Raw genomic sequence first — 144,179 nt, 5'->3', positions numbered from 1 at the left:
CCACAAACACACTAAGTTAAGCAAAATGAGAAGACACAGAAATATACAGCAGATGAAGGGGCAAGGTAAAAACCCACCTGACCAAACAAATGAAGAGGAAATAGGCAGTCTACCTGAAAAAGAATTCAGAGTAATGGTAGTAAATAAATCCAAAATCTTGGAAATAGAATGGAGAAAATACAAGAAATGTTTAACAAAGACCTAGAAGAACTAAAGAGCAAACAAACAATGATGAACAACACAATAAATGAAATTAAAAATCCTCTAGAAGGAATCAACAGCAGGGTAACTGAGGCAGAAGAATGGATGAGTGACCTGGAAGATAAAATGGTGGAAATAACTACTGCAGAGCAGAATAAAAAGAATGAAAAGAATTGAGAACAGTCTCAGAGACCTGTGGAACAACATTAAATACATCAACATTTGAATTATAGGGGTCCCAGAAGAAGAAGAGAAAAAGAAAGGGACTGAGAAAATATTTGAAGAGATTATAGTTGAAAACTTCCCTAATATGGGAAAGGAAATAGTCAATCAAATCCAGGAAGCACAGAGAGTTCCATACAGGATAAGTCCAAGGAGAAACATGCCAAGACACATATTAAACAAACTATCAAAAACTAAACACAAAGAAAAAATATTAAAAGCAGCACGGGAAAAGAAACAAATAACACACTAGGGAATCCCTATAAGGTTAACAAATGATCTTTCAGCATAAACTCTGCAAGCCAGAAGGGAGTGGCAGGACATATTTAAAGTGATGAAAGGGAAAAACCTACAACCAAGATTACTCTACCCAGCAAGGATCTCATTCAGATTGGACAGAGAAATTAAAACCTTTGGAGACAAGCAAAAGCTAACAGAATTCAGCACCACCAAACCAGCTTTACAACAAATGCTAAAGGAACTTCTCTAGGCAGCACACATAAGAAAAGGAAAAGACCTACAATAACAAACACAAAACACTTAAGAAAATGTTAAAAGGAACATACATATCAATAACTACCTTAAATGTAAATGTATTAAACGCTCCAACCAAAAGACATAGACTGGCCAAATGGATACAAAAACAAGACCTGTATATATGCCGTCTACAAGAGACCCACTTCAGACCTAGGAACACATACAGACTGAAAGTGAGGGGATGGAAAAAGATATTCCATGCAAATGGAAATCAAAAGAAACCTGGAGTAGCAATTATCATATCAGACAAAATAGACTTTAAAAGAAAGACTATTACAAGAGAAAAACAAGGACACTACATAATGATCAAGGGATCAATCCAAGAAGAAGATATAATAATTCTAAATATTTATGCACCCAAAATAGGAACACCTCAATACATAAGGCAAATGCTTACAGCAATAAAAGGGGAAATCGGCAGTAACATAATAACTTAGGGAACTTTAACACCTCACTTTCACCAATGGACACATCGTCCAAAAGAAAATAAATAAGGAAACACAAGCTTTAAATGATACATTAAACAAGATAGACTTAATTGATATTTACCAGACATTCCATCCAAAAACAACAGAATATACTTTCTCCTCACGTGCTCATGGAACATTCTCCAGGACAGACCATATCATGGGTCACATATCAAGCCTTGGTAAATTTAAGAAAATTGAAATCATATCAAGTATCTTTTCCCATGGCATTGCTGAGACTAGATATCAATTACAGGAAAAAATCTGTAAATAATACAAACACATGGAGGCTAAACAATACACTACTAAATAACCAAGATATCACTGAAGAAATCAAAAAATACCTGGAAACAAATGACAATGAAAACACGATGACCCAAAACCTATGGAATGCAGTAAAAGCAGTTCTAAGAGGGAAACTTATAGCAATACAATCGTACCTCAAGAAACATCTCAAAGAAACAACCTAACCTTACACCTAAAGCAATTAGAAAAAGAAGAACAAAAAACCCCAAAGTTAGCAGAAGGAAAGATATCAAAAAGATCAGGTCAGAAATAAATGAAAAATAAATGAAGGAAATGATAGCAAAGATCAATAAAACTAAAAGCTGGTTCTCTGAGATGATAAACAAAATTGATAAACCATTAGCCAGACTTATGAAGAAAAAACGGGGAAGGCACAAATCAATAGAATTAGAAATGAAAAAGGAGAAGTAACAACTGACACTGCAGAAATATAAAGAATTATGAGGGATTACTACAAGCAACTATATGCCAATAAAATGGACAACCTGGAAGAAATGGACAAATTCTTAGAAAAGCACAACCTTCTGAGACTGCACCAAGAAGACGAAGCACAAGGACTGAAATTGAAACTGTGATTAAAACTCTTCCAACAAACAAAAGCCCAGGACCAGATGGCTTCACAGGCGAATTCTATCAAACATTTAGAGAAGAGTTAACACCTATCCTTCTCAAACTCTCCCAAAATATAGCAGAGGGAGGAAAACTCCCAAACTCACTCTACGAGGCCACCATCACCCTGATACCAAGAGCAGACAAAGATGTCACAAAGAAAGAAAACTACAGGCCAATATCACTGATGAACATAGATGCAAAAATCCTCAACAAAATACTAGCAAACAGAATCCAACCGTACATTAAAAGGATCATACACCATGATCAAGTGGGGTTTATCCCAGGAATGCAAGGATTCTTCAATATATGCAAATCAATCAATGGGATACACCATATTAACAAACTGAAGAATAAAAGCCACATGATCACCTCAGTTGATGCAGAAAAAGCTTTCAACAAAATTCAACACCCATTTATGATAAAAACACTGCAGAAAGTAGGCATAGAGGGGAACTTATCTCAACATAATAAAGGCCATATATGAGAAACCCAAAGCCAACATCATTCTCAATGGTGAAAAACTGAAACCATTTCCTCTAAGATCAGGAACAAGACAAGGTTGTCCACTCTCACCACTACTATTCAACATAGTTTTGGAAGTTTTAGTCATAGTCATCAGAGAAGAAAAAGAAATAAAAGGAATCCAAATTTGAAAAGAAGAAGTAAAGCTGTCACTGTTTGCAGATGACATCATACTATACATAGAGAATCCTAAAGATGTTACTAGAAAACTACTAGAGCTAATCAATGAATTTGGTAAAGTAGCAGGATAAAAAATTAATGCACAGAAATCTCTTGCATTCCTATATACTAATGATGAAAATCTGAAAGAGAAATTAAGGAAACATTCCCATTTACTACTGCAACAAACACAATAAAATAAACCTACTAAGGAGAGAAAAGACCTGTATGCAGAAAACTATAAGGCACAGATTCAGAAAATTAAAGATGACACAAACAGAGGGAGAGATATGCCATATTCTTGGATTGGAAGAATCAACATTGTGAAAATGACTATACTACCCAAAGCAATCTACAGGTTCAGTGCAAACCCTATCAAACTACCAATGGCATTTTTCACAGAACTAGAACAAAAAATTGCACAATTTGTACGGAAACACAAAAGACCGTGAATAGCCAAAGCAATCTTGAGAGAGAAAAATGGAGCTGGAGGAATCAGGCTCCCTGATTTCAGACTATATTACAAAGCTACAGTAATCAAGACAGTATGGTACTGGCACAAAAACATAAATATAGACTAAAGCAACAGGATAGAAATCCCAGAGATAAACCCACACACATATGGTCACCTTATCTTTGATAAAGGAGTCAAAAATATACAATGGAGAAAAGACAGCCTCTTCAATAAGTGGTGCTGGGAAAATTGGACAGCTACATGTAAAAGAATGAAATTAGAACACTCCCTAACACAATACACAAAAATAAACTCAAAGTGGATTAAAGACCTAAATGTAAGGCCATACACTATAAAACTCTTACAGGAAAACATAGGCAGACACTCTAGGTCATAAATCACAGCAAGGTCCTTTTTGACCCACCTCCTAGTGAAATGGAAATAAAAACAAAAATAAACAAATGGGACCTAATGAAAGTTAAAAGCTTTTGCACAGCAAAGGAAAACATAAACAGGATGATAAGACAACCCTCAGAATGGGAGAAAATATTTGCCAACGAAGCAACTGACAAAGGATTAATCTCCAAAATATCCAAACAGCTCATGTAGTTCAATATTAAATAAACAACCCAATCCGAAAATGGGCAGAAGACCTAAATAGATATTTCTCCAAAGAAGATATACAGATTGCCAAGAAACGCATGAAAGGATGCTCAACATCACTAATCATTAGAGAAATGCAAATCAAAAAATCAAAACTACAATGAGGTATCTCCTCACACCTGTCAGAATGGCCATCATCAAAAAATCTACAAAGAATAAATGTTGGAGAGGGTGTGGAGAAAAGGGAACCCTCTTGCACTGTTGCACTGTTGGTGGGAATGTAAATTGATACAGCCACTATGGAGAACAGTATGGAGGTTCCTTAAAAAACTAAAAATAGAACTACCATATGACCCAGCAATCCCACTACTGGGCATATACCCTGAGAAAACCATAGTCAAAAACAGTCATGTACCACAATGTTCGTTGCAGCTTTATTTAAAATAGCCAGGTAATGGAAGCAACGTAAGTGTCCATCGACAGATGAATGGATAAAGAAGATGTGGCAAATATATACAATGGAATATTACTCAGCCATAAAAAGAAACAAAATTGTGTTATTTGTAGTGAGGTGGATGGACCTAGAGACTATCACACAGAGAGAAGTAAGTCAGAAAGAGAAAAACAAATATCATATGCTAACACATATATATGGACTCTAAAAATAATTTTTTAAGTGGTTCTGATGAACCTAGGGACAGGACAGGAATAAAGATGCAAACCTCGCAAATGGACTGAGGACACGGGGAGGGGGAAGGGTAAGCTGGGACGATGTGAGAAAGTGGCATGGACATATATACACTAGCAAATGTAAAATAGATAGCTAATGGGGATCAGACACATAGCACCCAGAGATTAGCTTGTTGCTTTGTGAGCACCTAGAGGGGTGGGATAGGGTGGGTGGGAGGAAGATGTAAGAGGGAGGAGATAATGGGGATATGTGTATACATATAGCTGATTCACTTTGTTATACAGCAGAAAATAACACACCATTGTAAAGCAATTATACTCCAATAAACATGTTAAAGTAAATAAATAAATAAATATTCAAAGCTGGAAAGAACAAAAAAAAAGCCACAAGGAGGTATCACCTGACTCCAGTCAGAACGGCCATCGTTAAAAAGTCTATAAATAATAAATGCTAAAGAAGGTGTGGAAAAAAGGGAACCCTCCGACACTGTTCGTAGGAGTGTAAACTGGTGTAGCTACTATGGAAAATGGTATGGAGGTTCCTTAAAAAACTAAAAATAGAGTTACTGTATGATCCAGCAATCCCACTCCTGGGCATATATCCAGAGAAAACTAATTCGAAAAGATACATGCACCCCAATGTTCATAGCTGCACTATTTACAGTAGCAAAGACAAGGAAGCAACCTAAATGTCCATTGATGGATGGATAAAGAAGATGTGATAGATATATAGAGATATATAGAGATATATAAAATGGAATGTTACTCACCCATAAAAATGAAATAATACCATTTGCAGCTACATAGATGGACCCAGAGATTATCATGCTAAGTGAGGCAAATCAGAGAAAGACATATATCATATGATATCACTTATATGTGGAATCTAAAATATGATACAAATGAACCTACTTAACAAAACAGAAACAGACGGGCAGACATAGAAAACAAACTTATGGTTACCAAAGGGGAAAGGAGATGGTGCAGAGATAAATTAGGAGTTTGGGATTAGCATATACAAATTACTCTATACAAAATAGATAAACAACAAGGTCCTACTGTATAGCACAGGCAACTATATTCAATATCTTGTAATAAACTGTAATGGAAAAGAAAAAAATGCAAGAAGGAGAGATACCAAAAGTTTAACAGTGGTAACTGTCCTTGAAGTGTTTACACTTGAACTGGTAGATACATTGAGTTGGTAAGTACGTTATTTAAATCTTTTTAGCAATATGTAAGTAATATATGATATGCGATACATTACTAAATTACTTGCATATTACAGCAACATGCGAGTAATATGTTGAAGCACAGAGGCATGACCAACTAATCATCTCTGTACAGGGAATTTCTTTTGAACTAAATCTAGAAGAATAAGTCATTTTCCAGATGGAGAGCTAGTAGAAAGGCATTCTTGGAAGAAATTATGTATGCAAAGCCACTGAGTTGTTTGTATCCCTGGAATACAGTTCAAGGGCTAAATATTCAATTTTTGTCTGTTGAATACACTAATGAATGAGTTATAAAAAATAATTCATTCTCTCTCACTGTTCTTTGTCTCCCGTATTTTAGTCACTAAAAGTCTACTATTACAACATAATGATATATTACAAATTTCAAAAGTGACTAATTTTCTATCTACATCTTAGGATGTTGCTTCCTAAAATCATCTTGGAATTCTTTAATTTCATTAGTAATTGATCAATAATTTATTAAATAGTTAAAGTGAGCTAATTCTGGAGACCTTCCAGAGAGCCAATCACCACCTCTTAAGAGTATTAAATCTTTTCCTTGCTTTATATCCTAAGAAACAGCTGATATTTCGACAAAGAGCCCTTTATCTACTCACCAACTATAAATCAAAAGAATGACTATAATTGATTTTGGACACCTTTTCTTCAAAAAAAAAAAAACCTACCACAAGGTGATCTTTGATACAATAGGTTTTTTTAAAAAAGATTCATTTGCTGCTGTTTATTCTTAATAAAGTGATATGCTGGCAAGGCAGATTGCAAAATTTGTATTAAAGAAATCTCCAGAGTTACTTAATGCCTGAGTCATTATTTATCTTTTTAACATTCATAAAGACTGAAGTCTATCATCCTTTGTCAGCAATTATGAGATAGAACGATTAGATGGAAACAATTTTTTCTAATACAATGATATTTGACAAGAAAAATGACTACTGAAAGGAAAAGCAAGGGATACAATATCAGCTAAGGCAAGATTGAAATCATAGATGGGAACTTAATTTCAAAGAGATATTTATTTATTATTAAAATAACAGCAACTAAAAACTTCTTTTTCTAGCCATTTTACTTACTAGATACTCTAAACAGTCCTCTATATTAAGACAAGCAAAATGTTGCAGATAATGCATAGGGCTCCTGACAAGGTAAATCTAACAGAAGATCCCTACATAAATCTGGATCCCCACAGAGTCATACCCTTTGAGCCCCTGTAAGGGTGAATAGAAATAAAGAGGCATTTCTGTTAGTGTTTGGGGTAGTTCTGTCACCAAAAAGTACCTTTTAATAGTGAAAGTTATTTTTAATTGTGAAATGCCCAACCTCTGTCCAAAAGAGCAGAGGTGGTCTTAATGCTTTAAAGACACATCCATGCCAAGGGAAGACCAAATGGTACACTGCAGGAACGGAGGTTTCACAGTAGAGATGACTGTTGAGAAAACTGAGTGGTCACATGCCTATGGATAGTTACCCATGAAGACTCAAAAGACTCTCCACTATTGAAATCAGTATTAAAAATGCAATCTGTGATTTAGTTGGAAGAAAAAAACAACTGTCTTATGAAATCAATATGGTTCATTTAAATTGTGTCGGTTTTGTATTTTTGTTTGTATTTGATTTGCAGTTTTTTTGTTTTATTTTTACATAAGTCTTGGACATCTTAAGGGTTTATACTTAGTTTTACGGTTGTACATATTTTAAGAGGTTTTCTTTCTTAATCTTTTTTTCTTTCAAAAGAGATATATACATTCTTTGATAGAATATAGAATGTAGGTTTGATAAGAACTGGCTTACCATTTGATTTCTTGTGTTAGTCCACCTACAGTGTGGACCTGTCACTCTGGCCAGAGTGTGCCATGGCAATTATGGTGGCCATTACAACTTGTGAAAGTTGTCTTATATTTCAGTCTCTATGAACCTGTTGAAATGGTTCTGCCCTGAGGCAGAAATCCACCTCAAGTGAATTAGGTTGAACTATGTGAAACTGCCAGTCTTATAAGTCAAAAACAGCCATTTGTAAGCATTTTCTTGTCATACAACTTAATATATACATGCTCAAGTTTCTTCTCCTTCAAGAAGAGCCTGAGCTAAACCAGTATGGATGCATCATAATAGAAACCTCTTAACAGGCAACTGACCCTCCTTGATACTATCCTGGTTTTGGCCAATGCCATTCAGTCAAATCAGAAATTAAAAGTAAAGGCTTTTTCTTTATATAAAAATAATATATTTAAAAAAGCAGGGCTTCCCTGGTAGCGCAGTGGTTGAGAGTCCGCCTGCCAATGCAGGGTACAGGGGTTCGTGCCCCGGTCCGGGAAGATCCCACGTGCCGCGGTGCAGCTGGGCCTGTGAGCCATGGCCGCTGAGTCTGCGCGTCCGGAGCCCGTGCTCCGCAACGGGAGAGGCCACAACAGTGAGAGGCCCGCGTACCGAGGAAAAAAAAAAAAAAAAAAAGCAACTACTGAACATAAAGAAAGAAAGCTAGAAGGAATACAAAATTAGACCATAGTACGTGAGACACTGTCCTGGGGAACTACTTGGACATTGATCAAGGAGACTCTCTTCTTAAAAGACCAGAAATTAATCAATCAGGTTTTTGTATAAAACAATACAAAAAAGATTCAGAACTCCCAGGAACAGCTATCAGTCAGAACAGTTTTTCAATAAAGTCCTCTTTATTTTCTATTCACTACAATACTAAGAAATAATCAAATATTACCCACACTGTTTCCTCAACCCTTTCTTGTGAGGGTCCTTTCCTTTTATTGTTTCAAATTTCCCAGCAGTAAGAACCCCCACCCACATCTAATTGTAAGATGGGAGGACAAAGAAGGGTTTGTCCATAGTTACCGCTTCCTTAGAGCTGAGGTGATCTGTCTCCCTGTTTCATACCAAACATGATTGTTAGTGACAATATCCAAGTGCCACTTTTCTGGTCTCATTTGAGACACTGAAATGTACATTCCAATCTCTTCCAACAGAAATATTTCAAAATAACAAGCATGACAAAATCCTCATGATACAGGGCAAGATATGAAGAAATATGAGGAACACCTCAAGTTCTTGTTACTCCCATGTTTAATGTTTTTTGGGTTTTTTTTTTTTGCGGTACACGGGCCTCTCACTATTGGGGCCTCTCCCGTCACGGAGCACAGGCTCCGGACGCGCAGGCTCAGCGGACATGGCTCATGGGCCCAGCCGCTCCGCGGCATGTGGGACCTTCCCGGACCGGGGCACGAACCCGTGTCCCCTGCATCGGCAGGCGGACTCTCAACCACTGCGCCACCAGGGAAGCCCCCATGTTTAATGTTTTTAATTTATCTTTTGGGAAGGAAACATCTCAAATCTTGTATACAGAAACTTTATGTCCACTTTGTTCCCAGATAAAGGAAGGATTACCCTGTGACAAATGGCCAGTGAAGCCTGGCCTCAGAGACATGATATTCCACAACTTCCCTGTCATGGCACCAAAGGGCTGAGGCTAAGAAAGAGAATACATATTCACAGAAGAAAAAATGTGATATATCAGATCTATGAAAAAGAGCTGAGTAAAATTATAATAAATGATAAAATATTCCTGGAGTTCTGTGATAGAAAAGTCATTCCTTTTTCATTCATTCAACTAATGTTTACAAGAATCTATTTTATGTAAGGTATTGTATTAATACAAATAATCAACATTCATTGAGTACTTATTATGTGCCAGGTACTATACTAGCTATTTTATATACATTATTTCAAAATTATTATGAATAGATATTCTTATTATCCCAACTTTACAGAAGAAAAATAGGAAGCTAAAGAGGTTAAATAACAAGTTCATAAGTGGCTGTGCTGGGATTTGAACTTATAACTGACCCTGTTTTCTTTCTACTACACCATACGAACCACTTAAAAACATTTGAAAATTGAAGGGATATAAATATGTAGAGTGCCTAACAATGCACAAATCAATATTCTGTTAAAATAAGTATGAATCATTCTTAAGATAGTCACCAAAATTTCATTTGGGGTCAAAAGCATAAATATTAAAGTACTTATTCTGTTGATAGCGGTATCTCCCAATCTCATCTGTAGCACCTGCCAACAGCCAACATCACAGTGAATTTTACAGGAGTAACTGAAAAACTATTATTTCATTGACCAGTGTGGAAATTTCCCGCTGGTTCCTCTGTTAGAGGAGTTACCCCTCAAATGAAAAATGCCTAGAGTCTGCATAATAGCCAAGACTGGGTTCTCTCCCATGTGTTTGCCAAACAATAGCCAGGAGTTGCAGCTGGGAGACCTACTCAGTTCTCCCTCATTTTGACTTCCATGGTGGTGGACTAGAGCATGATCATTTCATAAAAACATTTGATTATTAATTTAGTTATACAATAATCTCTTACTGAGTACCTATTAATGCAATCTATGTTACAGGGACATTTGTTCAAAGAAAATGTAACCAATAATAGTTTATATATCTATCTTGAGCAAATATGGCATGTTTAGGACCTTTCTATGATTCAATTTGCATACATGCACTAAGGAAGACATGTGGAGAGAATGTATACCTACTTCCCAGTCCTCTAAATACATCAGACCTTTAACAGGAGGGACACGTGCCTTTTTCACCATTTTTTATCCCTAACCCCATGCATATATGCCTTGCATATTGTTGGTGCTCAAATAATAATAATGTTTATTATTAGAATAAATGAACTCTATATTCTTTCAAATCCTTTGGCAGCACCCATAAAAAAATAGCAGCAGCCTGTGGGTCAGAGGCTCTGGTTCTAGTCCTGACAATATGCCAAACCCACCATCTGACTTTTTAAACAAGCCACAGCAACTGACTGCTTCCATGAGAGTAAGTGGAACTGAACGGACAGCTAGGATGTTAAGGAATGGTACCAGATGCTCCTTAGTATAACACTAGCGGATTTCAGCTCATTTCTGAAAATAATTGCTTTAGAATGAGCCTTCCACCAGAGAGCTCATGATGAACAAGCAGAATTTCGGAAGTGATGTTGGGAAGTACTTGTGAGTGGTACTAGGAACTGTGGAGAAGATGACCTAGGAACTGTGGAGAAGATGAAAAACTCTGAGACCCTGCTGTCAGAATGGGCTCAGGAGTTCCAGTAGGAATGGACTAATTGGTCCCACTTAGTGGGCCTACACTAGGAGAAAAAACTGACTCTGGGCAGAGAAAGGAAACACAATCATCAAGATGCACCAAGTACCCTGGGAAGTGAGATAGGTGGGTTAGATGGAAGCTTCCAGAAGTAACCACTTCGAGCCCTCCTTATGAGAGCTTGCTTAGAGGGAGTCTGTGACAGCATTATACTTAATTGAAGTCTGCAGGCGAGTAAAGTCTGTAGGCTGGGTTTGGGAGAAGAAAGTCAGACTCTAGAGTCAGTAACTACAAATGGCACACGAGTTCAAGGCAGGACACAGCAAGGTTGGACTAATATTGAGTCTGATAATCACAAAATTTCCCAAGAAGAGCTCTTAAAAACACCCTGCTGCTCACTCCTTATATCAGTCCTTGAATTCTGTGAAACTGATGACTGCTTTTTGCTCAGAGAAAATCCATTTATTTGATTCTATTTTTACCTTTTTCCTCAATTCCTAAACTATGTATGGACAATATTTTTCAAACAGTTCTGTGGATGACTCCTTTGAATAAGACTCAATGAACACAATCAAAAATGGTTACAAGATCACTTAGATCTTACATTAGTGGTCCAGTGATCAGCACAGATCCAAAGATAATCTGGTCTCCTCTTTTCATTGCCCATGCAAAGCACTAAGGTGAAGGGAAGTTGAATGACTTCCTTAACATAGTACAACCTGTTAGAGGTCACATGAGGACTAGAATCCATGTCATGAACATGCCTAGTTCAGTGCTTTGTTCCCTAAACAGTGCTGAGTTCTATTATAATGTGAACACATGCAGCTTTCCTTACTTACTGTTCTATCTTGCACAAGACTTCATGAAATTATATTCTTATCAGACTATATTTCCCAAATAGCTTGCTTAGTAAATCTCTCTTACTGAAGTGAATATCTTATTTGTTGGACTTCTATGTCTTGCCTTTCACTGCTAAGAACAAAACAAAACAAAAACTGCAGTGCCCAATAGGTTATACATCTCTGACAGTATATGGCTCAAAAATTGTCAGATACAATTTATGTATGGTAGTCACTGTTAATAATCAATGACGACATTACAAAAATCTTTAAGTGGTTTTATTGATAGGGATATTAAATTTGATAGGATAGGAGAAACTAAGAAATTCAGATTAAAATAAAGGCAGAGATATAAAAAACAGTGAAGATTACACAAGTAGGCATCCCAGTTCAGCCACTAATTAATTCTGTAACCTCAGTGAACTCATTTAACCTCTGTAGTCCAGATTCCTCATAAGAAGGAGAAGAAGAAGAAGAAGGAAAAGGGGGGAGAGGGACAGTAAGGGGGGTGAGGGGAGGGGGAAAGGGAGCAGTTGGAACTAAATAACCCTGGATTTAAATAAAGCCTCCAGAGCTCCATGTAGGTGTACTCCAATTTTGATAAAAACAGGGTCTAGGATATAAGCATGGCTTACATATATAAAAGTCTCTGTGATAATAATAGCTAAGTTAGAGAATAATAACCATATGTCAGGCATTTGTCTAAGGGCTATAAATATATGTGAATTCATGGAATAATTGTCACAGAAACTCAATGAGATAAGCACCATTATTTTCATCCTTATTTTCCAGATTAGGAAACTGAGGCATAGAGATTAAGTAATTTGCCAATGTCATACATATAGTGAGTGGTAGAATCAGGGTTTGAACCCAGCCTGGCTCCAGTGTCATGCACTTAAAACACTGTTATACTGCCCCCTTACGATGGGTGAAGTGATAGGTTTGGGTGGCTGATGATGACAGATTAAGAGATTTTGGATGGTCTTTTAAGGCAAAATGGATAACTTTTAATTATAGCATCCCTCCTGGGGCAGTTTTCTTAGACAGTTTATAGTAGTAAGACACCAATATTCATCCAGTTTCTCAGATTAAAAATCAAAGAATAATTCTTGATTTTTGCCTTTCTCTTACTCCAAAAGTCATTAGCAAGTCCTCTTAGGTCTACCATCAAAACAAATCTCGAATCCAACCATTTCTCACTACTATACTGCTACCACTTGGTGCATCTTCATCTTCACCTTCACCTATAGTGCTGCAATTACCTCCTGAATCACCTCCCTGCTTTTACACTTACCCTTCTGCAGTTTAATCTCCACATAGCATGCTGAGTAATCATTTTTAAAACACAGATCACATCATTCCTGGATTCAAAACCCTCCTATGGCTTCCCATCGTATTTAGAATAAAATCTAAACTCCTTATTAAGGTCTGACTCTACATGATCTGGCCTTCATGCACTTGTTATCCACTTTTTTTTTTTTTTTAGAAACAACAGAAATTTATTTCTCACAGTTCTGGAGGCTGGAAGTCTAGGATCATAGTACTGGCAGATTCGGTGTTTGGTGAGGGCTTCCTGGTTCATAAATTATCCACTTCTTTTTTATGGAATATATTTTGCTATCTGAATAAACTTCCTGAAGTCTTTGAACTTCTCCTGTGATGTTCTGGACTTTTTTCCCACCAAAATATAACAGCTATGTATTTATTGGAAGAGAGTTAGCTCATTAGCATTAAATACTAAGATAATTACTACATTAAAATCCCATGCCATGTGGAGATGCAGAAATGAAAGCTGCCCCCTGCTTCCTTTGCTCTTCACAATCTATGGAAACTTCCTAGACTGCCCTGAGAATTCTTTTTTTTTTTTTAAGTGACAAAGAATACCTGCTCAGCAGGTTTTTACTCTCTAGGTATTGTCTATTCACCATTACAAATAATAAGTTGTTGGCTAAGACTGATGTTTGTCAATTCAGATAGAAACTTTGGAATAATTAACGATACCATTTATTTTTAAAACCTGTGGTAAGTTAGTGGCAAACGTACATAGTGTATGGAAAGGAAAAATTGTTGCTTCCCAGAAACTGATTTCCTCATCATGGGAAATTAAATAGGTCAAACACAGCTAACACACAAAAGTTAAAAAAGAAGCCCTTGTTTCTAGTGATAGTTCAGGGAAGTGCTCTTGAAGATTCCAGTCACATGTTCTGAAAGCATTAATTTCTCCATTAAACATCTATGGAAGTAATGACTATCTAGTGATTTAAAAGACCATAAAATGGATATGATCCATTTTCTTTTCATTAAGTAGCCCACTGCAACATCCATGATTTGACCTCCACATGTACAGACAATAATAAAACTAAAAATTTCTAAATTGGTTGATTTCTTAGCTCAGTCATAGGAGTTGAAACAAGTTAGCTCTCAATATCTGAAAGAGCATTAAGAGCAACAGCCTTTTTTATGTGCTAACTAGGAGTGTGCATTTAGTTCTCTAGAAACAGATTTGAAGTTGTATCCTCCCCTAACCTTCTACTAAGATTAGATCCACACATTTTAAACTCTATTTGGAGCACAGATTACAGTTTCTGTGGCTCTGTCATTAAAATAAACAGCACCAAAGCAAAATATAATCACAGTGAACCGAGGAATTAATGTGAAATACTAAGTAATTCATTCAAAGGATAAGTTAGCTTCCTTGCTCTTAGCTTCAAAGATTGTAGATAATAAACTAAAACTATAAGCAAATTGAAATAAAGGGAGTAAACATAACTCTTGAGACTGATTTAGGTCACTTTACTACTACTTCATATCTCTCCCAGAAGATAAAAGAGACTGAACTGTTGATATCCTAATGAGGCATGATATTAAAAATATTTTACAACCAATATTGTATTAGCACTGACCTAGTAGAATAGACTCCATCCTGCCAGAATGAGGAAGTAGTGCCTTTGAGGGCCCCTTTTGTGGCAGGCATCAACCATTTAGTTGCTGATTTGGGGGAAGTCTGGTAGGTTCTGGGGGAGAGCCTAGGGTCAAGCCAGCAGGGATGAGGGTAGGGCCACTAACCCCTGGAAGAGCCATACAATGCATACCAGTTGAACATTGCCCTTAATACTGCCATCAGCTTTGGGTAATTGAAGAAGGGAAGGGGGGAGCAATGAACATATTGAGGCATGGGATAGATGGACTCCAGGATAGACATTTACAACCAGCCTCATGTTTATATTTCTAGATAGAAATAACAAGAGGAACAGGGTAAATGGCTGGACTTTGTCTCCTGTGGACACTTTAAGATAACAGTAATGGCAGGGGAGAGAGGGGTTAAGCCCTGCTTAGGTAAAAGATCAAGATGTCATATATTTCTCATCCTTGGGGTCATGGAGAGCTGGACTGCTCATGCACAGAAAGGCTCCTTGGGGGTCAAAAAGGGAGGGGATGCCAGACCATAATAAGTTTTGCTAACTTCCCAAAGGCCCTTGTGCTGAAACCCACCTTGGCTAAAGGATGCATGCACGTATTGGGAGGGGCCCTGAGTCAAAGAACATAGCAAGACAATTGGCCAGAGGAAAACAAAGACCCAGAAGACTGCCCCCTTATAAAGGATTTAAAGGTGTGACTTTCCCTTTCCCAAAGGTGTGACTTTCTCTGAGCTTACCCGTGCATCTGTCAGGATGTACTCCACTTTTCTAATAAACACCTTACTTTCCTCTCTGTCTTCTGTCTCCTTGTCAACATTTTTTTGAAGACAGACAAGAACTGGTGCCCAGACTCTAGCCCATGGTCTAGTGGTTAGGATTCAAGGCTCTCATCACCTCGACCAGGGTTCAATCCCTGGTCTTGTTTCCAGCTGTGCTCACTACTGTCTCCTGAAATCAATATCAGTCCTTCTAAAATATTTTTTTTATCTTGCTATTTCTCTTCCCTTAGTGAGATCCTACTCATCCATCAGAACTCAATTCAAATGTCACTTATAAAGTCAAAAGCTCCCTCCCAATTCCCCTCCCTCCTGTTCTCATTCTCCCCTCACTATAATTATATATGTGTGTAAATGGGTATTTGCTCCATGTCTCTTTCTCACATTAGCCCAAAGCCCTGAGGGGTCTAAGGCCTTGACTTACACCTTGTCCTTTGGCTCACCATTTTCTTCCTAGTGATTAGAAAAATACTAGAGGGGGGACCTTCAAGATGTCAGAAGAGTAAGATGTGAAGATCACCTTCCTCCCCACAAATACACCTACATGTGGAACACCTCCTACAGAACACCTACTGAATACTGGCAGAAGACCTCACACTTCCCCAAAGGCAAGAAACTCCCAACGTAACTGTGTAGGGCAAAAGAAAAAAGAAAAAACAGAGACAAAATAATAGGGACGGGACCTGCACCTCTGGGAGGGACCTGTGAAGGTGAAAAATTTTCCACAAACTAGGAAGCCCCTTCACTGGTGGACGGGGGTGGGGTGGGGGGGAGGCTTTGGAGCCACGAAGGAGAGCATGGCAACAGCGGTGCAGAGGGCAAAGTGGAGAGATTCCCGCACAGAGGATCAGTGCTGACCATCACTCACCAGACTGAGAGGCTTCTCTGCTCACCAGCCAGGGCAGGTGGGGGCCGGGAGCTGAGGCTCCAGCTTTGGAGGTCAGATCCCAGGGAGAGGACTGGGGTTGGCTGCGTGAACAAAGCTTGGAGGGGGCTAGTGCACCACAGCTAGCTGGCAGGGAGTCCGGGAAAAAGCCTGGACCTGCCTAAGAGTCAAGAGAACATTGTTTCAGGGTGCACGAGGAGAGGGGATTCAGAGCACTGCCTAAATGAGCTCCAGAGATGGGCACGAGCCTCAGCTATCAGCGCGGACACCAGAGACAGGCATGAAACACTAAGTCTGCTGCTGCAGCCACCAAGAAGCCTGTGTGCAAGCACAGGTCACTATCCACACCTCCCCTCCCGGAAGCCTGTGCAGCCCACCACTGCCAGGGTCCTGTGATCGAGGGACAACTTCCCCAGCAGAACACACGGCATGCCTCAGGCTGTTGCAATGTCACGCTGGCCTCTGCAGCCACAGGTTCACCCTGCATTCTGTACCCCTCCCTCCCCCAGGCCTGAGTGAGCCAGAGCCCCCCTAATCAGTTGCTACTTTAACCCCATCCTGTCGGGGGCGGGGTGGGGGACAGATGCCCTCAGGTGACCTACACGCAGAGGCGGGGCCAATCCAAAGCTGAACCCCAGGAGCTGTGTGAACAAAGAAGAGAAAGGGAAATCTCTCCCAGCAGCCTCAGGAGCAATGGATTAAATCTCCACAATCAACTTGATGTACCCTGCATCTGTGGAATACCTGAATAGACAACGAATCATCCCAAAATTGAGGCAGTGGACTTTGGGAGCAACTGTAGACTTGGAGTTTGCTTTCTGCACTGAATTTGTTTCTGGTTGTATGTTTATCTTAGTTTAGCATTTAGAGCTTACTATCATTGGTAGACTTGTTTATTGATTTGGTTGCTCTCCTCCTTTATTTTATTGTTGTTCTTTTATATATGTATTTTTTTTTCCTTTTTCTCCTTTTGTGAGTGTGTATGTGTATCCTTCTTTCTGTGATTTTGTCTGTATAGTTTGCTTTTACCAATTGTCCTAGGGCTCAGTCAGTGTTTTTTTTTTTTTATTTTTGTATAGTTTTTAGCACTTGTTGTCATTGGTGGATTGGTGTTTAGGTTTGGTTACTCTCTTCTTTCTCTCTTTCTTTTTTTATTACTTTTTAAATTTTTTTTTTATTTTAATAACTTTATTTTACTTCTTTCTTCCTTTCTTCTTCCCTCCCTTCCTCCCTCCCTCTCTGCCTACCTTCCTTCCTTTCTTTCTTTTTCTCCCTTTTCTTCTGAGCCATATGGCAGACAGGGTCTTGGTGCTCCAGCCTAAGCCTCTGACGTGGGAGAGCCGAGTTCAGGACATTGGTTCACCAGAGACCTCCTGACTCCACATAACATCAAACAGCAAAAGCTGTCCCAGAGATCTCCATCTCAATGCTAAGACCCAACTCCACTCAATAACCAGCAGGCTACAGTGCTGGACACCCTATGCCAAACAACTAGCAAGACAGGAACACAACCCTACTCTTTAGCAGAGAGGCTGCCTAAAATCATAATAAGGCCACAGATACTCCAAAACACACCACCATAAGTGGTATTGCCCATCAGAAAGACAAGTTCCAGCCTCATCCACCAGAATACAGGCACCAGTTCCCTCCACAAGGAAGCCTACGCAACCAACTGAACAAACCTTATCACTGGGGGAAGACACCATAAACAATGGGAACTGAGAACCTGCAGCCTGCGAAAAGGAGACCCCAAACACAGTAAGTTAAGCAAAATGAGAAGACAGAGAAATACACAGCAGATGAAGGAGCAAGGTAAAAACACACCAGACCAAACAAATGAAGAGGAAATAGGCAGTCTACCTGAAAAAGAATTCAGAGTGATGATAGTAAAGATGATCCAAAATCTTGGAAATAGAATGGAAAAATACAAGAAATGTTTAACAAGGACCTAGAAGAACTAAAGAGCAAACAAACAATGATGAACAACACAATAAATGAAATTAAAATCTCTAGAAGGAATCAATACCAGAATAACTGAGGCAGAAGAACTGATAAGTGACCTGGAAGATTAAATAGTGTAAATAACTACCACAGAGCAGAATAAAGAAAAAAGAATGAAAAGAATTGAGGACACTCTCAGAGACCTCTGGGACAACATTAAATGCAACAACATTCAAATTATAGGGGTTCCAGAAGAAGAAGAGAAAAAGAAAGGGACTGAGAAAATATTTGAAGAGATTATAGTTGAAAACTTCCCTAATATGGGAAAGGAAATAGTCAATCAAGTCCAGGAAGCACAGAGAGTCCCAACAGGATAAATCCAAGGAAAAACACACCAAGACACATATTAATCAAACTATCAAAAATTAAATATAAAGAAAAAATTTTAAAAGCAGCACGGGAAAAGAAACAAATAACACACTAGGGAATCCCTATAAGGTTAACAAATGATCTTTCAGCATAAACTCTGCAAGCCAGAAGGGAGTGGCAGGACATATTTAAAGTGATGAAAGGGAAAAACCTACCACCAAGATTACTCTACCCAGCAAGGATCTCATTCGGATTCGACGGAGTCATTAAAACCTTTACAGACAAGCAAAAGCTAAGAGAATTCAGCACCACCAAACCAGCTTTACAACAAATGCTAAAGGAACTTTTCTAGGCAGGAAACACAAGAGAAGGAAAAGACCTATAAAAAAAACCACAAAACACTTAAGAAAATGTTAATAGGAACATACATATCGATAACTGCCTTAAATGTAAATGGATTAAATGCTCCAACCAAACGACATAGACTGGCTGAATGGAGACAAAAGCAAGACCTGTATATATGCTGTCTACAAGAGACCCACTTCAGACCTAGGGACACATACAGACTGAAAGTGAGGAGATGGAAAAAGATATTCCATGCAAATGGAAATCAAAAGAAACCTGGAGTAGCAATTCTCATATCAGACAAAATAGACTTTAAAATAAAAACTATTACAAGAGACAAAGAAGGACCTTACATAATGATCAAGGGATTAATCCAAGAATATAAAACAATTGTAAATATTTATGCACCCAACATAGGAACACCTCAATATATAAGGCAAATGTTAACAGCCATAAAAGAGGAAATCAACAGTAACACAATCATAGTAGGGGACTTTAACACCCCACTTTCACCAATGGACGGATCATCCAAAATGAAAGTAAATAAGGAAACACAAGCTTTAAATGATACATTCAACAGGATGGACTTAATTGATATTTATAGGACATTCCATCCAAAAACAACAGAATACACTTTCTTCTCAAGTGCTCATGGAACATTCTCCAGGATAGACCATACCTTGGGTCACAAATCAAACCTTGCTTGGTAAATTTAAGAAAAATGAAATTGTACCAAGTATGTGTCAATTGTATCAAGTATCAATAGTATCAAGTATCAAACAAGTGACAATGAAAACATGACAACCCAAAACCTATGGGATGCAGCAAAAGCAGTTCTAAGAGGGAAGTTTATAGCAATACAATCCTACCTCAAGAAACAAGAAACATCTCAAAGAAACAACCTAACCTTACACCAAAAGCAATTAGGGACAGAAGAACAAAAAAAAAACCAAAGTTAGCAGAAGGAAAGAAATCATAAAGATCAGATCAGAAATAAATGAAAAAGAAACAAAGGAAATGATAGCAAAGATCAATAAAACTAAAAGCTAGTTCTTGGAGAAGATAAACAAAATTGATAAACCATTAGGCAGACTCATCAAGGAAAAAAGGGAGAAGACTCAAATCAATAGAATTAGACATGAAACAGAGGAAGTAACAACTGACACTGCAGAAATACAAAGGATCATGAGAGATTACCACAAGCAACTATATGCCAATAAAGTGGACAACCTGGAAGAAATGGACAAATTCTTAGAAAAGCACAACCTTCCAAGACTGAACCAGGAAGAAATAGAAAATATAAACAGACCAAGCACAAGAACTGAAATTGAGACTGTGATTAAAACTCTTCCAACAAACAAAAGCCCAGGACCAGATGGCTTCACAGGCGAATTTTATTAAACATTTAAAGAAGAGCTAACACCTGTCCTTCTCAAACTCTTCCAAAATATAGCAGAGGGAGGAACACTCCCAAACTCATTCTACAAGGCCACCATCACCCTGATACCAAAACCAAAGATGTCACAAAGAAAGAAAACTACAGGCCAATATCACTGATGAACATAGATGCAAAAATCCTCAACAAACTACTAGCAAACAGAATCCAACAGCATATTAAAAGGATCATACACCATGATCAAGTGGGGTTTATTCCAGGAATGCAAGGATTCTTCAATATACGCAAATCAATCAATGTGATACACCACATTAACAAATTGAAGGAGAAAAACCATATGATCATCTCAATAGATGCAGAAAAAGCTTTTGACAAAATTCAACACCTACTGATGATAAAAACCCTGCAGAAAGTAGGCATAGAGGGAACTTACCTCAACATAATAAATGCCATATATGACAAACCCACAGTCAACATTGTCCTCAATGGTGAAAAACTGAAACCATTTCCTCTAAGATCAGGAACAAGACAAGGTTGCCCACTCTCACCACTTTTATTCAACATAGTTTTGGAAGTTTTAGCCACAGTGATCAGAGAAGAAAAAGAAATAAAAGGAATCCAAATCAGAAAAGAGGAAGTAAAACTGTCACTGTTTGCAGATGACATGATATTATACATAGAGAATCCTAAAGTTGTTACCAGGAAACTACTAGGACTAATCAATGAATTTGGTAAAGTAGAAGGATACAAAATTAATGCACAGAAATCTTTTGCATTCCTATACACTAATGATGAAAAATCTGAAAGAGAAATTAAGGAAACACTCCCATGTACCACTGCAACAAGAAGAATAAAATACCTAGGAATAAACCTACCTAAGGAGACAAAAGTCTTATATGCAGATAACTATAAGACACTGATGAAAGAAATTAAAGATGATACAAACAGATGCAGAGATATACCATGTTCTTGGATTGCAAGAATCAACATTGTGAAAATGACTATACTACCCAAAGCAATCTACAAATTCAATGCAATCCCTATCAAACTACCAATGGCATTTTTCACAGAACTAGAACAAAAAATTTCACAATTTGGTTAGAAACATAAAAGACCCGAATAGCCAAAGCAATCTTGAGAAAGAAAAATGGACCTGGAGGAATCAGGCTCCCGGACTTCAGAGACACTATGATCCTGGCACAAAACCAGAAATATAGATCAATGGAACAGGATAGAAAACCGAGAGGTAAACTCATGCACATATGGTCATCTTATCTTTGATAAAAGAGTCAAAAATATACAATGGAGAAAAGACAGCCTCTTCGGTAAGTGGTGCTGGGATACCTGGAGAGCTACATGTAAGAGAATGAAATTAGAACACTTCCTAACACCATACACAAAAATAAACTCAAAATGGATTAAAGGCGTAAGTGTAAGGCCAGACACTATAAAATTCTTAGAGGAAAAGACAGGCAGACACTCTATGACATAAATCATAGCAAGATCCTTTTTGACCCACCTCCTAGAGAAATGGAAATAAAAACAGAAGTAAACAAATGGGACCTAAAGAAACCTAAAAGCTTTTGCACAGCAAAGGAAACCATAAACAAGATGAAAAGACAACCCTCAGAATGGGAGAAAATATTTGCAAACGAAGCAACTGACAAAGGATTAATCTCCAAAATATACAAGCAGCTCATGCAGCTCCATATCAAAAAAACAAACAACCCAATCCAAAAATGGGCAGAAGACCTAAATAGACATTTCTCCAAAGAAGATATACAGCTTGCCAACAAACACATGAAAGGATGCTCAATATCACTAATCATTAGAGAAATGCAAATCAAAACTACAATGAGGTATCGCCTCACACCTGTCAGAATGGCCATCATCAAAAAATCTAGAAACAATAAATGCTGGAGAGGGTGTGGAGAAAATGGAACCCTCTTTCACTGTTGGTGGGAATGTAAATTGATACAGCCACTATAGAGAACTGTATAGAGGTTCCTTAAAAAACTGAAAATAGAACTACCATATGACCCAGCAATCCCACTACTGGGCATATACCCTGAGAAAACCATAATTCAAGAAGAGTCATGTACCACAATGTTCATTGCAGCTCTATTTACAATAGCCAGGACATGGAAGCAACCTAAGTGTCCATCAACAGGTGAATGGATAAAGAAGATGTGGCACATATACAATGGAATATTACTCAGCCATAAAAAGAAACGAAATTGAGTTATTTGTAGTGAGGTGGATGGACCTAGAGACTCATACAGTGTGAAGTAAGTCAGAAAGAGAAAAACAAATTCTATATGCTAACACATATATATGGAATCTAAAAAAAAAAAAAATGGTTCTGAAGAACCTAGCGGCAGGACAGGAATCAAGACGCAGATGTAGAGAATGGACTTGAGGACACGTGGATGGAGAAGGGTAAGCTGGGATGAAGTGAAAGAGTGGCATGGACATATATACACTACCAAATATAAAACAGCTAGTGGGAAGCAGCTGCATATCACAGGGAGATCAGCTTGGTACTTTGTGTCCACCTAGAGGGGTGGTATAGGGAGGGATGGAGAGAGATGCAAGAGCGAGGAGATATGGGAATACATGTATAAGTACAGCTGATTCACTTCGTTATAAAGAAGAAAATTACACACCATTATAAAGCAATTATACTCCAATAAAGATGTTAAAAAAAGATAATAATAATTGATAAAATAAATATTAGAGCAACAGGAAAAGAGAGATTTGGTCATAAAATGAGGTTAGCTAATATTTAATAAGGTGTGCCAGGCTCTTTATGAAAGTTATTAGATTTAATAAAGGTGTTAAAACTATGGAAAATATATATATATAGTAGCTGAAATCTAAAAAAAGAAAAATACTAGATGCATATTAAATATTTTTTAATAAACAAATGAATGGAGAAGTTAGTTTGATTTTAAAATGTTACATAACATACAAGGTCAATTACTGTCTACTCACAATAAAGGAGAAAGTTGTGCAAGTAGAAAAAGAAAACGATAGAAATAGATAATATTTACTGAGTTCTTACTATGAGATAATCACTGTGTTACAAATACTATCTTATTTAATTTTCCTAAAACCCTATGCGGTAAGCACTATTTTCACTGTCCTCATTTTGTAGATGAGGGAACAAAGGCTTAGAGTAAATTGCTAAATTTGAGAACTAGTAAGTGGTAGACCAGACTTTTAAGCCAGGCCTATCAAATACCAGAGACCAAATTAATCTCCATACATTTGGTTTCCCCATGTTTAATCCATGTGACATATGCCCCCTTCCTTTGGGGTGAATGAACCAGCAAGTATTGTACTTCTGTGCTTCTGTACTGGATTGGATTAAGTATGCGTAAGAACCAAAGTAATGCACTGTAAGAGAGACAACTTGACAAGAAAAACTGCCACAGACTTATTCTGGTATCTATTTGATGAGCAGATGGTGTACTTCTGAGAAATATCAGGATATATGAAAGAAAACATTTAGGCAACTGATGTTTATGTGGGTGCAATTTTCTGGCTACAGCAGATGCCTATTGCTTCCTGACATCTGCCCTATTCCACTCTGAGTACAAAAAAGTATAGCTGACAAAGTTGAATAGACTGTGGCTTTGTATATCAGTAAATTGTACTTACTGGTCCTATAAGGCATCATTTAACCAAGAATTCAGAAGTTGAAATTGATCTCTCAGGTACTATGGCACAGTAGAAAGAACATAGACTGTGAAAACAAACAAGCCTGAGCTCATAATTCTGCGCCTGTCATTTACATGCTGTATAACCTTGACCAATGTTTTTAACTTCACATAGCTTACGTTTCATTATCAGTAAAATAATACAGTATTGCATAACCTGCTAGTTGCTGCATGATTCAAACAGGAATAAAGTGTCTGACAAACAGTAGGCACTTAACAAATGCTAGCTATATATCCAAATTAAACCAAAGTCTGGAATAGTTAATATAAAGGTTAATTTAATGTAGCAACTTGGAGGGTGTTTTTGAATGAGATTAACTTTTAAATCAATTAATTTTGAGTAAACAGATTACTTATGTGGGTGGGTGAGCATCATCCAATCAGTTGAAGGCCTGGATAGAACAAAAAGATTGGCCTCCCCAAGCAAAAGGGAATTATCTAGCAGACTGCCTTCTGACTTCATCTGTACCACTGGCTCTCCTGGGTCTCCAGCCTGCCAGCCCTTCAGATTTTGGACTCACTAGCCTAAATAATCATATGAGCCACTTTCTTGTCTCTCTGTCTCTCTGTCTCTCTGTCTCTCTCTGTCTCTCTGTCTCTGTCTCTCTCTCTCTCCCTCTCTCTCTCCCTCTCTCTCTCTCTCTCTCTCTCTCTCCCTCTCTCTCTCTCTCTCTCTCTCTCTCTCTCTCTCTCTCTCTATATATATATATATATATATATATATCCAGCCAAGTTGACACAAAATTAACCATCACAAACACTTTGGGTCATTATTCTGGGGATCATATTTCTAAGACCTTTTAAGAAAACTTGTAAATTTGAAGACTGGTGATGCTGCTAATAGAGGGTCATGTAAACTGTTATAGTCTAGGCCAGGAAACTTTTTCTGTAAAGGGCCAGATAGTAATATTTTAGGCTTTCCAGGTCATAAGGTCTCTGTCACAACTATTCAGATAATACATAATGAAAAAGCATGGCTGAGTCCCAATTAATCTTTATTTATGGACACTGAAATTTGAACTTCACATAATTTTCACATATCACAAAAGATTTTTCATTTTCTTTTATTTTATTTTTCAACCATTTAAAATGTAAAATCTGAGACTTCCCTCATGGTCCAATGGTTAAGAATCCGCCTTCCAATGCAGGGGACACAGGTTCAATCCCTGGTGAGGGAACTAAGATCCCACATGCCATGGGGCAACTAAGCCCACATGCTCTAGAGTCCGCACGTACCACAACTAGAGAGAAGCCTGTGTACCACAATAAAGAGCCTCCAAGCTGCAACTAAGACCCGATGCAGCCAAATAAATTAATTAATTAATATTTTTTAAAATAATTAAATAAAATGTAAAATCTACCCTTAGCTCCTGGGCCATACAGAAACAGGTTGCAATTTGCTAACCCTTGGTCTAGGCTGATAATTCTTAAAACAGTTGTCTTTGGTACCTTGGGAGTTGCAAACTTCTTCCTGATGGTATGTGATTCAAAATTGTGAGTTCCTTCTTTGGTTGCTATAGGCTGAATAAATGACATGAAATGCTGCAGACTTACTGTTATGTATGTGTGAGCCTACTTACTAGTAGCCTACTAATAACTTATTAAACATTATTTATATTTAGTTATAAAAAACTAAAACGGATCCAATACTAGAATTTTCACCACCTCTTAGTCTTTTTACCTTTTACAAGGATTATATGTTATATCACCCAAATTACCTCACAGACATTGTACAACATAACCATAACACGCTGTACTTTTACTCCATATCACTTACCATAATTGTAATTAATTTAATTAAAGTATGTCACTCCCACTACACTATTAGCTCTGTAAGATCAGTGGTCATGTCTATTTTTTTCACCACTATGTACCCAGTCCATAGCATAACTGGAAAATTGTAGGTGTTCGGTATATATTTGTGGGCTGAATGAATGAAATGAATTGCTTCTGGTCGTTAACTGTTTCAATTCTTAGTTTTTAATTATAAAGAACTTTTCATTTAGCTTTAACATTATCAATCCAGTTTTTTAATGGTTGTTTACCCTACTGCTCCTAATGATGTTATGCTTATACTAACAGTATTTTGGGTCTATAATTTTGAACTGACAGGTCTTAAGACAAGAATGAAATGTGGTTCTAATATAAGTCATTCACACTTGTACTGTTAAACAGTTATATGAAATTCACTCCTGAGGGGATGGGGTGAAGGATAGAAGAGGGTAAGTTTAACAAGGACACTTTATTATTAGCTACAAGTTCTTATTCCAATGGAAAATGGTCAAAAGGTTTGAAAGCCTTTGTATTTGCAAGAAATGTACTTTGTGGATGATCTCTTTTAGTCTACACCCTTTGGTTCAGGGACATTTAACTTCTAGATATTCTTGCTTCTTATCTACCTCAAGGCTAGACTTTCAGAATGTTTCTGCTAAGCCTCACCTCAGCTCCACTTGGGGTAATGCAACTTTTACTAGCTTGTTTCCAAGACAAGATGTGAGAAGGAAGGAGCTCTCCCAGCTCATGATAATGCTTCGAGGTCATTAGCCCTCTGTGTGCTTTGTTTTTACAAACATGCAGGTGCCAAATGGAACCCCAGGGATGATGGTGCCAACCTCCAGGTCTTAAAATACAGGCCTAATGTGAGACATAAGAAAGACTTCCTTGGAAAACAGGACCATTGATCTGTACTCAACAGCTTTAGATACAGTTTTGGTCTATTTAACCTCAATATTTCTAGCATTTAAGCAAGAAAGATCCAATTCCAACGACTCTTATTTTAAACTATTTCACTAAAGGCAGCATTAAGGCAATTTAGGTAAAAACAAAATGTAAACAAAACAAGGAAAAAGAATGTTAATTACTTTAGGGAAATGTGTAAACTTCCTCTTCATTGAATGTTCAATGGTTATTTGTTCTAATTGCTCTTTGGTGAGTATTTATTGGGCACACTGGCAAGCTGCTCATTAGAACTGCTGATTCAAAGATAAGAGGAAAACTGCAAAACTACCAAAAAGTTCACCAGATCCTGTAATCCTTTATGCCCTTAACTCCTTTGGCAACCTCTGCACAGTTGTCAAAGAATCTAAAGACTCAGTACTGCCAACCGCCAACCTGATACTCTGATATGTACTCAGAATTTAACCTGCAAGTTCTACACAGATTGACCCAATTTGCAAAGTTGAAAAAGGTGGCTAAATTGTTTCTGACACTATAACAAGTCCTTGAAAAGAGATAATCTTGTCAAGCTGTGACGTCTAGTTATGTCAAAAAGAAAACAAAGGGCTTCCCTGGTGGCGCAGTGGTTAAGAGTCCACCTGCCGATGCAGGGTACACGGGTTCGTGCCCCAGTCCGGGAAGATCCCACATGCCATGGAGTGGCTGGGCCCGTGAGCCATGGCCGCTGAGCCTGCGCGTCCAGAGCCTGTGCTCCGCAATGGGAGAGGCCACAACAGTGAGAGGCCCGCGTACCGCAAAAAAAAAAAAAAAAAAACAGAAGAAAACAAAACAAAAACTTGGAAAGGAAGCTTTTTTTGTATGTGTGGAAGTGTTTGTAAAGGACAGAGCTTTAGCTTCCAGAGAACTGCTTAGATTTAAAGTGTCTCTTTCTTTTTAATTTTTTTTGAGAAAAAACAGTCTAGTACTGGCAAAAAAAATGTTTTGCCTTCCATCTTTGGCCTAACTTACACAAGTTAACATCTCTCAGAGAGCCCCTTTCCACCTATCCAGATCCTACCTGTTCTTCCAATTCCAGCTGAAGTCCTTCCCCTTGCAAATTCTGCCTGAGTCAGTTTCCAAATGCATCAGCCCATATCGATTCCCTTTTTCTCTAAAGCATCATTGTCTCCACCACTTATTATATCTTTTGTTTCTTGGTTGCTTTACTTTTATTGAACTGTTCCTCTTCTCCATAATCAAAGAATTAACTCCAGGAAAGCTAGAAGAGTGCTTTATCTCCATTCAAACTAGGAGAGGGATGTTATGAGGAGCTACTGGTAGGGTGTTGTGACAGCACTAACACAGACTGGGGGGTTTGGAAAGACTACCCAGAGGAGATACCACAAAGCAACATTCTCTCATTCCTAGGGCTCTGCTTAACCCAATGATCCAGCCAAAGCTTTGGCTCTCTTTATCTTCCTTCTGACTATATTTACCTCTCTTTTTGAAAGCACATCCACTTTATACTCAATCCTTTTGGTTCTGCTTCAACTGTAAGTCTTTCTTCATTTCTTTCTCATAAGGGCAGAAAGGGCTGAGCTAGAAACAAATCTGCTTCCAATTTAATGGGTACTCTGATGTATTTTTATTTTTCTCTTATACCTCTGTATTATGTATGCTGTGGTGCTACTGCATATGGATTGGTTCCAGGTCACTGGTTGGCAAACCTGTACTCTAGTTCCAGAGTGGTATTTCACTTTCAGACTTCACTGTCTGTTGAGCAAGTATGTTATTTGTGTCAGGACAGAAGATAAATAAATAATATTGCAGCAGACATTCACCCAGGGATTATTGTGTTCTGCAAGGTAGTGGTAGTATTATATGCACTCTATGAGTAGGTGGCTAAGGATAAAGAAACTTTATATATCTAAAAAGCATAGAAATAAACTTACAGGGTTCTTTTTCTAAATTAGAAAAGGGGCTTTCTCCTTCAAACTTTCTCCTTCAAACCAATGTTCATAGCAGCATTATTTACAAGAGTCAAAAGGTGGATGCAACCCAAGTGTCCATCAACAGATGAATAAACAAAATGTGGCATACACACACAATGAAATACTATTCAGCCTTAAAAAGAAAAGAAATTCTGGCACATGCTACAACATAGATGAATCTTCAAGATATTATGCTAAGTGAAATAAGCCATTCACTAAAGGACAAATATTGTACAATTCCACTATATGAAGGACCTAGAGTAGTCAAATTCAGAGACAGAAAGTAGAATGGTGGTTGCCAGGGGCTGGAAGGGAAGCAGGAATGGGGAGTTAGTGTTTAATGGGTATATAGTTTCAGTTGGGGAAGATGAAAAAGTTCTGGATGTGTAAGGTAGTAGTGACTGCAAAACAATGTGAATGTACCTAATGCCACAGAACTTTACATGTAAAAATGGTTAAAATGGTAAATTTTATGTTATGCATATTTTACGAAAATAAAAAGGGGGGACTTTCTCAGTAATACTTCTCTCTTCCTCAAAAGTAACAAAAAGATGAAAGAGAAACTAAAGATGGATTCTGCCCATCTCTTCACTTGGCTAACCCCAGCCTAGCTGTTCCAATAATGAGTTATACAAATAAGACTTACCTGATTGTTTTCTTTTTAAGGTGTTAAAAAAAAAAAGATATCTAGAGGAAATACACATTTTAATATCATTTTAAAACTTTTCTTTAAATCACTTAACCTTCACATACCAGGTAGATTTTTACTTATTCTGCCCCTAGATGTTTCCCATACCTTTTGATATCTGAAATTCCATGTATAGGGACATAAAAATTGTATTCTACAATAGAAAATAGGAATTAATATGCACAGACAACTTAGGAAAGGGAACACATTTTCTTCAATTAACTAAGCCAGAGTTGCTGACAGTATGATCTTATAGCGTCTTGCATTACAACAACTAGAGAACCTATTAACATTCTTATCCTAAGCATACTGAATCAGCATCTTTGGGCTGATGACTTGTAACCTGCATTTTAAATTAGCTCCTCTAAATTAAATTAATGTACACTGAAGTTTGAGAACCACTAAACTAACACAAAAGTAAATAATACCAGTTATATCTCCTTAGACAAACAGGAAAAGATGACAGACAGGTGGGAATCTGATCAGAGGGCAGAAACATGAGACTGTATAAACTGAAATCAAAATTACAATGTCTTGGCCTGTACTCACTGATTCTTTAACTAAGATAGACAACATCGGGATGATGCCACAGATTTAAATACCAGAACAACAAAGACGCAAAAAGTTTCATGGGGAGGTACACTGAAAGGAACAATTTGTCTTTGTGAAGTGTTTTGTAGAACTTGAAGGAAAAGTATAGTGTGTCATGTGTGTAAAAATTAATAAAACAGAAACCTCAACTAAAATAGAGTCAGAAGGCCAGACAATAGCAGAGCACAACAGGAAGAAGAAAGACTTCCTCTTCTTGCCAGGCAAGAAGTCAGCCAATGAATGACTGTCACAACTCAGCCAATGAACAGCCACTATACTTTGAGCCCTCAATTCCTCCGATGTACTCATTGTTTACTACAGCCCTCCCAACTTCCGTTTCCCACTGTTTGAAAGCATTCTCTCCTTGCTGTGTGGAGATTTGCACCGTGGTTCCCCACGACTGTAGACCCTGAATTGCAATTCTTTGTTGATCCCAAATAAACCCGTTTTTGCTGAAGAAATATCTGGCAGTCTATTTGTTTTAGGTCAACATGTTTCAATGGTAGGAACAGGAACAGGGCACAGTCCCTTGGCATTTTCGTCTTTGACCAGCCAGTCCAAACTCAGATAGAACTTTGCATTATTATATAGTGTTTACATTTTATTTGAATTCTTATGTAACTTCTATCCAGGGCCACCCAAAGATCTTTATGCTTTGCTTCCTTGAAGTTTTCTGTCTCACATCTTTGAGAATTGTTGAGTGTCTTCCTGGGGCCAAAATATACCATATATGTAGAAAGTGTCAAAGGAATTGAAAGAATGCATGAAATGGTTTTTGTCTTTCTAGGAACAATATTTCTGTTAAACAAAAAAAAGAGAGGGGGAAGGAGGGCTTAAAATCCAAAGCAACAAAATATTAAATAGTTTAAAATACTGTCAGTAATGCAAAAGCCTTAGTATTCAGTCTTTTTCACAGTCCCAATATGTATCCTATAAAGAGGATTTCAGAACATTGAGACTGCAATATGTTTCATAGTCAATGTGGTTTGAGTGATAAGGCTCATTTCTCTCCTTTTCAACTTTTCTAATGTCTATACTATGCCTTCATTCTATCTTTTCTGCCTGTATGTCTACATTTAACTCTTTACCTCCAAATAAAGAATGCTGCCCCTGATTGTAACCATATAAGAACAGTTCCTTTCTTTAAATTGTAATTTCATTGATGAGATAAAATGATATCTGTTAAAGTACTGTGAATAAATCACTTCGGAGCAGTTATCTAGGAAATGGTCATCATTACTCCCCACCCAATCCCTTGGTGTTTCATACCCATGCCACATTCCCAGGTACTCTGGGTTCAGAAAGAAGCAGCTGCCTGAGCATCATGTGAGGACATCCATCTGTGGCACCAGAAGGAATGGATACATGGGAATCCATTAGGAAGAAAGAGCTTTCAGTTCTTTCTGGCTGAATTGATAGGAGAGGCTAGAGAGAGGGGAAAGAGTCCAACTTAATCAGAGGTTTCAAGCTGGGCAATAAAAAGAATCATGACACCACCAGCAGAAATAGAAAAGACAAGAACTGGTTTTGAGAGCAAAATGATGCATTTTCTTTGAGGTAGAATTTTAAAACTGATGACTGGATGTTCAAATAGAAATGTCTAGCAGATAACTGCAGATACAATATTGCAGCTAAAGAGAGGGGGCAGGCCCAGAGAGGGTGATTTGATCATTTTCATTTATGCAGTGGTTATGGCATTATGATGAATGAAACACCTCAAGAGAAGGAGCGAAGAAAGACAAGCAGAGCATATGGATGGACATTTAAGATATGAAGAAGAAGAGAAGCCAGTGAAAGGGACAAGAGAACAGAGATCAAAGAAACTGGATAAGAACTATACTGACTCAGAGTTATAGAGGTCAAGGGAGAAAGAAAATTAAGAAAGCAGGGATCCCCATTGCGTGAAACACAAGAAAAAAGACCAATGAGAATGGGAACCAAGAAAAAAAATTAGGTTTAGAAATTCAGAGGCTATTAATGAGCCAGATTTTAGGGTAATGAGGAAGTGGGCAAGACGGGTGATGGCACTGACCAATAGAAAGATGATATGCATCACATATATAATTTAAAATTTTGTAGTAGCCACATTTTTAAAAAGGTAAAAAGAAATAAATGAAATTAGTTTTAATAATATATCTTGTTTAACCCAATTTCAAAAATTAAATTGGAAAATTTCAATCTGTAGTTAATATAAAAATTATTGAGAATTTTATATTCTTTTTATCTTTTGCCATCTTCAAAATTTAGTGTGTATTTTACACGTTGCATCACATCTCAATTTGGTTGCTATATTTCAAGTGCTTAATAGCCACATATGAATAGTGGCTTCCTTATTGGACAACTCAGAGTCAGAGAATGTAAATATGCCCCATGTAACACAGTGAAGACAGGAATGGGTTATGGAAGCCAGTAACCAAAATTGCAAGTGGGGATAAGGTATCCTAAATGGATTATCTGAACCTCAGATGAGAAGTGGGATGACAGTGGCCGATAAAGGTCCTAGAAATGACATTTGGGAGCTAGAAGCCCACCTCCGTCATGTTCAATACACTAGGAGGAGAATGAGAAATGAGGATGAGTTCACTGTAAGGGGGTTAAGGGGAAGGTAGTCCTATCAGCAGAGAGTCATATCTGAGTTATGTTGAAGGGAATATTTGATTATGAGGAACAGCAGTGTGGAAATAAAGATCAGCCAAATTAAGACAAGCAAAGGCTATTATTCAGAGCTTGCTATAGAAAAGGAGTTAGCCACTGCTACTTGCATTTTGGCTGAGACTCAAAGCGGGCAAAGGAGTGGGGAAAGCTTTGTAGTAGAAAAAGGGGAAGGCTTCAGGTATGCCTTGAATGGAGGCTGTTGGCATGGGGAGGTTGTAGGCTGGCTAACTAGAAGTGGGGCATCCTATGTGATTCGTTAGAGGTACATATTTGGCTTTTTCTGGTTGGTCCTAAATTGGAATTAGGGGCAAAAATTAGGGAAGCTATCAATTATTAATCAAGTTCTGGGCATTCTGGGCAGATTGTAACAGGGGTTAGTGTTTGGTTGTGGTTTTTTTGTTTTTTTGCTTTTTACTAGTTACAGCCCCTGACTTCATACCAGTCTGATTTATAGCAAACTGGCTTCCTGGGCTGCTTACTATAGATAATGAGTCAGTTTCCTGGGCAGGTTGCTGCAAATTGTGGGTCACAGATCTATTCATATATATGGTCTGGCCATCATCCATTTGTATATTCAGTCTCTCAGTAGCCTTGCTTCTGTTACTCATTGTAAGACTGTACTTTTGAATTTAGTGTAGCTCAGGAAAGTCACATGTTAGAAGTCAAAAGACCTGAGTCATAATCTCCATTCTTTCACAATTAGTAGTGTGACCCCAAACTCATCATTAACCTTTCTGTACCTCAAATTTTCTCATCCAAAACTGAAGAGAAATCAAAAGTTTTCAGCTGCAGAAAATACAAAAGGAAGGCAGAAAGCAAAAAGGAAGGAAGACGCCAACCACAGAGCAGAGAAAACTAACGATGCTTCAATATAAATTAAATATAATTAAACAAGAAATTGTAGATATAAAAAATATTAAAACTGAGTCTAGAAATGAACAAGGAACAGAGAAATGTGAAGTCATAGTTAGCCAAACAATGGGAAAAACTGGGGAAAAAAAAGTATGTCAACAATTAAAACTAAATTACAAGATGTCTATGCACCAACACAGGCAATAGGTGAGAATCAAAGAATGGCATCTGAAACTCATAAACAAAACAGAAGCTTAAGTAAGAAAAAGTGGTACTAAGAGCATTATATAAAGAAAATTATTAGAATTAGTATAAAGGTAACCACTGGAATAAAAATACAAACCTTCCTACGTACCAAAAGCAATATAGAGAAAGAACAAAGAAAACATAATATAATGTGAATGTCAGAGACCAAAATTATCAATGACATTAACAAATTCAAACTCATATATTAAAAGAAAAAGTTACATTAGCTTACAGGGTAAAAACCAATGCTATACCATATATAAGAGAAATCCCTAAAAGTTATTCAGAAAGTTTAAATATAAAGAGATGGGCAAAGGTACACACACACACACACACAAAAAGCAAACAAAAAGAAGGAAGGAGTTGTGATCTTAATATCTGACAAGCTAGAATTCAGTACCTTAAGCATTAAAAAAAGTGACAATAAAGGACATGTCATTATGTAAAAAAATATGAATATATAATAGTTTTGAATATTTACGCACCAAATTTCATAGCAATCACTTTATAAAGCAGAAACTACAAGAGCTGTAAGGAGAAATAGCCAGATGCACACAGTAATGCACAATTTTAATATATCACTCTTAGTCCAAGAGGAGTTGACAAAAAATAAAGATATAGAAGCCCTAAACAACATAAGCAATAAAGTATGTGAATATACATCAGACTTTGCATCCCAAATATTGATGCATTTTCTTTTCAAGAGCACATAAACATTCATGAAGATAGACAATATATTATGGTCCAAAGAAAATCTCAATGAGTTTAACAAAGTAGAATGATACAAAAATAATTCTCTCATATAAAAAATATAGAACTTAATAGCAAAATTAAAACATAAATAGGCCTTTCTATCTAAAGTTAAATAACTCTCTATTAGACAACTCTCAAGGCAAAGGGGAACTGAAATTTCAGAATTATTTGTAAAAATAATGGAAATGATGACACTATTTGTCAGTATTAATGAATGAAGATCAGAGAAAAAAATCATAGCCTAGAACAAACGTATGGACACCAAGGGGGGAAAGTGGAGGGGGTGGTGGTGGTGGGATGACTTGGGAGATTGGGATTAACGTATGTACACTAATATGTATAAAATAGATAAGAATAAGAACCTTCTGTATAAAAAATAAATTCAATAAAATTCAAAATTTCAAAATAAATAAAATGTCCTTTTACATTAAAAAAAATCATGGCCTTAAATGGTTATACAGAAAAAAATAAAAGGATGACAATAAATAAATAACCACTTGAATTAACAGAAAGACATTCCTTGTTCTTAAATAGGACTTATTTAATATCACAAAGATGTCAATTCTTCACAAATATATAAAAATTTTACTGGGGAGCAGTCAAAAATAAACAGAAAAAGTAGGGATATTAAAAATAATGGCAAAAAGGGACTTCCCTGGTGGTCCAGTGGTTAAGACTTCACCTTCCAAGTCAGGGAGTGCGGGTTCAATCCCTGGTCGGGGAGCTAAGATCCCACATGCCTCGTGGCCAAAAAACCAAAACATAAAACAGAAGCAATATTGTAACAAATTCAATAAAGACTTTAAAAATGGTCCACCTCAAAAAAAATCTTTAAAAAACAAGGCAAAAATAATGAGTTATAAACAGAAAAAAAGATTTAATTAAGAAGTTAAAATGTTGGTTTTTTGGAAATATTAGCAAAATACAGAATCCACTAGCTAATTAATCAAGCAAAAAAGAAACACAAATATACAAAATAAGAAATGACAAGTAAACAACCATAAAAACAGGATTTTTTTTAAAAAATCATGAGAGTTTACATGGTACAACTCTGCTAATAAATTGTAACACCTAGATGAAATATATACATTCAGAATATTAACCCTGGTGTATATAAAATGTCAAACAAACTAATTTTCATAAAAGAAATAGAGACAGTTTTTCAAAACACTAGCCCACCAAAAGCACAAGGCCAAAATGGTTTCACGAGGGAATTCTAGCAAACCTCCAAAGATCAGATTATCCCAATGCTTCTATGTTCCAAAACACAGAGGGGAAAAATATCTGCCTATCCTCCTCCTAAATACCTTTTTAACTATGATCCATGCCCACTACCATTGCCTGAGCTCATAATCTTTTGCCTGGATGCTCCATTCCTTTTCCCTCTATTTTTTTCCTGCAATCTGATGCTGGAGTGTTACTTTTTTGAAAATGAAAATATGATCACAATTTTATTTACTTTCCCAACTTAAATGTACTGGTAATTGAAGTCGTAGGTGTGAAAATTACAATGGGGAAAATTCTGCTATCATCTTAAACATGCTCTGTCTAATAAATCTGATTATTGATATAGTTTTTGGGTATGTGGGGCTTAAGGGGCCTTTGGTATATCCAGGCCATTTCTTTGGAAGACATTATGGAATTGAAAAGATAAGACAGCTGAAGATGGAATTCTAGATAATATATCAATGGAAACTAAAGAAAAGTTGAGGGTGTAAGACAGATCTTCCCAGTGATTTTGTGGGGTAGTCAGGTAAGTAACCATCTTCATTTTGAGAACCTTGTCTCAGGATATTTAGTCAAGGTCATATAACTAGCATATGATGTAGCCAGGACTAAAGCCCAGATTACCACCGTAGCCAGCAGTCTGCACACACTGCCTTTCTTCATCTAATAGTCCTCAGCAAGTCTGTCCTTTGAAATGTAAAGGCTTCTTATACTGCCTAGTGTCGATAGCTCACTTCTCTTAAATTTTATTCTCCTTAAAAGCAGGAACCATATTTTATTGTACCCTTTAATCAACAAGGGTGCCCAGCACAGTGAAGCATTAATTCATGCTATAGAACTCTTGGGTATTATTAACTATTATTATAACACATATTTTCTTAAATCTATTAGATTTCTGTGGAGACTGGTACATACTTTTAAAGCAGTTGTGCTGTTGAAAATGTCAAACAATAATCAGTATTGAGGCTGCAAAGAACAAAGAGCTTTGGAGTCTTAAGAATTGCAATTTGGGAGACACAGATTCGGATGAAACCGAAAGACTGCTCCGAAGAAGAGAATCAGTCAGGAGTTTAAAAAGACAAAAGCCACAAGGTTGTTAACTTGCGAGAGAATTGTGATTGACTCTGATGCAAGTCAGGGGATATTTGTGCTTAAGGAATCATGAGTTGTTTTAGGGTAAGGATTCAATAAGCAGATAGGTGGTCACAAGTTGTTTTAGGGTACATGATGGATAAGTATCTTGAGTAGGACAATAAGTGTTCAAAAGGTGAGATTCCATCTGGGCTGAGATGCATATAAGTCACACTTCCTCAGTGGTCTCCCAGCTCCATTTTAGAAAGCTCTCTTAGCAATACTGACTCCATTTTGATTTTCCTTTCACAAAAGAGATTGAGAGGAAATGTGTTACACGTAAAACATTGTACACATAGCAACCTTATGGCTTAGATTTTTTTCCTTAGGTCGGGACAATTTCAAATATTTTGTTCCATTATCACCATAAACAGATGTTATAGTTTGAAAAAATATAGCAACCATATACTTATTATTAGTTTGAACTGCTGTCCAGTGTAAAAATTGTGCTGTAAGTGGAGAGCCAGGAAAACCTAGATGAGGTGGAAAGTATCTTGATTGACTTAGTAAAGTGTTCTCAACTTAAAGTATAAATAATATTTTGCTTCATCTTGACTACTGAATATACTCCATACCCTCAGGTTAATACTGAATATCTACCTGCTATAACTCTATTATGTATATTCAGTATGGTAATTCTTTTAACACTTTATCACTAAAAAAGCTCATCAGTGCTCATCATTCAGACTAACTGAAGAAAAGGCTAACGTGGTAAAAAGTTTAAAAGATAAATTACATTAAAGTAAACTTACTACTTAAAATACATGCAGTAATTATATGATACCTAGTTGAGAAATTACTTCGATGAATAATTTGAAATTAGCATATTTACAGCTATGTCCTTCTGAAGTATATAAAGACCCATGGAAGGTTTGTTCTCCTGAGTAGTTTTTAACGTAAACCTGTTAGTTTTATTAATATTGTTAATTTTCTCAGGAAACCCTTTTTACATAGATGGTACAAAAAAAATTAAAGCAAATAATCACAGGATATAAATTCAATGAATGTAAATGAATGCTTTACTTGCATATAGATTGCTGCCATTTAATTTGGTGTGCATTTCTAGATTATTTCTTTATTCATTTATTCACAGAAATTCAAGTAGCCCTCTTTTTAGACCTGCAGAAGTGAAAATGTAAGTTTGTGAGAGCATTGTGATGCTTACTTAGAGCTACTATGGATAACAAAGAAGAATCCCACCATGGTTGCACTAAAAGGTAGTTTCTGTGAGTGACAGACTGGAAGAGAATCCAAAATCTTAAAGTGAGTCCTAGCTCATATAGATGCCAACAGGCCTCAGTTCCCTTTACCAAAGACTTTCTTTAACGCATTGCAAAAAGTCTAAAGCCTTGCTGTGATATTCCATTGAGCATTCACCACCAAGCAATAAATTATTCAAATGGCAAGTCTGATTATGTCTTTTAAAACTACCTCATTTTCCTCTATTTTGAAGACCAAATGGATTATGTATCCCTCAGGTTCTGGCAGAAAGAGATGGCTCTGGATTAGCCTCAAACTGGATAACTGAGGAGCATTTAATAGAGAGACTACAAAAGTATGGGAAAGGTTACAGGAAATCAATTAAGCATAATGCTTTAATCCAGGACTAGCAATTGTAGGGAGGTACTACTCCCCTACATCAGATGGTGTGAAGGGAGAAAAAAGCTACTCAAACCTGGAAAGAGAAGGACACTTGACAGGATCTACAGCCTCTGCAAGAAGGACCAGCCAACCTATTCGTATCTACCAGTGAGAGCCCCTAGGAATAAACGGGGAATAATTGCCCTGACTTCAGTCTCCAGAGAGACTTCCATTGGCTGAACACAACCAGAAACCAGAGGGCAACAGAACTCTTTGATGCAATTCAGATAGGTTAGTCCCCTGGGGCACAGAGAGGGTGGAGAAGAGTAGAGAGTGAATTTGGAGGGCAAATGGAAAATATCCAATATAGTACTCTTTTGGAGGTAATATAAAATCTAACTCAAGGTTATCTAAGCAAACAAGAGTATTTATTGACATAAGTATCTGAAAACTATAGAGGTAGCTCTATCTTCAGGCCCAGCTTCACCCAGCATTTCAAAGGATGTCATTGGGATTCAGCATCTTTCCATCTCTCAGCTCTGTTCTCTTATGTGTAGACTTTATTCGAAGTGTCAAGATATCTGATAGCAGTTTCAGGTTGAAGTCCAGAAAATATACTAAAAGAATAATAAAATAAAATAAAAATAATAAAGTAAAAAACACAAGGTCCTTTCAACAGTTTAATCAGAGTTCCTGGGCTTAACTCTCAGTGGACTAAATCAAGTCACCTGCCCATTCCTAAACCAATCAATTTAATCAGAGGAATGAAACATGATGATTGGCCTGTACTGAATCACATGCCTATTCTTAGACTCAGTTGTTTAGGCCACACAAAGCCCAAGGACAGAGGGTGGGGAAAAAGTGGGTACTGTTACCAAAATTAGGAAAAATGGATGTTAGGCAGCCAAAAGAAAACAAATGACCACTGAGGCCTATTTGGTAATCTAATTCACTTCTCAGCTCTAATTATCATGATGTTCAGGAATATATGAATCTAACAGTTTAGGCTGACCACGTAGCATTAGAAAAATATGGTAAAAACTTCCACCTTTCTTCCAATTTCCACATTTTATGCCAATGAAGCCATGACACACTTATTCATATATATATATTTATATGAACATATATGTAGATACTGCTATCTATGTATGTATATAAAACTTCTCATCTTGCAATAATTTGATTTGTTGTGCTATTAAACGTAAATATAAATATATTAGCTTTCTAGATCTATAAGTAGTGTGCACAACATAAACATTCTCTTTAGGTCACCAATTCTTGAAAAAAAGGGAGACATTTCTTTTTTAGTTGTTAGTGTCACTTCTTTCCAAACTATTGGCATAGAAGGATGAATTAATGAGTCAATATGGTGTTTGGGTTTTTTTAATTTATTTGTTTATTTATTTTTGGCTGCGTTGGGTCTTCATTGCTGCGTGCAGGCTTTCTCCAGTTGCACCAAGCAGGAGCTACTCTTCATTGCGGAGCAAGGGCTCCTCACTGCAGTGGCTTCTCTTGTTGTGGAGCACAGGCTCTAGGCACATGGGCTTCAGTAGTTGTGGCGCACGGGCTTAGTTGCTCCGCGGCATGTGGGATCTACCAGGACCGGGGCTCAAACCTGAGTCCCCTGCACTAGCAGGCGGATTCTTAACCACTGTGCCACCAGGGAAGTCCCAATTTGGTGTTAATAATGATAAAATTATACTTTGGAGTATTTTTCTTTGAAAAGGAAGTATTTTTATTTTCAAACATAAATCACACTATCACAGAAATTTAAAGCTGGAAAGGCCTGGTTTATTTTAGAAGCTGAGAACCAACAAAGTTCAAGTGACCTAAAAACTAGGTAACATTTTAAAATCAAATCTTGAAGAAATGAAAGTCTATGTCCCAGGGAAATTATAGTATGATGAGGTAATATTAGTAGAGCTTCTATATTTTAGCCAGGGACACTACATGAACTTGCAATCACAGTAAATTTAACCATGTGAGTGGCAAGGGACTACTAAGGCTGAGCCTAGATGTATATTCCTCTTAAATCATCCTGTTTTAAGGAAGAAAAGCTTTAACCAGGTAGACACAGGATTTAGTTCTTTCAGATCACATTTATAGGGTAAATGGAGTTTTTTTTTTTATTGCAGCTGTGTATTTGCTGATAAGACAAAGCGAAGAATGCAAGTACTTAATCATCACATCTCGAAAATGATACAGAAAATCATCTATTTTTAGCTTTCTACTGTGCCCTTTTACCTTTCCTCTCAATAATGTACCTACATATTAGTTTTTAAATTGCTTATCTACACAAAGCACATTAACTTCTCATAGGTTTATAGGCTGGCTTCACATTTATTCCTCTACAGAAATGAGCACATCTCTAAAATTATCCAGTGACAAATCTAAAGCTAGATGATTAGAAAAGCAACTGGGGAGCAGGAAATCATTTTTTTAGCCTGCTTGACAAAAAACTAAGATGTACCAAAATGAAAACTCATTCCTATTTAAGATTACTTTCCCTTTGTCCTCTTCCTCTACCCTGGCTGTTGCTGAGCTGGGGAACTTAAATATGCCACTATGACATCTGGGTAGAAGGGTTATCCACTTTGTATTTTAATTGGTCTCATTTTTGGAAACTGGTATCCTTGGAGATCATGTTTCACCATTGTGTTGTTGATAATCCACTGGGATGTGGCAGCATCCTCTTCTTATCTTCTCCCATCTCCCTGGGATTCTTCTCACCCAGGCTGAAAGACTGGTAAACCTCCTGCAAGTCTGCTGAGTGTTTCTATCTCACCTATATTCTGGGCCCTTTCTTTCTTGTGGACACAGAGAAATTCACTGTTTTTTCATATACCTCTTGGACCACAAAGGTTCTATGGCTGTCAGCAGGCACTTGCTGTGCCATACCATCTCTTCAGAATTCTCTGTTCCATTGCTCTCCAGTTGTCATAGTGTGGTGAACCTCAGCAAACCTACCAAAGTCCCAGAAAGAAAGGGTGATTCATAGAGAGTAAACCCATCAGAGGAAGACAGGGAGAAGGATTTACCACCATTCTCTCCTCTCCCTATACTTGCCCCAGAATTCATTCCAAGGGAATTCATTTCATTTACATAGAAAATGACAAAGCTCCCTTTTCTTGCCTCTATCTCCATTACCATTACAAATCTTTATATATATTTATAATAACTGCTTTGAGCGTCCTTGTCTGTTAATTCCATCATCTCTGTTATTTCTTGGTCTGGTTCTATCGATGGATTTTTTCACCTGGCTACGGGTCACATTTTCATGATTTTCCACATGTCTAGCAATTTTTGATGAATGTTGAATATGATGAATTTTATTGTTGAGTGATTTTTGTGTTTCATTAAAGGGAATTGAGTTTTGTTCTGGAAGGCAATTAATTTACAGGCATACCTTGTTTTACTGCATTTCACTTTATTGTGCTTCACAGATACTATGGTTTGTTACAACTCTGCATTGTCAGATGATGGGAAGCATTTTTTCAGCAATAAAGCCTTTTTTTTTTTTTTTTTTGCGGTACGCAGACCTCTCATGGTTGTGGCCTCTCCCGTTGCGGAGCACAGGCTCCAGACGCGCAGGCTCAGCGGCCATGGCTCACGGGCCCAGCCGCTCTGTGTAATGTGGGATCTTCCCGCACCGGGGCACGAACCCGTGTCCCCTGCATCGGCAGGCGGACTCTCAACCACTGCACCACCAGGGAAGCCCAATAAAGCATTTTTTAATTAAGGTATGTACGTGGTTTTTTAAGATTTTTTTTAGATTTCACACTTAATAGACTGCCGTATAGTATAAACATAACTTTTACATGCACTGGGAAACCCCAAAATGCATGTGATTCAATTTATTGTGATATTCACTTTAGTGCAGTGGTCTAGAATGGAATCTACAATATCTCCGAGGTATGCCTGTACCTGAAGAGTAATATGATCATTTTGCAGCTTCTATTTCAACTTTATTAAGGTGGGTCTAGAACAGATTTTACTCTAGGGATAGTTTTAGCCCTTCTTCTTAGGAGTAAAACTAATGGTATAGCCCTTTGGGGATCTCTATTGAATTCCCTGAGTGTGAACAGGCCTTTCCACCCTAGTTGGTCAGAATTCAAACATCTCCCAACGCTGTGAAACTCTGATGGATTTTCAGCTTACAGCTTCCCTATAGTTGTTCCCTCCCTGGTAGGCATTTATCTGGTCTTGCGGAGTCTCACCCCATATATGTACGGCTTAATATTCAAATACTCAAAGGGACATCCATGCAAATTTCTGGAGTTCTTACCCTGCTTAGCTCCCTTCTTTTTGGTCCTCTCCGCCATAAATTAACTTTCTTAAGCCTCTCTAACTCTGATATTTGCCCCCTCAGTTTAGCAAGGCTGCCATGTTTTGTCTGTGTTCTACCTCTATGCACCACTGTCTACGAAGTGCCTCCAGCCAGAAAACTGGGCAATTGTAGGACTTATCTAGCTTGATTTCCTTCTCTCAGACACTGTAGTCTTGCACTGCCTGCTGTACAATGTCTGAAAACAGTTGTTTCATATATGTTTTCACGTTTTCTTTTTTTTAGTTCTTTATTGCATAAGCGTTAGTCTGGTACCAATTAATCAGTCATAGCTGTAATACAAGTCAAGGCTTTTGATTTTCTCCATTTATACTATTATTGACAATCCCTAATATAATGGATATCCTTCTATGTAGGTGTCAACTGAGAAGAGGATCACCATTTAATCATTTATACCAGGAAAAAAATCAATTAATAATTCATAAATCATACTATCAAAACATCTCAAATTTCTACAGGTATGTAAACTAGATTGTATAGTCAAATTTTATTACCACTGTAATGACTATAATTCAGATACTTCACATAGGGAGATCAGCTAGAAGATTTATTCATAAAAGAGGACAAAAGAGAAGTTACTGGAAGAGAAGAAGAAGATGGGAACTAAAAATGACTTCCTGGAGAACAAAGGAAAAGCAATTTCCTAGAGAACAAAGGAGAGATTAAGTTCTCTTCTTTTCTAATAAAATTGAAAAGTTTCAGAATTTAATAATACAGGAGTCTGCAGTCAATGACAGGATAGGGAACTGGTGTTTGCTCACTGCATGGCCTTGGGAGAATAAAATATAATCCATTGGAAGAGTGCAAGTAGAGGCCCAAGTGACGAAGATCTAAGAGGATTTTCATGGTTCCCTCAAAGACTGAAGATGTGATAAGTTTAGGCTAGCCTTAGAGAAGTGTATCACATGCCAAAGGTGAGTATGGGTCTTGCATGGAACTGAAATGAACACTTACGACAGAGTTTCAGGAAAACTGGGAGGGTATACAACCTAAATGGGCAAGCATGCCAAAAAGTCTCACACATGAGCTCAAGGTTTGAAAAAAGACAAATAGGTAAACAGGCTGTAAATAATGAGATTGCCCAGAAAATTTCAGCATTGACATGCTATTAATCCATTTAGTAGCAATATTTCTTGTATAAAATGTATTTTTTTTAATAATTTTATTTATTTATCTTTGGCTGTGTTGGGTCTTTGTTGCTGAGTGCGGGCTTTCTCTAGTTGTAGCGAGCGGGGGGCTACTCTTCGTTGTGGTGCACGGGCTTCTCATTGTGGTGGCTTCTCTTGTTGCAGAGCATGAGCTCTAGGCGTGCAGACTTCAGTAGTTGTGGCACGCGGGCTCAGTAGTTGTGGCTCGCGAGCTCTAGAGCACAGGCTCAGTATTTAAGGCACACGGGCTTAGTTGCTCCGCGACATGTGGGATCTTCCCGGACCTGGGCTCGAACCCGTGTCCCCTGCATTGGCTGATGGATTCTTAAAAACTGCGCCACCAGGGAAGCCCTAAAGATGTGACTGTGTTTCTGTTTTGTAATTTAGTGCACGTGTAGCCATTTTTAGATTCCACCTATAAGTGATATCTTATGATAAGTCTCTTTTTCTGTCTGACTTATGTCACTTAGAATAATAGTACCTAAGTCCACCCAAGTTGCTGCAACTTGCCTGATTTCATTGATTTCATGGCTGAGTAATATTCCATTGTACATAAGTACCACATCTTCTTTATCCATTTTTTCCTTCCAAGGACATCTAGGTTGTATCCAAGTCAAGGCTCTTGTAAACAGAGCAGCACTAAACGTTGGGGTACCTGTGTCCTGTCGATTTTTGGTTTTCCCAACATATATGCCCATGAGTGGAAGTGCCGTATGCTCTGTAGCTCTGTTTTTTAGATTTTTGGGGAAACACAATACACTTCTCCAGAGTGGCCATTGGCAATTTACATTCCCAGCATCAGCGTAACAGGGCTCCCTTTTCTCCATGCCCTGACCTCCATTTCTGGTTTTTACTCTTTGTGAGAATGGCCATTCTGACTGGTGGGACGTGATACCTCTTTGTAGTGTGGATTTGCATTGCCTGCCTGTGCGTCATTGGCGAAGTTCAGCTGCTTTTCATGTGCTTTAATGGCGAGTCCAATCTACCTCTTGAAATCCCTTTCCTGCAATTCTGCCTTGCTTACAAGTCCTTTTCGATGACATACCTCAAGACATTTTTCGTTGATAGGTATCATTTACAACCCTGCAGGTTTGTGAATTGTAGTGTCCCGAGCTCCATTTTTCAACTTGTTTTTTTGGGAACTGGCCACAAAACAGCATGTTTGCTTCAAGCCCTATTCTGGTTACGGAGGCAAGCTGAGCCCTTGGTCAATTCCTCTTCCTGATTGGAAATTAGAGTGGCACATGCCTGTCCAAACACCTAGGGCTTGTCTCTCATTGGTTACCCCCTTCCGCTTCATGCTCCGGACAAATTCCAAACTGTACGAAAAAGGATGTTGAAGGTGCTGACTTCCCCAAGTGGGGAGATTGTAAGGGAAGAGGCTGGAGGGGGGAACCCGACCACCCGGAGATGAGGAGATGAGGTGCCTTTTCCAAATTCTTCCCGATCAGATGGTGTACCATCCTCTAGGTGTCCCATGCATGTTTTAGCTGTAGGAAGGGTCCCCTGCACCTGGAGATTTGGGACCCAAGGAATGGGGACCAGGCAGTATTACTCTTAAGGGGCTGCATTTGCTGGCCCATCCTCACCAAGCCTCTCAGCCCCATGAGTGTCCAGCCTTAGGTCCCATCCAGCTGTGGGTCTAGATGTGGTCAGTCCAGGTTGCATCACAGCCCCTGAACGAATTCTGTAAGAATTTGTCTTTTTTTTCTTTTTTTTGTATTTTATTTTTATAACGGTGTGTAGCTGATTTTCAATGCTGTGTTTCTTGCTGCTGTACATCCACTTGATTCACTTACAGAGAAACATCAATAAATTCTTTTTCAGATTCTTACTACTCTTATTTTTTAAATAATTTTATTTGTTATCTTTGGCCGTGTTGGGTCTTTGTTGCTGTGCACGAGCTTTCTCTAGTTGTGGCAAGCAGGGGCTACTCTTTGTTGTGGTGCACGGGCTTCTCATTGCAGTGGCTTCCCTTGTTGCAGAGCACGGGCTCTAGGCATGCGGGCTTCAATAGTTGTGGCTCGCAAGCTCTAGAGTGCAGGCTCAGTATTTGGGGTGCATGGGCTTAGTTGCTCTGTGGCACGTGGGATCTTCCTGGACCAGGGCACAAACCCGTGTCCCCTGCATTGGCTGGTGGATTCTTAACCACTGCGTCACCAGGGAAGCCCCATAAAATGTATTTTTGTTTAGTCATTTTTAATAAAACCTATCATAAGAACACTTGCTCAAAATTCAACACTCTCTCTCTCCATGAACACTGGGAAAGGGGGCTATGTCAACTCAGACTATTCCATAAAATAAATTTCGTAGTAAATGGTATAAAAATTTCACCAATTCAGTTCTTATTCCAGTAATTCCAAGGATCCTACAGATACTCGTTTGTTATATAGTTCAGGAAATGAGTTATCCTTAATTTGGCCAGAAATAAAAGCCAACGGCAAAGGCTTGGAAACATTTTAATTATACAGAGATAATCAACATAATGATATGTGTTATTGTAAAATTATACTATACTATTGTGAATTTTATTCTTCTCTAAATTTTAACGAGAGTACTAGTGCTTTTATTCTGTATAACTGATAAAAGCTATAGAAATAATTCACTTTTCTTTCATATCCAGAATTATAGAATTAAGGAAGATTCATCAGGATGAAAGCAAAATATCGGCAATAACCATTCATGCTACCTTTTTCAATTATGATGTTTCTGTGACTTGTTCACCACTGAATTCCCAGCACCTAGAGGTGCTTGGCACAAGTAGATATTCAGTAAACATTAGGTGAATGAATGAATGAATTACAACTCTTACATTCATACTAGTCACCATGATGCCAATAATGAATACAATAAATTAATTCAATACAAAAAATGAATACAATAAAATCTGGACCAACAGCTAATGAAAGGTCTAAGTGTCACAGAAAAATAACAACAAAAACAAAACCAAAAAACTTTCCTAACAGGATGATGCTTGGTTTTGTTTATTATTGCTGGGGAAGGGGTTGAAATATGGCCACAGAAATGGGCATGAGACAGTTAACAGTAAATCCTTAGCTTGTTACAATTAGGAGAGATGTTTTATAGCTTAAAAACGGAAGTCACCTGGGGTCAATGATTCATGCAAAAGGCAGAAAATTTTTTACTCAATGCTCAACATGGAAGTTATTTTGCAGAAATCACCAGGCTGGATAAGAAATCTCCTTATGTTCTAGATATTAGAAATAGTAAAATAAAAGCATTACTAGCTTAGATGTTTTGTTGATAAAGGCCCTTAACTGAAATTAAAGCAATTTCAAGCCAAAGGATAGTGAAATGTCTACAATTCATACTGTAACTCTGATATAAGTAAGACATAATGATTCAACTCAGAAAGACACTGGGTATGGACAAGTGTGGAACCCAGTAGTTTGAAAGATGCAGAATTTCTGTGTTTATTTTAACATATTTATTGGGAGTATAATTGCTTTATAATGTTGTGTTTCTGCTGTACAACAAACTGAATCAGCTATACGTATAAATATATGCCCATATCCCCTCTCTCTTGCATCTCCCTCCCACGCTCCCTATCCCACCCCTCTAGGTGGTCACAAAGCACCGAACTGATCTCCCTGTGCTATGTAGCTGCTTCCCACTAGCTATCTATTTTACATTTGGTAGTGTATATATGTCAATGCTACTCTCTCACTTCGTCCCAGCTCACCCTTCCCCATCACCATGTCCTCAAGTCCATTCTCTACGTCTGCATCTTTATTCCTATTCTGCCGCTAGGTTCATCAGAACCTCTTTTTTTTTTTTTTTTAGATTCCATATATATGTGTTAGCATATGGTATTTGTTTTTTCTTTCTGATTTACTTCACTCTGTATGACAGACTAGGTCGGTCCACCTCACTGCAAATAACTCAGTTTTGTTCCTTTTTATGGCTGAGTAATATTCCATTGTATATATGTACCACATCTTCTTTATCCATTCATCTGTCAATGGACACATAGGTTGCTTCCATGTCCTGGCTATTGTAAATAGTGCTGCAATGAACATTGTGGTACAAGACCCGTTCTGAATTATGGTTTTCTCAGGATATATGCCCAAGAGTGGGATTGCTGGGTTGTATGGTAGTTCTATTTTTAGTTTTTTAAGGAACCTCCTTACTACTCTCCATAGTGGCTGCATCAATTTACATTCCCACCAACAGTGAAAGAGGGTTCCCTTTTATCCACACCCTCTCCATTTATTGTTTGTAGATTTTTGGATGATGGCCACTCTGACTGGTGTGTGGTGATACCTCATTGTAGTTTTGATTTGCATTTCTCTAATGATTAGTGATGCTGAGCATCCTTTCATGTGGTTGTTGGCAACCTGTATATCTTCTTTGCAGAAATGTCTATTTAGATCTTCTGCCCATTTTTGGTTTGGGTTGTTTGCTTTTCTGATATTGAGCTACATGAGCTGCCTGTATATTTTGGAGATTAATCCTTTGTCAGTTGCTTCGTTTGCAAATATTTTCTCCCATTCTGAGGGTTGTCTTTTCATCTTGTTTATGGTTTCCTTTGCTGTGCAAAAGCATTTAAGTTTCATTAGGTCCCATTTGTTTATTTTTGGTTTTATTTCCATTTGTCTAGGAGGTGGGTCAAAAAGAATCTTGCTGTGATTAATATCATAGAGTGTTCTATGATTTCCTCCAAGAGTTTTTAAAATATCTGGCCTTACATTCAGGTCTTTAATCCATTTTGAGTTTATTTTTGGTTATGGTGTTAGGGAGTTTTCTAATTTCATTCTTAAACATGTAGCTGTACAGTTTTCCCAGCACCACTTATTGAAGAGACTGTCTTTTCTCCACTGTATACTCTTGCTTCCTTTATCAAAAATAAGGTGACCATATCTGCATGGGTTTATCTCTGGACTTTCTATCCTGTTCCATCGATCTATATTTCTGTTTTTGTGCCAGGACCATACAGTCTTGATTAGTGAAGCTTTGTAGTATAGTCTAAAGTCAAGGAGCCTGATTCCTCCAGCTCCGTTTTTCTTTCTCAAGATTGCTTTGGCTATTTGGGTTCTTTTGTGTTTCCAAACAAATTGTGCAATTTTTTGTTCTAGTTCTGTGAAAAATGCCATTGGTAGTTTGATAGGGACTGCACTGAATCGGAGATTGCTTTGGCTATTTGGGTGCTTTTGTGTTTCCAAACAAATTGTGCAATTTTTTGTTCTAGTGAAAAATGCCATTGGTAGTTTGATAGGGACTGCACTGAATTGGAGATTGCTTTGGGTAGTATAGGCATTTTCACAATCTTGATTCTTCCAAACCAAGAACATGGTATATCTCTGCATCTGTTTGTATCATCTTTAATTTCTTGCATCAGTGTCTTAGGGTTTTCTGCATGCAGGTCTTTGGTCTCCTTTGGTAGGTTTATTCCTATTTATTTTATTCTCATGTTCCAATGGTAAATGGGAGTGTTTCCTTGATTTCTCTTTCAGGTTTTTCATCATTAGTATATAGGTATGCAAGAGATTCCTGTGCATTAATTTTGTATCCTGCTACTTTACCAAATTCATTGATTAGCTGTAGTAGTTTTCTGGTAGCATCTTTAGGATTCTCTGTGTATAGTATCATGTCATCTGCAAACAGTGACAGCTTTACTTCTTCTTTTCAAATTTGGATTCCTTTTATTTCTTTTTCTTCTGTGATTGCTGTGGCTAAAACTTCCAAAACTATGTTGAATAACATTGGTGAGAGTGGGCAACCTTGTCTTGTTCCTGATCGTAGAGGAAATGGTTTGTTTTTCACCATTGAGAATGATGTAGGCTGTGGGTTTGTCATATATGGCCTTTATTATGTTCAGGTAAGTTACCTCTATGCCTACTTTCTGGAGGGCTTTTATCAATGGGTGTTGAATTTTGTCGAAAAATTTTTCTGCATCTATCGAGGTGATCATATGGTTTTTCCCCTTAAGTTTGTTAATATGCTGTAGCACATTGATTTGCGTATATTGAAGAATCCTTGCATTCCTGGAATAAACTCCACTTGTTCATGGTGTATGATCCTTTTAATGTGCTGTTAGATTCTGCTTGCTAGTATTTTGTTGCGGATTTTTGCATCTATGTTCATCAGAGATACTGGCCTGTAGTTTTCTTTCTTTGTGACATCTTTGTCTGGTTTTAGTATCAGCGTGATGCTGGCCCCATAGAATGAGTTTGGGAGTGTTCCTCCCTCTGCTATATTTTGGGAGAGTTTGAGAAGGATAGGTGTTAGCTCTTCTCTAAATGTTTGATGGAATTCGCCTGTAAAGCCATCTGGCCCTGGGCTTTTTTTTGTTGTTGGAAGAGTTTTAATCACAGTTTCAATTTCAGTGCTTGTGATTGGTCTGTTTATATTTTCTAGTTCTTCCTGGTTCAGTCTCAGAAGGTTGTGCTTTTCTAAGAATTTGTCCACTTCTTCCAGGTTGTCCATTTTATTGGCATATAGTTGCTTGTAGTAATCCCTCATGATTCTTTGTATTTCTGCAGGGTCAGTTATTACTTCTCCATTTTCATTTCTAATTCTATTGATTTGAGTCTTCTCCCTTTTTTGCTTGATGAGTCTGGGTAGTAGTTTATCAATTTTGTTTACCTTCTCAAAGAACCAGCTTTTAGTTCTATTGATCTTTGCTATTGTTTCCTTCATTTATTTCTGATCTGCTCTTTATGATTTTTTTCCTTCTGCTAACTTTGGGTTTTTTTGTTCTTCTTTCTCTAATTGCTTTAGGTGCAAAGTTAGGTTGTTTATTTGAGATTTTTCTTGTTTTTTGAGGCAGGACTGTTTTGCTCTAAACTCCCCTCTTAGAACTGCATTTGCTGCATCCCATAGGTTTTGGGTCATAGTGTTTTCACTGTATTTGTTTCTATTTATTTTTTTGATTTTCTCTTTGATTTCTTCAGTGATCTCCTGGTTATTTAGTAGCATAAGAATTCTTTAGCCTCCATGTGTTTGTATTTTTTACAGTTTTTTTCCTGTAATTGATATCTAGTCTCATAGCATTGTGGTCGGAAAAGATACTTGATACGATTACGATTTTCTTAAATTTACCAAGGCTTGATTTGTGACCCAAGATATGATCTATCCTAGAGAATGTGCCATGAGTACTTGAAAAGAAAGTGTATTCTATTGTTTTTGGATGCAACGTCCCATAAATATCAATTAAGTCCATCTTGTTTAATGTGTCATTTAAAGCTTGTGTTTCCTTATTTTCATTTTGGATGATCTGTCCATCCATGAATGTGGGGTGTTACAGTTCCCTACTATGATTGTGTTACTGTCGATTTCCCCTTTTATGGCTGTTAGCATTTGCCTTATGTATTGAGGTGCTCCTATTTTGGATGCACAAATATTTATAGTTGTTATATCTTCTTCTTGGAATGATCCCTTGATCATTATGTACTGTCCTTTTTTTCTCTTGTCATAGTCTTTATTTTAAAGCCTATTTTGTCTGATATGAGAATTGCTACTCCACTTTCTTTTGATTTCCATTTGCATGGGGTATCTTTTCCCATCCCCTCACTTTCAGTCTGTATGTGTCCCTAGGTCTGAAGTGGTCTCTTGTAGACAGCATATATACGAGTCTTGTTTTTGTATACATTAAGCCAGCCTGTGTTTTGGTTGGAGCATTTAATCCATTTACATTTAAAGTAATTATCAATATGTATGTTCCTATTACCATTTTCTTAATTGTTTTGTGTTTGTTATTGTAGGTCTTTTCCTTCTCTTGTGTTTCCTGCCTAGAGAAGTTCCTTTAGCATTTGTTGTAAAGCTGGTTTGGTGGTACTGAATTCTCTTAACCTTTGCTTATCTGTAAAGGTTTTAATGTCTCTGTCGAATCTGAATGAGATCCTTGCTGGGTAGAGTAATCTTGGTTGTAGGTTTTTCCCTTTCATTACTTTAAATATGTCCTGCCTCTCACTTACGGCTTGCGGAGTTTCTGCCGAAAGATCAGCTGTTAACCTTATGGGGATTCCATTGTATGTTATTTGTTTCTTTTTCCTTTCTGCTTTTAACATTTTTTCTTTGTATTTAATTTCTGATAGTTTGATTAATATGTGTCTTGGCATGTTTCTTTTGGATCTATCCTGTATGGGACTCTCTGCACTTCCTGGACTTGATTGACTATTTCCTTTCCCATGTTAGGAAAGTTTTCAACTGTAATCTCTTCAAATATTTTCTCAGACCCTCTCTTTTTCTCTTTTTCTTCTAGGACCTCTATAATTTGAATGTTGGTGTGTTTAACGTTGTCCCAGAGGTCTCTGAGACTGTCCTCAATTCTCTTCGTTCTTTTTTCTTTATTCGATGCTGAGTTTCTAACCATTTCCTATCCCTTCAGCTGTTCTTCACATAACATGGTCTCTAGCTGCTTTGCCATCATGGGGTTGTACTACTCCAATTAAGCATCGTTGTCTTAAAATGTGGCACTGAAGTACAAGACATTTGTGATAGTTATTTTATGTGTCAATTTGGCTGGGCCATGGTGCCTGGATATGTAGCCAAACATTCTGGATATTTCTGTGAGGGTGCTTTGGGATGAAATTAACATTTAAGTTGGTGGATTTTTGAGTAAAACAGAATGCCCTCCATAATGTGGGTGGGCCTCATCCAATCAGCTGAAGGCCAGACTAACACTGTAGACTGACCTCCCTCAAGCAAGAGAGAATTCTGCCAGCAGAGAATTCTGCCTTCAGACTTGAACTACAGCATCAGCTCTCCTGCCAGCCCACCCTGCATATTTTGGACTTGTCAGACGCCATAATCACATAAGCCAATTCCTCAAAATAAATCACTTTCTATATATATACACACATCCTACTGTTTCTGTTTCTCTGGAGAACCCTGACTAATATAACATGCATGCAGATATTTGTCCTATATGCACAGAATACTGCAGAGCGATTATTCCTAGTCACACCTCAGAGAGGGCAGTCCTTAATCACAGATACAATGAAATCAACAAAGATTAATACAAGATAAAAGACAATAACCAAATGTAAACCAGGGAGAAGAAAAATATAAAGGGAGGAAGAAAGAAAATTACATTTGCTTTTTTAGTTATCACACCAAGTAACTCATAATTGAGCAAAAGGAGAAAAGAACTCCTTTGAAGTTTTTTTAAAAAATGAACCCATCTGCTTCTGGAGTATCCAGTTACCATGCTCCCTTCACCCGTCCAGAAAACACTTTTATTCCATGTTGAACCAATAATATGAACCACTTTTTTGGAATACCACCTTTTGTCTTTTGCTATAATTTCCAGATGACATGTTTTGCTTGCCGTAACTACCTCCCAAGGCAAAAGGTGGTCCCATGGCCCAGAATTGGAAATTATTTCCAGGTCCCCTTCAGCAACCTGGTTAATTTAGCCTTGCTCAGCCATATATGTGACATATATGACAAACTATGTCTCATCCCTTACTCTGAGTGTGATATCTGCGTGTAAATATTTGTATATTGTCATTCATTCATATGTGCCAGGCACTGAGCTAGCTATTGAGTACACAGTCATGAACAAGATAGATATGGCCCTGTCCTCATGGACTTATATTTTAGTGGGTAAGACAAATAATCAGTAAGAAAATAAACTATGATAACTGTTATGATGGAAATAAATGGAGTGCTGTGAGACAGAAGAGGTCTCCTTCAAACTAAGACCTGAATATTTAAAAAAACAAAATAAAGAAAATTTAGGGAAAAGCATTTCAAAAACAGCAAGTACAAAAGCTCCGAACTGGGAAAAACTTGGGAGTGTTTAGAAAATATCAGAAAATCCATGTGGTTGAATCCCGATGATGATAGAAAGGATTGAAAATGAGGTAGGATACGTAGGCAGAGACCAGATCATAAAGGGTTTCATGGTGAAATTTATTAGGGCAATGGAACACTCCTGAACTTGGAAACCAGATTACTTTCTCAAAAAGTGAAACCAGGAAGAATCAAAGCACAATGAACAAGAATCACCACCCAATTTCAGAGAGACTACAGTATAGACATAGAGAACAATGAGTAGAATATGATTATAACTTAAGCTGAAACATAATCAATGATACTGAACCCTGCCTGAAGGAGTAATCTGCTAACAAGTCTGAGATATTCCTTAAAGGTACCTCTCCAGCCATGGCAGGGCAGGGAGAAATGGGGGAGGTGTTAATAGATTGCTCAATATCTTCCTGTCAATTGTTCCAACAAAGATAGTTCTGTTGTTACCTGTTTTGTACATTGGGCTTCCATTTCAAAAAAGGTTAAAAAAAATCTTTGAAAACTGCTTCAAAAACAGAAACTATAATTACATATATATAATGACATATATGGAGAATATAACTAATAGATATTATATATATGGAGACTATAACTATAAATATGTATATATATATATATATATATATATGAGGCAAGAAGAGAGAGAGAGAGAGGGAGAGAAAGACAGGGAGAGAAGGAGAGAGAAAGAGGGTGGGGGAGAGAGAAAGAGGAAGAGACAGAGGGGGTTCCTAGGTGAGCAGAGTATCAGACAGCCTTAGCAGAAATACTCATATAGAGGAAATAAATGCATAAGACTACATAGTTTGATGGGATTAGTCATTAACATCACCCAACAGCCTGCTTTTGCTCTGATTCCAGGCTCACAAACAAACTTCTACTGACAAGAGCTGGCTTCTCATGGGAGAATATATTGATACTCCATGACTTTCTGGTGCACATGACATTAAACATCATCAATGAGGTTTCTAAATCAGTGTCTAATTAATTTCTGCACTTGAAAAACAGGATCCCCCAGTGCAATGACTACCTCATGGAACTGTCACACTCAGGTTTCCTGAGAGTGACCAACCAATGTCTGTGACTTCTGTGGCTGGTCTCTTTTCTATCCACAACCAATTGGAACCAGAGAATCTCATCCATTTAAAGGGACGATCCACAGTAGGAACCCACACTTACCAGCAATGCAATACGATAGGAAAAGAACTTCCTACCTTCTTCATAGAAAAAGAAGCATAGTGGCTTAAAGACAGATATGCAGTTTTAGCACTTGGACTGTTTTTATCACAGACAGAGAATGTTAAAGGTTAGATCTGAAAGTTCATTGTGTCCAACCCCTGAGTTTTAAAGGTGACAAGAGAGGCTTGGGAGATTAGATGGTCTGCTCCCAAAATACAACCAGGACTCCTGGGCTAAACTGTTCCCCCTATGATAACTCCCTACATCGTGGTAATAGTTGCTCACACTCTTAATCTTCTTGCAGCCAAGAATTCGTATTCTCATTCTATGCAATCATGGGTAAACTTTAAAAAGAAATTATGTTTTCCAAGAAATCAAAGATAGCCTTCTATAAAACTTTTTCCTTTCCATTAAGAGCAATAGGTATTTAGTTAACTCCAGCCTATATGGCAGCCAAAACTTTTATAATGAAAGTCTTAATACCTTTCTGCTTAAAACCCTGAAACAACTCCTATTCCACAAAGAGTAAAAGCCAGTTCTTCCAATAGCCTACAAATCCTGCACCTCCATTCTCACCCTGTTCCTGCCACACTGTCTTCCTTGCTGTTCCCAATATACCAAGTACTCACCTGCCTTAGGACCTCTGTGCTGGCTGTTCCCTCTGCCTGGAACGTTTTTCTCCCAAATAAGCTGAATGACTAATTCCTTCATCTCCTTCAAGTCTTTGCTCAGATGTCATCTTCTCAATGAGACCTGCCCTGACCATTCTATTTAAAAGTACTACACCCAACCCTCTTCACTTCCAATGCCCCTAACCCTGACTTTCTTCTTTTTCTATAGGATTTAACACCGTCTAACATTTACTTATTATGTTTATTGCTCATTGTCTGTCTCTTTCCACCAGAATGTAAGCTCCATGAAGGCAGGAATCTTGGTGTATTTTTCCACTATTATATCCCTAACATTTGAAAGAGTGCCTAACTCTCAACAAATATTTGCTGGATGAATTAATTAATTCATTCAATTAATTGCATTTGGAAATTTGACCACTTTATGTCTACCAATAATAAAATGTCATATCTAAAGTGAGTAGGATCAAAGTTGAATCTTTACCCAGATAGGCTGGCTCTTCCAATGGATTCCATTAAGGAGGGAAATATACTAACGCAATAATACATTTCTAGTCTCTGAAATTCTTCTTTGTTGTTGCCATCAATAAAATGAAAAGGAGTTACTGTTCAATAATTAAAAGATGATCACAACAAGGATTTACTGTATAGCACATGGAACTATATTCAATATCTTGTAAAAACCTATAATGGAAAAGAATCTCAAGCTGTACACCTGAAACTAACACAATATTGTAAATCAACTATAGTTTAATAAATAAAATAAATTTTTTAAAAAAGATGATCAGGGAATTCCCTGGAGGTCCAGTGGTTAGGACTCTGCACTCTCCCTGCCAAGGACGCGGGTTCAGTCCCTGGTCGGGGACCTAAAATCCCACAAGCTGCTCAGTGGGGCCAAAAAGAAAAAAATTAATAAAAAGATGATCAACTACTCTTTTTCAAAGAAACACCCAAATGCATTAAAAATGAGTATCAAACCAACCCAGAATGTATTGACAAGGAATACTATTTATTTAGCATCAATTAAGCTGTCAATTTTTCTTGGTTATAACCTTGACATGTTCTCTTGCACAGTATTCTGAGAAACTGCCACAAAATGAGAATCTAAGAAGTGTGTGTGTGTGTGCACGTATCTTTATAAGCAGTCATGACAAAGTACCTGAGAGTAAGCATACTGACCTATCTATTCCATGCAAGTATTCTACACATCTTTCAACTGGTTTGTTTTTTCAACAATCATGATGGATTTTTTCTTAAATATCCTCATTCTATTTCCAAGTCCTTTTTGTAAACAAACATGGATAAATAGCTGGCTGAGAATAGCAATGCAGGTGGCCACTGTGTATGGTCAAGCACTGCATGCACATCTCTGCAAGTGCCATGTGTATTGTACATGGATTATGATGTAAATGCATCAGTACCACCACCACCACCCTTCCCTGGAGTTGTGCAGTATTCACCCATGGGTCTGTTCAATCTAACCAGCCCAGACTGGAACTAAAACCAATGATCTTTCCTCTTGGAAAAAGTAATTCAAAATGACTGAGCTAATCAATCCTAGACAATGATATATGAGCTGATTTACATTAAAATAATATCCTCAAAACATTTACCAGTAATTAAAAAATGGAGAAGGTGTTAAGAGACACAACTATCTTAAAATGACTTTATATGATAGGTCACAGTTTCCCATCCCTGAATCTTTGTTTAATTGGCAGTTGGTTTTCTGGTAAAGGGTAGAAAATCTGATACACATAATGATCTTAGAGCACACTCAAGTGGATAAATACTAGACTAGCAATGTTTTTCTTAAAGAGATGTCTTGGTCTGTGATAGAAAAAAATGAAAAGAGAAGGTGGTGGAAACAAAGATTACTGAATGAATGAAGATGTACCAGCCCTCATCACAAGGGCTTGTAGTTTAAATTATTTCTTTAATAACGAGGATGGATTTTTGGCTGGTCTAGCCATACTTTCCATTTAGTCTTCTTCACTCTTTCTTGAGTCAATTTAGGGGGACTTTGAATAGAAGTTTGGGATCTTTTGGGGAGAGGGTGTTTAGTTTTGGTTTTTTTTTGTCTGTGCCACAAGGCATGTAGGATCTTAGTTCCCTGACCAGGGATCAAACCCGTGTCCTCTGCACTGGAAGCTCAGAGTCTTACCACTGGACTGCCAGGGAAGTCCCTCGAATAGAACTTTGAATAGAACAAAGCTACTTTATACGGTAACAAAGCTGTAATCTAAACCTCTTGCACCTCATACTTATGAATGAAACCAAGTGGCCTCGTTATAGGAAAAATACCTGAAACGACACACTTAAACAACCAAAATGTCCGTAACTAAAATATCCCTACCTAACTCAATTTCAATCTTGCAGTCTCCAGAAAGCATTTTGCTTTTTCATATCTCTACTCCTCTAATCCTATTGCTCCCTCATCCTGAAGTGCACATACTTGCCTCCTCCTCTTCTCTCTTACCTTCATCAGTTCCCACTACTTCATCTCCCAGAAAAAAAAGGGGGAACTAAGTAGACACATAGCAGGTATCCACAACAGTAGTACTTACCACTGTGCCATATTTGTTTCTTCTTATGTCTACTCCTCCATTGAACTGTGTGCCAGCCAAGAACCAGGGTTTTTTTGTTTTGTTTTGTTCTGTTTATCTTTATATCTCCAGGGCCTAGAGAGCATTTGTTAAAAGATGTACATATATGTTTATTTAGAAATGGAATTTGACATCACAGTAAAAATAGGCCCAGGGTGAAGACACCAAAGATATGATTGTCTTGAATACCCTGCCCTCTCTTACCTCCCATATATTCACTTAATCACTCGTACTGCTTAATGTGGAAAAATTACTTGGAAAATATTTTTTAAATACTTTTAACAGTCAAACCAGTAACCAAAAAACTTAAATCAAGAAGTGAAAATAAAAGTGTCTTCTTTCTATGTCCACCTTGAGAAGCTCCATCTGTGGGACTGGTTTCTCCAAGATAAGAAGCAAAACTAGTTCCTCACTTTCTCTCCTCACTCCCTCCAGTCCTACCTCAAAGATCCCATACCCTGTCCCCTTTAAAGTCAAAGGTACCTATCCCAGCAGAAAATGAATTCAAATACACCTGTAATTGTAAACCAAAATAGTGTGAAGGCATTCACTATACTTTGGCTGGGTGGGGAGACAACGAAAGGCAAACTAATCTCCCCAAATATGCAAAGCTGCAGAAGGTGACAGAATAACTGCTATTTATTTTTGTTCAAGAGGACTAGGCTAAACTACACAACTTAAGTAATACAGACTTTAATATATTGTAATAAAACAAAGCCACATTATTTCAATATTAAAGTTTGACCTTCTATATGATAAAAATACTTCCTCCAGCAACTCTGTCAGTGAAGATCCATTCCGTCGTAGGTTGAAATTCAAACTAGCCTTTTGCCAGCTGGTGATATTGAGCAAATATATTGAGAGTCTCTGGGCCTGTTTCCTCAATCTCCAAAATGAGAGTACGATGAGGTACAGTGGTTAGGTTCCCAAGTCAGTAAGTAAGGTGGGGGTGGAGGGGGTAAGCCTGTCACAATTACCTCTGAAAAATCACTTTAATTACCCCTAAGTATAGCATATTGACTTTAGTGTACCCACTATACAGTAAACCTTATGGGCACTAAATTTTGAGAAACCACTTAAACTGAAGAAATAAAAAAGAATGTATATATGCGTACATGTAGGCATTAAGGCCATTCTGGTTTTAACTCTAAAAGCACTAATAGTGAACAGGGTATGGCTAGAGAACACAGCTCCAGAGTTTAGTAAATGTTAGTGTCCTGCCTTTCTTCTGCCCTTAACCTATCAGGAAATCTCCCAGATCAGTCGTTTTAACGTGATTATGCCTGAGGCGCAGGTAATGACTTATGCAGCGAATACTTCGAGGGAAGAAACTTTGTAACCCGTTTGGAGTTCTCCTCCTAACACTCGCACTTTGAAGTGCCTCGCTAAATAAGAGGATGAATTATTATCTACCACAGATTAGAGCTCGGGCCATTTCAATGTACTAATACCTCGGAAATTTTACAAAGCAAACTTGCTACACACATCACTACCTCAAATCCGCAGTCTTCCCTTAGCTCCAGAAAAGCTTGGCCCAATCCTTTCGGCTTCCGTAACCTCGCTCAATTTCGCGAGACTAAGGCTGAGCTCCGCGAGACTAAGGCTGAGCTCCGCGGCACTGCCGCTGGGGGCGGCTCCAGAACACTTCCGGGAGGCTCCTGTGGGGAAGTGTCTGGGTGTCTGCTTCCGGCGGCTTCCTGGCTGCTTCCTCAGCCTCCCGGACCATCGGGCTGAAGTAGTGGGCACGGGACGGGGGGCTGGCAACCCCCGGTCGTTGGGCCCGTCAGTCTCTAGCCATGGACCGGGACCTTATGCGTCAGTCACTGAATTTCCACGGGCCGTCATTGCTCTCCCTGCTCAGGAGCGAACAGCAGGACAATCCGCACTTCCGGAGCCTCCTGGGGTCGGTGGTCGAGCCTGCCCGGGGCCCGGCGCCCCAGCAGCAGTTACAGGGCAGGTAATGGGACGGCGGCGCCGCTGCGAGACGGGGGAGGGGAGGCAGCTGCGGGCTCCACTACCGCAGTCGGGCGGCTGAGTCCTGAAGGAGCAGAGCCGAGGCCGTGAGCCCGTGAGAACTGCGGCGCTAGTTCCGAGGGCAGGATGGAGGAGGGTGCCCACTCCTGGTGTGAGGGCAATGCAGGATGCGGGCTGAACTTTTTAAATCTGGTACTGCACTACCAGAGGCGCGGATTCTTTAGCTAAAATCCCTTGGGCTTGTGTATCTGCCGCGGCTGTCTCTTTTTAAGTTTCCGCGCCCTCCACCTACAGACCGGCGAATGAGGGAATCCTTGGTTAAAACTTTTTTTCGGAGGATGTACGGCCAAGAGCTTAGGACGGACCCGATTGGGCGATGAAAAAGCCCTGAGCAGAAGCTTGGACTTACTAAAAGGTTTTGCAGGTAAACCAGTTTTCATAAATTTTGTTTCTTTTTAAGAAAAGAGAAGAAAGTTGAAAACATTGAAATACAAAAATTCATTTCCAAAAAAGCGGATCTGCTTTTTGCAGTTTCCTGGAAATCAGATGCACCTACAACTTCTGAAGTTAATGAAGACGATGAAGGTGAGTTTAATCTTAAAGTCGTTTGATTGCGGTTTGGTTTAACAGCACTTCAGATGAACACAAAACTATTGTTAGTAATTTTGTTAATTATTTTTTCAGAGCGTTATGCAGTCATGCCACCTTTAGAGCAATTCATGGAGATACCTAGTATGGACCGGAGAGAGCTCTTTTTTCGAGATATTGAGCGTGGTGATATAGTGATTGGAAGAATTAGTTCCATTCGGGAATTTGGGTTTTTCATGGTGTTGATTTGTTTAGGCAGTGGCATTATGAGAGATATATCCCACTTAGAAATCACAGTAAGTTATTCACTTTTCAGTTATTTGATTGTTTCTGTTTTGGATAAAATGTCATCTCAATGCAAAACTTATGTCTTTGCATCCAGTTGTAATTAAGTGTACCCTACAGACCTAGTTTTGAGAATTAATTAATTAAGTAAATAAGTATTAAGTAAAAAGTATAAATATAAAGCACCTTTTCTTTTTAAAAAATAATCAGCAGTAATAGAGTTACTTACAGTTTCCGGCACCATTTCTAGTTTTGGGGGGTTTTGCTCCCTTTGGGTGGCAGGGGTGGGGTCCTTTTTTAAACACTCAAAGAGATATCAGTGGAGATGGTGAGATTGATTAGTAGACTGGGGTTATTTCTTCTAGTTGAACATGTCTTTAATTATTTAGTATTAGATACTTGTATGTGGATAATTTAGAAACAAATTCTTATTTATTCAATATGCATTTACAATAATTAAATTAAGTGGTTTGTACATTATAATAAGATGCTTTGCCCAAGGTGAATAGACCTAAATTTGAAATAGTATGTCACTTTAATTTAAAAGGTTAGATATTTACTGTGTGTTAAGGCAGGTAGAAAGGGAAGAAGGTATCACAAACTGGATAACAGACCTAAACTTTGAAGAATTCACATTTCATTTTCTTTGGAACACAGAGGCGCGGATTCTTTAGCTAAAATCCCTTGGACTTGTGTATCAGCCGCGGCTGTCCCTTTTTAAGTTTCTGCGCCCTCCACCTACAGACAGGGGAATGAGGGAATCCTTGGTTAAAACTTTTTTTTGGAGGATGTACGGCCAAGAGCTTAGGACAGACCCGATTGGGCAATGAAGCCGGTCTACTTTCTGGACAAGCTTTTAGTTTTATATTTAACAAGCACAAAATAATTTTTTGTTTCATCATCCATACTTATATGTGGTTTCTAAAACTAATTGCAAATTTCATGAGATTTTAGTTTTTGACCTGAACCAGAAAACTTGTTTTATTATGTTTAGGCACAGAAATTATTAAAGTCCTTATTTAAATTTAGACTCTAGGGTGCTAGTTGTTTTCTTAATGTTCCTGTCAGCTATTAGCTGTTTATACTGAACAGCTAGAATAAAAGAAGACACTTCTCACCAAAGAATAGAATGTCTGGTGTTTTACAATACTTCTCATCGCAGGCTCTATGTCCACTAAGAGACGTGCCTTCTCTCAGTAACCATGGGGATCCTTTATCATATTACCAAACTGGTGACATTGTTCGAGGTAATCAGTTTCATCATATTAATAAAAAAGTAACGGTTGTCATATTTATGTTAGTTTGCATTGCCTTGTTAATCAACTCAATTTTCTTATTTTTTAAGCTGGAATCAAGGATATTGACAGATATCATGAAAAGCTTGCTGTATCTCTATATAGCTCATCTCTTCCACCACACCTATCTGGTATTAAATTAGGTGTAATTAGTTCCGAAGAACTTCCTTTGTACTACAGGTAATTTATCCACATTGTCTCAACAAGTTAATTGGAAAACAATTTCTTTGCTAAAAAATAGCAAATTTTGCCCAACTTCTAACAAAGTAGAATTGTAGTTTCTCTTATTTCAAAATATGCTAATTTTATTTTTATAACTCTTAAATTTCTTCAAACTTGGCAAAAGGAACCAAGTCATTATTGCCACACCTTCATGTACAAAAATGGTTTGAGTATTTAAATCCCATGTGATAATGTTATTTCCTTAATTAAAATGGGACATGCTAATCATGTTAATCATTTTTATATTTTTGTTGTGACTTTTTTTTTTTTTTTTAAGGAGAAGCGTTGAACTAAATAGCAATTCTTCAGACTCCTATGAGAATATCATGCAGAGTTCTTTGGGATTTGTTAATCCAGGAGTAGTTGAATTCCTTTTAGGAAAACTAGGAATAGATGAATCTAATCCACCATCTTTAATGCGAGGCCTGCAAAGGTATAGTAAATCAGATTATTATATTAAGTGGTGAGATCAGTGGTGCTGAAGTCAAAAGCTGCATAACTGAAGAAAATACTCAATTATCCTAAGCTTGCTGCCAATGTTTGAATGAACTAGGTGATCCCCTCTTTTTGGAATGGAGTCTTTTATCAGTGATTGATGTGTGCCATGTGACCAGATAGATGCAGAAAAAGATGCAGAAAAAAATAATATTTAACAATAATAGTCATTCCTGAGAGTTCAAGAATTTTGCTTTGTAAATAAAATACAAATTGCTTGCTTGGGATTCAGTTTTTATCTGTCAGGTGGAGAGATATAGTTACCCTAAAAAGTATTTACAGTTTGACTTTTATTTTCTTTAATAGCAAAAATTTCTCTGAAGACGATTTTGCTTCTGCATTAAGAAAGAAGCAGTCTGCATCTTGGGCTTTAAAATGGTATGAAGACTGTCTTTCAACACTTACATTAGTCTAAAAGTTAGGTTAAGGCAAGCATGCTTATGTCATCTTTAAGACCAAATTTGTTTATAAATGAATTTAAGTGATACCTTTTTGACATTAGCTTTTTTAAAGGTGTAAATGGTGTTATGTTGTAAACTTTAAAGATTTAAGTTTTAGCCAATATTTTTAATTTTTTTAAAAAGGAATTAGTATATCGATATCTGGATTTCATAAGTATTTGTTATGAAATTATCCAAAGACAATACTTCTTAGTTATATTGAGAATATCAAAGACTAAATATTAACCAAATTTGATTTGCTTTAAAATTTTATTCGTGCTGACATTTTGTTTGGATATTCTGTGAAATATTTGTTATGTATGCTTTACAAACACCTTTTTAGTGTGAAGATTGGAGTTGATTATTTTAAGGTTGGACGCCATGTGGATGCTATGAATGAATACAATAAGGCTCTGGAAATAGATAAACAAAATGTGGAAGCTTTGGTAGCTCGTGGAGCATTGTAAGTGGATAATGGGTTTTAAGGAATATTTACAAGGTAAATATGTATAAGATTTATGAATAGCTCACAAAATAAATTCCTCTAATTTTGTCTCATATCTATAGATATGCAACAAAAGGAAGTCTGAACAAAGCAATAGAAGATTTTGAGCTTGCATTGGAAAACTGTCCAACTCACAGGAATGCAAGAAAATACCTCTGCCAGACCCTTGTAGAAAGAGGAGGGCAGTAAGTGTCAGATTTTGTTAAACAGCAGAGATCTAATATTCAACCAGCTACGATAAAATCTTGAACTTAACATAAGGAAATAGCATCTCTAACTCAGTTCAGACACTCTTAGTTTCAATTTTGGTTGAAAATGTTTTTTAAATATAGTCCCCTATACATTTTCTAGTTCTTTTTTTCCTTATTACTTAGGTTCTTTAAGATTGGAGATATTTTAGTGTCTTGACTTCACTTTTCTGAATATTTTCATTACACAGAAATATAAATGTAAAGATACAAGAAATTAGGTAAATATTCTTTTCCTGGACATACACTAGATGTTTTTGTTTAATAGACAGAAATTTCTAATTCATTTCATCATTTTAGTAATTATAATGCCAGAAATATAAGTTGAGAACTCTATAGTTAATTGTGAATTAGATTTCACTATTGTATTCAGCTTATTGCTCTACTTTGTCCAGTGAAATCCACAAAACTTAGATTAAACGAAGAGCAAAACATTAAGAACAAACCCTATAACCTATCTTACTGTCCTGAGATACTGGCATAATACTTGGCATAGTAGTTTTATCATAAATATTTAATGACTAATAGACTAGTCTAATTTATAAAATATTTTGAAGAAACATAATATAAATATAAATAATTTGCTAACAGTCTGCTTTAATAATTAAAGACCAGTTTATGATTAATAGCATTTTTTTGCTGTTAATTTTTTAAATAGAATCATCTCTTTTCTGTTTCATGAATTTGCCTGATCATTCCAGTTTGTATGATCATTCCAGAACTCCATATAAATGAAATTTTGTAATATTTGTTTTTAACTGATAACGAACTTCTAGTTGGACCCAAGTGTTTGGAGCAGCTTTTTACTTTCTCACTAGGTACATAAGCTAGTACCTACTTAAATGTGGTTGTCTCATTTTTCACATATTGGTGATTTTTAGCTCAGTGAATGACAACACCATCTATTCCATCATCCAGGCCAAAAATGTTGATCGTCTTTCGTCCCTTACTCCCCTCATCCAGTCTGACACGAGTGATTCCATTGAACCCACTGGTTTTTAAATTTGTTTTATAGTAATTACTTGTTCCTACTTTCCAAAACCTGAAAATATTTTGCAAAACCCTTTCACTGCTGTGTATCTAAACTTTCTAATTCTCATTTTTCACAACATAGACTTGTGAACATCATCTAATGATTATCCTGTCTACAGGCTGGTTGTGATATACACGTATGCCTTGGTATTTCCAACTTTAGCAGTGAATTTTCTGGGAAAATTTTTCTGTAGAAAGGAAAATTCTTCATAAATTACTAGGAAAAGCCAGCCTATATAATTCTGTACTAAAGCTCAAGATCATAATAAATTTACAGAGGATATCAGTTGATCATGTGTTTTCACGTATTATACTAAAATGCCAATGCTTGACCTACAGTATGGCTTTAGTTATCAGTAATAGATTCCTATTCGTATTTTTGTTTGTTTAATTAAGATATAATTAACACATAACTTTATATTAGTTTCAGGTTATGTGCATTAATGTGATTAGATATATGTAAATATCGTGAAGTATTGACCACAGTAAGTTTGGTTAACTTCCATCATCATACATAAATTTTTTTTTCTTGTGATGAGAACTTTAAGATGTACTCTCTTTGCAACTTTCAAATATACAATATAGTATTAACTATAATCACCATGATGTACATTACATCCCCAGGACTTTATCTTATAACTGGAAGTTTATAAGATAAACCACTTTCACCTACTTTGCCCCCACCCCCCCCACCCCCACGTCTGGCAACCACCAATCTGTTCTCTGTATCTTTGAGTTCAGTTTTTCTGATTTGTTTTATGTGGTTTTATATTGTCTTTTTACCAAAAAAAAAAAAGCTGTAAAAGCACAATATTTAAGTGTTGTTCAATTTGAAAATAATTTGCTGGGCTTCCCTGGTGGCTCGGTGATTAAGAATCCGCCTGCCAATGCAGGGGACATGGGTTCAAGCCCTGGTCCAGGAAGATCCCACATGCCGCGGAGCAACTAAGCCCGTGCGCCACAACTACTGAGCCTGCACTCTAGAGCCTGCGAGCCTAGAGCCCGTGCTCTGCAACAACAGAAGCCACCGCGATGAGAAGCCCACGCACTGCAACAAAGAGTAGCCCCTGCAACTAGAGAAAGCCCGACACAGCAATGAAGACCCAACACAGTCAAAAGTAAAATAAATAAATTAATTTATTTAAAAAAAGAAAATAATTTGCTGAACGTGGGTTTTCCCCTAATAAATTCTCTCATATACGCCTCTGCCCTATATGCATATTTGAGGACTTCTAATTTTTACCCAAAAAAAGCTAAATTTTCCTTTCTGATTTAGGTTAGAAGAAGAAGAAAAGTTTTTAAATGCTGAAAGTTACTATAAGAAAGCTTTGGCTTTGGATGAAACTTTTAAAGATGCAGAGGATGCTTTGCAGAAGCTTCATAAATATATGCAGGTGATTCTTTATTTCCTCTTAGAAATATTAATGAGATTTGAAATTAATGCCAAAACTTAACTTTTTTCTAGGGAAAACTATTCTAGATCATTTAATTAAGGCATTATGAAAAGTTTTTTAGATAATAGCTTTTCTTAATTGGGTTTGACATTGCTTCATAGTTTTGTTAATACTCAAAAGTAAAAATAGCCCTGTGAGAAGATTCCCATTGCCTAAATTTGGTATGTGGATTTGAGAACTGTCCTTGTAGTGAGCTTTCCTGGTGGTTACAGAATTCAGTATTGTTACTGTAATTGAGCCAATTTTAAAAAACCTTTTTGAGAAATATTTTAAACTGTCTTTTCCTGTAATACTGATGATGATGTTTTCTCATGCATTTTCTTCTGAATTGGACCATTGCTGCTGTGTCTGTGACATCTGGTGCTGCTCATCCCCATCCTCAAACTGGAAAATGATTTCTTATATAATCATGCATCCAACTGGGCTGTGCTATTTTTTAAATGGTTTGTATTTGAACATGGTGATTTCCCCCTCAATTCATCTTAATGGAATTTCTTTATTTGAATTTTATTTATAAAATTTGTGTCCTGTTTAAATTTTTAATGTTTTTTAATAATTTTTCATGTATTTTATTTTTTCCCTTTCTTGCTCTCTGGGTCATGGGTTTCGATGCAATGGCTTCCCCTTTTTTCATGGAATACCAACTGCAATTGGTCCTCAATACTGTTCTGGCTGTTCCAATGATTAATGCCAAACACCTGTGTGATTAATTTTTATATGTTAAAAATATTTGTTTAATGCTGGATATATGGTGATTTGGGTATACCACATTTGGTTTCTGGTTGGGGGGTTGGTCTTTTGAAAACTGGGTTTTATATGTTCTGCTATTTTTAACGTGTGGTTTTTTCCGATATCTGGGTTGTAAAAGAAATCTTTGGAATTAAGAGAAAAACAAGCTGAAAAGGAAGAAAAGCAGAAAACAAGGAAAATAGAAACAAGTGCAGAAAAGTTACGTAAGCTTTTAAAAGAGGAGAAAAGGTAAACTATGATATTCAGTATTCTTAAACTTAAAGCAAGTACTGAGTTGAACCAAAGTGCCATATGGGAGGTAAAGTAAGTAAAACATAAAAGTGTTTCAAGTTGTAATCAATGATTCTTAACAAGTATGTATACCATAAATTTTTCTATAAAAGAGATAAAGCAAAGTGGAATGGAAGGCTAGAATTCTGCAAAAAAAAAAGAAAAATTTAATCTTAGAATTAAAATATGTAAGTCATTTTAATTATCTGTATTTTAGGGAGAAATTTTTTAGAACCAGAGCAGTAATTTTCAACTGGGAGCGGTTTTGTCCCCCAGAGGACATTTTTGGTTGTCATAACTGGTAGAGTGCTGTTGGCATCTAGAGGGTAGAGGTCAGGGATGCTGCTAAACTTTCTACAATGATGTAGGATTCCCCCACCACCACCCTACCCTCCCAGCAAAGAATTATTTGGCCAAAAATGTTAATAGTACTGAGGTGGAAAAACTATTAACTAGAGGTAGCCAAATATAAAACCTCAATTCTCTCCTTTATGTATTCATATGGTCTTAAATTTTTAAGGTAATATGGGAAATGTCACTGTGTCTTTCAGAAATGATGGATTTGCTTACAGTGACAACTGTCTACACAAGTATTTTTTTCCAAAAGTCATGACATGGTAAAATTGGATCTTGTGGTAGCTAGGATTATTATTATAATTCCTTATCTAAGCCACAACTTTTATGAAAATCTTTAGAATAAAATAGAACTAAAATCTTTATGGATAATTAAACACTTTTATACTCAACATATCTGATGAGTTAACTACATTTTTTTAGGCTAAAGAAAAAAAGAAGAAAATCAACTTCTTCCTCTTCAAGTGTTTCTTCTGCTGATGAATCAGTTTCTTCTTCTTCATCCTCTTCCTCTTCTGGTCACAAAAGGCATAAGAAACATAAGAGGAATCGCTCAGAGTCTTCTCGAAGTTCCAAAAGGCATTCAGCTAAGGCATCCTCAAATCAGGTAGATCAGAATAAGAAAGATGAGTGCTTCCCAGTTCCAGCCAATACTTCAGCATCTTTTCTTAACCAAAAACAAGAAGTGGAAAAACTACTGGAAAAGCAGGATAGGTTACCATATCAAAAGAAACAGGTAAAAGAAAAAGATAGATGCCCTCTTTCTTCATCTTCAGTTGAAATTCCGGATGATTTTGGAGGTAGGTCTGAAGATCCAAGAGATTTTTATAATAGCTATAAAACTCAGACAGGTAGTAGCAAAACAGAAAAGCCACATAAATCAGAAAGACATTTTTCCAGTAGAAGAGATTCCTCAGATTCCTTCTATAGGAATTCAGAGGACAAGATAAAAATTTATGGTTATAGAAGATTTGAGAAAGATACAGAAGGAAGAAAAGAACATTATAGAAGGTGGGAGCCAGGTTCCATGAGATATTCCACTTCACCAGCAAGCTCAGACTACTCTTGGAAGTCAGTTGAAAAATATAAAAAATACACTTATTCTGGATCACGTGATTTCAGTAGACATGAGCAAAGATATCAATTAAATAAAAATCAAGGAGAATATGAAAGAGAGGGTAATTATGAGGAGGATATTAAAACAGAGGTTCCAGAAGAGGGACTGAGTAGCAAAGAGCATTCAGAAAGTGGAGTTAAAAAAAATTTACCTCAAAATTTACTCAATATATTTAATCAGATAGCTGCATTTGAGAAAGAAAAAGGAAATAAGCCAAAAAATTAATATGCCAAGGGGATCAGCACCATTAACACTAAAGGCTTTTAATAAAAGGTTTTGGTCTTTTAGTAATAACAGTCCAGTGCAGAAATATCTGCTCCTGCAGTTATTTTATTTGTAGAGACTACAGAAATCAAGTGCTTTTTATAGCGATCCTCAAAGTATTTGTTTCAGTTGTAGGTCCCCTTTTCATAGCTTGATTTTTTTCAGGCTTTTCTTGTGTATGTTTATGTACAGTTATTTCTTACTCTGATGATTTAAACTTCTTCACCTGAAGATAACACTCTCAAAGTATTGTTTCTTCATTGTATTATGGTGTGTGAGAATTTCTTGGGTCCACCTTATCCTGCTGTTTGAGAGAATATTAAATTTGTGCAGTGAACACTTGGATCGTTTTTATGAAAACTTATTTCATTCTCTCCTCTGTTAAATTAAAAGCTCTTGACTTTTGAAACAAATATATTTGAATGTTTCATAAGTACCATTTTATATTCATTTTTAAATATTAAGTTTTTTGCATAACTTTTATCTTAAAATGGTAGATTATCTGTCTTGTCTAATTGACCTCTAAACCCTGATTTAATTAAAATGGTTTATGTATCAGCTGTTTAACAGGTACCTTAGGAATAAAGCCATGAAAGTTGACTAGGGGCCCATTTTACTTACTTCTCGTTTTCTCCCCCCTTCTTGCTAGCAATATAGCACTAAGAAATTTCTTTAAATATTGGCAAGACCTTAAGAGACTACATTCCAGGCAAAAATAGATCAGAGTAGGAAAGAGTTCTTCTAGCAAAAACAGCAGTGGCAAGTGAAACACACTATAAATCTGGTCTTCCACTACGGGAAAGGAAGTTAGGGAACTGTCCTAGTATTGCAAATGTCCAGTTGGGAAGGCACTGGGCCTGTTTCTGAATAGCCTAGAGCTGGCCTGCATTTCTGCTTTTCTTCCTTAACACCTCTCCTCTGATACCTCCTTTCTTAGAGTCTGAATAAATGACTAGGCTGACAGAGCCTGGGCTTAGAATAAATTTCAGCAACTAGAGCTGAAGAAGGAATGGACTTGGATCGTAAGGATCCTCCTCGAATTATTGAAAACAGTATAAATAGGGATAGAGATAGATATAAATAGAAGTCATAGGTGTTTATAATGGGCTTTAGAATCTTTCCAACTCATGATGACACTGGATGGGTGGGTTGGAGGGTAGTGAGTATCCATCTACAAAGGTCTAAGTGACAGAGAATGATAGAGGAAGAAGACAGTCCTTGTTCTGTCTTGGAGTTTCTGCCAACAGTAAAATACCAAAAGTTAGTATAACTGGATGTGTACTATTTGTGACCTTCAGACTTCAGTGATGGGAGCCTAATGAAAAAGCTAAAATTTGTTTTGCAATGGAACAGAAAAAGAAACTCTGGTCAAAAACAATAGGTAATGGCAGTAGAAATCAGTCAGTCACTTGGGCATTAGTCTTTGCACCAAGAAATTTATCTGAAAAGAGTCCCTAGTTCTTTCCGTGTATTAATAGTTCCGGTATCATCCCTATGTAATCCTACATAGTGGTGTTTTTAGAGTGGAAACTCTTGACATACTACGCCTTGACCTTTAGGAATTGCTAGCACAGCTTCAGGATTTTACACACACTTTATTTAATAAAATCTCTTTGAGCATCACTATCAACCAGCATTGTCATTTTCCAAAGTGTTTTTATGGCTTAATGTTACATTCAGTTACAAAAAATTAGGTTAGTATCTTATACAACAGCCTGCCTGAATTTAGAAATTCCATCTTCCCCAAAGCTTCTTTCCTGGGATATATTAAGCAGATTATATAAGACAATTTATAAGGATATATTCAGGAAACCCATCACAGAAAAAAAATATATTATTGGAGATTTACTTGTGAAGAATCCCTAGTGGTATCTTCAGCACTTTTTTTCCCTGAACATTATATGTCTATAGTTTGTACGTACCCAGGCAGTATCTTGGTTTGCATAAGTAGATGACTTTCTAACACAGCAGGTGAATGTTAGGATAACTCTAGATTTGGAGATAATAGGGTTGATCCCTTGTTTCACCATTTAACATTATTACACTGAACTTGGAACTATTACTTTATTTAAGAGTTAAATGTAGACTTGCATGCTGGCTTGAGAACCTAACCATTCCACAAATACTGTGCTAGGCTTTGGTTGGTGACTCAATAATAGGTAGAAGTTACTGTGCAATTCCAATGTATCAGGCCCTGTGCACTTTGTATATATTATCTGATTATTTCAATAAACTTTTGATATAGATAACTCTTACTGTCTTTATATTACAAATGAGGAAAAAAGCATAAAGTAACTTTCCCAAGGTCAGAGAACTAGTAAGATACAATTCCTGCCTTCATAGAATACAGTGTTTAATATTTCAACTTCCAAGTAATTTACAAAGTAAAAAAGGGCAGAGAATGAGAACTCTGAACATTTGAAGTGACCATAAGATCAATCAGTTTTTAGATCTTATAAATCTCACTTAGCAGAACAGTGTTTTATGAAACAATATTCAGCTTTTTACCCATCTTATTCATTGGACTTGGCTATGCCTTTTGCTGGCTATTACTAAAAATGATAATAAAATATTCTAGTGATCAGGAGAAACCACTACTGCCTTTCAGAAGGAATTGCAAGTGACAGTTCTAAACAATGACAATTGTCTGTATAACAAATATTTTTTTCCAAGGTTTAAAGGAGACAATACTCATTTAGGTTCATAGATCCTGATAAATTTATTTGAAAACCAGTTTTATAACATCATAGTCATACTTCAGGAGTTCAAACTGTTGGGCACATGTTATGATAAAGTATTGACTGAAATAACATTCTTAATCTGGTAGTCTACCTTCACTGCAAATTTATGGAATTCCTATTGCAAATCTAATTACGCTTAGCTTTCTTTAAATTGTTTATTAAATCAAGGAAATCTTGAAAACACATTCTTGGTTGTATCTTGAGAGCAAAATCTTTAATGTGTTTGACTTCTTTCAAGATTAGAATGGACTACTTCCTAGAAATTTAAGCTGCACTTTTATTGATACAGTGGTTCTCTTTCCTATCAGTTGTTTTCTTGGTGGGGGGAGGGGAGAGGTAATGCCATTTTTTGACTAAAAATTTTTTAATTATACTAAAGGAAGAAGCTAACAGTTTTCTTCCCCCAAAGTCTGGGAAGTATGTTTCTTTTAATAAAACCTAAATTCAGGATCTTCCAGGGTAAAAGAGATATAACAAACAAAATAACAGTGGAAAATATCATAACCCTATGCTTGTATAACACATATCCTTGTTAAGAATCTGTTCTTACTGCTTTCCTTCTATGTGAAAAAAAATAGTAGGCAAAAAGCTAAGAAAATTAAACATTTCTTTGGCTTATTTGGACCCAAATAGCTTGACTTTTTTTTAACAGTTTTTATATTTTCCACTGGATAAAACTTTTGTCTGGTCATATTGTATTTCTAACACTATTTCAGTAGGCCTGTATATCAGTATAAGGCACCCAAAAGCATAGAGTGGGATATACTATTTTTAAATTATGAGATTTTTGGTTTTGTGTTTACAATTTGTTCAAAAGAGAGATTAAAATGTTTATTTGCTGCTCTTTTTGCTTTTACCATTACTGGAGCCACTGCTAGCACTAGGTGGTCTAGAAGTGCTGCCAGTTAGTGAAGAGGCTGGGAAGTTCAGCTCTAATACTTTAATTGAAGTCTGAGAAGCAGAAGTACTTGTACTCTTAGATGACCTAGAATAAAACCAGAATTACTGTAACTTAATTCAAAATTTTTATTTTAGTAGAGACCCCCTCATTAATGGCAAAAGATGCCATAATCCCACAAGTAATTAAAGAGATCAAAAAAGATATACTATTAATAGTGCTAATAATTTTAAAAGCATCACCATTAGTAATATCAAGAAATTAGTTTAGAAAGGAAAAGCTGATAAAGTTTCAAACCAGTAGAAAAATAGTTCAACAAATATATTTCTATTGATACATGAAAAATGTTTTCAACTATAACCAATTTAGAGATAAAATCATTAGGTATTAAAAGTTTGCAAAAATCATTAAACAAAAGGTAACAAAAACAGGCATGGGAAGTTGGGTGCTGGCAAGAGTAATTAATATGATAGGTTATATAATTTAAACCAAAAAGAAAGTGAAGGGCCTATTGACAGGATAAAGTGGTGGTAACTATCCATACAACTGTAAATACTAAGATTTTTAAATATATATTTTTATGAAAGTACTGGGATGTTCAAGTGGCTGCTCACCGTGTTTACATAGAAAGTGTTTTTGTTTTGTTTTACTTAAGCACTGTCTTAGGAAATCCTTTCATGACATCTCTTCGCAGAGTAATGAAAAGTAATATGGCTGCTGTGTTGACAAAATGTCTACTTGATGATAGAATTCTGTATAAAACTAAACTGCAGAAGTAAAGAATAATTTCCTTTTTAGCAAAATTAAGCAGCATAAATAAAATTCTGACTCCTGAAGATTTTACAATGGATTTTAATAATAAGTCTGTACAACCAAGTTGCCCTTTTATGGTTTAATAAATTCTCCCCATACTCAGGGATGACCATGCTAAATGTACCCTCCAAAATCTCACCCTGCTTTATCCTACTGAGATAGCTGCTAGTCACAAAGCACTTATGCCAAAATGAAAATAACACCAGAAGTCAGAAGGAAAGAGTCCTGCCCTGCTGGCTGTTTTCTGTATATGTGACACTGACACATGCCATAGCTGTAGCATGTGGAAGTAGCTGAGTTCACTTAGGATGGAAGCTGTGAGAGTTGTAGGTAAGTAAGTAAGGAGACGGTGTTTTCTCCTTCCACTTACCTTGCTGATACCAGTGAAGTCTGGGAAGGAGATCTAGAACTGTGACGACTCCCTTTAGTACTAGCCGTAGGTAGTGCTAAACCACTCTGGAAGGATAGTCAATAGCAGTCAGTACCACTGCATTTTAGAATATTTTTCATTAGACTTCACTTTATGATGAATACCATAAATTTTTTTGTGAAATGTTTAAGAAATATATTTAACTAGAAGATACTCTTATTACCTGTTGAAAGTATGTTTGAAGGATAATACCAATCTCAGCATTTTCTTCTGTGATATCAACTAACATTTCATCAATGATCTTGTGAAGCTGTTTCACTTCACGAAGTTTGATGTCTTGTTCTTCTAGTGTTTCATCTTTCGTGTCTTTCAAAAGACGGATTTCCTTGATGAGTTTTGCACACTGTTGGTCAACAGTAGTCAGTTATTATTTAAACCTGTTTTCTAGAACTTAATATTTTTTAATGGGTGAAGGAGGATTTGGGGTTACCATTTGGAACTCCAAAAAAATATAAATATGACAGGTCAGTTTTTAAAAGTTATCAATACCTGTTTAGTTACTCTCTCTAATTTTGGCTTCTGCTCCTCAGTTTCTTTCCTTAGTTGAAGTGTGTAAGCTTGCTTCTCTGATATTTTTTCTTTGACATTATTTGTTAAATGTTCTATAACTGCTAAAGTATTTTCCATGCTCTGCAGGAAATAAAGGTATTAACATACTTACTGGTTAGGATCAGAAATAACTTTTATAACTTGCCAAGTATTCATTTAATTTCGATTCATTTATTTTTGTGTACAATGTACATTCTGTTGGTAGATAATAAGTATAATGGCTTTATGGATTAAGTTTTATATATAATTACACTGGAAAGTATTTTTATGGTATTTGGGAGAAAAATAAACAATTCAAACAATGACTGTTGAAAGCATACAATTTTCAAAGATTCCTAATTATCATATCACCTGTTCCTTCAACTTTATTAGTCAAAAAAAAATCTAAATGTTTATAGAGCCTGCTTATTACCAAGCATGTTGTTTTCTTATCTTTCAGACTTTTAAGGAACAATCTTTAAGGTGATATTAAAGGATTTAAGTGAAATAAAGTTCATTAAATAAAAGGTTAGTGGATAGATCATAATTAGCTAGCTCTGATTCATCAGCTAATCAACAAGTAATTGTCAGGAGTCTAACCTACACTTTAGCACTGGGATTTTAACTAATTTAGTTAATACTTTGATCACTTATTTTTTTTCTCATTTAAATGAGACATCTCTCACTATCTAATTCTCTAAAAAATTGTCTTTGTACAAGATAACAAGAAAGAATAATGATAGTTAACTTTTACTAAGGTCTTATTACTAAAGCCTGTAGAATTTACCTGGATATCTTCCTGTAGTTCTCTGATTTGTCTTTGTTTGTATCTGTGTTTTTCATCAACAGCTCTCTTTTGTTCTTCTAGTTGAATTTTTACCTCATACTCAGCACCTAGAATTTAAAGAATTTTTGCTCTAAATTTTTAACATGCTGTGTAGAAAGCAAGCTTAAAGTCTTACATAAGTTAAACTTTTAACTTTTTTTTATGAAAGGTTAAATTCCTTATGTCTAGTTGTTGAAAAACAGGACATGAAATAACTATTTTTATTTTGTCAGCATAGAGCAGCCAATATGCTGTTCTCTTCAGATTTGAAATTAATTCCCTAGAGAAGTGATATGCCATATCACTAGAAGTAATAATGGAAATAACACCTTAGCACTTATTTTAAAGGAGGGGGATTAGTTTTTCCAGCTGAATCAAACATGATACACTTTTGTTTTCCTTGTCTCATAGTGTTCCTCTTTTTAAGGTAAATAATTCTACAGCTTTCATTGCATGTATATTTTTAAAGTTTTAATAATTCCCACATACTAGATGGAGTCACTTTCTTAAAAGATTGTTTGTACTTGTTGTTGCAGCTGTTCAGCACTTGCAAGGTGTTTCCTAGAGCATAGATTTCTTTTTCAGCTTTGTTGATCTTAGCATCCAAACTGTCACCTTCCCTTTGAAGTTCTTCTTTTTCTTGAGCAGCCTATGAAAAATGGAATAGATTGGTTAAAAGTATCATGGGGGAGAATGTCTGTTTTCAGGGCAGGAAATAGTTAACTCACAACAATACCAATTTGCTGTGGGGCCTACATGCAGCACCAAGCATTTATTTCTTGCACCTGATTTAAAGTAAAAGACCAAATCCTCAAGGCCTTCCAAATATAGCACATAGGCTACAAAAGCATGATGGCAGTGTAGTAACCAACCAAAGCTTAGATGAAAACTCTCCAACAAAAATGAACGAAAAGTTAAGCAGGTATAAACTTTACTGAGAAGAGAAATAAGGTTAGCTAGAAGCGGTTTCAAACTAGATATTAAATAAAAAGAATGTATGTTTCTCACCTGAAAGCGGCTTGGCACACTTTCTCATTTTAAGTCTTAGTGGTAAAAGAGGTGAACAAAGTACACCCATAAAGTGTCATATTTTTTTAAAGGAAAAATACTGCATGATCCTACTTATATGAGGTACCTAGAGTAGTCAGATTCACAAAAACAAAGTAGGTTGGTGGTTGCCAGGAGTTTTGGAGAGGGAGAAATGGGGAGTTATTGTTTAATGGGTACAGTTTCAGTTTTGAAAGATAAAAAAATTTCTGGGGATGGCTCTTGTGTTGACTGCACAACAATATGAATATACTTAGTACCACTGAACTGTACACTTAAAAATTATTAAAACAGCAAATTTTATGTATAATCACATTTTTAAAAGTTTTAATTAGATAACTGTGATAAATATGGCTAGAAAAAATGAAGTCTGTAAATTGCTGAAAACCAAAAATTCCTCAGTGAGTGAACATACTCAGTGACTTTTTCCAGCTTAACTGTCACTGGGCTAAGCCTTCTAGAGTTGTACCCAAACAGTTCCAAAGAACTGCAATTAAGGGTTGAGAGGGATAGCATGCATATATATTTAAAAGTGCCCCCATGAAAAGATGCTCAGCATCGCTAATCATTAGAGAAATGCAAATCAGAACTACAGTGAGGTACCACCTCACACCAGTCAGAATGGCCATCATCAAAAAGTCTAAAAATAACAAATGCTAGAGGGGGTTTGAAGAAAAGGGAACTCTCCTACACTGTTGCTGGTAATGTAAATTGGTACAGCCACTATGGAGACCAGTATGGAGGTTCCTTAAAAAACTAAAAATAGAGCTACCATATGATCCAGCAATCCCACTCCTGGGCATATACCCAGACAAAACTATAATTCAAAAAGATACATGCACCCCTATGTTCATAGCAGCAGTATTCACAATAGCCAAGACATGGAAACAACCTAAGTGTCCATCAACAGATGAAAGGATAAAGAAGATGTGGTACATGTATACAATGGAATATTACTCAGCCATAAAAGAGAATAAAGCAATTTGCAACAACGTGGATGGACCTAGAGATTATCATACTAAGTGAAGTAAGTCAGAAAGGGAAAGCTAAATATCATATCACATATATGTGGAATCTAAAATATGACACAGATGAGCATATCTATGAAACAGAAACAGACCCACAGATACAGAGAACAGACTTGTGGTTGCCAAGGGGGAGGGGAGTGGGGGACGGAAGGAGTGGGAGTTTGGGATTAGCAGATGCAAACTATTACATATAGGATGGATAAACAAAGTCCTACTGTATAACACAGGGAACTATATTCAATATCCTGTGATAAACCATAATGGGAAAGAATATTTGAAAAAAAAATATATATATATAGCTGAATCACTTTGCTATACAGAAGAAATTAACACAACATTGTAAATCAACTATACTTCAATAAAATTTTAAAAAATAAAGTGCCAAAACCCATTTTTAGTCAAAATCAACTAATAATTTCATTGGTAAATTTATTCAATCCCAAGTATCTATATTTAAACCAGAATGTGGTCACTGGAATTTTTTTTGGTAATGTTTTAATTCTTAACATTTTCAGTTATTTTTTTTATTATGCTTCAAGATATGTTACACATTTTTATAGCAAATAGTACATAATAAAAAATTAAGCTTAGCAAAGAAAATAACGTTCTTAGGTAAATTACATCTAATTCTTTCAGGTTGAGTCTAGAATTAGCAAACATTTCATTCAAAATATAGTGTAGGGAGAAAGAGCTAGAATGAATCAAAACAGCTAGATTTTAGTTGTGGATTTCCTACTAGTAAGCTGAGTAACATTAAGTCATTTACTTCCCTACTCCAAGGTCAGTTTGTTTGTCAAATAAATGAGTTGAATTTGTTCATTTATACAAAATCCTGATCTAATTCCATAAATACCTTAGACTTCTAAACAGTGGTAAATAGAAAATCAGTCAGAGGTGTGCACTCCTGTAGAATCAGATAATCCCTGGAGGGCACACTAGAAAATGCCAGGTCTTTGGTATCACCATGCAGTGGCATCATTGTACACCCACTGATTGCTTTTGCCCATTTTCAGACCATGGATAATTTTTCTCAACATAAGCCAGATAGACTTTAGTTATAAAGAAAAGTTTCCATTTTACACATCTGGCACATGTGAAGTGTTATGAGTAAAACATTTAAATATGCTGACAACAAAAAGTGTGAATAACTGTGTGGCAAGCTATGGACCCTGGAGGAAAGTGAAGTATGACATCAGGAAATTAAGAAGGGCAACTGATAGCCTTGATTAATTTCACATATTCACTATAGTGGCACAGAAGGAATACTCTTCCTCATAAAATTTGCCTGTTTTCCTGAGAAGTGTATACTTCATCATCATCATCGTAACAGCAATAACAGTAATGATAGCTAATATTCACTGAGAGCTCATTTTGTTCCAGACACTGTTTAAGGGCTTTACATATATTTACTTCTTCAAACAAAAGTAACAATATTACTCTAATTTTTTAAGTGAGTAAACTAAGACCCCAAATGGTTAAATAACTTATTCAAGGTCATCTACCTAATCAGTGATAGAACCAAGGCATGGACAAAAGCACTCTAACACCAGTGCTTTTATATAACTCATCAAAGCCCTTGTTGGTAGAGAAACTTAGCTGGAATTGCAACATCTATCTACTTCCCATCATTTAACAGACTAGAGCCTACAATTCACCCCTTGGGAACCTTCAAAACCTGAGAGGAGGAAAGTCCTGTTAATAGTGGGCAGAAGCCTCACGTACTAAAGACTGATGAGTTATAAGAAGGGTTTGAGAGCTGGGACTCATTTCTCATATAGGTTGGGTGGAATTTCCTGAGGCAAAGTGGCAGACATATCACACAGTGTAGTAGGTTAGGGGCAGCCTTAAAGAAGGGCTACAGAAGGAAACTTAGAAGATTAAGTAGAAGTCCAAATGGAGGGTGCATCCACAAGGGCCATCCTCTAAAGATGTGAATTGGAGATCTCTTTCCCACTCCTATCCATGTATGATACAGGAAAAATGACCTAAAGTTACAATCTCCATTCCTTCTTTGAACTGTTTAGAGTAACTTCCCAGACCTCTCTGCAAAGGAAATCACACCTGTTCAGGGTATTTTCTACAAGGGAAAGATGAATATAGCAGTAGTCAGGAAGGAAACTGCATCCAACTCCTGATCACTTCTAAATTTCCCTTTAGGGTTACAAGGTACAGATAATCACGAGATGGCAGACAACTCTCAAAACATCAGAAAAAAACAGTAGATTCACCTGATCTGTCTCCCACCTAAAACGAAAGCAAAGGAACAGCCCTCTTCCTCTGTAGCTATCTGCCATACCAGGACAGCAATGATAAACTGGAGTGTAAGATTCAGAGGTGGTGTAGCTCTAGGTGACAATAAAGTCTAGGCTGTGGTCACATGAGTGCATGACTACAGTGAAGTAAAGCTTTGAGCCTGAGGTTTTGAACAGGTTGTCACAACATGTTAAGGACACCCAGAGTGACAGTGGGTCTTAGAGTAAAAGAGATTATGAACCTTGAATAAATCAGGGAAAAAGACATGACACAAATGATAGCAAAAAAACAGTGTCAGAGTGGTCCAGACCTCTCTTTGACCTCGTGTATAAAACTAATAATGCTTCAGTACCTCCATCTAGCAACTCATGTTTTATGACCTAATTAAGTGTAATAGCTACTGGAGTGCTATGAAATTTGAAATTTCATGGCAAAAATAAATTTGCCATTTTGGTTTTTAACAAAGAGCTAAGAAAGAATGAATACTTCATTCTATCACAACTGTAAATCCATTCAGATTACCTTTATTACGTAATAGGCCTGCGTTTTCTCCTCTTCTCCCTCAGGAGGCAGCATAACAACAGTAAGAATTTCATATCTATTCTTCAGCTTATCAATTTTACTTAGCCGCTCATGAAACTCAGCACTAGTATGAAAAAGAAAAGAAAAATTAAACACTGAAAAACAATATACTTTTAAAGGACTACTGTTCTTACAGAAGACAGTTTTCTGTTACTACTGAACTCAAACAGTTTAAATATATTCTCACATTGCAATTTTATAATTCAGTGTGAAGGGTCTCAGATTTCACCCAATTTGAAAGCTAACAAGTTAGCCTGCCACAGTTTCATGGATGCTGGCAAAAAAACACAAGATTTCTGGGTCAGAGGAAAAGGCCTTTATCACTCATGGCACACCAAGTAGCATGAGCTTCCTATTTGCATTAGTTCCCGTCACTCCCAAAGTGCCATGCAGGTGAGGAGGAGCTCAAATGGATGCTGCACATACAGCAGGTTTATGTCACAAGTGAAGAACCTCAAGCTTAGTTAATCCAAATATTTTATAATGGAAAGTAAGCAAACATACCTAACCTTTGCTGCAGAGGGAGATACTATCTCTAGCTCCCAAGGCTGCTCACTATCCAAACATCTTTTAAAAGATGGTCCAGTGCAAATCAAAACCACAATGAGATGTCACCTCACACCCATAAGAATGGCTACTATCAAAAAGAAAAAAAGAAAAAAAAAAAAACCCCCAACATAGTATTAGTGAGGAAGTGGAGAAACAGAACCTTTAAGCACTATTAGTGCGACAGTAAAATGGTGCAAATGCTATGGAAAGCATGGCAGTTCCTCAAAAACTTAGAAGAGCCATATGATCCAGCAATCCCACTTCTGGGTATATATCCTAAAGAATTTAAAGCAGGTTCTCAAAGAGATATCTGCACACCAATGTTCATATATTATTCACAAAAGCCAAGATGCGGAAGCAAGCCAAATGCCCATGGACAGACAAATGAATAAGATACATAAAATGGAATATTATTCAGCCTTAAAGAGGAAATTCTGTCACATGCTACATGGTGAACCTTGAGGACATTATGCTAAATGAAATAAACCAGTCACAAAAAGAAATACTACATGATTCCACTTATGTGAGGTATCTAAAGTAGTCAAATTCATACAGAAAGAATAGTGGCTACTAAGGGCTGGGGGAAGGGGGAAATGGGAAGGTAATATTTAATGGGTATAGAGTTTCAGTTTTACAAGATGAAAAAGTTCTGGAGATCTGTTGCTCAACAATGTGAAAATATATAACACTACTAACTGTACATTGTAAAATTGTTAAGATGGTAAATTTTATGTGTTTTTTACCAAAAAGTTTTAAAAGATAGTTTCAGTTTTATAAGATGAAAAAGTTCTGCAGATCTATTGCTCAAAAATGTGAAAATACTAACACTACTAACTGTACATTTTTAAATGGTTAAGGTGATAAATTTTCTTTTTTACCAAAAAAAAATTTTTAACATCTTTATTGGAATATAATTGCTTTACAATGTTGTGTTAGTTTCTGCTGTATAACAAAGTGAATCATCTATATGCATACATATATCCCCATCTCCCCTCCCTCTTGCGTCTCCCTCTCATCCTCCTTATCCCACCCCTCTAGGTGGTCGCAAAGCACCGAGCTGATCTCCCTGTGCTATGCAGCTGCTTCCCACTAGCTCTCTATTTTACATTTGGTAGTGTATATATCTCAACGCTACTGTCTCACTTTATCCCAGCTTACCCTTCACCAGCCCCCGTGTCCTCAAGTCCATTCTCTATGTCTGTGTCTTTATTCCTTTCCTGCCCCTAGGTTCATCAGAACCATTTTTTTTTTAGATTCCATATATATGTGTTAGCACATGGTATTTGTTCTTCTCTTTCTGACTTACTTCACTGCATGACAGACTCTAGGTCCATCCACCTCACTAAAAATAACTCAATTTCATTGCTCTTTATGGCTGAGTAATATTCCATTGTATATATGTTCCACATCTTCTATATCCATTCACCTGTCGATGGACACTTAAGTTGCTTCCATGTCCTGGCTATTGTAAATAGTGCTGCAAAGAACATTGTGGTACCTGACTCTTTTTGAATTATTGTTTTCTCAGGGTATATGCCCAGTAGTGGGATTGCTAGGTCATATGGGAGTTCTGTTTTTAGTTTTTTAAGGAACCTCCATACTGTTCTCCATAGTGGCTGTACCAATTTACATTCCCACCAACAGTGCAAGAGGGTTCCCTTTTCTCCACACCCTCTTCAGCATTTATTGTTTGTAAATTTTTGATTATGGCCATTCTGACTGGTGTGAGGTGATACCTCTTGTAGTTTTGTTTGATTTGCTCAACATCACTAATCATTTCCCTAATGATTAGTGATGTTGAGCATCTTTTCCTGTGTTTGTTGGCAATCTGTATATCTTCTTTGGAGAAATGTCTATTTAGGTCTTCTGCCCATTTTTGGATTGGGTTGTTTGTTTTTTTGATATGGAGCTGCATGAGCTGCTTGTATATTTTGGAGATTAATCCTTTGTCAGTTGCTTCGTTTGCAAATATTTTCTCCCATTCTGAGGGTTGTCTTTTCATCTTTTTTATGGTTTCCTTTGCTGTGCAAAAGATTTTAAGTTTCATTAGGTCCCATTTGTTTATTTTTGTTTTTATTTCCATTTCTCTAGGAGGTGGGTCACAAAGGATCTTGCTGTGATTTATTCATAGAGTGTTCAGCCTATGTTTTCCTCTCATAGTTTTATAGTGTCTGGCTTCACATTTAGGACTTGAATCCATTTTGAGTTTATTTCTTTGTATGGTGTTAGGAAGTGTTCTAATTTCATTCTTTTACCTGTAGCTGTCCAGTTTTCCCAGGACCACTTATTGAAAAGGCTGTCTTTCTCCATTGTATACTCTTGCCTCTTTTATCAAAGAAAAGGTGACCATATGTGCCTGGTTTTATCTCTGGGCTTTCTATCCTGTTCCATTGATCTATATTTCTGTTTTTGTACCAGTACCATACTGTCTTGATTACTGTAGCTTTGTAGTATAGTCTGAAGTCAGGGAGCCTGATTCCTCCAGCTCCGTTTTTCTTTCTCAAGATTGCTTTGGCTATTCAGGATCTTTTCTGCAATTTTTTTGTTCTAGTTCTGTGAAAAATGCCATTGGTAGTTTGATAGGGACTGCACTGAATCTGTAGATTGCTTTGGGTAGTATAGTCATTTTCACAATGTTGATTCTTCCAATCCAAGAACATGGTACATCTCTCCATGTGTTTGATCATCTCTAATTTCTTTCATCATTGTCTTACAGTTTTCTGCATACAGGTCTTTTGTCTCCTTAGGTAGCTTTATTCCTAGGTATTTTATTCTTATTGTTGCAGTGATAAATGGGAGTGTTTCCTTAATTTCTCTTTCAGATTTTTCATCATTAGTGTATAGGAATGCAAGAGATTTCTGTGTGTTAATTTTGTATCCTGGTACTCTACCAAATTCATTGATTAGCTCTAGTAGTTTTCTGGTAGCATCTTTAGGATTCTCTATGTATAGTATCATTTCATCTGCAAACAGTGACAGCTTTACTTCTTTTCTGATTTGGATTCCTTTTATTTCTTTTTCTTCTCTGATTGCTGTGGCTAAAACTTCCAAAACCATGTTGAATAATAGTGGTGAGAGTGGGCAACCTTGTCTTGTTCCTGATCTTAGACGAAATGGTTTCAGTTTTTCACCATTGAGAACGATGTTGGCTGTGGGTTTGTCATATATGGCCTTTATTATGTTGAGGTAGGTTCCCTCTATGCCTACTTTCTGGAGAATTTTTTATCATAAATGGGTGTTGAATTTTGTCGAAAGCTTTTTCTGCATCTATTGAGATTATCATAATGGTTTTTATCCTTCAGTTTGTTAATATGGTGTATCACATTAATTGATTTGCATATATTGAAGAATCCTTGCATTCCTGGGATAAACCCCACTTGATCATGGTGTATGATGCTTTTAGTGTGCTGTTGGATTCCGTTTGCTAGTATTTTGTTGAGGATTTTTGCATCTATGTTCATCAGAGACACTGGTCTGTAGTTTTTTTTTGTTTGTTTGTTTTTTTTTTTTTTTTTTTTTGCAGTACGCGGGCCTCTCACTGCTGTGGCCCCTCCCGTTGCAGAGCACAGGCTCCTGACACACAGGCTTAGCGGCCATGGCTCATGGGCCTAGCCACTCCGTGGCATATGGGATCCCAGGGCACGAACCCGTGACCCTGCATCGGCAGGCGGACTCTCAACCACTGCGCCACCAGGGAAGCCCTGTAGTTTTCTTTCTTTGTGACATCTTTGGTTTTGGTATCAGGGTGATGGTGGCCTTGTAGAATGAGTTTGGGAGAGTTCCTCCCTCTGCTATATTTTGGAAGAGTTTGAGAAGGATAGGTGTTAGCTCTTCTTTAAATGTTTGATAGAATTTGCCTGTGAAGCCATCTGGTCCTGGGCTTTTGTTTGTTGGAAGAGTTTTAATCACAGTTTCAATTTCAGTGCTTGTGATTGGTCTGTTTATATTTTCTATTTCTTCCTGGTTCAGTCTCAGAAGGTTGTGCTTTTCTAAGAATTTGTCCATTTCTTCCAGCTTGTCCATTTTATTGGCATATAGTTGCTTGTAGTAATCTCTCATGATCCCTTGTATTTCTGCAGTGTCAGTTGTTACTTCACCTTTTTCATATCTAATTCTATTGATTTCAGTCTTCTCCCTTTTTTTTCTTGATGAGTCTGCCTAATGGTTTATCAATTTAATCTTCTCAAAGAACTAGCTTTTAGTTTTATTGATCTTTGCTATCGTTTCCTTTATTTCCTTTTCATTTACTTCTGATGTGATCTTTATGATTTCTTTCCTTCTGCTAACTTTGGGTTTTTTTGTTCTTCTTTCTCTAATTGCTTTAGATGTAAGGTTAGATTGTTTATTCAAGATGTTTCTTGTATCTTGAGGTAGGATTGTGTTGCTATAAAGTTCCCTCTTAGAACTGCTTTTGCTGCATCCCATAGGTTTTGGGTCATTGTGTTTTCATTGTCATTTGTTTCTAGGTATTTTTTGATTTCTTGTTTGATTTCTTCAGTGATCTCTTGGTTATTTAGTAGTGTATTGTTTAGCCTCCATGTGTCTGTGTTTTTTACAGATTTTTTCCCTGTAATTGATATCTAGACTCATAGTGTTGTGGTCAGAAAAGATACTTGATTGAATTTCAATCTTCTTAAATTTACCAACGCTTGATTTTGTGACCCAAGATATGGTCTATCCTGGAGAATGTTCCATGAGCACTTGAGAAGAAAGTGTATTCTTTTGTTTTTGGATGGAATGTCCGATCAATACCAATTAAGTCCATCTTGTTTAATGTGTCATTTAAAGCTTGGGTTTCTTTCTTTATTTTCTTTTGGATGATCTGTCCATCGGTGAAAGTGAGGTGTTAAAGTCCCCTACTGTTTTTATGTTACTGTCGATTTCCCCTTTTATGGCTGTTAGCATTTGCCTTATGTATTGAGGTGCTCCTATGTTGGGTGCATAAATATTTACAATTGTTATATCTTCTTCTTGGATTGATCCCTTAATCATTATGTAGTGTCCTTCCTTGTCTCTTCTAGTAGTCTTTATTTTAAAGTCTATTTTGTCTGATATGAGAATTGCTACTCCAGCTTTCTTTTGATTTCCATTTGCATGGAATAACTTTTTCCATCCCCTTTCACTCTGTATGTGTCCCTAGGTCTGAAGTGGGTCTCTTGTAGACAGCATATGTATGAGTCTTGTTTCTGTATCCATTCAGTCATTCTGTGTCTTTTGGTTGGAGCATTTAATCCATTTACCTTTAAGGTAATTATTGATATGTATGTTCCTATTACCATTTTCTTAATTGTTTGGGATTTGTTTTTGTAGATCTTTTCCTTCTCTTGTGTTTCCTGCCTAGAGAAGTTCCTGTAACATTTGTTGTAAAGCTGGTTTGGTGCTGCTTAATTCTGTTAAACTTTGCTTATCTGTAAAGGTTTTAATTTCTCCTTCGAATCTGAATGAGATCCTTGCTGGGTAGAGTAATCTTGGTTGTAGGTTTTTCCCTTTCATCACTTTAAATATGTCCTCCCACTCCTTCTGGCTTGTGGAGCTTCTGCTGAAAGAACAGCTGTTAACCTTATGGGGACTCCCTTGTATGTTATTTGTTGCTTTTCCCTTGCTGCTTTTTTTTTTTTTTTTTTTTTTTTTTTTTTTTTTTGCGGTATGTGGGCCTCTCACTGTTGTGGCCTCTCCTGTTGCGGAGCACAGGCTCCAGACGTGCAGGCTCAATGGCCATGGCTCACGGTCCTCGCCACTCCGCGGCATGTGGGATCTCCCTGGACCGGGGCACGAACCCGTGTCCCCTGCATTGGCAGGCGGACTCTCAACCACTGCACCACCAGGGAAGCCCTCACTTGCTGCTTTTAATAGTTTTTATTTAATTTTTGATAGTTTGAGTAACATGTGTCTTGGTGTGTTTCTCTTTGGGTTTATCCTGTATGGTACTCTCTGTGCCTCCTGGACTTGATTGACTATTTTCTTTCCCATGTTAGGGAAGTTTTCAACTATAATCTCTTCAAATTTTTTCTCAGACCCTTTCTTTTCCTCTTCTTCTTGTGGGACCCCTATAATTCGAATGTTGGTGCATTTAATGATGTCCCAGAGGTCTCTGAGACTGTCCTCAATTCTTTTCATTCTTTTTTTTTTATTCTGCTCCCTGGCAATTATTTCCACCATTTTATCTTCCAGGTCACTTATCCATTCTTCTGCCTCAGTTATTCTGCTATTGTTTCCTTCTAGAGTATTTTTAATTTCAGTAATTGTGTTGTTTGCCACTGTTTGCTCTTTAGTTCTTCTAGATCCTTGTTAAATGCTTCTTGTATTTTCTCCATTCTGTTTCCGAGATTTTGGATAATCTTTACTATCATTACTCTGAATTCTTTTTCAGGTAGGTTGCCTATTTCATCTTCATTTATTTGGTCTTGTAGGTTTTTACCTTGCTCCTTTGTCTTTCCAGAACAGGAAAGCCAGTGCCTCTCCTTGCAAGGCATGCAGAAATATGAGAAACCTTTGGAGAATTGTCTCCTAAGATTTTGATTTTTAAATCTGCTTGTTACTTTTTTCCTTCTATTCCAGTAAATTTATATTTTTAAACTATTTTTTAACTTACATAATAATAATACTAAGAATGTTAATATATGCACAGCAACATGGACAGTGACTTGTTTGCCTGCTACAACTTCATGAAAATAAGCCTTCCAATCATGGTGAAAAGAAATCTTCAACATACCAGGTTCCTACTCCTAAAGAAAGTTTATGGTAAAATATATTAAGTATCAGAAGTTACAGCTTTGCTTATTTTTAAGTATTATTATTGTTTCATCAGAAAATATTTACTCGTCCTTTATGTGATTTTAAAAGACAAGTCTTGTTGGCCTTCTAGCTTAAGATGGTAGACTGAGCACAAGAATCTCTCTCCTCCTTCCTAAAATGGAAAAGATTAAAAGAAAAATAAACCAAAAAACCCACCACAGCTCTGGGAAAAGAAAGAAAATTTTTTCATGAATTCATGAAAAATGGAAAACAAATGGGATATGATTGACAGGATGAAACAAAATGGAGATTCAGAAGATTATATAGTAATAAGAGCCATTTTTCACCAAAGAAGTCTGGAGAAAATCCAAACTCAGTAATAAGAAATAAAAAGAGCAAGAGTGATCTCTGAGGCTACTGTCAAGGTAATTAATAAAAGGATTGCCTATAGAACATCTGGGCCACTCTCCTCAACCCCTCAAAGTACATAGAAATGTTGGCAGGAATTATTTATGCTCCAGTGATAACCCTCAAAATTACCAGAGTTCCTAACATTGTATGTTGAAGCTGGAGAGAAAAGCAAAAAAGAGCATGAAGTAATTCCAGGCTTCCACAACAATGGAGGTTAATAAAAGAGAAAGGCAGTGCCAGCCAGAAATGAAACCTTTCATTGCCCAAAATAAACCCCTTATGCTCCTTACAGGACAGACTAGCCCAGAGCTTACAGTCAGCCCTCCCAGTTAGGGGAGAGACCTGTTAGAAAAAGCAATCTACCTAATTGCAGAAGAAACCCATACCAGCCAGCTATACCAATCACCATGATTATTAATTAAGCATTTGTTAATAAATATAAGACAGCCAAAGATTATCAGCATTTATGAAAAGCTAATGGTATGAATGAAAAGAACAAAATGAGCAAAGACAGAATAGACCCTAGGAGAAACAAAGATAATGTATGGGATAGAAAAAAACCTTCAAAGTATTCTAATTAGTATCTTCTAAAACATGAAAGGATATTACATCCAAAAATGCCCGTAAAACAAGAATGGGCTGCTATGAAAAGAAAGAACCAATGAAAGAATAAGAGTTCTCTCAAATAATCTCCACTTTTTAATTTAAAAGTAGTAAATAATACTGGGCATGGTGGGCACACGCCTGTAGTGACAGCCACTCAGGAGGCTAAGGCAGGAGGATCTCTTGAGCCCACGAGCTCTGTACTGTAGTGTGCTATGCCAATTGGGTGTCCGCACTAAGTTGGGCCTCAACATGGTGACCTCCTGGGAGAGGGGGACCACCAGGTTGCCTAAGGAAGGGTGAACTGGCCCAGGTCGGAAACGAAGCAGGTCGAAAGACTGAATCAATGATATAGAGAGAGGAGAAAGACAGAGGGGCAGGGGATGGGGAGAAGACAGAAAGGATTGTAATGGGGCGAGAGGGAATATCTTAAAAAGTGGAATAAAAAGAATAAAAAATTAAAATGAGAGAAAAGTTAAGAAATCTGGAAGACTAAGCATCCACTAAAAATAAGCAACAGATGGAGAGAGTGTTGTGAGAAAAAAAAATTGAAAAACTAACAGAAAAATATTTTCCTGATATGAAGAAAGACTTGAATGAAATAATTGAAGGAGCTCACCAAGGATCAAACAAGAAAAATGAAAAAGGATAAAACACCCAGACGCACCCATGAAAGTTCTGAAATCCCCCAAATAAAAACATTGTCCCAAAGCTTCCAGAAAGAACACAAAAACCAGGTTCCCTATCTGGAACCAGACCTCCCATAAACAACACTTTAATCTGGAAGAATATGAAACACTTTCAAACTTCGACTGTAATTCAAACATGGGGAAGAATAAATATGTTTTAAGCATACAAGGACTCGAAAATTTCAGAAAACATCAATTCTTGAGAAAAAGTTTCAAAACATATTCCAGAGAAATGAAATAAGAATCCAAGGAAATAGAATAACAAAAGATACATGAAAGAATATTAAACCAAGAAACAAGTAAAACATGAAGCTAGGTTGAAATTATTGCTGGCAATTGGCTGTACAGTTTAATGCAAGTTATAAGAAAGAGTTCTTTTCAAACTAGAGACATAATATTAAAAACAAATAACAACCCGAAACTATAATCTGTGATTTCAATAATAAATGAAAGATGGAGAAAGGAAATACAGCAGTAAAACACGCTAAAAGTTGTAACTATTTTAGGAAGGAAAAAATAATAGTAACTAATCTTCAGTATTCAGAGAGATAGGAAGATTAGAATTTCTTTTGAATTTAAAAATAAACAAAATAATTTAAATTAGAATATACATACTACAAACAAAGAGGAAAAAAGGGAAATTCAGTAAAACCAATGAAAGAACAGAAAGACAAAGAGAATACCTACCATATGATCCAGCTATTCCACTTCTAGGTATCTACTCAAGAGAAAAGAAAGCATATGTCCATACCAAGAACACATATGTTCATAGCAGCTTTATCTGTAATAGCCCCAAACTGGAAACAACTGAAATATTCATCAACAGGTAAATATATATATAAATTAGGGTAGACACATACAGTGGAATGGTACCACTTAGAGATAAAAAGCCAAGGTCAGCAAACCATCCTATATCTGCTACTTGTTTTTGTACAGCCCATGAGCAAAGAATGGCTTTTACATTTTTTAATGTACAATGGTTGAAAAATCAAGAGAAAGTTTCTATTTCATGAAATATGAAAATTCTATGAAATTCAAATTTTGGTGTCTATAAAGTGGAACACAGCCACACTCATTTATTTGCATATTGTCTAGGGCTGCTTACACTCCATAGTGGCTGAGTCAAGTTGTTGCAACAGAGATTGTATGGCCAGCAAAACCTATAATATTTACTATCTGGCCGTTACAGAGAATTGTGTGGGATACAGCTAGGTAATACTTCAGGGAATTGCTTTAGCCTTCAAAGTTGAAAACTAATTAGCTAAGCATCTTATCTCAAGAAGTTAGGAAAAGAACATAAAAATAAATCCACAAAAATAGAAGAAAGAAATAGTAAATGTGAGAGCAGCAATTAATAAAATAGAAAATGAATTCACAATAGAAAAAAATCAGCAAGAGTTTATTCTTTTCAAAGAGTAATAAAATTCATTAACTACTGGCAGGACTTATCCCACCCAAAAAAGAGAAGTCACAATAACCAATATCAGGAATGAAAAGCTACAAGCACTGCAGCTATTAAACATATAATAAAATGATATTGTGAACAACTTTATGGTAATAACTTTGAAAATTTAGAAGAAATGGAAATTTTTTCCTAGGAAAAATATATAACTTACTAAAATAGATTCAAGAAAAAAATACAAGATCTTCATTGTCCTATAACCAATAAATTGATTAAACCAACAGTTGAAAATCCCCCTCAAAAAACTCCAGATGTCCAATGGCTTTACTGGTGAGGTATTTGAAAATTCAAGAAAGATATAATTCTGCTCTTTTACAAGCTTATGCAGAGTGTAGAAAAATAAGAAGCACAAAGATCATTTTATAAAAGTAGATGTAACCTTAATAACCTGATAATTTGACAAGGGCAGGAGAGAAAAAGAGAATTATAAGCATAGATGCAAAAATTGTATTAAAATATTAGCAAACCAAATCTAGATACATACAAAATGTAATATGTAACAAATAGCTGTATTTATTACAGGAATGTAAGTTTGTTTTAACTTTGAAAAAGCATCAATATATTCAATTATATTAACAGACTGAAGAAGCTACATCATATCAGTGAGTACAAAAAAAGCATATAATAGTCAACATTCATTCCTGATTAAACAAATTAAAACAACCTCTTAGCAAAGGATGAAAATAGATGGGAACTCACTTAATATTATAAAGAGAATCTCAAAAAAACACTATAGTAAACTTGATACTTAAAGATAAAACAGTTAAAACTTTCCCTTTAAGATCAACCACCTGCAAGACAAGGGTACCTGCAATCACCACTGCTATTCAGCATTGAACTGGAGGTTAGATAACAAGGACAATAAAGTAAGAACAAGAAAAGTTATAAAGATTGAAAAGGAAGACACAAAACTGTTATTTGCAAATGATGTCAGTGAAATACCTAGAAAGTAGAATCTACAGATCAATTGTTAGAATTAATAAAAATTTAAGCAAGGCTGCTGAATACTTAATATACAGAAATCAACTGCATTTCTATACACCAGCAACAAACCAAAAATGAAATGCTTTAAAAGGAGATAACACTGATAGTAACATTAAGAAAAAATAGCATGTATCCAGGAATAAATCTTATAAAAGATATGCGAAATCTCTAGGGGAAAATTGCTTCAATAAATGCAGCTGTCGGGTATCCATAAGGGAAAGCATGTTATTGGACCCTTACCACAAACCATACACAAAAATCAGTTCCAAGGAGATTAATGATCTTAAGGTAAAAGGATAACTCTAAAGAAAGGAGTTAGCCTAAGGAAAGAGAGGGAAAAGCATAGCTTTGTAGCTAAAATATGGCCTATGTATTATATTAAAAGCTTTTTCAAACAAATAAGAAAAAGATGGACATCCAGGGTGGTGGAGGGAGCAGTCAGTTCTTCTGACATTACTCTTAACGTTTTCAAAATTCGTGAGCAGGATTTTAAAACTCTAATTGTTACCTTATATTTTGCCGTTCTTGATCAACACATCTTATTTGTGATGCAAGCATTTTTTTGTGAACCTTAATTTCTTCATTCCGTTCTTCCATAGCAGTGTGTAATTGCTGTTTTCTTTCTTCCAGAGAAAGAACTTCTTCTGCCTTACTGTGAAGCATATCTCGAATACGTTTAACCTCAAGTTTTAAAAGATTGTCTTCTATCATCAAATCCTATCAACATAACAAAATCGTCAAATATTGAAATAATAATTTGCATATCCAAACCAAAATATATTTCCTTTTTATTGCTACAAAAGTCAAACTTGAAAATATAACATTTTCTAATTTGACCATTGACCAAGATATTAATTAGGGTTAAATTTAGATTGCTCTGAGTCATGACTGATTTTCCTTTTATTTTTATTTTAAGGAAAGGGTTTATGGTTATTCCAAGTCTTTTATTATAATTCAATTTTAAATTCAAGTTTACTAAAAAAACAAAAAGAAGAACTTATAAAATTGAAAGTTACAATGTCCAGCAAATATATGAAACCCAATGGATGAGCATTTTTATATTCTAAACTAAATCTTACAAAATAATGTGTAAATACCTTTTTATTTTAAAACAGTTCAGTCATGAGTAGAGTGCTGACACAAGATCACACTAATAGATCAATTTTCAGAATAGAAAGCCCAGAAAAAACACTCTAGAATATAATATTTTACAAATTCAAAACAAAGCTTGTTAGCTGGAGAAAAGATTAGATCCCCATATCTCATATGTACCAAAAATAAATGCCAGATGAATGAAAGAACTTAATGTAAGAGATTAAACCAGTGCAGCCACTAGAAATGTAAATATCTGTTTGATTTTTAGTGTGATGAAAAAGTTTCTAAGCATAAAAATTATACAGGGAAAAACACTTAAACATATAATGTTAAAAAAAGTTTTTATGTCAAAAAAAACTGAATAGAAATTTAAAGACAATGGGACAAATATTTATGAGTTAATATTTATGAGTTAATATTTTAACATATGAAGATCTTTTGCCAAGCATTTAAAAAATATAAACCACCTGGGGACTTCCCTGGTGGCGCAGTGGATAAGACTCTGCACTCCCAATGCAGGGGGCCCGGGTTCAATCCCTTGTCAGGGAACTAGATCCCACACGTGTGCCACAACTAAGAGTTTGCATACCACAACTAAGGAGCCCACGAGCCACAACTAAGGAGCCCACCTGCCACCACTAAGACCCAGCACAACCAAATAAATAAACATATAAACCTCCTAATGGAAATATGGGCAAGAAAATGAACTAGAAATCCAAAAGAAAAATTATGGAATATAACATAATAGAAAAAAATGTTTATACATTTTAATTGAAACATAAGTATTTTAAATTTTATGTTTAAACATAAAATGTTTTAAAATATCACCAATTTCTAAAGTGCAGACTAAAAACAATGAGATACCATGTTTGCCCATCAAATTAACAATAATTTTATAAATTATATTATCCAGCCCTGGTGGTGGTGAGTAAAATAGAATGCTTACACACTGCTGGTAGGAGTATTAACTGAACCCTCTAGAAGGCAATTTGGCTTGAAAATAGTTTCAAGACACCGAAAATATTCACTTTTTGAACCATAATTATACAGCTAGAAATTTATCCTAAGGAGATACATGAACTGTACAATGAAATATGTGCACAGTACATGATAGCACCATTTAGAATAGCCAAACACTAGAAACACATATCCAAAAATAGGAGATGGTTAAATAAATTACGGTAACTTCATGCAATGGACTGTAGGAAGCCTTTAAAGATAATTAATGTTTAGAAGACATGTGCAATATACTTTTAAATTTTTGAATATAATATATAAAGCCAATTTTCTTTAAAAGACTGAAAGAAAATAATATACTATAACACTTTATCTTCTGTACAGTGATTATAGTGACTTATTTTCTTCTTTATAATTTGGTATTTTAAATTTTTCTACAATTAGCATGAAAATATGTGTTTTTTAATATTATATATACATATGATTTTATTGCACCTGTTTCAAAGCTTTGGCTTTATTAAGTTCTTTCTCTGATCTGTCATTGAAGAGGTTTAGTTCATTTATTTTGGTCATGAGGGACTGTTTTTCATCACGATTTTTACTATTTGACTTCTTGATAAAGTAAAGATCATTCTGTAAAGAGGAAAAAACGGTACATAAATACATATTTTAAATAACAATATTAAATACATACTACTAAACATGACTTACATTAAACTATATGCTCCATTAAATATTTATAATAATATAATATTATAAATCTCACCCTTCATGGTCTTATGTCTCTAATAGAATATACATGGATGTTCACATAGAAGCATTTTCATTTTTATTATCTATTGATGTTTGGGTTCAGTTTGAGTTCAATAATTCTAGGAAATATTATGTATGATTACAGTTCAAACTGAACTATTAAGTCATTGCCATTTACAGGGAGAAATGGGAGGGTGGAGTTCAAGCTTTGGTTAAATACATGGTTCACCTTCTGGAGTTCATTATTTGATTCAACCCAAGTCTCAGAAGGTAAAAACATTAACAGTCTGAGAAAGCATAGGGTCTTGGTTAACTACAAGCTCTGGAATCAGACAGCCTTAATTATATATTAGCCATCCAACCCCAGTGGGCAACATACTTTTCCTCAGTTTCCTCATTTCCAAAATGGAGATGATAACTATACCTACCTACCTGGGTTGTTGTGAGGGTTAAAGAATTTACTGTCAAAGAATATGTGCAACAATGTTTGACACATGGAAGTGTCTATTATTATTATTATTATTACATATATAATCACATACTGCTGGAGAGAAAAATGCTAGATAAGATCTAATTCCACTGAATGAATAAATGGGTCATACATACTCAGATATTAGTTTTCTAGCTTTATACCAGTTTGTATCCTCCCTCCCACTCAGAACCAGAACAAGGTTTGTTCCCTTTGTCCCCCTTAGCCCCTCTTAGGGGACATAAAGCAAAAAGTTTCTATTGCCAAGATCTGTCTCCCTTCTCTCTCTCTCTCTCTTCCTCTGTCCCTTCCTTCTTCCCTCCCCTGCCCTTCTCACTGCCTGTATTTCTCTGAACTATCAGGACTTAAGATTGAAGCAAGACATTAAGAATTTTTTTTCACATAAAGATGTGATTTCATAAAATTAACTTTTAGAATGAAATTTTTAATTTAAGGTAATTTTCAACCAGAAGAAATTTGTCTCTACTATTCAAAATAATAGATGGAGTGGCATGGGAAAGAGAATGCAGAATGACTTTACAATCTAATGCTACTATTGAGAAGAGAAAACCTTCATTAGAAGCTTAACTAGCTTTAATATCTTTAAAAATTCACTTGCATTTCTATTAATTTATTTACCTCTCTGTCAAAACCAGCTGGGATAGGCATAAGTACTAGCCAACTGCATAATGGACAGAGCCCCAGGGTAGCTAAAAGGAGGAACACTAGAACCATCCTCACACAGGAAAACAGACACAATTCAGGCTAGGGTCAAAAAACATGTCCAGATACAAATGTCACCCTCCTATTATTCTGTAGCACTAATATTCTCATATTCTATGTAATTAAAAAAATACCATTTATTGAGTACCTACTAAAAGCACTGTGTTAAGACATACATTGCTTCTAATTCTCCCAAATGCCCTAAAATAATATTAAATATAGTTTTCCATTTTAAAATGAGTAAACTAGGACTCAGAAAAGTTAAAATATCAGTTAGTGGTGTAACCTTGACATTCAAAACCGGTTCTGCTCTTTTCCACTAAACCAAGGAAACAGTCTTCTAAAAATTTAATCAGGCTACAAACCACTCCAAACCAATATTTTGTCATGTTAATTTTTTTTTTCCCTAATTTAAAAAAGTAGTAGCTCCCTTTCACCTTTGTAGCCCTGAAGGAATTCAGGGCAATTCTTCTTAGAACCACTAGAGGACACTCATCACTAGCCTTTCCAGCTGTTTAACATTTTTAAACCTTTGTAGTTCTCCCCCTATTCAGGTCCATGTTTTCACTCCTTCACTCTTACTTCCCAGTTACACTTTAACATAGGTTTTATATTACATAGATTCCCCTAACACAGGTTTTATATTGCCATAAACATTAAAGTACCTAAAGATGAAGAACATTTTTACCGTATTAACAAAACTGAGTCATCTGAAATATGTAACTAAGTAAATATTTGAATAACAATAGATGACCCATAAAAGAGCAGCTTCTTTTAGATGCCACTTCAGACATAAAAAGCAATCAAGTTATTATGGCAGATACATAATAGAAAACTGGAATTTATCAATTTTTTTAAATCATGTACTATTTAAGACTATTTTTAAGTCACATGGACCACGGATCAAATCCTAGCTGTAATCATGGACAAGTTACTTAATCTGTAAAACAAGTATTATCTTCATCACAAGACATTTATAAGGATTAAATGAAATAAGATACTAAAGGCATATACTTAGCATACAGTAAATGCATAATCAATGGTAATGTTACATTCTCATAGTCAGTATAGAAATATAAGCATTAGCTCATACACTTGTTATATATATGGGTAGCTTGGCAATTATCCTATCCAAAGTCAAGTCTTAGGAACATGTTGACTTAAAATGATGACTAGGATATTTGAAGCATAAAAAGTATTTTAACTAAGTTACATGAAGCTTCTTGATCTGTGTTTCCAAAAGGTTAAATGTAGATTTTTTCTCTTCCAATGTCTTTTGAAGTTCAACAGTTTTTGCTTCAAGGGCTTGTTTTTCTTCTGAGTTAATATCTCCCTTTAACCGTGACATTCGGCGTTCCACTTGTTGAATGTAAAAATCCTGTTACAGGTTTTAAAGATAAGTTAGTAAGAAGAAACGGTTAAAACCATTTCTATAAATGCAAAAACACTGTAAATACTTTCTTATGAATTTGGCCTGATGTCACCATTTACTAAAGTCACTTTCACCCTTCAGTGATTTATAGAATGAAATCCTTCTTACTGTAAGGGGAGAAAGAGCAAACTATTCTTCAACAACCAGAGTACGTGATAGTAACACAGAACTAATCTGAAAATATAATAAAGCAGCTAGGTGGTCATTTATCATACTCCCATGATGGAACATCAGTAAATCCACTGGATTTACATGGATATGGATTTTTTGAGGGTACATTTTCTAAGGAGTACAAAAAAAGAATCACAAATTGTTAGCCATGAAGGTTTCAAATATGATGAACTTCTAAAGAATTATTCTGAAAATTATACTTTAGAGTCTAATTTTGAGAAACTAAGAACACATTAGATGGGGAAATTAAGACGTAGAGAGGGAGGACATTAAGAAATTAACATGAGACAATATATAAATAGAACAAAAAAGGAAAAAAATTTAAAACATTTTTTGGTCTGGGGGTGGGGGTGGGGATGGGGATGGGGATGCCGATGTTTGCACAACATACAGTCATAGGGGTTTGGGGTTTTGTTTGTTTGTTTGTTTGGTCACGCTGTGTGGCATGTGGGATCTTAGTGCCCTGACCAGGGATTGAACCCGCACCCCCTGCAGTGGAAGCGTGGAGTCTTAACCACTAGACTGACAGGGAATTCCCAACATACAGTTTTTCTAGGTTTCAGACATCCCATTCCTTGTTTTGTTTTACTCCAGGTCCAATTGCTCCAGGTTCCTTTAAAGCATGGTCTCCCTCACTAGAGCTGTCGATCCTCTTCTCTATTTATTTCAGATCAAGAAAAAAAAATAGCTTTTAAGGTCCCCTCACCCTTCGCTGACCTAACATGATATCCCATCTTCAGCATCTGTCTATCCCCCCACCCCAAGAGTTCTTAGAAATCTTTGTTTTCTTAGGACACTGCAGTATCTTGACCATCACAATTATAACAAATCAATATGAAGACATTCATAAGAGTAACATCTACCTGATTGTACATAATTTCTTGCTGCTGTAAGGTTTCAAAGTCCAGTTTATGTAACTGATGGTTGAGGTGCTTTAGAGAAGAACGGGTTCCTTCAATTTCAGATACAACAGCTTTTTCTTTCATTGTCTCAGTCTGTAATACCTGAACTTTCTTAAATAGCACATCCTTCACTATGTTCAACTGAACTTCTAATTCCTGATAATAAGAATAACAATGATTAATGAAATATAATACCTTGTAATGTTTTATTGCATGAATATTATAATTTGGGGGTCATAAATGAACCCTCATTTTAGCCCTTAAGAATATAAAGCCCTTCCCACAGTTTCAACAAATCCCCAACATTGCTTGTAGTCTACTCCAGTCTAGTAGACTAGAATAGTAGTTTTCTATTCCTGTGTCATGCACCTTGATCTGTCATCTTAATTCTATCCTATGTCACCTTAGCCTTAGAACTTGACCATTCCACTGGTTTCCTTAGAACATAAAATATACTGAAGACACACAGCTTCTAAGCTCACAAAGTTTACTAAAGTCTTGAGAGTGTTAAGGGAAGAAATCTCCCACCTTCTTTTTGGTACTATCCAGTGGTGAGCACATAAATTTTAACCATCAGCTTTCTAGTAGATGGGAGGTTACGGGGAAGAGGCTGATTTCTATGATTATTTTATTCCCACTATGGCCAGTTTCAAGCTACTAACATGATTCCTCTAAATGCAGAGCTAGGAAGAGATATGCCATAGCAGACCATTATGCAGTGTATCTACTAGACAGATATAACAGATGTTAATAGTCTTAAGTAACCTTAAAAGCATAGATAACAGTAAAATGCAGTAAAATAATTTGGAAGTGATATGTGCTGAGTACATATTTTATTTTTAATATAATTTATTTAATTGTAAGGCTATATAATTTGATTTTTAATAGTAGCTATGTTTAGCAGCTGACTTAAAAAATTCCAGAAAATTTAACTATCAGCTGTTGTGAGCTGGTGAGAGCTGGCCCCAACACACTACTGGCACTATCACTATCTCTTACTCACACCTTGCCTGCAGCTGACTTCCCTACATGTGCAGCCCTCTAGCAAATAGAAACCGGTACCCTATTCCCACTTCTCCTTTCTCAGGAGGCAGGTCCGTCTTGATCTCACAGTGTCACATCAATGTATTCTAGGTTTCGAACAGATCTCCCACGCCAAGATCTATTGAAAGCTCTCATTTTAAAATGTTGAAATAATTTCCCTCTGTGTTCTTATACCCAGATAAGCATATTTCCCTTTGGCATTCAATGAACCTCAATATGAAACAAAAGAAGTCTGTGACTGGCACATTTAAATTTTCACAAATCAAGAAATATAATCTGATATAACCTTATAAAATGCATTCTTTTTCATATAATAGACAATTTTCACTGGGTTTAAGACCTTCTGAGACTGCTTGGCAGAGTTTTAAAGTCAGTGCTTGGTGGTGAATAACACAGAAAAATATACAGAGTTGAGATTTTTTTCAAACAAACAAAAAACCCCAATAACTACAAAAAACGAGATTATGAACCCAGCCCTGCTACAGCACAATCAGTACACATGCTGCCAATCTTATTGTTTCCTAATTCAGCTAATTATGTCTTCAGAAGGTGTATTTCATACAAACTTCACAGTATTTACAGACTTCTAATAAGTTCTAATACTATCCCGTTCCATGTACTACAGAAAATCATGCTCTTAGGGGCAAAAAATATCCACAACTTTCTTTTTTTAATAATGTTGTATGATTTGGACTCAAATACCACTCAAGTCAAGACTGTTGCATGACTTCACTACTCAGGAATTTTAAACATACAACAGCACACTGAGGAAGCTGGATTCTATCCAAATATAAATGCAACCATACTTGATATAAGCCTCAGCAAATGGGGGATTTTACCACCACCTTCAGCTACCCGTCCTCTTCCCCCATCAAAAAAAAGAGTAAGGGCTTCCCTGGTGGCGCAGTGGTTGAGAGTCCGCCTGCCGATGCAGGGGACACGTATTCGTGCCCCGGTCTGGGAAGATCCCACATGCCGCGGAGCGGCTGGGCCCGTGAGCCATGGCCGCTGAGCCTGCGCGTCCAGAGCCTGTGCTCCTCAACGGGAGAGGCCACAACAGTGAGAGGCCCGCATACCGCAAAAAAAAAAAAAAAAAAAAAAAAAAAAAAGAGTAAAAGCAGAAAGTAGTGCCTACAGTGATAGGTCACACAAATAATTTTGAAGTTTTCAAAGAGGGAACGGTGAACCAGCCTTTTCCAGTTCCTTAAAAATCGGCTTTAATTCTACCAGAATGCCAAAGAGGTTAAGGTAGAAGGGGTATGCCAGTGAAGTTAGTAAAAGTGTTAGCATTTAAAAGTCTGTTTACCAATAAATGGTGCCAGCCTGGAAGAGGTTAAAGAGATAGCAGATGATGAAGAAATACATGCAATGAACGTAGACCACTGGGGGGAACTTGATCACAAACAAAAAAGATGATAATCAGGTGGAAATAAGTTGTAAAACACGGGCATTTTTCAAGATGCATTTGCAATGTAAGAACATATATACAAGGACTTCCCTGGTGGCACAGTGGTTAAGAATCCACCTGCCAGTTCAGGGATACATGGGGTTTGATCCCTGGTCCGGGAAGATCCCACATGCTGCGGAGCAACTAAGCCTGTGTGCCACAACTACTGAGCCTGTGCTCTAGAGCCCGTGAGCCACAACTACTGAAGCCCGTGTGCCTAGAGCCCGTGCTCCACAGCAAGAGAAGCCACTGCAATGAGAAACCCGAGCACCGCAACGAAGAGTAGCCCCTGCTCGCAGCAACTAGAGAAAGCCTGCACGCAGCAACAAAGACCCAATGCAGCCAAAAAAAAAGTATAGGAATGGCAAACAGGGACAGAGACACAGTAGGCATTGAGAAGACATGGAATTTAAGATAGAAGGGCTATACCTCTAAAAGAAGACAAAGTTAAATGCTGAAAGTGAAGCAAATGGAGAATTAGGAGCTGAAGATAAAAAGAGGTCCAACAACTTAACAATCTAATTACAAATGCAATCACCCCAGAAATCAGAGCCTCGTAAAAGACCTCCTTCTCCTCTGATCTCAAGAGTCTAATTTATTCACTATTGCTAAATTTGCTGTGATTTTTTTCTTTAATTTATTTACTTTTGGCTGCGTTGGGTCTTTGTTGCAGTGTGCAGGCTTCTCATTGCGGTGGCTTCTCTTGCTGCGGAGCACCAGCTCTAGGCACGCAGGCTTCAGTAGTTGTGGCACACGGGCTTAGCTGCCCCACGGCACGTGGGATCTTCCCGGACCAGGGCTCGAACCCATGTCCCCTGAATTGGTAGGCGGATTCTTAACCACTATGCTACCAGGGAAGCCCTGCTGTGATTTTTTTTAAAAAAACGAAACTAAACTTACTTTCACACCTCTTTCTTCCTCCTTTAGCATGTCTTCCAAGTTGGTAGCTTTCTCCTCTACAGACGTAGTTTTCTCAGTTATCTGCTTTAATTTTTTTCTTACAATCTGATTATGATTTTTAATTTTGTGTAACCTATAGAGAATTTATAAGGAAAAAATAGAAAACATGTCTAAAAGATATTTAATGCAAACAAATAAGGAATAGTTTATCCTAAGATTTCTTCATATAACTTGAAAATTTCTTTTGCCATAAATCTTTTTATTATCAATGCGTATATAATAAGCCATAAAAATATTGCTCCTAAGCCTTTGTACTGAAAAACCCAGGAAAATTTTTTTAAGTTTAATAATTTAGTAGCTATAATTTTACAGTTATTTAACCAAAAAATCAAATATTCAATAATTTTTCTAGAAATAGTCAAAAACTATAAACATATTTAAATACCTTTTTTCTTACCTTGTTGTCTCTTCATTAATGTCCTTCTTTATTTTGGAAATATTTTTCCTCAGAGCTTCTAAATCACTAGAACTTCTATTCACAGTGGCTTTTAAAGTATCCAGCTATTTATTAGTTAACAGAGAGAAATTATATATTTACTCTACATCTTATAAATTAATATCATTTCTGAGAAGTTCTATTATGAACACATTAATTTCTAACTTACATCACAACCATAAACATAATAACCATGTTGCTGTAATACATATTTAACAATTTTTCTTTTTGATCTGATATTAAATTTTGAATAACTTGTAAATCCTGGCATATTATAGAGAACTACATATATGAGTTAAAAGTGCATAGAACAAAAGCTTCACAACATTGTATGTGGCAATGATTTCTTCAATATGACACCAGAGGCACAGGCAACAAAAGAAAAAGTAGACAAATTGGACTTCGTTAAATTAAAAACTTTTGTACAACAAAAACAATAACAGAGCAAAACGGCAACCCAAAGAATGGGAGAAAATATTTGCGAATTATATATCTGATAAGGGATTAATATCCAGAATATATAGAGAACTTCTAAAACTCAACAACAACAACAAAAACCCAGCCTGACTCAAAAATGGGCAAAGACCTTGAATAGATATTTCTCTAAAGAAGAGATGCAAAAGGCAAATAAGCACATGAAAAGACATGCAACATCATTAATCATTAGGGAAATGCTAATCAAAACTACAGTGAAATACTACCTCACACCAATTAATACAGCTACTATCAAAAAAACCCAAAATAACAAGTACGGACAAGGATGTGGAGAAATTGGAACACTTGTGCACTGTTAGTGGGAATGTAAAATGGTACAGCCACTGTGGAAAACAGTATGGCAGTTCCTCAAGAAATTAAAAATATAATTACCATGTGATCAGCAATTCTGAAATAATTGTTCACCCATGTTCACAGCAGCATTATTCATAATAGCTAAAACATGGAAGCAACCCAAGGCCATTGACAGATGAATGGATAAGCAAAATGTGGTATATACACACAATAGAATAGTATTCAGCCTTAAAAAGGAACAAAATTTTGACATATACTGTAACAGGGATGACCCTTGAGGACATTATGCTGAGTAAAGTAAGTGAAATAGGCCAGTCACAAAAAGACAAATACTTTATGATTCCATTTATATGAGGCACTTAGAGTACTCAAACTCACAGAGACAGAATGTAGAATGGTGGTTTCCAGGGTCTGGGAGGAGGGGGAAATGGGAAATTATTGTTTAATGGGTACAGAGTTTCAGCTTCACAAGAAAAGAGTTATGAAGATGGGTGATGGTGATGGTTGTAAAACATTAGGAATGTATTTAATACCACTGTATACCTGAAAACAGTCAAGATGGTAAATGTGTGTTATATTACATGTATTTCACCACAATAAAAAAATTTTGAGGAAAAAGAAGTACTCTTATATGCTACAGCTTGTATGAACCTTGAAAGCATTGTGTAAGTAAAAGAATCATGACACAAAATGCACCATATTGTATGATGTCCAAAATAGGCAAATCATAGAGACAGAAAGTAGATCAGGAGTTGCCAGGGCCTGGTAGGAGGGGAGAAAGTAAGGTGATTGCTAATGGGTATGGGATTTCTTTTTGAAAGACAAAAATATTCTAAAATTAGTTAGTGGTAATGGTTTCACAACTCTGTGAAATACTAAAAACCATTGAATTGTACACTTCAAAAGGGTGTATTTGATATGTGAATTCTATCTCAATAAGCAAATTATAAATGAATGAATACCTGCATTCTTTTCTGTAATTGGTTTAAACTTAAAAATTGTTGAGAATGAGCTATTAGCAGTGACATTTAATTTATGCAAGAAATTCACTTATTTTACTTTTTCAAGATCTTAATAATTCTCTTCAGACAGAAAAAAAAATCTTTCCTTCTTTATCAGGAATATAAAGTATAACAACTTATAGAATAAAAAGCTCTGCAATATTCCAATTTCCCACCCAAATAGCAGTAACTTCAGATAACATGGCCTCAAGGCACAAATTTCATAAAGATCCCTTTATTCCTAACTAAGGGGATTGCTAACTCTCCCTATGGAATAATCTAGTTGGCATGTATGCTCAAAAAAAGAAAAGAACAAAGCAGGAGAATTTTATTCTCTCTTAGTCTGTTTAAAGACATTATACCACTACATTGTCCCACTACCACATTGAAATATTTTCCCTTAGCAAGGTAAGAAACTGAACTTCAGCAGGTAGTTCCACCTAGAATTTGAGAGTTAAAACCACCATACACATGTAGCACTGGAAGGACACTTCAAGTTACCACCGATGTCAATAATTCATCTTCACATTTGCTCATTTGCCGGTTATCTTATAATTATGATTTCCAGCCTAGACCCTTCAGGAGCCTTTTGCCTTGGGTCACTTACAGAACACTATGTGTGACAGTCAAGTTGGTCACTGCACAACTCCAGAGGGAGCCCTTCACACCACCTGTGATGTGAATGACAGCCCCCTGTTGCCTTCATCCAAGCAAGGTCTCATTAGAGTATCCTAAAAGTGCCACAACATGAAGGGATGTAACAAAAAGAACTAGAAGACAGTTTCTTAATCAAAGGAAAGGCTTTATGCTTATTTGTATAGTAATTTGTTATAAACACACAAACCAGTCTTTTTAGTTGACATACCTCATCCTTCAGCTGAATTCTCTTAGTTTCATGACATTGATATTCCGTTCTACATTTTAAAACTTCACGATCAGCAACAGAAATTTTTTTCTCATACTCTGTGTTATTCCCAATCTCACTTTCCAAAAACTTGATCTTTTCCTTAACCAAATTTTCTTTTTCTCTTATTTCCTGTTTTATCTTTGCTAGTGCCTAGGATTTAAAATACATGTTAAATATATATTTAATATAACAAACAAAACTAAAACTAAAAGGAATTTAGTTTTTCTATAGCATTTATTTTACCAAAACTTAAGAAAATGTTTTTTAAAGACAGACTGATTTATATGAATAAAATAAAATATTAATATGCCACATACTAATATCTATAAGCTCATTTTTTAAAGATCTCTGTATTTTATTTCATCCATCTGGTACTTTGCTAAAGGGATGAGAAAAATGTCAATTTTTCATCAACAAAAGGTGACATGTAAAAAATATAACAGTATTGAATAGTTTTCACATGGAAAGTTGGATTTCAATGAAATTTTCCAAATATTTCACAAGACCAGTTTCTTTCATTTTTTGAGAATTTTATTTTTGTTATTGGTTTCTGTAGGAATGTCTTCACGCAGGCTTTTTGCTAGTCTTGGGGATACAAAATAACTAGAGTATACAACGTAGTAACTGAGGTATGGACAAAGTATTAATACTATGGGAGCAAAGAGATAATGAAATCTACCCAAGAGAAATCATTAAAAGGCTTTACCTAAGAGCCTTCATTTGAACCGGGCCTAAAAAGATAAATGGGGGGCTTCCCTGGTGGCGCAGTGGTTGAGAGTCTGCCTGCCGATGCAGGGCACACAGGTTCGTGCCCCGGTCCGGGAAGATCCCACATGCCGCGGAGCAGCTAGGCCCGTGAGCCATGGCCACTGAGCCCGCGTGTCCGGAGCCTGTGCTCCGCAACGGGAGAGGCCACAACAGTGAGAGGCCCGTGTAGCGCAGAAAAAAAGATAAATGGGGATGCATAAATACTCTAACATGGTTAAGGTGCAGGGTGGGAGGGCGGGTATGGAATGGGGACATAATAAGAAAGGTTGGAGACAGATGATAGGGATTAGGCTGGAAAGGTAGAGGTTAAGGCCAAATGGTGAAGAATTCAATTTTTCAATTGCCATGTTAAAGAGGGTCAGCTTTTAAGCAACATGGAATAAAGATTTTAGAGCTGGGGAATAAAAAGATCATATGTGGTTTTCACGGGTGATTCTGATGGCAATATGTTAACTGAATTGGAGGGAGAAGGAAAATTTACCCTAAAATATACTTCTTCCAATTCTTCTGAAATAGGGTCCCATCAAACAACTAATCCCAGGAGACTGGGTCAGGGGAGAGTATGTGTTCTAAAATCAGTAAGTTTTAGAAATGCTGCATGTAATATTGTACATATTAGCATATTAAATCAATATATATCTGAGATTTACTGCATTTTAAAAAACATTTTAAATTTGTTTAATCTAGTATTCCCATCTATATAACAATTAACATTCTATAATTGTAACATTCCATCTATCTACTATGTTCATTCAATCTTAGGAGGTCAAAACTTCCTAAGTTTATATGTGTCAAATGATTATTCTAGAATTTCTTGCCTTATATTAATTTTTCTACCACTTAATCAGATGTTTTAATTCCTACTTCAGCGTTCACATTTTTTAACAGGGCAATCTATTCACAGTTAAGTTTTCATACAGGTGATGCCACAGAAATCAGAAATACCACAAATTGAGAGCCAGCTGTTAAACACTTAGAAGCATCCCACTACCTATGGAACAATTTCTTGTTTCCCTTCCTAGTCTTTTTCAATACATACAGCCAGGAAATGTCACCCCATAAATAAGGAACCACTGAGGATATGACCAGAGAGCTACAAGCTGTGGATTCCGCCAAAACAGCAGGCTGAGTCAATTTAGCTGCAGGGTTGTATGAGAATTTGATTATGGATCTGCAGTCTTAGATCTGACACATTTGATTTACACAGAGGAAGCAGTCAGGACTTGATGCTTGAAAGCAGTATGAAGCCAAGAAAGAGAAACCAACATCAGCATTAAGAAATAAGAGGAACTCATAGTTAACATTGGGTCTCCCAAGTCCCTCCTTAGGGAGGTGTAGGCCATTTTGTTGACAAAATGTTGATTACTTACAGAAGTTTAAAATAAAGAAATCACATTTTACATATAAGTTACATTTAACAAGTAAACCACATCCAGATATGGATGTGGTTCCAAACTCCCTGGGAGTTCCAAACTCCCAGTGACCTGAGCTGCTTGCCAATGCCTTTCCATGGAGTATATTCAGAATGGAAGTTCGCCCATTTTCTCATCTGCCTTCTTTCCTCCTCAATTCCTTCTCCTTCCCAGCTTTCCATCATCTTCCCATTTTCACTCACTACTATTTTACCCCTTAATGATTTCCCAAAAAAGTTCTCCTAAATTACCTCTGAAAGTAGCAAAAGATAACACTAGGTCTGTGTTTAATCAGTGTGGTGTTCCTCCCCTTCTGAGCTTTCACCCCATCACGGGTACCTCAGTTTCAAAAGGGAAAATTTATTGCAGTCCTTCTTTTTTGGCTATCCATGAGGCTCCTTTCCCTACACCTTTGATTAGCACACAAATAGCACACATGCTAAATCCAAGGCACCTTGGACAACCATGTATAAGTCAGGGCATTGGTTTTACTGCAATAACATTATCTGTTGATCTTCTCTCGTCCCACATTTCAGAGATGTCAGGATCCAGTCTTCGGCATTATATCCATAAGTAAACAATCTTCATAAAATCTCATTTCTAAATGGATACAGGGTCAGCTTTGAAAAACATTTACCAAAACTACTGAATCCTGCTACAAAAGTGACTTTCAAATAACAGTGTGATTTACATTTGAAATGAATGAGTTAAATACAAAAGAGATAAATACAGCTGAACGTTGCAAGGACCAAACAACTACTTTACCAAGGCACAGTTATCAATGTCTCGATCTCTCTTCTGCATCTGTTCTATTGTGTTCTCCCACTGTTGAATGAGTTCTTGCCTTTCATTATGAATATTACGAAAATCTTGGGCTGCTTTATCCAATTCTAACTGTCAAATGAAGACCAAATAGTATTTCTGTGAATTTAAGTGCTTTTTAAACATCACTTTGACAACTAAGAAATAAAAGTCTTTACTATAGGGAGGGTGGGAGGGAGGGAGACGCAAGAGGGAAGAGATACGGGAACATATGTATATGTCTAACTGATTCACTTTGTTATAAAGCAGAAACTAACACACCATTGTAAAGCAATTATACCCCAATAAAGATGTTAAAAAATAAATAAATAAAAACAAAACAAAAAAAATCTTTACTAAACCAACCTGTGCACTTAGAGTCTCTGTGAGTTCATTGTCAAGTACCTTTCTTCTCTGATTACATTCCACAGTCAGTCTTTCTAATTGCAGGGTCAGTGCCTATGATGTAATTACATGCAAAAATATTCATAATTATCATTTTATTAACATAAAAGCTGTTAGCATATCTCACATTAAGTATTATATTATACATATACATATTATATTATACATATTTATTTGACATCTAAAATAACTACAAAATAATATATATATTCTTTATCTTCTAGACCCATAGTGCTGCAATGATAACCCAATTGTTTCTAAAAAGACTTTTAATACTTTTTAAAGTAAGTTAGAAAAAAGATTAAACAATAATTTTCCATTTAAAATTATTTTAACTAACATATGTGGTATTAATCTATTAGAAAATAGCATGTTTCATGATACTAAAATATTACCAGATTTAATTACAAGTAGATTTTTAAGTAACGGCTAAAATAATATATTAAATAATCAATAGCACTATAGTCTCAAATCAGCAAAAACTATCTGTAACATTCAAACTATTACACAAAAGAAGTTAAAATACTTATACATAGTTCTAGTACAAAACTTTCTTTTCTGAAATGCTTTTGAGAAACCTTCTCAATCAGGATTCTTAACCGGGAGTCCAGAGATCCCTAAATGGACAAAGGGCTTCAGAGGATCTGTAAAACTTGCAGCAAAATTTTGTGGATATTTGAGTATAGTCATTTATCTAGAGACAGGATAATTGGCTTTATTAGACCCAAAATGTTTAAGAACTACTTTAAAATTATAAGTACAATTTAGATTAAATGGTTGATATATTACAGATTCAGAGAAAATCTAACACTACAATTTATAATATCTCACCCTAATTTTATTATCATCTTGTCGTGCATACTTCTGAAGAGTGAGGGCATCATTATCTTTATGAGCCGATTCTTCCAGCCATGCCTCCAGTGCTTGCTGGTCCCAGTTCATCTGACATTTCAAATCATCCAGTTTTTGAGTAGTTTTAAATATGTAATTCTAATTTCCAAAGAGATGGGGCATGGGGAAATTACAAAACATTATTTACTGTACAAATTAAAATAAAACATGGGCTTCCCTGCTGGCGCAGTGGTTGAGAGTCCACCTGCCGATGCAGGGGACACGGGTTCGTGCCCCGGTCCGGGAAGATCCCACATGCCGCGGAGCGGCTGGGCCCGTGAGCCATGGCCGCTGAGCCTGCGCATCCGGAGCCTGTGCTCCGCAACGGGAGAGGCCACAACAGTGAGAGGCCCGCGTACCGCAAATAAATAAATAAATAACATATTACAGGACATATTTTAAAGGAAGAAAGAAATCCTGTCTCTGTCCCTGGCCAGATGTATATAAATGCCATATTTAATTGTATAACTATCATACTAATATTTTAATTATTCAGTTGTGAAATAGAGGGGAGATGATTATACAAAGTTGAGAACAGTGGTTGAGCCAAAGTTTGCTTAAAAAGGCTTCCGCGGGCTTCCCTGGTGGCGCAGTGGTTGGGGGTCCGCCTGCCGATGCAGGGGGCGCAGGTTCGTACCCAGCTCCAGGAGGATCCCGCGTGCCGCAGAGCGGCTGGGCCCGTGGGCCATGGCCGCTGGGCCTGCGCGTCGAGAGCCTGTGCTCCGCGGCGGGAGGGGCCACAGCAGTGAGAGGCCCGCTTACCGCAAAAAAAAAAAGGCTTCAGGGTAGCTCCCCTAGAGCAATTTCATTAGTCACTCCACCAAAACTACCCCAAGCTGATACACAACCTTAATAAAAATAATGTACTTGATATGCTAACTCAAGCCCAAGACAAGTCCCCTTCAGCCCCATTTCCAATCAGAGGTCTTTCCTCTAAAAGACCTCTTATATAGAAATTTTGGAAGCATGTCTAATTAAAATAAATATAGTAGTTAAGCAGATAAAAATATTTCTGTCAATGTATTCATTTAACAAATCTAGGTTCACAAGAAGAAAACAGATCAATATGCAAACACATACAAATTAATATGATATGTATGCATATGTATACATACATGTATACACATAGAGATACAGATATATACATTTCCATAAGTATATGCATATGTAAAGATAAGAATTGAATTTGGAAAGTGCTCCCAGCCAGGTAACTAAAAACTAAGAAAGAAAAAAATAGGTTACAGTAGTTTAATATTAGAATCACCAGCTGATAATATGAAAAGTAAAAATTTTAACTGAAAAATGAAATTCAAAATTACAAGTGACTTTTTTAATGTAGCTTTTAAAAATGTAGCACTTATAAATTATGCCTAGTGTGGTATATAACAGGCAGCCAGCATGGTACTTCGCACATAGTAAGGCTTAATGACTATTTTGGTAAATGAATATTGAGAAAATAAATGTAACATTCTATCACTGTTGATTCAAATTACAGCTCCACGTGAGTTTCATTGTCCAAAAAATGACGCAAGTGAATGTCAGGAAACTAAAGAATGCCTTTGCCGTATGGAAAAAAAAAAAAAAAGTTTATTTGGTGAGGGAAGAAGGAACAATAGCACACAATTTTAAGTAACATTTCAACACATACTTCCTTATCACTTTTCTTTTCCCGTATTGAAGTTATCTCATTTTCCAGTCGTTGCATTTCTTCCTTCACTCGTCCCAGTTCTCTTTCAGCAATCATCTTAAAATGTTCTTCACTTTCAATCTCATGCTCCCTGGCTTTGCAAAGAGACTACAGAATAATATACAAGACAGAAAGACTTTTTAAATTTTAATATTATAAAATATTCATAATAATCCACTAGACAGAAAATAACAAAGTTCCCACAAAATGCTTAGATCAAGTACTATCAATTCCACTTCTCAGAAACCTATACCACATTAGACTTTGTGATTCAGTGTAGTCGGTGTTGCTTACTAGTTGTAAGAAGTCAGTTCATGGAATGTGCTAGGAAAAAATGTTGTCAGCAGTTTTCAGTTTTTATGTTGGTCTAAGGAAACTGCTGAAAACCAAAATTTATATACTAAGACTTTTAAAAGATATAATTCATTTATTTAAAAATAAAAAATGAAACTAATTAAAAATACTTAGGAAATGGTATGTTTATAAGAATTGATCACATATTCTAATTAACAGAGATAATTTTAAAGTAATTATGTAAACAGTGATGGTTATAAATATGCCCTAGAGTATATTAATATACAATGATGACTTTGTGTTAAGTTTTACTTAATAAAATCGTATTTGTTGACTACTGATCTTGTAGGGCTTCAAAGTTATCACCATATGTATTATTTTTACATTATTAAGGCTGTTAGTGTTGAAGGAAGTTTACTGTCTTTTGTCTCTATTGTCCTACTTAATTGAGGTTTGGCTATAATGAAATACACCTACAGAAAATCTCTGTTTCTCAATTCCCCAACTCAGTGGTTTAACAACTTGAAGAAAAGATGTTGTTCCAAACTGCTTATTAGTTACTAAATCACATCAGGATACAAAAATCTTGAGATTGTTTTTAAAAGTTCATTAAATTTATAACTTTCTAATAAGACTTGTAAAAACCCATAAAACAGTTACTTACCTATATTAAGTATAAATTAGTATTAAAAACATGACTTTTTTCATTTTTAAGAATTACATACTTCTTCAAAGGAAAGTTGATGCATTTTTTGAAAAATTGTTTCAGATGGAAGTTAGTAAACTCTCCAATGCTGATTTACAGAGCTTTCTGATTTCCTGGGCATCATCAGGGAAAGAGATTCTACACATGAATAGATGGTCCATAAAACAGATGTTTACTTAATTAATCACTCTAAGTTTTAATTTTTATTATTTGTGTTAATATTTCTAAAATGCGTTGTACTGTTCCCAGTTACCTTAGTTTCCTGAATATAATTTAACTTTTCTATTACCTCAGAATCGTCATTATAAAATTCAATTCTTAAACTATGCTAAAATACCGTCGTGTCCTAAGGGCTACTGAAGTGTGTGGACTATTTACCTCCACTCAAAATGGCTCCAGGGGGTTGTGCTGAAAAATTTAAAAGTAGACAGAAACTCTATTATGTGTTTTATTAGGTCTGCTTCCACTTAACGCCATAGTTTCTCACTGCCATCACTGTATCCTTCTCATATAATCAGCTGACTAATATATCAGACTGTTTGAATGAGGATTTCTGTTTTCAAATGAACTAATTATTCCTTGAATTTGGTGGCAGTAGAGTTCCTAAAAGTCTTTTTTCTACCTACTTTCAGGATCAAGGTTATGTTCATAATTATTGAGTTATATGAAGTTTCCTATAATATCTCTAAAATCAAATCATAGATGTAAATGCAATGTGAAATGTTCCATGACTACACATGATATAATCAATGTGAATTTCAACATTATTGTACCTGGGTAAATAAGAACTCTTGCTTAACATTTTTGAAGTGAGAAGTCATAGCATTAATTCGATCTTCATAGTCACGTAGCTGATCTTGAAAGCTTGACCTTTCATTCCGCAGCTTTGACAACTGTAAATAATAAATTCTATGATTAACCAAAGTCCTACTAAGTTTTTACCATATTAAAAGGATCTAAAATCAAAAGAAAATTAAATCCTCATTTACTTCACTTCTTGCAATATCCATTTAAACTTCTAAAATCTACTAATCTTTTAAATATAAAATAGCTCTGTGGGAAAATTAGCACTATTTTAAAAGAGAATAGAAATCTCTCAGATTTACAGCGTTAGCAGGTCCACTGCTAAAATGCACTTTAATAAGATTCTATTCTGTAATTAAACCACAAGATAGCTAAAGTAGACAGAGCATAGCAACAAGATGTAACAAAAACACACAGCATGGAACATAAATCTGAAAAGTAGCTGTACACGCAGCATAATAGCTCATCCCTGAACTCCTATTCAAAACCAACAAACTTAGGCTAAGCTTAACAGAACAGAACAACTAACTCTCACATGCTTAAAACCTGTTTCTTAATAAATTTTGTGTGTCTTTTGAATAAGAACCCTGAGTAGAAACAAAACATTGTAAATGCAAGCAAACAAACCTTTAGGAAATTATAACACACATTCTCAGGACCACTAGAGTATGTCACCCCCTCGAAGCAGTATAAAACTCAACAACAAAAAATATGCTTCCTTAGTGTTTGGAGCTGTGGTTCCGCATGTTGGGGCTACAACCCAGGAGGTACACAACACCATCCACTAAAACGCAGAAGAAACATTTGAATTTTTAACGAAGGAAGAAAGAAAATAAATACTAATTTACTCATTTGTTATGTCCTATATTTTATTAAACTTACTAAGTACAGTTGACCCTTGAACAACCTGGGTTTGAACTGTGGTTTCACTTATATGGGGATTTTTTTTCAATAAATATAGTACCTATATTTTCATTTTACAGATCTTTAAGTGTGGGGAAAAGTTTGTGTTTGCTTAGAGATCACAATATGGGGAATCAAAAGAACTAAGGTTTGATTCCTGATTCTATCCAAACTGTTTCAGCTTCCTGACCTTGGGTGAATCATTTATCAATTCCCTGTTTTTGAGACAGAGATAACAGTACTCAAATTTTCCACTGCCGGGGGCAGGGGGGCAGGTAGCACCCCCTAACCCTCACACTGTTCAAGGTCAACTGCAATAATAAATATGTATTTTTTGCTGTTTATTTCATTAATTTAAGTTTTTATTTTAATTCCCTTTTTTTTACTTTATTGTTCTTTTTCTTTGGTTTGTTTTGTTTTTGCGGTATGCGGGCCTCTCACTGCCATGGCCTCTCCCGTTGCAGAGCACAGGCTCTGGACGCGCAGGCTCAGCGGCCATGGCTTTCGGGCCCAGCTGCTCCGCGGCATGTGGGATCCTCCCGGACCAGGGCACGAACCCGTGCCCCCCGCATCGGCAGGTGGACTCTCAACCACTGCGCCACCAGGGAAGCCCTATTGTTCTTTTTTAAAACTTATTAAGAGGAGTTCTTAGTTTCTTTACTTTTTGTCTTACTGATTTTTATGACCTAAATATTTGTCACCCCCAAATTCATATATTGAAACCCTAATCCCCAATGTGATATTATCTGGAGGTGGAGCCCTTGGGAGGTAAGTAGGTTTAAACTATGACATGAGGGTAGGACCCTCATGATGGGATTAGTGTCCTTAGAAGAAGAGGAAGAGAGACCAGAGCTCACTCTCTCTCTTAGCCATGTGAGAACAGAGCCAGAAGCATTTGTAAATGCTTTATGAACATATTCTACTTAAGGGATATATGTTCTCTATGTTCTTATTTTTGTTGTATTAGTCATATCTTTTATATCTTTATTTTTGTTTATTAGAGTTGTCTAATTCTGAGGAAGTAAATATTGAAGTATCTCACTACATATTTTTGTCAAGGCCTACTTGCATTTATAAAAGCTTTTACTTTTACATATTTAGCTCTTGTGTTGTTTGGTGCTTTATCACTTTTATTTTCTTCATCAATTATGATTTTTATCATTGCATAATGAACCCAGAGCAAAAGCATCTGCTTTTTAAATGAAAGCATAATGATTAACTCACCACAACTTGATAATTCCTTCCCCATAGAGTTCCCAAACAACATTTTATTGCCTCTTTCTTCAATATAAAAGGACATGCAAGGACCACCAGATATATATTGAAAACTTACATAATGTGAAGGACATCAAGATAAACAAACAAAAAGATCCCAAAGAAAACAGATAATTCAGGACACAAAAGACAAGAACTAAACACACACACACAGACACATACACACTCAGAGATTGTAAATGATAATGTACTCCTAAAACACGACCATGTGATACAAAAAAGCAATAAGCAAATAACCTGAAAATTAAAAATATTGATACAGTTGCCAAAATTAAAATTTCTATGTAAAGATGAAATAAAACCCTAAAAGCTTCCAGAGATTAAAAAAGTAAGCTACAAAGAAATGAAAATCATTTTAATATCAGATTACTCACCAACAACACTGCTGGAAGGTAATAGAGCAATACTTTCCAGATTCTGTGGAAAAATTATTTTTATTCTAGGATCTTCTACCCAGCCAAATGACCATCATATGTGAAGATAATCACAGTGTTTACCTCCCATAGACCCTTCTTAGGGAGACACAAGAAAGTATTTCATTAAAATAAGAGAATAATAATCTGAGAAAAAAGAAGCTATGTGATGTAGGAAATAGAGCATCAACCCAGTAAAGGAAAGGGAATTCTCAAGTTAACAGCTGGGAAATAGGTCTGTGGGAAAATAGTCCATACTGGGAAACACAGGACTCCAGGAGGAAGGAGTAGGGGGAGAGAGAAAGTATCTTGAAGATCTGATACTACGATTTAAGGACTATAAATGTAAAGTTGGCAATGCAAGGAACCAGACTGGCAGCCAGGGATGTGAGGAATTGAAAGCACAGTACTGTGGGTCCTTCTTGAAACCCACACATGGATAGTACCCAACCAGTCAAAAGATGAATCAAAGTGAAAAATTCAAAAAAAGGTAAACATAGTAAAAGTGGCTGCATGAACAACCATTAAATCATTTTAAATATAAGACTAAACACTTGCAGTAAATTAAGGGCACTGAATAGAATGAAAATAAAATAAACCTTGATATTATAAAAATAATAAAACCACTATTTTTAATGGGGAAAAGAAGGTGGCAGGAAGGGTAAGAGAGCTAATTTCTTCATTTCAAAGATGAGAAATGAAAGATCAGGGAGTCAACCCATACTGTCTACAAATGAAGCAAAGAAGTTTTTTAAAAACAATTAATTTAACCATTTAGTTTTTCTTAATGTTAAAGAAATCTTTAGCAACCATTATCTCTTATAACCAAGTAATACTCACTGAAATTCAACAATTCCGTTCATTTTCTCCTTTTAAACACAAGTAAAATTAAATTTAAATTTCTATGTTAAAACCAGCACATGTAATAGGATCCCAGTTTTATAATACTCCTGTCTTTTCTATCTGTATACCTGTAGACCATGATGTCTGGGATATTTGTTTAAAGCCATGATAGCCACTTCTACGGTCAACAGTGAGTACTTTGGGGAGGGAATATATTGAATTTTTTATTTTATACCCTTCTCTTCTGTTTGAATATCTTAAACTTTCAAGAGTTGCTTTTTTAATATTGGAGTTTATTCAGGTGAAGTGATTATGGCCCTCATTATTCTTTTTATTGCTCTTTAATATTTTTTTAAATAGCTAATACAAGTAATATGTATATAAAGTCCTGTGAGACAAATATTATGGCAATAATACCAAAAACGAACGTTTGAATGGAACTTAACCTATATTAAAGTCCTTAGAGCTGTGTAACAACCCTGTGAGATAATTATTTTACTTATCTCCAGTTTACAGAAGAAGAAATGGACTCAGTGCTCATAAGCAGGATCAGAACCCAAGACTGGATACTTATTATTAGTCCTCAGTACTCAGTGCTAGATCTCTTATATTTCCTAATGCTGCCCTTCACTTAAAACAAAAAACAAAATCTGAAGCCATCTACATTAGATATAAGTAAATAAGTCAGAAGAGTTTGAAAAACATATTTTCAAAAAACAAAGTGGAGGATTTTCATTTTCATTTCTCAGAGGAACCTTCTCTTCCATTCTCTAAAGTAGTGTAAACATCATCGGTCTTCTTGGACCCTCTTCCACACAACACATTGCCATGTGATGGAACTTTAGACTGACTGCTAACTGGTTTTCAAAGTTTCCTGAGCTGGTTGCAATTTTATTTTTAACAACTACCATGCACTGTTGCAAGCTGGTGTAAAATACTCCTTACAAAAATATTTTATATATTTCTGTGACAACTTAATCCTCACTTTGAAAAGCTGTAAATTGCACATTATACGTACTTACTAGAACATCCCTCTTAAAAACATTTCTTCGAGTCACTTTAAACATCATAGGCAGTAACTCAAAAAGAAATGTCAACCATAACATGTTTTGTTTACAAACATCCGCAAATAACTGCCGCTACGCAAACCTCAGAAGTCCCTTTGCAAACTGCGCTTAATTCTGAGGAGGGAAAAGGCGGGCGCGAGAACCAGCCTTTCCTCTACTGCTCAGGAGGCTAGAAATGAGTGCAAGGGGTGGAAGAGGAGGAGGGAGTAAAGTTTCAAGCTTTATAGTTGTGAATATCTATTATAGTTTCAGTTTGATTGATTGATTGATTTTAATGCTTTAGCAAGTACCGAAAAGGGCTAGCAGGTGAGGGAAGAAGGAGATGCTGCCGGAGAGAGGTAGACCGAGAAGAGATGGGATTAGGGAAAGAACGGAGAGAAATAAAAGGGTTGGGGTATTTCTGCCAACTAGAAAACGTCCCCCAACAGACCCCTTCTTCCCCCGCCTTCTTCACCTGATCCTTACCAGATCTTCCAGTATCTTGTTCTCCTCGTTCGCCACCGGGATGGCGAACCCTTCCTCCCAATTCAGCTCAGCCAGGAATTCACTACTCATGATGACAAACAGATAGGGGACCTCAGAAAAGGTGCAGAGGTAAGATCCACCTTCTCGTATCGCCCGTGAGCGGCACCTGAGGCAACCCAAGGAACTCGCAAAGCTCCGGGGTAGTTGCTACTGGAGCTCTAGCAACCGTTTCGCGCCCTTAGTTACCAAACAGGAAGCGCCCAGGCAAATCTTCCGGTTGAGAACTCCTTCCCAGGATCCAGTGCAACTTTTTCTTCTTGGGCACCCAGCGAAGCGAATCAACTTACTCCTCCAGAGGTTCCTTGGGATTGCCAGGTACCGGCATAACAGTCCTTCGATGTGCGGCTCCGGTTAGCCCCTTCGGCGCTCCCGGGAGGCATAGAATCGGTGGCGCCTGCAGTCTCCAGGGGACCACAGGGCACCGGACCTGCGTTGCGCTACGCAGCTGCGATCGCGGGCGGAAGATGAGCGCTAACGAAAAGAATAAACCTAGCTTTCCTTTCAAGTGGCGTTTGTTGAGTTTCATTAGTAAATGAAATCTTGTAGGCTGAAGTAGACAGGTATTTTGAAGCACAATTCACTCCCTAGAATCATTGCTGGATGTTTTGATCTTCGTCTGTTTTAACTTCTGGTCTCCCACCCAATGGTCTTCTGCCCGGTTGCAGAGTCCTAGTTGACCGCAGTCGTGAACTGCCTCGAGATGGCAAACCTGCAGCGCAGAGTTCCCACACCTTTATTTCCTTTTTTTTTTTTTTTTGGCTAGGCAGTATGTGGGATCTTAGTTCCCCCACCGGGGATCAAACTCGTGCCCCCTGCAATGGAAGCGCAGTGTCTTAACCACTGGACCGCCAGGGAAGTCCCTATTTTCTTTACATTTTCATTTGTTAGCATTTACACATCTTTAATTCCACACAGAAACCTATATTTCTTCCTAAACTCGAAAAAGTCTAACCGCTTTAGACTGGCAAGCATTTTACCAATTCACTCATTTGAATTAACTGCTTGGCACCGGTAGGAGTTTGAGTTTATGACCCGTGTTTTATGTACCCGCTTCTCAGAACTGGAAAGCACAAAACAGTGAACTAACCTAATTCTTTCATTTCCTAGATAAATGAAGTGAAGCTCCCTGCCCTTTTGAATTTTATTTTACCTGTTCATTGTTAACCTTTTTTATTATAAAAAGTTTAAATATATGTAAGAATAGAGAGCAGGGTATAATGAACCCCTATATACTCATCACCATGACTTAACATTCTTTCTTTTTTTTTTTTTTTGCCATATTAGTTTCATCTGGATCTTTTGCTGAAGCATTTTAAAGTAAATCACAAACATAACATGTCACCCATAACTACTGGAGCATGCATCACTAATGTTTTACGTTTTATAACATAAACACTATCATTATCACATCTGACAAAATTAACAGTATCAAAATAACTCTTCATGATCAGTATCTTTTCATATTCATATTTCCTCAAATGTCTTGAAAATGTCTTTTTTTACCCTTGGTTTGTCGCTATACTTTTGAAATCTTTTGTAGCTTTGTCTCTTTGTGCTTACATGGTTTTCCATATATTTAGCATTATGGACTTAGAGATAGTGTCTTCAAAGTCTAGAGTTAGCAAGGCATTTTATTCTCCAGTTCTACAATGCCTAAATTTCCAAGGTGGTTAAGAGAAAGAGAGCTTGTAGAGGGAATGTTGACCTATATGGAATAATGGACTTTTACAGCTTAAATAACCTTAATAGAGATCATCTTTTATTTTATAATAGTTTAGTCAACACTACTAATGAAAATGTTAATATCCAGCATATATTAAGATGACATATTGTTATTTATATTTAAAAATTGTTATGGCAATGTCCCTTGTTTAATGATTATTTTAAAATGTGAATATTGAGGCAGCTGCCTTCGCCTGTGCCAATCTGTTGATCCACCCCTCTCAGTGTCAGCTATAGCTGCCAAATGTATGACTGCAGCTGTCTTTGCTGGGTACTTCTGTAGGCCCCAAGGACATAAGAACTTTGGCAGCCAAATCCCTGCAAAGAATCCCATTTCCCATATCTCAAGGCTTCTATTTCCTGAATTTCAGGATAATGATTATACAATGTTGAATTTGGACAAAATGTCCATGCATCCTCTAAATTCTACCTTTCTGCCTTTAAACAATATCCCTGCTTCTCCCCCTCATCACCACAGTATTCCTATCATCCATTTCCTCCCACTTTTATAATTCTACAGCTTCCAGATTCTAACCCTATCATTATTCATTCAGATTTAGAAATAAAGCCCAAAGTTTTACAAGCCTTGTCACTAACCATGAAATAATCAATTTAATCCCCAAATGCTAAGGTAGATGTTACCCTTTTACTATCTCATTCTCAAATAGATAACTTCATCCAGATCAGGTTGTTAAGGCTAAAATATGAAGAGATTTGGGGTTTTGCAAAAATAACATGATCTTTGTTTTATAAGAAAGAAAAATACATATATGTATGAAGTAAAAGGAAAAGATATCCTCAGCTCCATGCCAATCTCATTCTCAAAAGTTTGCCCCATTTTGGTGTTTATCCTACCGGCATTTTTTTTTTTTTTTTGTGGTACGCGGGCCTCTCACTGTTGTGGCCTCTCCCGTTGCAGAGCACAGGCTCCGGACGTGCAGGCTCAGCGGCCATGGCTCACAGGCCCAGCCGCTCCGCGGCATGTGGGATCTTCCCGAACCGGGGCACGAACCCGTGTCCCCTGCATCGGCAGGCAGACTCTCAACCACTGCGCCACCAGGGAAGCCCCTACCGGCATTTTTTTAAATGAAGCTGTAAGTATATACATATATTAATTTTTTCCTATAGAAATAAAAACCTAAATATTTTGCAAATTCATTTTTTCACTTAACAATAGTGGCTATGTTTCCGTGTCAGTATATTAGATCTTTGGTCTTTTAATAGCAGCTTAAAATTCAGTATCATCAATCAATTTTAACTTTATAAACAATGCTATAATGAACACCTTTCTAATACTGTATTTCATCAATTCTAGACTATACTTATTTTCACATTTTAATATCTCCAAAATTGGAATGCATCTTTCAGTTAGTGTTATATTTGGTGAATAAGATATAATCTTGAACACCTATGTAAGTATTTCTGCATGACATTTTCTTAGAAGTAAAATTAATGGAAAACAGGTATAAACAATTTTATTTTGATAGATACCACTAAATTATCTTTCAAAATGTCTTTGCATACCTACAAAATATGACAGTATTCTTATGAAGTATCAAATATTTTACAACCTAAAGAGTAAAATATGGTTTTTCATTGTTTATTGACAATTATATAATTATGAGTGAGACTGAACATTACATTTCTTCTGCTAAGAATTTCTTTATCATATCCTTTGTCCATTTTTTCCCGTTAGGTTGTTTCTTCTTATTGAATTATGGCAGTGTTTTTTATGTTATAGTTTCTTTGTGCATGTTTGTGTGTGTGTATGAGTATTTTTCTCCTAATTTTTGGGGTTTTTTTTTTTAACTTTTTTTAGTGTATTTTGCTATACAACACCTCAGAAACTGCTCTCATTGCCATCAGTATGCTTCATATTCCAGTGGATACGTTCATCATCAACTTACCTGATTTATGGGCTACATTCAGCTCAACTATTCTTTCCCTATTAAAACATTTTCTTCTCTTGGCTTTTATGACTCCCTTACAAGTCCACTACCACCACTCCAAACAATCATCATCTCTCACTGCACTACTGCAATGGCATCCTCAACAATCTGCTTCTACTCTTGTTCCCCCGAAATCCATTCTCCCTCAACAGTTAAGGTAATCTTTTACTTACAACATCTAATTTTGAAATATTTCCCACATATAGAAAAGCTGAAATAATTTTACAGTGAGCACCATTATTCCCGTGATCTAGATGTTTCCTAGGTCCTACCGTGAGTGTTTGACTATTCTTGCTGTTACATACCCATCTATCCATCCACTCATCAATTCATGTTATTTATTGATGCATTTCAAAGTAAATTGCAGTGATCAGTACACTTCCTCCCTAAAGACTTCACTATGCATATGTTTACTTTTGTTTACATTCTTCCCTCTATAGGTAAAATTTATATACAAACAAATACACATATCTTGAGTTTGGACAAATGCATACACCAGGTTAACCTAAACTATGCTCAAGAGGTGGAACATCACCACTTCCCCAAAGATAATATCCCATATATCCCTCATGTAGTTTCAGTTTCCTCTAATATTATCATCACACATTACCATGGTACATTTGACAAAAGAAAGAAGCCAACATTGGCCCATTACTATAAACTAAACTCCAGATTTCCAGTCTTTCCATCCATGTTTTTTCTGTTTCAGGATATAATCTAGCATACCACATTGCATTTTGTTATCATGTCTCCTTAGTCTTCCTTGGTCTGTAACAAGTTCTCAGTTTTTTCTTGTTTTTTGTAACCTGAACAGTATTGAGAAGTACTGGTCAGTTATTTCATATAGAAGTTCTCTAAATGTCTCTTAATGTTTTATCTGATGGTTTTCTCATAATTAGTCTGGAGTTATGGGTTTGGGGGAAGAAAACCACAGAGGTGAAATACACTTCTCATCACATCTTATCAGACGGCTCGTGATGTCATTATGGCATTACTGGTGATTTTACCTGTGATCATTTTGTTAAGATAGCATTTGCCAGGTTTCTCCATTGTAAAGCTACTATTTCCCTTTCCAGACTCTAAATGATTCACTGAGTTCGGTCTGCCTTCGAGGAGAGAGATTACACTCTACCTCCCAAAAAGAGAGTATCTACATGTATTATTTGAGACTTTTCTGTAAGTAGGAGTCTATCCTCTCCATTTATTTATTTATTTATTCAATTATTTATTTATATTACTGTGGACTCATATATATTTTATACTTTGGATTATAATCCAAACTATGCTATTTTGTTACCCAATTTGTTCCAGCTCTGGCCATTGGCCCCTGTATCTTTGACATGCCTTCATCTTTTTGTTTTTTGAGCACCTCCTTACTTTCTGGCCTACAAAGTACTCCGGGCCATCTTGTATTTTCCCTTACACAGCCTGAGAATTAGCCATTTCTCCAAGGAGCTCTGATTCCTTCTATTGGAGAATGGCATTTAGAAATCCAGATCTGGGCTCTGGGCATGTTTGCTGTTACTGGGTTGTCAGTGCTTCTGGGCCCTCTCAGCAGACAAAACTAGATAATATATGATGTATACTAACCCAAGAATTCACAAATCTATAATCATCTTTGTGTCTATCTGTATAAGCTAAACATTAGTACATACTGATGTCTCTGACTCCAATCCAGTACCACAGACTTTATTCTAGCCTTCCCTTCTTATTTATTTGAAACTTCCCTCCTGACAGTGAGAAACCTTGCTCCCACTATCCATCAGCCATTTACTTATTTTTTCAACCCCAAAGTACATTTAAATGTGTTTCAGAATTATTAATGTGTACTCTCAAGACAAGCCTTTTCAAGGACATATGTTTTTATTTCTCTTGGATAAATACCAAGGAGTACAATTGCTGACAGCAGGGCATGTTTATAAAACATTCCAGACCTTTTCCAAAGTAGTTGTACCATTTTAAAGGCTTTTTTAAACTTAAATCAGATTTCTTCCAAGTTAAAACTCTTCAGTGGATTCCTGGTTTAGTTGGAATTAAATCCAAAATCCTTAATCTGGTCTACAAAATCCTATGTGATCTTATCCCTGACAAATTTTTTGCAAGCTCATCTCTTGCCATCTTTCCCCTTATTCACTATGTTTCAGCCACCTTGAATTGTTTTAATTATTTCCTTAGAGCTTCAAAAAACCAAGGAGTCTCCCAGCCTTTGGGTCTTCATATATACTGATCCCTCTGCCTGGAATATTTTCTTCCATAATGTCTAGTTCTAGAGTATTCTGCAGGGCTCTATATTCTTCAGTTTATATATAACCTCCTTAGAGAGGCCTTCCTTGCCCATTCAATCAAATATAGCTTTTACTTGTTACTCTGTCTTACAGCAAAATTTTCACATTTAGTAATTACATTGAGACTAATTCACCATAATTAGTACTTATATTTTTATTTTGTTTACTTATTTTCTATATTTGCCACTAGACTATAATATGCATGACAATAGGAACCATATGCATTTTGTTCACACTATATTCAGAAACTAGAACAATATCTGCACATGGTAATGCTCAATAAAAATCTGCTGAGAGAATAAATACATAAATGAAAAGAGGAGTTTTTTTAAATAGTTAAATCTGTCAGTCTTTTCCTTGATAACTTTTGTTTTGCATCTCACTAAGGAAAGCCTTGCCCGGAAGACTATAAAAAAAACTATTTTATATATTATTTATTTATATATAAGTATTATATATAACATATTTTATTTATTTAAATTTTACTCTTATTAAAAGTTTAATATATTTAATATTAAAGTTTATATTAAGATTTAGTATTTATTCATTAAAATTGTTGTTTATTCATTAAAATATTTATATATAAGTTATTTATATATTTTTTAGTACTTTTTTTCAGCTTCCCAAGAACTTTATTTATTTATTTATTTATTTATTTTTGCGATACGAGGGCCTTTCACTGTTGTGGCCTCTCCCGTTGCGGAGCACAGGCTCCGCACGCGCAGGCTCAGTGGCCATGGCTCACGGGCCAAGCTGCTCCGCGGCATATGGGATATTCCCGGACCGGGGCACGAACCCGTGTCCCCTGCATCGGCAGGCGGACTCTCACCCACTGCTCCACCCACCAGGGAAGCCCTAGAACTTTATTTTTTTAATTGAAATATAGTTGATTTGCAATGTTGTCTTAATTTCTGCTGTACAGCAAAGTGATTCAATTATACCTATATATATTCTTTTTTTATATATATTCTTTTCCATTATAGTTTATCATAGATTATTGAATATAGTTCCATGTGCTATACAGTAGGACCTTGTTGTTTATCCATTCTATATATAATAATTTGCATCTGGTAACCCCAAATTCCCAAGTATTTTTATAATTATATAAGTACTTTTATAATTATATATTCTACATTAAAATTCTAATGCACATAAAATTTATGTTTGTGTATGACAGGACATAGATTCATAGTTCTTTTCCAAAATAAATAGGAATTTTCTCAACACCATTTGTTAAATAGTCTGTCTCACTCCTGTGGTTTGAAATGTGTCCTTTTGTATACTAAATTCTCATATATATATAATGATATGTTTCTAGATGTCTGGTATTTCATTGACTTATTTATCTATCTCTACAAAAGAACCACACTGTTTTGAGTAGCATAGCTTCTTACTATGGTAGGGCCAAGCACACCATCTATCACCACCATCACAACTACTCTTATTTATTTTCAAACACTTCCTTGCAATCAAGTTGTGAAGTTCAAAAAAGGTCAAAGAACCCTAGGATTTTTCATTGAAATTTCCTTGAATATACATAATAATTTTAGAAGAAATTAAACTTTTATTGTATTGTCTTCCTACCCAGAAATATGGTAAATGTCTCCATTTTCTCAGATTTTCTTTTATGTAATTCATTCTTAATATAGTTCCATATGACTAGATTCAGAGCATTTATATAACCTCAGAATTAGAAGAAACTTCCAAGATAGCCCCTGACTACAACATGCACCTCAGCAACATGCAATGCTTTTACACTGCTATTGTATTGCTGAGGTACTCACTCCCTCCTGAGGAAATGCATTTTATTATGAAATAGTTAATGACTTGGATAATGAGATAACAGTCTCATTGAAAGGTCAGAAAGGTCTTATAATTGTTCTGTTCCACAGTTTTCCTCCCTATACAAAACATGTTTTTAGTGCTGAATATTTTGACCAGTATCTATAACATTTTGCAAACTTGTACATTTTACAAAGCTATATCGGATAATTGGCTGCTCAGTTAATGAAAGGGATGGATGTAAGTCTTTACAAAGGAACACTTACCTCACAGACAAATATTATGCAATATTTCTGAAATCACTGTTCTGTTTTTTAATGTTCTTATCATTGTTGCTGAAACATAGTAATCCCTTGATTAATACTTGTTTAATTAATGAATTATTGAATGGATTATTTTTAAGGATTTATTTCTTCTGATAACAGGAGGCCTTAACTATATTTAAAGAAAACATTTTCTACTGCAGAGAAACAGTAAAGGAAAGACCTTAATTACGGACTTTCTAATATCCTTTTCGGGGAAATTACATTCACAAAATTTCTTTTGCCAATGGCAACAACTGCTTTGTAAAAAAAATTACATGATTTAGTTGGGTACAATGGGATATGCGTGTGTGTGTGTGTGTGTGTACACATGATGCAAAAAAAAAAAATTTCCTAGATGCAAAGACAGAGGGGAAAAGAAGGCCCTATATAGCAAAGTACTCTCATCTACTAGTAAAACAATCATCAGAATCAAAAGAATTGGCTAAACCAATTCCTATCAAGCTATAGGAAGCTTTGATATTCATAGTTTCATACTTTTGCTAGTGGAAATACAGATTTTATTCATTTATTCTAATCCAGTAGATGGTGCTACATGTCTGTCTATGTAAAGTACCACAAATACCTCTTTTTTTCAATCTTTTCTTTCTTTTTTAGCCAGAACTATCATCAAGGTCTACTTTATAATGAAGCTCATTATTCCTGACATCTGAGTCAAATCTCTGGGTGCAGTATTAAAGATGTTCTTAAGGAGAAAACCCCCCAGAAATAATTGTGGCCCAAATACCAACCTAACAATCTATTAACAACTATTTTCCCCCAGCTCATTCTCACTGTAAAATGACAAAATCTTTGGTGTGACACAGAACTCTGTGTCATTGCATTAAAAAACATCCAGATGCAAAATCAGAGTCCCTTTTATTCTTCTAAACATTGTTAGTTGCTATTAATGTGAAGCAACCATAACAATGATAATAATTAACAATGAAAGTTTAAATGTAAGATTGTCATGGATAGATCAACATGTAAATTAACCACTTAGAAGATAACGTATGCTAAAAAACTTAGGTATATGAAATTTTATAAACAAAGTTTGTTGAATCTGATTAAGTGAACCATACAAATTAATGTTTCATTGTGAATCGTGAAAGACTGAAAGTTTTAGAAAAGTAGGGACTCTAATTAGGTATCAGGAAAAATAATCCATATCACCCACCACCCTACAAATAGTTCATTTATGTTACTTATTTACTAGAAACACAATAATGAAAATTGACATATAATCTGAATCAGAAGTTATCAATTTTTTTGGCTTTTCATATTTTTGTAGATTTGTGATATGTTATTAGCTCACAAATTTATAATGCTTTGAAAGTGTCATTGTATATAAAATAAGGATAAGAAGAAGACATCTACTACTAATATTAAATTAGAACATTTTTACTATTTTATTAGTTTATTGTATTAAATTTTGATTAACTGTGATGTTATTTCACAGAGTCCTCTCACATACTTTGAAAATTCTTTTACTCTTTTCGTTGTATCAAAAGAAAAATGAGAGCTATAATTACTAATTTTAGATGAGTTCTATATATAATATAGGTATTAATAATCTGCTGACCAAAGGCTTAATAAAATGATTTTATTCAGTGAATTATATCACTTTAATGACTAGATTCTAATACAAATACAGGGAAGTCAGAAGTAACCTTTCAGATGACTATTTTATCATTTATGCTTTCCTTAATTCATATCTTCATTAACTCTTTCACCAGTCTTTGAATAAACACAAAGAGGCAGAGTTGCATGGATTATTCTTAGGTAGATTATGCAACATGGAAAAGCCATGATCTTAATCCAGGAATGACATCTTCATGAAAAAGCCAAAAAAATGGTCAGTTATAATATAGGCAAGGTAAGGGAATATAAATCAACTTATGTATCTATCACGAGCAAGGTCAGGGTGGAGGTGCCACTAAATCTCCTTTGTGTAACCAGCTTACCTGGAGGTAGTTATATTGACCCAATGACTAGATGAGCCACAGGGGATGCAACTTCTTAAAAGAAGGGGCTTTTTTATTTTTGTTTTTCTGAGGTATGATAATTGACATATGGAGAGTTTGTCATTCATTAAAGAAACATTGACCTAAGCCCTTAATTTACAAAATTGAAAAAGTGATTATCCTTCCCCTCAAGGTGTTTACTATCAAGTGGAGAAACCACCGACAAAAGCCGTCTCCTAACAGGTAACTGCCTCCATAATCGATCTCTCTAATATCATGTCCACGCCTCAGCCAAAATGAGTTTTATAACCCACAGATCTTAGCACATCATCCCTCCCCAGCTCTCCAAGGCCTCCCTAACGTGGATTCTGAGGCCCTCATGAACTGGGCCTTCTCCCTCCCCGCTCTCATCTCTCACTCTTCTTCATCTCACACTGGGAATTCTAGCCTGAGTGAATTTGTTTCCTTTTCTTCAAGTTCTCTCTCACTTTAAGCCTTAGCACATCTGTTCCTGCTGCCTGGGCACTCTTCCCATATTTTCCCAGCTAATGTCTACCTTCCCTGACCTATATACATTTCCCCTGGCATCATATTTCGGCTATCATGACATTTCCTCTGTTTACTTCCCTGAGTCCCCCTATTACATTGTAAGCAACATAGGTCAGAGAGGTCTAGCTGATTTAACACTGGCTCCCCAGCACTAGGCACACAGTAGACATTCATCATTCCTTTATTCACTCATTCTCATTGTATGGCAAAGCTATCAAGACTCATCAGGGAAGCATGTCTGTCTCCAGGTGGGAGGGGATCAAGGGCAGAGCAGTCACACCATTAGAATAAGGACTTACCTCCTAAATGTAAGACCAGATACTATAAAACTCTTAGAGGAAAACATAAGCAGAACACTTTCTGACATAAATCATAGCAAGATCTTTTTTGATCCACCTCCTAGAGTAATGAAAATAAAAACAAAACAAAACAAAAACAAATGGGACCTAATTAAACTCAAAAGCATTTGTACAGCAAAGGAAACCATAAACAAAATGAAAAAACAACCCACAGAATAGGAGAAAATATTTGCAAACAATGCAACTGACAAGGGATTGATCTCCAAAGTTTACAAACAGCTCATGCAGCTCATGTGAAAGAAACAAACAACCCAATCAAAAAATGGGCAGAATACCTAAGTAGACACTTCTCCAAAGAAGACGTACAGATAAATGGCCAACAAACACATGAAAAGATGCTCCACATCACCAATTATTAGAGAAATGCAAATGAGGTATCACTTCACACAGTCAAAATGGCCATCATCAAAAAGTCTATAAAACAATAAATGCTGGAGAGGGTGTGGAGAAAAGGGAACCCTCCTACATTGTTGGTGGGAATATAAATTGATACAACCACACTGGAGAACAATATGGAGGTTCCTTCAAAAACTAAGAATAGAGCTACCATATGATCTAGCAATCCCACTCCTGGGTGTATATCCAGGAAAAACAATGGTTTGAAAGGATACATGCACCCCATTGTTCATTGCAGCACTGTTTACAATAGTCAAGACATGGAAGCAACCTAAATGTCCATCGATCGATGAATGAGTAAAGAAAATGTGCTACATATATACAATGGATTATTACTCAGAAATTAAAAATAATGAAATAATGCCATTTGCAGCAGCATGGATCAACCAAGAGATTATCATACTAAGTGAAGTAAGTTAGGCACAGAAAGACAAATACCATATGATATTGCTTACATGCGGAATCTAAAAAAATGATACAAATTAACTTATTTACAAAACAGAAACACGCATAGACTTAGAGAACAAATTTATGGTTACCAGGGGGAAAGGGTGTGGGGGAGGGCTAGATTGGCAGTTTGAGATTGACATGTATACACTACTATATTTAAAATAGATAACCAACAAGGACCTACTGTATAGCACAGGGAACTTGGCTCAATATTCTGTAATAACCGAAATGGGAAAAGAATTTGAAAAAGAATGGACACTCATATGGGTATAACTGAATCACTTTGCTGTACACCTATAACTAACACATCATTGTTAATCAACTACACTCCAATATAAAATTAAAATTAAAAAAAATAATGTAGCCAATGAGAAAGCAATAAAATATATGCACTCTATAAAAAAAAAAAGAATAAGGTCTTATCTGAAACTCCAAAGATGGGGATATAAATGTTCCTGGAGAAAAGCTGAGGTGAAAGTGTATTCCAGGTAGAGAGAATAACAATAAAAAGGTAATAATATGGAAAATCTTGAGCCTGAGCGGTGAAGAGAAGTGAGAAATTACAAGTAGTTCAACACTACTGAATGGGGAATGGGGTGACTTTTGAGGGTAGCATTTGCCTGGGAGAGTAACATGAGATGAGGCAGGGAGAATTGAAAGGTACCACAACACAAAGATATTTTCTTATAGACAATAGGGACACACTGAATAATTTTAAATGGAGGAGATGAATGGAAAGCGGATCAGTAATGTGGGTCTGAAATAGGGAAAGAGAAAAAAGGCAGAAGATAAGACTTTGTGACTGTTTAAAAGTGGGACCAGGGCTTCCCTGGTGGCGCAGTGGTTGAGAGTCTGCCTGTCGATGCAGGGGACACGGGTTCGTGCCCCGGTCCGGGAAGATCCCACATGCCGCAGAGCGGCTGGGCCCGTGAGCCATGGCCGCTGAGCCTGCGGGTCCGGAGCCTGTGCTCCGCAACGGGAGAGGCCACAACAGTGAGAGGCCCGCGTACCGCAAAAAAAAAAAAAAAAAAAGTGGGACCAACCAAGAGGATGGTCTTCTCATTCTGTGAAAAATATTGGGGACCAGTGGGCTTGGGATGAGAAAAGCTAGCTCCAAAATCCACCAGCAATATTGTGCCACAAGTAGCAGAGTTTTCAAAATATCCTTAACATTATCTCATCAAAGTGTAAATGTGGTTTTGCTTAGCCTTTCCAACCTTACATATTCTCTCACGTGCTTGACGATCCCACTCTACGTCATCAGAATATATAGCATCGCCTACGGGTACCTGCATGTTTTTGCACATCATTAGAGTGTTATTCTCCCGGGACCATGGTAGACACAGAAAAATAAAGAAAACAGGCAGGAAGTAATATCCTGTGTCTTATGCTATCCTAGCATTTAGTAAAAAAAATATTGGTATTGGCTTTCTTTGCTTTCAGTACTGCTCTTCAAAACAATACCAAGATTCTTTCATTTCCTTCTTTGTTATTCTGTGAACGTTTTTCATATTCTTTACAACAAGCTTGAATTTTTTTATAACCAGAAGAAAAATACTTTTTAACAACAATAATATCACCCCTCCAAAAAAAAAATCCTTGGGAGGTAGTGGGGAAACAGCAAACAAAAAACACACCCACCGTATAATCACTATGTAGAAAAAGGTAGGGTAAACATACAAGAAAATGTGTGTTGTCATGACACTGTAACACACCATCCATTTGAGCGCAGTATAAAAACAAGGCTGGTTCAGAGCTGCAGCATGAACCTCCCATGCTTCTGTACGGAAAAAGCACCACTCCATTGGGCTAACAAACTTGGCTTTCTTATAGTTGAGGCTTTAAGAGACACTGCAGAGAGTTGGCTTACTTTAATTCAACGAGCTATAGCTCCCCACATAATATATGGGTAAGTTTACTCAAAGCACTTTTTATCAGTTGTCAATCTGTTTCCTAGCCTGCATTTGGCTACATTTCAGGTAGCAAAGGAGAAAGCAGGTATTATCCTAAGGTTTTTGTCCTAGGGGAACTAATTGTTGCCTATTACTTTAGTGAATTGTATGTGAAGTAACTGCTGTTCTTCTACTATGTTCTGTAGTATTATTCACATAAATCTTGTGTAAAGCTAGGTCTGTATACAATCTACTCAGTTTAGGCAAAAGTGGGTGATGTCTATATACGTGTATCTAGATAGTTGGAAGTGGTGGTTATGTCATTCATCCCATGTTGAGACATCAATGAAGGTGTATTGATTCCTTCCTCTTGGAATCTGTTCAGTGTGTCTGCCCACATTCTAAGAATTTTATGTCATCCATTGTTTTTCTTCTCTACACATTGAAGGCTGATCTCTTGGTATTCCTATAGCATTACCTTACTCCAAAGTCTTTTGTGAATGAGTTTCTTAAGTTTCGGTGAGTATTTCTGAAAATACAAACTATTCTACCACCTTTTTCTCATCTTCTTTGAACTCTTTCACTGAGGTTCATGTAAGGGTGGCTAATAATGGTAGGACAGAGAGAGTGGAAGAGAGACAGACAGGTGGGGGAGAGAGAGAAAGAGATGCACACATTAACAGTTTTCTCTTATGAACAAGAAAATTGGCCATTTTCCTACTAGCATATGAGGAACCTAAGACTGTCCCTTGTTGTCAAGGCAACAGCTGTTCCTTGGGTAGCCTCAATAGAAAAGAAGCCAGAGCAATCTTTATAGGATCAAGTCTTTTTTATCATCAAATCATAGAAAGGAATCTTGAGAGTCTACCCAGCCTATTCTCCTGCCTTTAGTTAACACCTACGAAAATAATTTGAAACTAATACAGAAAAGTCTTATTTTGAATAATTCTGGAAAGATTACGTAGTTTTACTTGGTAATCATTTGCAGTGTTTTACATTTCACACTAATTGTAAGTTTTTTTTCAATCATTCTAACTTAAATCTTCCATGCTTCAGTTTGAAATCCACTTCCTATTGTTCTAATCTCAGTGGAAATAAACAACTGTATACTTCCTAAGAGAGTCTTGCCTGTACTTAAAAAAATAACAAAAATGTCTGACAAATTCCTCAAAGTGAATAATGCTGTTCTTTTTTTTTTTTTTTTTAGCCATTTGTATTGTAGGTCCCCTCTGATGAAGTCCTACACTCTGCAAGACCATCCCTCATTAGGGAACCCAATCCTATCTTGTTACTTATCTGAAAGGCTGATCAGGGGTGCCCCAAAAGAGCAGGACACCACCCTGTTCTCAGTCTATCTGCTCAAGGCTTTCAGGTTAACTTAATCTGTAGAATTACATTCATCATACAGTTGTTTTGCACAGATTGGCTGATAGAGCTTTTTCTTCTTGGTTTGAACATAATCATTCATTTCGCACATGGTACTTTGGCAACCGATTTTTCTCTTCAAGTAGACTACTATCACATTTCCTGGTAGAATCATATTTTCTTGGTTCTTTCTTTCAAGGTGAAGCTCATGCCCTCGCTCCCTCACACTAGCAGGTTTAATGAGCATACTTTCTGTGCCACTGTCCATGTCACTAATGAATATATGCTGAGCGCTAACCACAGGAAGCCATCCTGGAAATATTTTTTTTTTAAAGATATCCATATTGGTCAGCAAGGCACAAAACAATTTATCACCTCGAGCCAGAAATATCCCTCTCACTGGATTTCCTGTATCATTTTGGCTTATTACTTTAGTTCTTCAGCCATGGATGACATACTTACTGGTCCTAATTTTCCTTATCTTTAATGTGGAGGGACTGCAAACATAGACTAATAGTTAGCATTTATTGATCCCTTTCTCTATGTGAGGCACTGTGCTAATCACTTATATCATCTCATTTCAGCTTCCTAACAATCCTGAAAAGCAGATATTTATTGTCATTCCCATTTTACAGAAAAAGAAAGTGACCCTTAGCATGTTCAAGCAACTTTCCCAGGATAACATGGCTACTGGACAATGGAGCAAGATTTTGGCCTGACCTCCCACACTATTAACCACTCTGCCACGGGAGCAGGAAAATGGGTACTCCACTCACATGCTGTGCTCTAAGCATATCAGTTGGTAGACTCTTTCTGGAAGGTAAGAAAAGAATACAGAAAGAATTCTTTAAAAGGTACACATACTTTTCTCCGGTATTTATTTTATAATATTATGTGCCAGGCACTGCCCTAAGCATTTTTCAAATATTAAAAATAAAGCTTTATGGCAACATTATATTGATATTATCTCTATTTTACAAAAAAGAAAATTGAGGCACTTAGAAACTAAACAATTTTCCTGAAGTTTCACAATTCATAAGATGTGAAGCTGGGTTGTGGCTGCTAAATCATATATTAATATATTGACAGGAAAAGACAGTAAATGAAATATTATTATGGTGTATCTAATTTTTATTTAAAAATAGAAATTTATGGGACTTCCCTGGTGGCACAGTGGCTAAGAATCTGCCTGCCAATGCAGGGGACATGGGTTCAAGCCCTGGTCCAGGAAGATCCCACATGCCGCGGAGCAGCTAAGCCCGCGAGCCACAGCTACTGAAGCCCGCGCGCCTAGAGCCCGTGGTCTGCTACAAGAGAAGCCACCGCAATGAGAAGCCCATGTACCACAACGAAGAGTAGCCCCTGCTCGCCGCAACTAGAGAAAGCCCATGTGCAGCAACGAAGACCCAACGCAGCCAAAACTAAATAAATAACTAAATAAATTACAAAAAACAATAGAAATTTATGTACGAACACACAGAAACTAGGAGAATATAACAACAAAATTAAACAGTGATGGAGTTATGGATGGGTGATTTTTTTTCTTGAATATATCTGTATTTTTCTTTTTTATTTACAGTGAAAGTATATTTCTTTTCTAAATAGCAGTTCTTCATTTAAAAGTAACCTAAAGAGATTGTAGTAAGGTTTCTCTGGGGTCTTTTTGACAGTGGGATGGTGGTTACCTTATATAAGTTTATAGGAACAGCCATGCTTGGAACAAACTTTAACTGGAAATTTATCTCCCTGGCCCATCCTTTATAAATATCAGCCTAGCAAGCAAGGAGGATTACTTGATTTACTTTAATGAAGTTATGTGATCTACTGAACAACCCCAATTTATGAATTTGGAAAACCTCATCCTAGATCCATCAATATGATGTCTTTTTTTTTTTTTTTTTTTTTGCAGTACGCGGGCCTCTCACTGTTGTGGCCCCTTCTGTTGTGGAGCACAGGCTCCGGACGCGTAGGCTCAGCGGCCATGGCTCACGGGCCCAGCCGCTCCGCGGGATGTGGAATCTTCCCGGACCGGGGCACAAACCCGTGTCTCCTGCATCGGCAGGCGGACTCTCAACCACTGCGCTACCAGGGAAGCCCAATATGACTAGTCTTTTAACTCCTCTTGCTACGTCTCTGGGTTATGTTGAAGGTGTTTGTGGTTCTAGAATAGAGTAATGCTTAAGAGCCAGGTTCCAGGGATCAGGCTTTTATAGGTTCCATTCCTAAATCCACCACTTATTTTAGCTGTGTGAACTTGAACTCTCTCGGCTTCACGGGGATACTAACAGCATTAAGCATTAAGTCCTATGGCTTCTGAGAGAATTAATTAAGATAATATATGTAAAACACCACTATGTCAGGTACACAGTAGTTAGTAAAGTGTAGCTGTTTTATTATTACTGTTTATTATTGCTTAATGTTCATTTTAAAAGTACAGTTGAATTCTCTAGTAAAAGTTACTGTGCACTTTCTTCGGGTATGCTCACCTGAAGAATTTAAATTTTTCTTTCATAAGGAGATGAGGAAAAGGGCATCACTTATGATCTGATCTATTTAGACTTGTTAAACGTCAATATTTTAAATGATCCCTATGGTTTTCTAAGATCAGTTTTCTTTTTCTAAAATTTTATTTATTTATTTATTTGGCTGCATTGGGTCTTTTTGTTGCTGCACACGGGCTTTCTCTGGTCGCGGCGAGTGGGAGCTACTCTTCGTTGTGGTGCGCAGGCTTCTCATTGCGGTGGCTTCTCTTGTTGCAGAGCATGGGCGCTAGGCACGCAGGCACATGGGCTTAGTTGCCCCGCCTCATGTGGGATCTTCCGGGACCAGGGATGGAACCTGTGTCCCTTGCATTAGCAGGTGTATTCTTTTTTTTTTTTTTTTGGCAGGCGGATTCTTAACGACTGTGCCACCAGGGAAGTCCCTAAGATCAGTTTTCATAATCAATGTGATTACTATACCTATATTGATTAATAATGAGTGTATGAACTGTTCAGAATTCATAGTCAATCTATACTTGTTTTGGCTATGCCACAGACTGTTTATTTTTGCATATATAATTTTGCATATAGTCTCAAATTAAGCTGTGGACCCTCATACGCCCTAATCCTCATCAGACACCCATGCTATATGGTTTGAATATTGCCAGTTTCCATGGGGAAGGAACATCAGATTAAATTCTGTGTGTTATGGACAAGAAAAATATCAGTGAAATAGCTTTATCCTATAGCACTGTATGGCCATTTCCAAGAGAGACTCCTTCCATGTTTCCATGCCAGTGTAGGGAGGAATGAATGAGTGCACACACGTGTATATACACACACACACGCACACACTTAAACTTCTTTTTAATAAAATAAATTAAGAGAGTAGTATTTACATCCTTCTAGCACTGTTTCCTCTGAATTCTGAAGAAACAGCTTGGGGAAAACCCTTGCTGTCTTTTGCCAATAGAGTTGTTACACTAAAATCTGAACCGGCTTTTCAGCTGGATTTGGTCATGTGAGTCAAAGCAGAGCTTGTGCTGTTATATGTGTCCCTGCCTCTCTCCACTCCCCCACATTAGTTGAGCCTCACTGCTCTTCCCCATAATCCTCCCAGCCCCACTCTGCAGGTTTGCTGAGCCTCACTGCTCCAACAAGTAATGCACTTCTGACACAATGGGGGACAGCAGGGGCAGTGTGGGGGAAATCAGATAATGCAGACACCAGCTTGACACTCTTGCTTCCCTTTGAGTGCCACATTATAAACTGGCCAAGTGAAACATGAAGGTATTATCCCGTCTTATCTGGTGGTTGAAAGGGGTGCAGCCTCCTTAATGGTAAGGTTTTGGGCTTGTTGCCGAAGGATTCTCACTTTCCCTGCTTCCCATGTTCACCCAGAGTGCTCTCTCCTCCCCTCTGTTAGCTGTTTTGACTTGAACATGCTCCCGGATGAGAGAGGATAACCTGTCAGGACCAGGTGTCGTCTCTGCCACACAAGTTTTATGAAGAACGGGTCAATTCCAAAGCCAATTTAGAAATGTGTACAACTGGAGGGAGAGTTTAGGGACTCCAGGATACCTTACAGATAACCTAGATTTCATAGAGTTTCCCACACTCATGCACCTCCCCTGGACTGGCTTGAGTCTTCTCCCAGGGAAACCTGTCATTCTTGGATCACTATCTTCCTATCTCAGAGAAGAGCGTGTAAACACACACACACACACACACACACACACACACACACACACACACACACACACACACACACACACACACACACACACACACACACACACACACACACACACACACACACACACACACACACACTCTCTTCAGAGTGAGAATCTACATGAAATGGCTCCAGGGTTGTTTTTTCCAGCAAGCTTCACAAGTGAATCTGATGCCTAATCTGTACTTTGAGAAAGAATGCCCACAGCATTCCTATAGTCCCATCTAGAGACAAACTCAAGGGCTAACTTTTTAAATTTATGAGCCATTCTGATACAGCAAAACACGCTGAAGCTCAAAGTTCCTCTTATTGCTGACAGTAATCAATAATAAAATGTGTAGCACTACTTTTGAAAAAACGTCCGAAACAGGCGCCTAGTTTTTATTAACTGTTATGAGTAAATGGCTTAATATGCCAGCACCAGAAGCACAGCCTTCCGACAGCATAATTAATTCTACAAAGACCAACACACAGACCATCATCCAGTTGTTGTTTGTGTGACCCTGAAAAAAATTATTTAAGGTATCTGAAGTTTGGTCTCATTATGGGTAAAATGTGTTCTCTATTTATCTCATAAAATTTTCGAAGGATTACAGATAAGTAAAGACCCTTGCTTAACATGCAGTTCGTGGAGAGAAGCCACCAATTCAGGGTGGCTCCCTTCCCTCCTGTTTCTGAGCCTTTCTTACAAACACCTAGACTTTGCTTTCCACCACGCCAGAGGCCTTAATTTACCTGTTCGTCCATGATGCTACATGGCCACTCTATTTAAGAGCTCAGGAAAGTAAGGCACACCATCCTCGGAAATCAAAGGCGTGTACAGGTAATATTTCATTAAACCACGTAGAAGCCTGATGTTGAAGGAGGCAAAGATTCTCATCTTCATTTTACAGGCATTTGAATTTTTTGAGGTTGTATGCTTCTAAGAAAACAACCAATCTGTGACCAAGATGTAACTAAGACCCACAATTTCTAATTCCCAGGCTTTGACTCCAACCTCTGAAAATGCTTCAGTTCAATGAAGCTAATGGCACTTTGGTCTCCGGCATTAGATCCTGTTATCAATGACTTCCACATGGAAAGATTATTCCAAAATGTGTGATTGACCAAGAAAATGCAAATAAACCAATTTGTACCTGCTATTTAGAGGTAAGACACAGAAATGGCTTAAGTTCATTATTTGAAAACTAACCTTTTCTGCTTCGAATGTAGCTTATGTTCTCCACTTGTTCACATAGTTTTCAAAAATTACATTTTCAGTGAAATATTGTAGATCATTTGTGATTCTATTACCAGTGCAGAACCTGAATGGAGAGAGAAATACATGTCATCAGACACAATGGGAAGAAAACCCTTCTTTGAACAACATTTAGCAATTCAAAGTAATAAACATTTTTTAAAATTCTACTGTGTACTAGGCACTGTGCTGAGTGGGGTATGAGACAAGCTCCCAGTCTAACCCAGTGGGAAACACGGTAACACTTGGCAAATGTTACTGAATGATTGAACCTAGTGGAATAAGTAAATACTTAACTATACCTTTGGAAAAAGCAGATGGTAATTGTATAATAAAGCAGGTCTATAAGGTTACAGTCTAGAAAGGCTGCATAGAGGAAGAAATATTTAATGTGGACCTGAAGTCCTTTCAAGTGACAGAGACTCAATTCAAAGTGGTTTAAGGGGAAAAAGGAGATTATGGTTTACCACTATTAGAACAAGGGCTGGACCACCTTGACTCCCTTAGTCTCCCAGCTCTCTTATCTGATTCTTTTTGCATGTTGGCCTCATTGTCTCCTACTACATGTGAGCTTTCTCCTTGTCATAGGGAACATGGTCACTGGCAGCTTTGGGCTAAACGTCATTCCAAAGTAATGATTCAGAAGGAAAGGGTGTCCCTTACCTACCTTCAACCTTGGAAGGACTCCAACTGGCCCAGCTGGGGTTACTTGCTCACCCTTGGATCAATCATTGGGGTCACAAGCATGATGATGTATACGGCCTAGGTCGGTGATTGGCAAGGCTTTCAGAAACACATCATTGCAAAGGGAGAGAAGCAGGTTCTCCTAGAAAGAGGAGTTCTGGGTAAACCAGAAGAATTAAATCCATTGAAGTCTAGAAAAATAAATTGGCTACCGCCATGCTAAGATGGAAACTAAAGTCATTCCAAGCAGAGACCTTGAGCAAAAGCAAGAAGAGGGAAAACTCAGTGCATGTTGAGGGACTGGGTGGTATTGGTGGTACACAGTGGGAAAGAATGGAAGGTTGCTGAGGTCAAATAGTGTGCATATTTGAAGCCCTGTAAAGAAGTTGGTGCTATGTTCTCTAAGCAGAGTATAGTTTTTTAAGGTTTTGAGAGTTACATAGTACATTCTACATTTTAGAAAAATAATCTTATCTCATGGAGGATATGCTGGATAGAAATACTGGAGACAAGGAGATTGGGTAGGGAAGGTATGGTGGGCATGTTGTTTTGTCTGAAAGTGTTCATTTCCTCGTGAGAACTTCCTCTCCACTCTGGGCAGTCTTGGTGGGACTGTCAATCAGTGTCCCACAGAACCACAAGGTTGGGTCAATTTTAGTGCTGCATTTCCTGGGACGCACAATTGGTTCATGGATAAGCATGTGATTCAAGCAGAGCCAATCTGAGTTCTTTCCTGAGGTTAAGCCATGGATCCTTTCAGTAAACATAGTCTAAAGATGCAGGCTGAGAGTTCCCAACAGCCATCCTGCCATTACACAGAAAGAGTCTGTATAAAATAGAAGCCAACATATGAGAAAAAACAGAGGTGAAAGGGAAAAAAGAGCTCTACAACATTGTGTCAGCCCTGGGTGACAGTGTCCTGAAATTCCCAGTTACATGTGTCAATATCATTCTTCTTTTGTTTGTCTCTTAATTGCATTTATTTCACACTACAACTACATACAAAAGGTACCTGTCATTTATTAAACAGCTATTACATACTAGGCATGGTACTGGGTACTTTATGTATATTATAATATTAAATCTTTACAATAACCCTGAAAGTAAATATTATGATTCCTCATTTTACAGAGGGAAAAATCATGACCCAAATAAATTAAGTAACTTCAAAAACTTTATTTAAATATTAAGAGTTGGAAATGATATTCTAAAGGTTTGTTCAACTCCAAAGCCTATATTCTTTTTACTTTACCATATCTATGCTACATTGCTCTGTAGCATTAGAGAGCAATATTCTCAATAAGAAATAATAAAGGCGTGAACTGAGGCAATAGCAGCAAGAATAGGAGGAAAAGGCAGATTCAAGAGACATTCAAGAAAGAGAAAAAATAGTTCCTATTGATTTTTTTTTTCAAAGAATTTTAAATGTTGAGGAACAGTAAGAAATCTAAGAAGATTCTGGAATCCAGTTAATCTAAGTACATATAGGAGTAAAGGCTGATTGGAAGGGAACAAATCATGTTTCATTTAAAGTGTGTGTTGCCTGTTGGTGGAAACATAAACTGGTGCAGCCACTGTGGAAAACAGTATGGCGGTTTCTCAGAAAACTAAAAATAGAACTACCACATGACCGAGCAATTCCACTCCTGGGTATATATCTGAAAAAAAACGAAAACACTAATTCGAAGAGATACATGCACCCCAATGTTCATAGCAGCACTATTCACAATAGTCAAGATACAGAAGCAACCAAAGTGACCATCAACAGATGAACAGATAAAGAAGATGTGGTATATATATACACAAATGGAATACTATTCTGCCATAAAAGAAGAAATTTTGCCATTTGCAGCAACATGGAAGGACTTGGAGTTATTAAGTGAAATAATCAGACAGAGAAAGACAAATACTATAGGATATCACTTATATGTGAAATCTAAAAATTACAACAAACTAGTGGATATAACAAAAAAGAAGCAGACTCACAGATATAGAGAAAAAACTCGTGGCTACCCATGGGGAGAGGGAAGGGGGGAGGGGCAACAGAGTGGTAGGAGATAAAGAGGTACAAACTATTATGTATAAACTAAGCTACAAGGTTATATTGCACAGCACAGGGAATATAGCCAATATTTTATAATAGCTATAAATGGAGCATGACCTTTAAATATTGTGAATCACTATATTGTACACCTGTAACATATAATATTGTACATCAACTATAATTCAATTAAACAATACTTTAAAAATAAAATAAAGTGTGTGCTGAATATCCAAGTGGAGCCATCCAGTGAGTTAAGAATATAGTTCTGGTGATCCAATAGATATATAGGCTTGAGACTAGTATATCTATACCAGTGTTTGCCTCTGGAGTGGATAAGACTATTGGCAGATAGCCCATAAAGTGAGAAATAAAAGATAGCAGAAGGTGAACCCTCTAGATTTGAAAAGATCAGCATTTAAAGAGTAGGGCTTTGTTCCTGCTACCTCCCTCTGGAGTGCTCTTCTCCTTTGTGTACCTTGTGTATGTATAGTCATCTGTAACAACATTACACAATCATAATACCTCTTCGAGGTTTGGTTGGCTCTTCCATTCTTCATCCTCTAACAGAGAGATGTTGTTATGTTCATGAGTTTGTTATATTTTTTAGATTCCACATATAAGTGATATCGTACAGTATTTGTCTTTCTCTGTCTGACTTATTTCTTGGTGGAAGTATATAGGTCAAACATTTGATCATGTATTGTCTAATTTACTCTCCACTGACCAGATAACAAAATGATAAGATCATTTCATACTAGAGCTGTCTCCACTTTTGTTAGGCTGTGGTAAATGCTCTACGTTCAGTTGGTGTGAAGAGACACTAAGTACTTGTTTTTTATGGCAGGTGTATCTACTGCTGCTTTTCAAGTGAATAACAAAACCCATTTTCCCATAACTCAAATATCTGTTATGTACTCCTGATTTAAAGACATTTTTTCTGAAATGTTTCTGCTTTCTGGGAACACTCAAACACAATGTTCCCGGAACACAGGGAACACTCAAAATATTGTTATAAAGTATAAGGTCAATTTGGCATTATCTATTAAGAGACTTCAAGATGTGAGTAACTTTTGATTAAGCAATTCCACTTCTAGGAAGATATCCTAAAAAACAATCAAAGGCTAATATTACATTTAAAAATGTTCATTGCCACAGCATTTATTATGGTGAAAAAAAAACCCTAATGTTCTTCAATAGGGAAATGGTTCAAAAATTATAGTACAGTGGATTATTGTCCTGTCAGTACAATCACATTTTTAAAGATTATATGATGAAACAAGACAAATGTATACAACAAAATGTTAAATAAAAAATTGGGACACAATTACACATATAATATGAAGCCAATTTTGTGACATGTACACATAAGAAGATTGTAAAGAAATACAAATATTTCATGCTATAAAAATTCAGTTCCTGAATTCAGATAATAAGCTTTCAGACAGTCAGAAATATCCGTATATTAGAGTAGCAACTATCTCTAAGTGAGAAATGACATTATTTTCTTCATCTACTTTTGCAGATTATGCACATTTACTAAATTAGAATGCTTTCTTGGGCTTCCCTAGTGGCTCCGTGGTTGAGGGTCTGCCTGCCGATTCAGGGGACACGGGTTCATGCCCCGGTCCGGGAAGATCCCACATGCCGCGGAGCGGCTGGGCCCGTGAGCCACAGCTACTGAGTCTGTGCGTCCAGAGCCTGTGCTCCACAACGGGAGAGGCCACAACAGTGAGAAGCCCGCGTACAGAAAAAAAAAAAAAAAGATTTCTTTATAGCTAAAAAGTTATTATGATACAAACATTTCTATTTTTACAATAAGAAGAGATTAAAAGCATTTTTCTTCTAACCTCAGCTTTTAGAAGGTCACTGCATCCCTGTGACTCTATATCATTTCAAATCTAAGTTAAGGTACTTTTTCTTCTTTGCTGTCAGGTAGTTAAAGAAATAACCTAAACCAAATATAACTAAGTAAAGTAGCCTACCGATGCCCCAGCCACATGAGTCATCTACAGTCATCTCTCTTCCCAGTCCACACAAGTCTTCCATCCCTAAGAACTGTATATGCTGCCTCCTTAGTGTTCTTCAAACTGTCCACTTGTTTTCATCTCCACCACTACTATGTTCAGTTCACCACCATTTTTCTCCTAGATTATTTCACAGCCTTTTAACTTGTTTGACAAAGTAAAATCCTTCAGAGGCTTCCCATACCCACTGTTCAGGGGATAAAGTCTCAACTCTTTAACACAGTTCAGGACAGCCTCATCTTCTGGTGTCTACTTAATTCTCCAGCCTTATATCTTCTAGCCTCCTTGTCACACTCTATGCCCCGGCACATGCAAACAGTAGCACCAGAATCCCTAGAACATGTCATGTCCTCATTCAACTCTTCGTCTTTGTACATTCTAGTCTCTATGCTTAGAATGTTTTTTCTTTCTCCCTTTCCCATCGTGCTTAACAATAGCTGACATCTGGTTATATCCTCCAGGTCGTAGTTGAGATAGTTCTTTCTATCAGGAGGCTTTCCTTGACCTCTTGGTCTGTGTAATATGCCCTTCCACTTGCATCCATGGCATCCTGTTATAAGCACTTTTGTGTATTATGCTATCAGAAAATATGCTACGATAATATGTGGTACGGAATATAGTATAATGTATTTTATTGTAACTATTTTTTCTTTGTATGTTTGTTAACTTGTTCATAATTGTTTATTTGTTTGTTATTTGGTTCTCCCTGACTAGACTGTAAGCTCCTTGAGGAGAAGTGCTCTACTTATTTACTTCAACAGTCTCAATGCCTAGCACAGTGCCTGATATATACTAGGGGCTCAATCATATCATTACATGATTAAATGGACAAATG

At 36.6% G+C, this 144,179-nt stretch overlaps 2 protein-coding genes and 2 long non-coding RNA genes across 6 annotated transcripts; 2 read left to right on the top strand and 2 right to left on the bottom strand.

Moving 5' to 3' along the window:
- Positions 1–39,103: 39,103 nt before the first annotated feature.
- LOC132424187 (uncharacterized) lies at positions 39,104–59,913 on the bottom strand. The gene is made up of 3 exons (XR_009519178.1): positions 59,867–59,913; positions 58,335–58,448; positions 39,104–39,315 (listed from the first exon to the last, which is right to left on the bottom strand). It is a non-coding gene; the product is annotated as an uncharacterized lncRNA (long non-coding RNA).
- Positions 59,914–60,026: 113 nt separating this feature from the next.
- TTC14 (tetratricopeptide repeat domain 14) lies at positions 60,027–93,437 on the top strand. 3 transcript variants are annotated; one of them, XM_060011080.1, is made up of 13 exons: positions 60,027–60,330; positions 60,808–60,932; positions 61,032–61,231; positions 62,383–62,467; positions 62,566–62,695; positions 63,015–63,170; positions 63,539–63,610; positions 64,016–64,135; positions 64,240–64,362; positions 66,734–66,851; positions 67,780–67,889; positions 68,709–69,085; positions 92,876–93,437. In XM_060011080.1, exons 1-13 carry the CDS (start codon positions 60,170–60,172, stop codon positions 92,923–92,925), a joined length of 1,827 nt encoding a protein of 608 aa, XP_059867063.1. In that variant the 5' UTR covers positions 60,027–60,169; the 3' UTR covers positions 92,926–93,437. The 3 variants fall into 3 exon arrangements, with proteins under 3 accessions (XP_059867063.1, XP_059867062.1, XP_059867061.1); XM_060011079.1 differs by lacking the exon at positions 92,876–93,437 and having other exon boundaries at positions 67,780–67,859; positions 68,709–69,660; XM_060011078.1 differs by lacking the exon at positions 92,876–93,437 and having other exon boundaries at positions 68,709–69,660.
- On the bottom strand, positions 72,486–118,155 carry CCDC39 (coiled-coil domain 39 molecular ruler complex subunit). The gene is made up of 20 exons (XM_060011077.1): positions 118,066–118,155; positions 113,069–113,188; positions 111,257–111,403; positions 109,549–109,707; positions 108,679–108,771; positions 108,277–108,405; positions 105,290–105,481; positions 102,596–102,699; positions 102,139–102,271; positions 98,709–98,903; positions 97,456–97,620; positions 94,793–94,930; positions 92,754–92,962; positions 80,753–80,876; positions 76,392–76,551; positions 75,864–75,970; positions 75,038–75,178; positions 74,712–74,891; positions 74,489–74,574; positions 72,486–73,392 (listed from the first exon to the last, which is right to left on the bottom strand). The coding sequence occupies exons 1-20, from the start codon at positions 118,153–118,155 to the stop codon at positions 73,239–73,241; spliced, it is 2,826 nt and encodes a 941-aa protein (XP_059867060.1). The 3' UTR covers positions 72,486–73,238.
- A 213-nt stretch (positions 118,156–118,368) lies between these two features.
- LOC132424183 (uncharacterized) lies at positions 118,369–138,498 on the top strand. The gene is made up of 5 exons (XR_009519177.1): positions 118,369–118,440; positions 120,767–120,941; positions 122,873–122,972; positions 133,776–133,960; positions 138,339–138,498. It is a non-coding gene; the product is annotated as an uncharacterized lncRNA (long non-coding RNA).
- Positions 138,499–144,179: the final 5,681 nt, after the last annotated feature.

Source organism: Delphinus delphis, chromosome 4 (genome assembly GCF_949987515.2).
Source record: "Delphinus delphis chromosome 4, mDelDel1.2, whole genome shotgun sequence".
In the NCBI taxonomy this organism is placed as follows: domain Eukaryota; kingdom Metazoa; phylum Chordata; class Mammalia; order Artiodactyla; family Delphinidae; genus Delphinus; species Delphinus delphis.
Note: the sequence above shows the minus strand (reverse complement) of the source record. Positions and strands in the feature narration are given on the sequence as shown.

Excerpts from the sequence above, each read along its gene's own strand:
- TTC14 (XM_060011078.1), top strand. The coding sequence starts at position 60,170 with ATGGACCGGGACCTTATGCGTCAGTCACTGAATTTCCACGGGCCGTCA. Across the intron at positions 64,363-66,733 it reads CTTGTAGAAAGAGGAGGGCA|GTTAGAAGAAGAAGAAAAGT; the intron begins GTAAGTGTCAGA and ends TTTCTGATTTAG. Across the intron at positions 66,852-67,779 it reads AGCTTCATAAATATATGCAG|AAATCTTTGGAATTAAGAGA; the intron begins GTGATTCTTTAT and ends GGGTTGTAAAAG.
- CCDC39 (XM_060011077.1), bottom strand. The coding sequence starts at position 118,155 with ATGAGTAGTGAATTCCTGGCTGAGCTGAATTGGGAGGAAGGGTTCGCC. Across the intron at positions 108,406-108,678 it reads CAGAGACTCTAAGTGCACAG|TTAGAATTGGATAAAGCAGC; the intron begins GTTGGTTTAGTA and ends TTCATTTGACAG. Across the intron at positions 98,904-102,138 it reads AGGAAGAAAGAGGTGTGAAA|GAATTAGAAGTTCAGTTGAA; the intron begins GTAAGTTTAGTT and ends TCTTATTATCAG.